At 44.5% G+C, this 144179-nt stretch overlaps 3 protein-coding genes and 1 pseudogene across 3 annotated transcripts in view; 2 read left to right on the top strand and 2 right to left on the bottom strand.

Annotated features, from left to right (window-relative positions):
* The window catches only part of LOC140076182 (uncharacterized), a 229682-nt gene extending 207421 nt beyond the window's left edge, over positions 1-22261 (top strand). The window contains 4 exon segments of the mRNA XM_072122697.1: positions 1357-2626; positions 4862-4956; positions 17845-17962; positions 20217-22261. Coding sequence (XP_071978798.1) covers positions 1357-2626; positions 4862-4956; positions 17845-17962; positions 20217-22171 — 3438 coding nt within the window. The 3' untranslated portion in view covers positions 22172-22261.
* Positions 22262-52792: 30531 nt separating this feature from the next.
* LOC140076181 (uncharacterized) lies at positions 52793-113474 on the top strand. Its single transcript, XM_072122696.1, has 11 exons — positions 52793-52877; positions 56464-57186; positions 66545-66873; positions 69402-70152; positions 83684-83789; positions 84082-84152; positions 92933-93050; positions 96831-96910; positions 97106-97294; positions 112524-112613; positions 113323-113474. The coding sequence occupies exons 1-11, from the start codon at positions 52793-52795 to the stop codon at positions 113472-113474; spliced, it is 2694 nt and encodes an 897-aa protein (XP_071978797.1).
* A 10782-nt stretch (positions 113475-124256) lies between these two features.
* On the bottom strand, positions 124257-125381 carry LOC140075978 (uncharacterized). The gene has a single exon (XM_072122460.1). It carries the CDS (start codon positions 125298-125300, stop codon positions 124434-124436), a length of 867 nt encoding a protein of 288 aa, XP_071978561.1. The 5' UTR covers positions 125301-125381; the 3' UTR covers positions 124257-124433.
* A 10859-nt stretch (positions 125382-136240) lies between these two features.
* On the bottom strand, positions 136241-139870 carry LOC140076179 (uncharacterized; annotated as a pseudogene).
* Between the last annotated feature and the right edge of the window lie 4309 nt (positions 139871-144179).

The following is a 144179-nucleotide window of genomic DNA, read 5'->3' as shown; positions in this document are numbered from 1 at the left end:
ACAACACATTCCACTATTCTATTCCATATTAACAAAGAATTTGAGTTGGATTGGCAGCATTATTCATTGCACTTTTTTTGTCATGTCCCAATGCACCCAGGGGCATAGCACATGTGTTTCAAACGAAAAACATGCAATTGGGAATGAGCAACATGGGCCACATTTATTATGCAGTCTGCACCAGAATTCTAGCGTAAACTGCACATAAATACATCTGCAAACTGATTGTACATGAACTTAGGAAGTGCTTCCATCAGGATTGTGCCGCGGCTGCACTGTGCTAGCTGCGACACAATGCTGTGCACAGAGTTTTAAGTTCAGTTTATATTTAAGTCTGAACTGTATAGTTTATAATTGTAACCCCAGCAAAATTCTTTTTGGTCTCTGTAACAATTGAATTTTAAAAATGTTGGATTGTCATAAAAACCAGGATCAACAATAAAGCTTGATTGCAGACACCTGTGATAACTGTTATAGCTGTTCATTGTAGTTTAAGGCTAAAGTACAGGAAATTACCAACATCCAGGGGTCCGTTTGTAACTAGGGGTCGTCTGTAAGTCGGGTGTTCTTAAGTAGGGGACCGTCTGTATGTATAAAATAGGGGTCATTCATCTTTAGTCTGGACATTTGTCTGTCTTTTTTCCTGATTTTGGACTTGTTTGATTTGTCTTAGAGGGTGATATATCAACCAGCTGAGTTTTTGTGACTAGAGTTGCACAAAAGTTTAAATTCTTCTGCAACTTTGCTAGGCTCTTGGCGCAAATATGCAAATGCACCCAAAAAGATAAGAGCAAATAAACATAAAATCCTGAGATAAATGACCCCCAACATGACAAATGCATTACTCTGAAATCTGAGTTTTACTGAAAATTCACACAGGAGAAAAGATGTTTCCAGAATGTGATGCAGAAATCAGAAATCATTTGACATAAATCAATGTAACAATTATTTTTGCAGAAATGTTATAAATATTTATATCATTATAGATTTTATTAACTGTTATTATTTAACATCTTGTTCCTTGCAGATGATTATAACTGGAGCTCAGAGGAACATCTGACATCTTCAAATATTACAGCTAATGATTGTGGGATCACACAAGATACATATATAGAACACGACAGCAGAAAGGATTCACCCTCAGATCTTCATTGCAACAATCTATCATATGATCCTATTACATTCTGTCCTATAAATTCTGATTTATCACAGATGTACAGTCAAGAAAGAAGCCACCACAGAGCAGCCGAGCATCTAACAGATGCAACCAGGAAGACATTTTCATGTTCTGAACATGGGAAAAATTTAACTTTTAATTGGAATCTCGCACATCAGAACATTCACTCAGGGGAGCAGCCTTTTTCATGTTCAGAAAATGGAAAATGTTTCATTGAACAAAATAATCTTGTTCAACATGAGAGAAATCACACAGGGGAGAAACCATTTTCATGTTCAGAATGTGGAAAATGTTTTAATCGGAAAGCACACCTTATTCATCACGAGAGAACTCACACAGGGGAGAAGCCGTTTTCATGTTCAGAATGTGGCAAATGTTTTATTAAGAAATCAAATCTTGTGATACATGAAAGAGTTCACACAGGGGAGAAGCCGTTTTCATGTTTAAAATGTGGAAAATGTTTTACTCATAAATCAAGTCTTGTTAAGCATGAGAGAATTCACACAGGAGAGATGTCATTTTCATGTTCAGAATGTGGAAAATGTTTTACTCATAAATCAAACCTTGTTAAGCATGAGAGAATTCACACAGGAGAGAAGTCATTTTCATGTTCCGAATGTGGAAAATATTTTACTGATAAATCAAGTCTTGTTCAGCATGAGAGAATACACACAGGGGAGAAACCGTTTACATGTTCAGAATGTGGAAAATGTTTTAATCGGAAAACAAATCTTGTTCAGCACGAGAAAATTCACACAGGAGAGAAGTCATTTTCATGTTCAGAGTGTGGAAAATGTTTTACTCATAAATTAAGTCTTGTTCAGCATGAGAGAATTCACACAGGGGAGAAACCATTTTCATGTGCAGAATGTGGCAAATGTTTTTCTCAAAAAACAAGTCTTGTTCAGCATGAGCGAATTCACACAGGGGAGAAACCGTTTTCATGTGCAGAATGTGGAAAATGTTTTAATCGGGAAACACATCTTGTTCATCATGAGAGAATTCACACAGGAGAGAAGTCATTTTCATGCTCAGAATGTGGAAAATGTTTTACTCATAAATTAAGTCTTGTTCAGCATGAGAGAATTCACACAGGGGAGAAACCGTTTTCATGTTCAGAATGTGGCAAATGTTTTACTCAAAAAACACGTCTTGTTCAGCATGAGAGAATTCACACAGGGGAGAAGCCGTTTTCATGTTTAGAATGTAAAAAATGTTTAAGTCAGAAATCAGACCTTGTGAAACATGAGAGAATTCACACAGGGGAGAAGCCGTTTTCATGTTCAGAATGTGGCAAATGTTTTACTCAAAAAACAAGTCTTGTACAGCATGAGAGAATTCACACAGGGGAGAAACCGTTTTCATGTTTAGAATGTGGAAAAATCTTTAGTAAGAAATCAAATCTTGTTCAGCATGAGAGAATTCACACAGGGGAGAAACCATTTTAAAGTCTTTATGTGTTTAGATATGTAAAACCATTTTATCTGTGACGATCCGGATGGTCTGTATTTATGTCCAGTTTATGGGTCCAATAACAATAAAATAAACTTTAGCTGAATTCCTACGACAAGATGTTGCCAAATCCATCAATGATGTTTTCAATATATTATTATGTGTGATTTTATTTGTTATCTCTAATTTTATGTCACATTTCCGCACTAACCTTGAACCCTCCTCGTACTGAAAGGACATAAAATAATGACGCACAGAGGTCTCGCTAGTTCTCCGTGGCTACAACATATTTCGGTTGTGTCAATGTTATCGGACAACACAATTATTTATTTAATTACTCTCTGCCTGATAATTGAACTACTCTGACACCTCCATCGTCCAACACAGGAACAAGCTCCAAAGCTTAAAACAGAGGTCCCCCCTGATGGACACTTCTCTCCTGATGATCAATTTACTTTGAGGGTTGGCAGGATAAATGGTTATTTATGCTGCACAGCTAGTTTGGTGTTTAGTCGCAAAAATACCTGTGTTTTTTATATCCTTGTTGATCCTCTTGTGGCTAATTTGTGAGGTGTCTTTGCCATAATATTGGTGTTTTTCCGACACTTACAACTTGTTATTTTTTTGGCCACTTGTGATTCAGAGACTTGTTTTTGGGTGCAATATTTGGTGGAAAATGAAAGCAGCTAAAAGCTAGTCTAGGGAGGGTAAATAGATTGCACATGTATTCAAAAAGTGGATGTATGGTTTTAATTGTGCATTCAAAGGCTTTAGATCAAAATGCATCTCAGCTGCATAACGATAAATTTTGATATACAGTTTCGGATGAAAGTCACTAACAAAGATATAGGGGCAGATTTACTTACCTGGTCCGTTCGCGATCCAGCGGCGCGTTCTCTGCGGTGGATTCGGGTCCGGCCGGGATTCATCAAGGTAGTTCCTCCGCCGTCCACCAGGTCGCGCTGCTGCGCTGAAAAGCATCCGGATGCCCTGAAGTTCACGACCCGGACCAAGTGAAGGTAAGCGTGTCCCAAGCGACACATTTTCCGTTTTTAAATGCGGCGGTTTTTCCGAATACGTTGGGTTTTCGTTCGGCCCTGCCCCCCGATTTCCGTTGCGTGCATGCCAGAGCCGATGCGCCACAATCCGGTCACGTACACCAAAATCCCGGGGCAATACACGGAAAATCGGCGCAAATCGGAAATATTCGGGTAATATGTCGGGAAAACGCAAATCGGGCCCTTAGTAAATGACCCCCATAGAGTTATAGGGTTGCAGAAATGTAGAGGTACAGGAACCTCGGGGTATAGCGGTGCAAGTATTCGGTTGTAGGAATGCAGGAACAGTGGTAAGGGGAAATAGGGGGGCAGAGATATAGAGGTGTAGAGTTACAGAAATGTAGGGGTGCAAAGATGTAGATGAAATGAAATATAAAGCTTTAAATATGTACAGAATAAGGGTCATTCATCTTTAGTCTGGACATTTTTCTGTTTTCCTCTGCTTTTGGAATTGTTTGATTTATCTTAGAGGATGAAATATCAGGCAGCTGAGTTTTGTGACTTTTTTCGGGAGTCTTTAGATATATCAGAAAAATTCTGTTGCTGTGATGTTTTTCTAAGCGATTGGAGTGGCTTATTTTGGTGCAAAAATGCAAATGCACCAAAACAAGTTGCAACTATAGGAGAAAATAAAAATAAAATCCTAAGTTAAATTACCCCAATGTGAACGATGTTTTTAGTTTGCATGATGTTTTACCGAGAATTCACACAGTAGAGAAGCTGTTTTGTGTGTTCAGAATGTGATGCTGAAATCAGAAATAGTTTGAAATAAAACAATTATGTAGAAATTTTATAAATATTTATATCTTCACAGATTTCATTAACTTTTCTGTTACCTACCCTGTTATTCCCAGGAGATGACGTTAGCCGGAGCTCAGAGGAACATCTGATATCTTCAGATATTAATGCTGATGGTTGTAGGATCACACAAAAACATATATAGAAAACAACAGAATGGATTTACCCTCAGACATTCCTTTTAAACAATCTATCATCTGATCCTATTACATTGGGCACTTCTTCTGATACATCACAGACTAATGGTCACAAAAGAAGCCACCACAGAGAAGCCGAGCATCTAAGAACTGCAACCAGGAAGACATTTTCTTGTTCTAAATATGACAAATGTTTTACTCTTAAATGGAATCTCCTCACACATCAGAAAATTCACAAGGGGAGAAGCCGTTTTCATGTTCAGAATGTGGCAAATGTTTTATTAGGAAATCAGATCTTGTTAAACATGAGAGAACTCACACAGGGGAGAAGCAGTTTGTGTTAACAATGTGACAAATGTTTTGCAATGAATTCCCATCTCTAAACACAACTCTCACACAGGAATAACACATTTTAATGTTAAGAATGTGGCAAACATTTTACTTTGATGAAAAACTTTGTACATATTAGAGGAGCCACAAGGGGAGAAGTCTTGTTCTTATTGAACATCTGCATTTGTAATGGAGTTTGATGTTGTGTTGTATGAGATGCAATAACCATTAAACTTCAGACTGAATTAGAGAACTTCTATTATATAACACAATCAGAAAAAGAGAAAAATAGGGAGGAGCTCGGATAAAGGATCAGCTGATGTTTTATCGTATACAGGTGTTTGATAAATTTCCCCCTGTATAACTAAAACCTATGGTGACTAAACATATGGGAGACCCTGATCGGATCTCAGCCCCATAGAGGTCTATAGCACCTGCATACATCACACCATGGCTGAACTGGGCGGCTGCTCCACATGATATAGGAAATGTCCCATATAATGGCTGCTTTCCATGGAGCACACACCCCTCCTGCATTAATACAAGTGCATAAGGCCTATGGAACCAATGCACACAAAACATAATGGGGACCGATATCCAGCCAAAAATTTTATCAGTCCCCGTAGATGTCTATTTTGTCCAGTCACGGTGGGGTCAGCATACATTGAATCACCGCACCGTGACCGGGCAAAGAAATGTCCTATATTCTGCTGTATTCTGGTGCCAGTCCTGCTCTTCTCTATTGAGAGGGGTCTGCTCACCCATCTTCTCTCCAGCAGGGGGCCGAATGTTTGCCCATGCTATATCTTGCACATACGTTAACATAAAAAATGATACCCTCATCTGTCAGAAGCAGGAATTATTATTTCAGGACATGCATCTTTTTATTTTTCATTTTAAAGACACAATTTAGTTTTCATCCTTACTATTAACCCTTCAATGACCACCCTTCAATGATCAGGTTTTTACAGTGTCAGAGGAAGTTTGCAGGACATCAGGTCCTACTGGTGCCTGCTGGTTATGTTATCACAGCCAAGTCCCTGCACCAACACCCAGGAATGGAAAAGCTTCAATCCTGTGTATTTAACCCCTTTGAAACCGTAGTCAAACCTGGACTGCAGTGCCTTAGCGGGTGCAGCTAAAGGGCTAATAACAGGTTTACAAGGGTATAAATCGATTTTCCATTGGGGTCTGACCCTGGCATTGACAAGGGTGAAAATTGCAGTAAAAATCCTCAGCATTCTGTATAAATGTGCACACAATAGGGAATGGCTATAGAGATTACAATGCTAGAATGCAAAAATAATGAAAATTAAAAAAAAAAAAAAAATAACCCCAATTTAGCTATAATTGATATAAAACGTAATATACAGTAATAATCACAAACAGGTATGAGTTTAGATATCACTACATCTCAAAGAAAATATGAAAACAGTTATTACAGATGGTGGAACCCATATGGTACCCAAATGTCTGAAATGCTACTTTTACACCATTTTACATACCATAAAAAATTAATTCAAAAGTAATCAAAAGGTTGCACAGGCATCAAAATGGTAGCAATGAAAACATCAGCTCATTTTTCAGAAAATGACACCTCACACAGCTCCATAAGTATGAAAAAGTTATTAGACTCAGAAGATGGCAAAATTGGATTTTTTTACACATTTGTTTAATTTTTGAAAATGTATTAAAGCACAATAAAACCTGTATAAATCTGGTATCACCATGATCGTACTGAACCAAAGAATAAATTAGATGTTCCGTTTGGAGTCCAGAGTGAAAGTCCTAAAAACTGATCCCACAAGAAAGTGCCACAAATGTGTTTTTTTTTTGCCGATTTTAATCACATTTTGATTTTTTTCAAGCTTCCCAGTATAAGCCATGATATTATAAATAATGTCATGGAGTAGTAAAATTTGTTATGCAGAAAATAAGCCCTCACACAGCTCTGTACACAAAGAAATGTAAAAGATATGTAAAAAGTTACGGATTTTTCAATGTGGGGGCGAAAAATAAATCCATAAGGGGTTAAGGAATCTTCAAGTATATATATAAAAAAAAGATCTATCAAGTTATGTAGTATACAGGGTATGTCCCACCTGGGCCCAGTGATTGGTCTATTTTAGTCTTATTGATGTGACATTGCACTTCATCCCGAGATGGGCTGAGCCCTCTCCATGCAAGGTGGGCCTTTGCTGCATATTGCAGCAAACACTCACCGGTAACACCAGCGATCGGTGGCAGTACTGACCTGTAAATGCCTCTGGTAAGGCTTCCGGAGGCCCAAGGGGCGCATGGGCTCAGCCATATTAGATTTGATTACTGAAGTCATCAGAGGCAGAAATCAGTTGGCAGGACAGCCTTGGGTCATACAAAGATCCGAGGCTGTATCGTTTTGCATCCCGTTTTAACTACACAATTCAATAAATAATGTACAAAATCTCCATATACTGCCATACTGCAGTATGGCAGTATATGGTAGGATCAACCCAGGGTTAAAGTAACCTAGGGGGTCTTAAAAATAGTAAAAAATAAAAGTTAAAACAAAGCTTAAAATTCAAATCACCCCCCTTTCGCTAGAAGTCATATTAATATAAATACACAATAAAGATCATAAACACATTAGATATCGCCATTTTGAAAATTCAATAAAAAGTGATGAAAAGGTCACACCGTCCTAATATTAGAAGCATTGAAAAGATCATCAAAAGTCACAAAAAATGACACCACTCACCCACACAGTGAAAGCTGTAAAATCCAAGCCCACAAGAAAATGACGCAAATGCATTTTTTCATCATTTTCACTGCATTCAAAAAAAAATTTCTGCTTCCCAGTACATGGCATAGAATATTAAATACTATCACTATGAAGTGCAATTTGTTACACAGAAAACAAATCAAAACAGAGCTCTTTACATGGAAAAATAAAAAAAGTTATTGCTTTTTAAAAGTGGGGAGAAAAAAATGGAAAGGCAAAACCAAAAAAAGTCGTTAGAAAATTCACATTATTCTTCCTCATATCATCAGTCAGGGGATTTTCCTTTATTTAAAAAGAAACATTGAACAGATTGACCCTTTCCTTATCTCCCTACATCATGACCCCATGTTATTCCTCATCTCCCTCCACCATGACCCCAGGATATTCCTCATCTCCCTCCACCATGACCCCATGTTATTCCTCATCTCCCTCCACCATGACCCCAGGATATTCCTCATCTCCCTCCACCATGACCCCAGGTTATTCCTCATCTCCCTCCACCATGACCCCATGTTATTCCTCATCTCCCTCCACCATGACCTCATGTTATTCCTCATCTCCCTCCACCATGACCCCAGGTTATTCCTCATCTCCCTCCACCATGACCCCAGGTTATTCCTCATCTCCCTCCACCATGACCCCAGGTTATTCCTCATCTCCCTCCACCATGACCCCAGGTTATTCCTCATCTCCCTCCACCATGACCCCAGGTTATTCCTCATCTCCCTCCACCATGACCCCAGAATATTCCTCATCTCCCTCCACCATGACCCCAGGTTATTCCTCATCTCCCTCCACCATGACCCCAGGATATTCCTCATCTCCCTCCACCATGACCCCATGTTATTCCTCATCTCACTCCACCATGACCCCAGGTTATTCCTCATCTCCCTCCACCATGACCCCAGGTTATTCCTCATCTCCCTCCACCATGACCCCATGTCAGGGCCGGCGTCAGCACCCGGCATACCCGGGCAAGTGCCGGGGCCCACAGCTTCCAGAAGGGCCCACGACACTCTTCTCACTGTTGCTTCTCAACTGGGAGGCTAGGCAGATGACCCTGCAGAGCGAAGGGGTTGCTCAGTGAAAGGGCCGGACCGGGACGACAGATACTCACTACAGGGAAAGATTCCATTCACCGGCAAACATCGGTGAGGTGAGATCAGTGTACTGCTTAAGCTTCAACACACTTGAGCGGCGTGCAGTCAGTGTCGTGAAATTCCACAGCCGAGCACTCACTCAGCTGTACTGCTCTACGGCACAGTGCAGGCTCGGAGCACTACAGAAAGCAGCATAATTTACAAGCAGCAGAGTTGAACACACCACGCTACCATGTGCCGTCCTGCAGAAGTGTCAGTGTAATAGATCTTCCGGGAAAGACAGCGGGAGATCAGAGGTTAAATCAGAGAAACAGGGTCATAAAACACATCGCTGCCATTCTGTGGGTTATACTGTTTTTAAAGAATAGCTGACTGGCCAGCAGATAAACTAAGCTGGACTTCTACTTCAGTGTTCTATATGCAATACTGCAGTTTTAACAAAGGGCATTACTTAGACAACTGTATACATTTTTATAAACTCAATTGCATCAGAGTGTCTCTGTACACTTTGCAGGATGCTGGCTGGCGTGACGACTGCACGCCGCCTGTGTCCCTACTGCACAGAATATGCTGCGTTGAAGCTTATGGCAGAAAAGGTGATCAGGATAGTGGGAGCCTTGGACCTGCATGAGGTGAGGTAATTTTCATTATTTGTTATTTACTGGCCACATTCATTTTTAAAACCGAGGGACTATATACAGACAGTCCTGGGTTACGTACAAGATAGGTTCCAAAGGTTTGTTCTTAAGTTGAATTTGTCGAAACTGTATATTTTAGAATTGTAGTTCGAGGCAATTCTTTTTTTTTGGATAATTGGAGTTTCAAAATATTTTGCTGTAATGGGACCAAGGATTATCAATAAAGCTTCATTACAGACACCTTACAGCTGATCATTGCAATCCGGGACTATAGTAACATCCAGAGAGGTCACAGTGGGCAGAGGGGTCCGTCTTTAACTAGGGGTCGTCTGTAAGTCAGTTGTCCTTAAGTAGGGGACCGCCTGTATATTCACTGCAAAGGGGCCCGCTGAGGCTCTGTTGCCCAGGGGCCTACCGAATCCTGGAGCCGGCCCTGCCCCATGTTATTCCTCAACTCCCTCCACCATGACCCCAGGTTATTCCTCATCTCCCTCCACCATGACCCCAGGTTATTCCTCATCTCCCTCCACCATGACCCCAGGTTATTCCTCATCTCCCTCCACCATGACCCCAGAATATTCCTCATCTCCCTTCACCATGACCCCAGGATATTCCTCATCTCCCTCCACCATGACCCCAGGTTATTCCTCATCTCCCTCCACCATGACCCCATGTTGTTGCTCTTCTCCCTCCACCATGACCCCATGTTGTTGCTCAGTGGTTGGCACTTTCAGTTTCTAGTTTCTTGTCGCTTATATAATTGTGAAATAATTTTTGGCTTGTTTTTCCTATTTTTGTTTTTCCTTCTTTGTTGTTTACAGAATGTATTTTTCGCTCCGGTACACAGTTAAACGATACGGCTCTGCTTCCATTATTTTTTTTCATAAAGCGCTTGTGTGCATGGAACCCTTTATTTAATTTAATTTAAAAAATCTAAGTCGTCTATATGCTACAAAACTTCAAATCTATAGTTTATGAAGGAATTTATGTTTAATAAGTTAAGAAATAAAAATATTCCTTTTATTTTAGGGCATCAGCTACAATCTTGAAATTTTAAGACGCCACAGAATTTAGATAATTGATGCTAATTAATGTGATCAGACACCGGAATTTATGTTTTAAATTTAACAAATGTATTTTTCATTCTATTTATTGTTTTACTTTTTACTTTAAAAGGGTGATAATTAGAGATGAGCGAACATACTCGTCCGAGCTTGATGCTCGGTCGAGCATTAGGGTACTCGAAACTGCTCGTTGCTCGGACGAATACTTCGCCCGCTCGAGAAAATGGCAGCTCCCGCCGTATTGCTTTTTGGCGGCCAGAAACAGAGCCAATCACAAGCCAGGAGACTCTGCACTCCACCCAGCATGACGTGGTACCCTTACACGTCGATAGCAGTGGTTGGCTGGCCAGATCAGGTGACCCTGGGATAGACTAGCCGCTGCCCGCGCTGCTCGGATCATTCTGTGTCTGGATGCCGCTAGGGAGCTGCTGCTGGTCAGGGAAAGCGTTAGGGTGTTCTATTAGAATAGTGTTAGGCAGGAGTGATTCTACAAGAACCCAACAGCCCTTCTTAGGGCTACAATAACGTTATACTTTTTTTTTTTTTATTTGCAGCTAGTACCATATTGTGAGGAATTTGCAGGGGGACTTGCTACCGTTGTGTTTAGCTCTTAGTGACACACATATCCACCTCAAACACCAAAGTGGGAACATTTATTAGGGGTTTGATTTCAATTAGGCACAGTCTGCCATATACTTTTTATTTTACGTTTATTTTTTTAATAACTCAGTGTCATCTCATCTTGCATAGTAGTGTGCTTTCATACTTGGCTAGAAAATAGCCATAGGAGAATCCAAACGGCTTACTTACGCCTACAGTAGCGTTATATATATTTGATTTCTGGTTGATCTGCTGGTGGCTGTCCTTGCTGCAGTGCATCTACTAGCAAATTGTGAGCAATTTGTAGTGAGACTTGCGACCGCTGTGTTTTGCGCTTAGTGACGCACATATCCATTGCAAAGACCGAAGTGGGAAAATTTATTAGGGGTTGGATTTCAATTAGGCACAGTCTGCCATTTCCTTTTTTATTTTACGTTTATTTTGTTTAATAACTCAGCGTCATCTCATCTGGCATAGTAGTGTGCTTTCATACTTGGCTAGAAAATAGCCATAGCAATAGGATAGCATCGTTTGGTTTGAAAAACTAAAAAACACAAAAAAAACCAAAAAAACACAAAAAAAAGTTAAAAAAAAATTAGTTATAACTCTCATTTTCAAAATGTTTAACCCGAGGGCTAGGGGTAGAGGACGAGGGCGGGGACGTGGGCGTCCAACTACTGCAGGGGTCAGAGGCCGTGGTCCTGGGCGGGGTGAGACACCACCTGCTTATGAGGGAGCAGGGGAACGCCGCAGAGCTACACTCCCTAGGTTCATGTCTGAAGTTACTGGGACTCGTGGTAGAGCACTGTTGAGGCCAGAACAGTGCGAACAGGTGATGTCGTGGATTGCCGACAATGCTTCAAGCAATTTGTCCACCAGTCAGTCTTCCACGCAGTCCACCCATGTCACCGAAATCGGCACTCCTCCAGCTCCTGCACCTCAGCCTCCTCCCCCCAAGTCTGCCCCCTCCCAGGAAAATTTGGCATTTGAACCGGCATACTACGAGGAAATGTTTTCTGGACCCTTCCCACACTCACAAACCACTTGCCCGGTTGCTGCTGAGCAATTTTCCGATGCCCAGGTTTTCCACCAGTCGCAGTCTGTGGGTGATGATGACCTTCTTGACGTAGTGGAAGAAGTGTGTAAAGAGGTGTCCGACGATGAGGAGACACGGTTGTCAGACAGTGGGGAAGTTGTTGTCAGGGCAGGAAGTCCGAGGGGGGAGCAGACTGAGGGATCGGAGGATGATGAGGTGACAGACCCAAGCTGGGTTGAGAGGCCGGGTGAACACAGTGCTTCTGAGACGGAGGAGAGTCCTCGACCAGAACAGGTTGGAAGAGGCAGTGGTGGGGCCAGACGGAGAGGCAGGGCCAGAGCTGGTGCATCAGCGCCAAATGTGTCAACTAGTGAAGCTCCCGTGGCGAGGGCTCTTGCGGCGAGGGCTAGATTTTCAGAAGTCTGGAGGTTCTTTAAGGAAACACCGAATGACTGACGGACTGTGGTGTGCAACATTTGCCAAACCAGGCTCAGCAGGGGTTCCACCACTACTAGCTTAACTACCACCAGTATGCGCAGGCATATGAATGCTAAACACCCCACTCAGTGGCAACAAGCCCGTTCACCTCCGGCCGTGCACACCACTGCTCCTTCCCCTGTGTCAGCTGATAGTCAGCCCTCTGCCCAGGACCCTGCCACAAAAACCCCATCGTCGCCTCCACGATCCTCCACAGCATCCACCAGCGTTCAGCTCTCCATACCCCAGACGCTGGAGCGGAAACGCAAATATAGTGCAACCCACCCGCACGCCCAAGCCCTTAATGTCCACATCTCCAGATTGCTTAGCCTGGAGATGCTGCCCTATAGGCTAGTAGAGACCGAGGCCTTTCGCAACCTCATGGCGGCGGCCGCCCCTCGGTATTCGGTCCCCAGCCGCCACTACTTTTCCCGATGTGCCGTCCCAGCCCTGCACCAGCACGTGTCAGACAACATCATCCGTGCCCTGACCAACGCCGTTTCTGACAAGGTCCACCTGACCACGGACACGTGGACGAGTGCTGCCGGGCAGGGCCACTATATATCGCTGACGGCACATTGGGTTAACTTGGTGGAGGCTGGGACCGAGTCTGACCCTGCGGCTGGTCATATACTGCCGACGCCGAGGATTGCGGGGCCTACCTCGGTCCAGGTGTTTCAGGCCTACTATGCCTCCTCCTCCTCCCACCCCTCCTCCACCTCCTCCTCCTCCGAATTACCATCCGTGGGCATGGCGCCATCAGTCGGTAGCTCTAGGCACAGCAGCAGTGCCGTCGCTAAGCGACAGCAGGCGGTGCTCAAACTGCTGAGCCTAGGCGATAAAAGGCACACCGCCCAAGAGCTATTACAGGGCATCACGGCGCAGACTGATCTGTGGCTGGCACCGCTGAACCTGAAGCCAGGCATGGTTGTGTGTGACAACGGCCGTAACCTGGTGGCGGCTCTGCAACTCGGCAGACTGACACATGTGCCATGCCTGGCCCATGTGTTAAATCTGATAGTTCAGCGTTTCCTCAAGACATACCCCAATCTGTCTGATTTGCTCACGAAGGTGCGCCGCATCTGTGCGCATTTCAGGAAGTCCAGCACAGATGCTGCCACTCTCAGGGCAGCGCAGCGCCGCCTCCAACTGCCCGCTCACCGACTGTTGTGCGACGTGCCCACGAGGTGGAATTCAACACTGACCATGTTATCCAGAGTTTACCAGCAGCGCCGAGCCATTGTAGACTGCCAGATGTCAACTTCCACCAGAACTGGTAGTCAGGTCAGTCAGCTTCCTCAAGTCTACAATGAGGAGTGGACGTGGATGTCTGATATCTGTCAGGTGCTGAGTAACTTTGAGGAGTCAACACAGATGGTCAGTGGCGATGCCGCCATCATCAGCCTCACCATCCCGCTGCTTGGCCTGTTGAAAAACTCTCTGATCAGCATGAAGTCGGAAGCTTTGCGCTCGTCACAAGAGACGGGGGAAGAAGATTCCCTTGTTGATAGCCAAAGCACCCTTAGGTCTGTTTCTCAGCGCATATCGGAGGAGGTGGAGGTGGAGGAGGATGAGGAGGAAGAGGAGGAGAATGTTGGCGAGACACAAGAGGGGACCATTGTTGAGTCCTTCACTGTTCAGCGTGTATGGGCAGAAGAAGAGGAGTTGGAGGAGTTGGAGGAGGAGGAAATGGACAGTCAGGCCAGTGAGGGGAGTGAATTCTTACGCGTTGGTACTCTGGCGCATATGGCAGATTTCATGCTAGGCTGCCTATCCCGTGACCCTCGCGTTCAAAGAATTTATTCCAGCACCGATTACTGGGTGTTCACTCTCCTGGACCCACGGTACAAGCAAAATCTTTCCACTCTCATCCCTGGAGAGGAAAGGAGTGTGAGAATGCATGAATACCAGCAGGCCCTGGTTCACAAGCTGAAACAGTATTTCCCTTCTGACAGCGCTAGCGGCAGAGTGCGTAGTTCTGCGGGACAAGTAGCGAGGGAGAGTAGGCGAGCAGGCAGCTTGTCCAGCACTGGCAAGGGTACGCTTTACAAGGCTTTTGCCAGTTTTATGTCACCCCAGCAAGACACTGTCACCTGTCCCCAGTCTCGGCAGAGTAGGGCTGATCTTTACAGAAAGATGGTGAGGGAGTACGTAGCTGACCATACCATCGTCCTAAATGATCACACAGCTCCCTACAACTACTGGGTTTCAAAGCTGGACATGTGGCACGAACTGGCGCTGTACGCCTTGGAGGTTCTTGCCTGCCCTGCCGCTAGCGTCTTGTCCGAGCGGGTTTTCAGTGCAGCTGGTGGCATCATCACCGATAAGCGTACACGCCTGTCGACTGACAGCGCTGACAGGCTGACGCTTATTAAGATGAATAAAGCCTGGATTTCTCATAATTTCCAATCTCCACCAGGTGAAGGAAGCTCAACCTGAATAATTGATCCACTCCTCCTCCTCCTCATTTTCCTCCTTCTCCTCCTCTTTGTACAGTAAAGCAGAGGAAACTGGCTATTTTTTGACAGGGCCCACTGGCTCTAGCTATAGTACTTTATGCATTTAATTTTTCTGGAGGGCCACCTACCCGGTCCTCTGTTTTAAAAAATTTTTGGGAGTGCCACATACAGGCACTCAATCTATTCAATTTTTCTGGAGGGCCACCTACCCGGTCCTCTGTTTTAAACAATTTTTGGGAGTGCCACATACAGGCACTCAATCTATTCAATTTTTCTGGAGGGCCACCTACCCGCTCCTCTGGTTTGAAAACTTTTTTGGACTGCCACATACAGGCACTCAATCTATTCCATTTTACTGGAGGGCCACCTACCTGCTCCTCTGGTTTGAAAACTTTTTTGGACTGCCACATACAGGCACTCAATCTATTCCATTTTACTGGAGGGCCACCTACCTGCTCCTCTGGTTTGAAAACTTTTTTGGACTGCCACATACAGGCACTCAATCTATTCAATTTTTCTGGAGGGCCACCTACCCGCTCCTCTGGTTTGAAAACTTTTTTGGACTGCCACATACAGGCACTCAATCTATTCCATTTTACTGGAGGGCCACCTACCTGCTCCTCTGGTTTGAAAACTTTTTTGGACTGCCACATACAGGCACTCAATCTATTCCATTTTACTGGAGGGCCACCTACCTGCTCCTCTGGTTTGAAAAGTTTTTTGGACTGCCACATACAGGCACTCAATCTATTCAATTTTTCTGGAGGGCCACCTACCCGCTCCTCTGGTTTGAAAACTTTTTTGGACTGCCACATACAGGCACTCAATCTATTCCATTTTACTGGAGGGCCACCTACCTGCTCCTCTGGTTTGAAAACTTTTTTGGACTGCCACATACAGGCACTCAATCTATTCAATTTTACTGGAGGGCCACCTACCCGCTCCTCTGGTTTGAAAACTTTTTTGGACTGCCACATACAGGCACTCAATCTATTTCATTTTTCTGGAGGGCCACCTACCTGCTCCTCTGGTTTGAAAACTTTTTTGGACTGCCACATACAGGCACTATCCAAATTAAATTGTCTCCATAGCAGCCTCCACACGTTGTCTCCATTGCTACCTCCAAAAGTCGTCCATATAGTTTTAAATGCAGCACCTTTAATCTACTACTAGTTCACTGCCTCCATACATGGTCCCCTTATCAAACGAGCTGTGTCAGGCAGAAATTTGGGTTGTTTTCATGGGTTCCACATCAAAGTTGTTAACTTTGTCGCCACCCTGCTGTGTTATCCACAAAATATACTGGCAAACTTTTATCATTTACCAATATTATTTCAGCGCTTCTTGCGCATCTGTTTACATTCCCCTCACCCGCCATATCCTAAACTTATAAGAACGCTACTACACTTGATCTTATACAAAAGGTTCTTAGAAGTGCTGTTTGGGGAGTAGCCTAGAGACAGGGGCTTGGATTGGTGAAAGCTCGCCTGGCAGCGGAGCGCCAGCTCCATGCGCATCATGCGCTTCTTGCGCATCTGTTTACATTCCCCTCACCCGCCATATCCCAAACTTATAAGAACGCTACTACACTTGATCTTATACAAAAGGTTCTTAGAAGTGCTGTTTGGGGAGTAGCCTAGAGACAGGGGCTTGGATTGGCGAAAGCTCGCCTGGCAGCGGAGCGCCAGCTCCATGCCAGGATCCAACTAACATAGTTTTAACTGCAGCACCTTTAATCTACTACTAGTTCACTGCCTCCATACATGGTCCCCTTATCAAACGAGCTGTGTCAGGCAGAATTTTGGGTTGTTTTCATGGCTTCCATGTTAACTTTGTCGCCACCCTGCTGTGTAATCCACAAAATATACTGGCAAACTTTTATCATGTACCGATATTATTTGAGCGCTTCTTGCTCATCTCCTTTGGTTCCTCTCTGCCACCCATTGGTTTGAAGCCTGAGTCCATTTAGAGTATGTCGCCATGCCACTCTCTAGCCTGCCGCTGCTGCTGCTGCCTCTGCATGCCGTCCCCTATAGTGTCAGGGTCAATTATTGGATGTTTTAGATGCTATCTAGCTTCATTCTGTCACTCTGTCATGGCCATGCTGTTGCCCATAGTTTTGGCATAATGGTGCGATTAAGCAGCCTCAGAGGCATCCATGCATGCTGCCCCTGCTGTTTCCTGTCCATTTCCGTGGTGTTTCCATCCTTTTCTGAGGTTCCCAGGTGTTTGGCCAAGCTTCCCTGTGCAGAGCCTTGGTCCCCTTGAAAAATGCTCGAGTCTCCCATTGACTTCAATGGGGCTCGTTATTCGAGACGAGCACTCGAGCATCGGGAAAAGTTTGTCTCGAATAACGAGTACCCGAGCATTTTAGTGCTCGCTCATATCTAGTGATAATGTTTTATTTTAGATGTAAACTCGGAAAAAGAGTCTTCGTCACTTTGCCATTGTTTAAGAGTTAAGATATGACAAATATATTGAAGAATTAAAAAGTCATATAAGAAATTAAAACTTTTACAATATTTTGGAGTAAAAAAATGTATGTATTTGACTGTATAATACAGTTATAAAAAAGCAGCAGTTTGAAATACAAATGTTACTAACAAAAGTTTACTATACAGCACCAATACTGATTTTGTTACTGGAAAGAAATTCTAAAAATGTTTACTAAAATTATTTAAAAAATAAAAACATATCTCAATATTTGATTGGACATAAAAAGCACTTCATTGTATGATATTCTTCTGCTCCATGAAGCCATTTCCCGGACAGGGCAGTCCCATAATCATTGGAGACGCCTTGTCTGCATGGATTTGCATTCCCTATTGTTCAGGATGTGGAATCAGTAGGGAATCACAGGGCGACATTTCACATGGTAAAGATTTGCAAATGAAGTTATCTAGTTTCATCAGACAGACACATCCTGGCCTTTCTTTGGTGGGAAGGGATGATAAACCCATAACAAAGGAGAACACTTATAACAAGACACTCTTAAACAAAAAGCCTCGCTGATAAGGAAGTGGGACCAACACCCTTCATTTACATGGGGGAGGTTGTTGAGACAAAAGGGGGCAGACCAAGAAGTATAAGAAACCCAAGCACAACTCACATGAGGAGAACTTCTTGGTGGAAGATCTTACTGGAGGAGCTTGGACTGAGGGTCTGAGACACAGAATGGAGAGAGAGCAGGTCCAGATATGTGCGGAGGATGGAGCCTGGGAAGGAGGACATGACGCTGGTGCCAAGGACCCCCAGGATGGTGAGTACTCTGCCACATTATTTCTGCCTATATCCACTACCACAAAATAGGGGGCATTTATAAAGCCTTTGAAACGGAAAATAGTGATAGTGCTGCCACATTATTGGTGTTTATCTGACTCTCATGGCTTGTTCTATTTATGGGCGCAAAATTGTGGCACTGCTTGTGAATCTGAGATATTTCCGTCTCTATTGGGTAAAATTTTTGGTGCAAAATTATTGCAACTAAAAGCTGGTCTAGGGAGTTCATATCGATTGCACTTGTAGTTATGAAGTGTTTGTAAAAGGATTGTGACACAGAAGTCTGACATGAATCTGTTGCTCACCCATTAAACTGAGTTCACCAGAAAAAACTGGTGCACTCAGTGTAAGAAAAGTGAGCGCCCGCAGGGTGTGGCAGATTTGTAAAGACTGTGCTCCTGGCTTCATAAATCTGGAGCCAATAGAACTCCTTACACCAGTTTTCTGCAGCTCTAATTGTGCGCCAAAAAGCATGTTGGAAAAGTGGTGGATTCCCCAATGGTGCCCAAATTGTGGGCCCTTCTGAAAGTCAATAATGAAGACCCCCATTGTGCTTTTTACCGAATGTATGATTTTCATTGTACATTCACAGTTTGCAGTAAAAAATGCATCTCAACTGCATAAAAATAAAAATGCAGCAATAGGAGTAAAGAGGTGCAGAAATGTAGGGGTACAGTCATGTACAGATGTAGGGGTGCAGTCATGTACAGATGTAGGGGTACAGTCATGTACATGTGTAGGGGTACAGTCATGTACAGGTGTAGGGGTACAGTCATGTACTGGTGTAAGGGTGCAGTCATGTACAGGTGTAGGGGTACAGTCATGTACTGGTGTAAGGGTGCAGTCATGTACAGGTGTAGGGGTACAGTCATGTACAGGTGTGGGGATGCAGTCATGTACAGGTGTAGGGTTGCAGTCATGTATAGGTGTGGGGGTGCAGTCATGTACAGGTGTAGGGGTGCAGTCATGTACAGGTGTAGGGGTGCAGTCATGTACAGGTGGGGTGCAGTCATGTACAGGTGTAAGGGTGCAGTCATGTTCAAGTGTAGGGGTGCAGTCATGTACAGGTGTAGGGGTGCAGTCATGTACAGGTGTAGGGTGCAGTCATGTACAGGTGTAAGGGTGCAGTCATGTACAGGTGTAGGGTGCAGTCATGTACAGGTGTAAGGGTGCAGTCATGTACAGGTGTAAGGGTGCAGTCATGTACAGCTGTAGGGTTGCAGTCATGTACAGGTGTAGGGGTGCAGTCATGTACAGGTGTAGGGGTGCAGTCATGTACAGGTGTAGGGGTGCAGTCATGTACAGGTGTAGGGGTGCAGTCATGTACAGGTGTAAGGGTGCAGTCATGTACAGGTGTAGGGGTGTAGTCATGTACAGGTGTAGGGGTGTAGTCATGTACAGGTGTAGGGGTGTAGTCATGTACAGGTGTCGGGGTGCAGTCATGTACAGGTGTGGGGATGCAGTCATGTACAGGTGTAGGGGTGCAGTCATGTACAGGTGTAGGGGTGCAGTCATATACAGGTGTAGGGGTGCAGTCATATACAGGTGTGGGGGTGCAAATATGTAGATATATTGAAATATAAAGCTTCAAATATGTACAAATTAGCATTTATCTTTAGTCTGGACATTTTTTACCCTGGTTTTGGACTTGTTTGATTTATCTTAGAGGGTGATATATGATATTAGAGGGTGAGATATGATATATAAAATGTTATAAATACTTATATCATTACAGATTTTATTAACTTTGTTATTGATCAACCTGTTATTCCCGGCAGATGACGTTACTTGTGGCTCAGAGGAACATCTGATATCAGATATTAAAGCTGATGATTGTGGGATCACACAAGATACATGTATAGAAAACAACAGCAGAAAGGATTTACCCTCAGAACTTCACCGCAACAATCTATCATCTGATCCTATTACATTGGGCATCTATTCTGATACAACACAGACTAAAAGTCCAAAAAGGAGCCACCACAGAGCAGCCGAGCATCTAAGAGCTGCAACCAGGAAGACGTTTTCTAGTTCTAAAAGTGACAAATGTTTTACTCATAAATGGAATCTTCTCACACATCAGAAAATTCAAACAGGGGAAAAGCCTTTTTCATGTCCAGAATGTGGGAAAAATTTTGTTAAAAAATCAAGGCTCATTGAACATGAGAGAATTCACACAGGGGAGAAGCCGTTTTCATGTTCAGAATGTGGCAAATGTTTTATTCAAAAATCAGATCTAGTTCTTCATGAGAGAATTCACACAGGGGAGAAACCATTTTCATGTTCAGAATGTGGAAAATGTTTTTCTAAAAAATCAAATCTTATTAAGCATGAGAAAATTCACACAGGGGAGAAGCCGTTTTCTTGTTCAGAATGTGACAAATGTTTTATTGAAAAATCAAAACTTGTTAAACATGAGAGAATTCACACAGGGGAGAAGCCATTTTCTTGTTCAGAATGTGACAAATGTTTTATTCAAAAATCAGATCTAGTTCAGCATGAGAGAATTCACACAGGGGAGAAGCCATTTTCATGTTCAGAATGTGGCAAATGTTTTAGTCAGAAATCGGATCTTGTTAAGCATGAGAGAATTCACACAGGAGAGAAGCCGTTCTCTTGTTCAGAATGTTACAAATGTTTTTCTCTAAAATCGCATCTTCTTGTACATGAGAGAATTCACACAGGGGAGAAGCCGTTTTCATGTTCAGAATGTGGCAAATGTTTTATTCAAAAATCAGATCTAGTGCAGCACGAGAGAATTCACACAGGGGAGAAGCCGTTTTCATGCTCAGAATGTGGAAAATGTTTTTCTGTAAAATCAAGTCTTCTTGTACATGAGAGAATTCACACAGGGGAGAAGAAGTTCTCTTGTTCAGAATGTGACAAATGTTTTTCTCTAAAATCGCATCTTCTTGTACATGAGAGAATTCACACAGGGGAGAAGCCGTTTTCATGTTCAGAATGTGGCAAATGTTTTTCTAAAAAATCAAATCTAGTTCAGCATGATAGAATTCACACAGGGGAAATGACGTTCTCTTGTTCAGAATGTGACAAATGTTTTTCTCGAAAATCGCATCTTCTTGTACATGAGAGAATTCACACAGGGGAGAAGCCGTTTTCATGTGCAGAATGTGGCAAATGTTTTATTCAAAAATCAGATCTAGTTCTTCATGAGAGAATTCACACAGGGGAGAAACCGTTTTCATGTTCAGAATGTGGAAAATGTTTTTCTAAAAAATCAAATCTTATTAAGCATAAGAAAATTCACACAGGGGAGAAGCCATTTTCTTGTTCAGAATGTGACAAATGTTTTATTGAAAAATCAAATCTTCTTGTACATGAGAGAATTCACACAGGGGAGAAGCCATTTTCATGTTCAGAATGTGGCAAACGTTTTATTGAAAAATCAAAACTTGTTAAACATGAGAGAATTCACACAGGGGAGAAGCCGTTTTCTTGTTCAGAATGTGACAAATGTTTTATTCAAAAATCAGATCTAGTTCAGCATGAGAGAATTCACACAGGGGAGAAGCCATCTTCATGTTCAGAATGTGGCAAATTTTTTCTCCAGAAATCGGATCTTGTTAAACATGAGAGAATTCACACAGGGGAAAACCCGTTTTCATGTTCAGAATGTGGGAAATGGTTTATTAAAAAATCAAGTCTTGTTCAGCATGAGAGAATTCACACAGGGGAAAATCCGTTTTCATGTTCAGAATGTGGGAAATGTTTTATTAAGAAATCCAAACTTGTTGAACATGAGAGAATTCACAAAGGGGAGAAGCGGTTTGTGTTAACAATGTGACAAATGTCTTACATTTAAATCCCATCTCTAAACACGTCTCTCATACAGGAAAAACACATTTTAATGTTAAGAATGTGGCAAACATTTTACTTTGATGAAAAACTTTTTACATATGAGAGGAGCCATAAGGGGAGAAGTCTTGTTCTTATTGAACATCTACATATGTTGAGTTTTATGAAATGCATTAAACTTGCAATAAACTTCACATTAAATAAGAGAACTTGTACAATTATGTAACAAAATCAGAATAAGAGAGAAAATTGTGGAGGATTCGGATAAAGGATCAGCCTGAAGATTTTCCTAAGTATGAACACAAGGGGATTTATTATTGGCTTTTCTTGTGTTTTGGCAGATTTTCTGCGCCATATTTATGATGTGTCAGAGCCAGGGGCATCGCTAGGTCACAATATCTGGAGCACAAGCCCTGTATCTTTTATCCAGCTACTCCATGCCCCAGTAGCCTCTTTAAATAAAAATCATATTACCCTGATTAAAGATTAGAAATGATAGAGGGGAGTAAAAGATTAGCCCCAAAGAGGGCTATCCTTACATACGTTACATGCACCTACCACTGCATCTACCGTAATAGGTAGGTCCGTAGAGGTAGGTTTCCTTTGAGGACCAAGCCACTTTAGGGCTTCCGGACCAAGTCAAATGTTTAAAGTCTGCCCTGTGTCAGTAGAAGTGGTTATATTCTTCAAATGTTTTAACATATCGCGGTAATTTTGATATTGTTTTCTCGTCACACATTGTACTTCAAATTAGTGGAAATATTTGGATCAAATCTTTTACGTTTAATTATGAAAAAAATAGAAATTTGTCAAAAAATTTAGAAATATTCTAAATTTTCAAAGTTCTAAATTCTTTACTTTTCAAGTAAATGGTCATAGTACCCAAATAACTTTAGAAATAACATTTTCCCAATGTCTGCATTATGTTGGCATGGCTTTTTATTCATTCTTTTATTTTTCTAGGTTGGTATGGGGGCTTAGAATTGTGGGTGCAATTTTTCACATTTTTTTGAAAATCACCAAAACCTTTTCATTTTTCAAGAGGCCTGATATTAGTAAAACCTTATAAATGAACCCATTATAGAAACTACACCCCTCAATTCACGAGAAACCAACTTTACGAAGTTTGGTAACTCTTTAGGTTTTTACAGGGGTAAAAACAAAATGGAGGTGGAATTTACAATTTTGTAATTTTTACATTGGACAATACACGCAGTCCCCCACTTATTACTATCCATATTACTATCCCTCCACCCATTGGTAAAAAAATAAAATCACCCCAATTTAGCTAGAACTGATATAAAACGTAATATAGAGTAAAAATCACAAGCAGGTATCAGTTTAGGTATCACTGCGTTTCAAACAAAATATGAAAACAGTTATTACAGATGGTGGAACCCCTATGGAACCCAAATGTCTGAAACGCTACTTTTACACCATTTTACATACCATAAAAAATGAATTCAAAAGTAATCAAAAGGTTGCACAGGCATAAAAATGGTAGCAATGAAAACATCAGCTCATTTTTCAGAAAATGACACCTCACACAGCTCCATAAGTATGAAAAAGTTATTAGCGCCAGAAGTTGGCAAAATTGTTTTTTTTTCGTACACATTTGTTTAATTTTTGAAAATGTATTAAAGCACAATAAAACCTGTATAAATCTGGTATCACTTTGATCGTACTGAACCAAAGAATACAGTAGATGTATCGTTTGGAGTCCAGAGTGAAAGTTGTAAAAACTGATCCCACAAGAAAGTGCCACAAATGCCAATTTTAATCAGATTTTGATTTTTTTCCAGCTTCCGAGTACAAGCCATGATATTATAAATAATGTCATGGAGTAGTAAAATTTGTTATGCAGAAAATAAGCCCTCACACATCTCTGTACACAAAGAAATGTAAAAGATATGTAAAAAGTTACGGATTTTTAAATGTGGGTGCGAAAAATGAACAAAAAAATGCTGCATCCATAAGGGGTTAAGGAATCTTCAAATTTATATATAAAAAAAAAGATCTATCAAGTTATGTAGTATACAGGGTATGTCCCACCTGGGCCCAGTGATAGGTCTATTTTAGTCTTATTGATGTGACATTGCAGTTCATCCCGAGATGGGCTGAGCCCTCTCCATGCAAGGTGGGCCTTTGCTGCATTTTGCAGCAAACACCCACCGGCAACACCAGCGATCGGTGGCAGTACTGACCTGTAAATGCCTCTGGTAATGCTTCCGGAGGACCTAGGGGAGCATGGGCTCAGCCATATTAGATTTGATTACTGCCCCCCTGTAAAGTCATCGGAGGCAGAAATCAGTTGCCAGGACAGCCTTGGGTCATACAAAGATCCGAGGCTGTCTCGTTTTGCGTCCCGTTTCAACTATACAATGCAATGAATAATGTACAAAATCCCCATATACTGCCATACTGTAGTATGGCAGTATATGATAGGATCAATCAGACAACCTAGGGTTAAAGTACCCTAGGGGGTCTTAAAAATAGTAAAAAATAAAAGTAAAAAAAAGCTATATTAAAAAACCTAAAATTTCAAATCACCCCCCTTCTTCTAGAAGTCATATTAATATAAATAAACAGTAAAGATCATAAACACAATAGGTATCGCCACATCCGAAAATGTCCAATCCATTAAAATATAATGCTGATTTTGTCACTGTGTTTAACCCCGTAATGCAAAATAGTGCCCGAAGTCGCAAATGGCACTTTTTTACCATTTCGAAAAATATTTTTTTTAAAAATCAATAAAAAGTGATTTAAAGGTCGCACCATCCTAATAATAGAAGCATTGAAAACTTCATCAAAAGTCACAAAAAATAACACCACCCACAGCTCTATACACCAAAGTATGAAAAAGTTATTAGCGCCAGAAGAGGGCAAAATGAAGAATTTTTTTTTGTACAGGTTTTAATTTTTGTACATGTATAAAAACATTATAAAACCTATACAAATTTGTTATCTCAGTGATCGTACTGACCCACATAATAAAGTAGACCTGTCATTTGGGGCAGACAGTGAAAGCTGTAAAATCCAAACCCACAAGAAAATGGCGCAAATGCATTTTTTCATCATTTTCACTGCATTCAAAAAAAATTTTCTGCTTCCCGGTACATGGCATAGAATATTAAATACCGTTACTATGAAGTGCAATTTGTTACGCAGAAAACAAAGCAAAACAGAGCTCTTTACATGGAAAAATAAATAAAAGTTTTTGCTTTTAAAAGTGGGGAATAAAAAATGTAAAGGCAAAAACAAAAAAGGTCGTTAGAGGATTTACATTATTCTTCCTCATATCATCAGTCAGGGGATTTTTCATTGTTTAAAAAGAAACATTGAACAGATAGACCCTTTCCTTATCTCCCTACAGGATGACACCATGTTATGACTTATTTCCCTTTACCATGACCCCAGGTTATTCCTCATCTCCCTCCACCATGACCCCAGGTTATTCCTCATCTCCCTCCACCATGACCCCAGGTTATTCCTCATCTCCCTCCACCATGACCCCAGGTTATTCCTCATCTCCCTCCACCATGACCCCAGGTTATTCCTCATCTTCCTTCACCATGACCCCAGGTTATTCCTCATCTCCTTCCACCATGACCCCCATGTTATTCCTCATCTCCCTCCACCATGACCCCAGGTTATTCCTTATCTCCCTCCACCATGACCCCAGGATATTCCTCATCTCCCTCCAACATGACCCCAGGATATTCCTCATCTCCCTCCAACATGACCCCAGGATATTCCTCATCTCCCTCCACCATGACCCCAGGTTATTCCTCATCTCCCTCCACCATGACCCCAGGTTAATCCTCATCTCCCTCCACCATGACCCCAGGTTATTCCTTATTTCCCTCCACCATGACCCCATGTTATTCCTCATCTCCCTCCACCATGACCCCATGTTATTCCTCATCTCCCTCCACCATGACCCCATGTTATTCCTTATTTCCCTTTACCATGACCCCAGGTTATTCCTCATCTCCCTCCACCATGACCCCAGGTTATTCCTCATCTCCCTCTACCATGGCCCCAGGTTATTCCTCATCTCCCTTCACCATGACCCCAGGTTATTCCTCATCTCCCTGTAACATGACCCCAGGTTATTCCTCATCTCCTTCCACCATGACCCCAGGTTATTCCTTATTTCCCTCCACCATGACCCCAGGTTATTCCTCATCTCCCTCCACCATGATCACATGTTATTCCTCATCTCTCTCCACCATGACCCCAGGTTATTCCTCATCTCCCTCCACCATGACCCCATAATATTCCTCATCTCCCTCCACCATGACCCCATGTTATTCCTCATCTCCCTCCACCATGACCCCAGGTTATTCCTCATCTCCCTCCCCCATGACCTCATGTTATTTCTCATCTCCCTCCAACATGGCCCCAGGTTATTCCTCATCTCCCTCCACCATGACCCCAGGTTATTCCTCATCTCCCTCCACCATGGCCCCAGGTTATTCCTTCTCTCCCTTCGCCATGACCCCAGAATATTCCTCATCTCCCTCCACCATGACCCCAGGTTGTTCCTCATCTCCCTCCACCATGACCCCAGGTTATTCCTCATCTCCCTCCACCATGACCCCAGGATATTCCTCATCTCCCTCCACCATGACCCAAGGATATTCCTCATCTCCCTCCCCCATGACCTCATGTTATTCCTCATCTCCCTCCACCATGGCCCCAGGTTATTCCTCATCTCCCTCCACCATGACCCCAGGTTATTCCTCATCTCCCTCCACCATGACCCCCAGGTTATTCCTCATCTCCCTCCACCATAACCCCCGGGTTATTCCTCATCTCCCTCCACCATGGCCCCAGGTTATTCCTCATCTCCCTCCACCATGACCCCAGGATATTCCTCATCTCCCTCCACCATGGCCCCAGGTTATTCCTTCTCTCCCTTCGCCATGACCCCAGAATATTCCTCATCTCCCTCCACCATGGCCCCAGGTTATTCCTTATTTCCCTTTACCATGGCCCCAGGTTATTCCTCATCTCCCTCCACCATGACCCCATGTTATTCATCATCTCCTTCCACCATGACCCCAGGATATTCCTCATCTCTCTCCACCATGACCCCATGTTATTCATCATCTCCTTCCACCATGACCCCAGGATATTCCTCATCTCCCTTCACCATGACCCCATGTTATTCCTTATCTCCCTCCACCATGACCCCAGGATATTCATTATCTCCTTCCACCATGACCCCATGTTATTCCTCATCTCCCTCCACCATGACCCCATGTTGTTGCTCAGAGATTGGCACTTTCAGCTTCTAGTTTCTTGTCGCTTTTATAATTGGGAAATAATTTTGGGCTTGTTTTTGCTTTCTTTCTGTCTCTATTTTTGCTGCCTTTCTTTGTTGTTTACAGAATGTATTTTTTGCTCTAGTATAAAGTTAAACGATACGGCTCTGCTTCCATAATTTTTTTTCATAAAGCGCTTGTGTGCATGGAACCCTTTATTTAATTTAATTTAAAAAATCTAAGTAGTCTATATTAGAGATGAGCGAACACTAAAATGCTCGGGTACTCGTTATTCGAGACGAACTTTTCCCGATGCTCGAGTGCTCGTCTCGAATAACGAACCCCATTGAAGTCAATGGGAGACTCGAGCATTTTTCAAGGGGACCAAGGCTCTGCACAGGGAAGCTTGGCCAAACACCTGGGAACCTCAGAAAAGGATGGAAACACCACGGAAATGGACAGGAAACAGCAGGGGCAGCATGCATGGATGCCTCTGAGGCTGCCTAATCGCACCATTATGCCAAAATTATGGGCAACAGCATGGCCATGACAGAGTGACAGAATGAAGCTAGATAGCATCTAAAACATCCAATAATTGACCCTGACACTATAGGGGACGGCATACAGAGGCAGCGGCAGCAGGCTAGAGAGTGGCATGGCGACATACCCTAATTGGACTCAGGCTTCAAACCAATGGGTGGCAGAGAGGAACCAAAGGAGGTGAGCAAGAAGCGCTCAAATAATATCGGTACATGATAAAAGTTTGCCAGTATATTTTGTGGATTACACAGCAGGGTGGCGACAAAGTTAACATGGAAGCCATGAAAACAACCCAAAATTCTGCCTGACACAGCTCGTTTGATAAGGGGACCATGTATGCTTACAGTTCATGCCAGTCGCTGCACTGGCTGCCAGTCTCCTTTCGAATACAGTTTAAAATAATAATAACCCTCATCCATAAAGCTCTGTATAATGCTGCACCCCCCTACCTCTCCTCTCTTATCTCAGTCTATCGCCCAACCCGTGCTCTTAGATCCGCCAGTGATCTTAGATTAACCTCTACCCTAGTGCGGACCTCCCACTCGCGTCTCCAAGACTTCTCTAGAGCTGCACCAATTCTATGGAATGCTCTGCCCCGGACTATCAGACTAATACCTAACCTCCAAAGTTTCAAACGTGCTCTTAAAACCCATTTCTTTAGGCAAGCCTATAACACTCATTAACTGCATGAAGTTTTAACTCTTCTACTAACCCGTCCTGTGTCGTCCTCCCATCTGTTATCCAGCAACCAACAGGCACCAGACTTCTCTGCAGTCCCATTCACCCTGGACCTGGTATATAAGATGACGGCTGAGTGGTTCAAGCGACAGCAATTCCATTTATTATATTTTTTTCTATTCCCTAAGAAGAATGGCTTGACCATTAAATATTCTTTTACCTCGTGTTACCCCATCATCTTCATAAACCGTAAGCTCTGGCGAGCAGGGACCTCACTCCTGTTGTTCCATACAAATGTTGTGCTCTGTTACATTACATTTGTATTTGTTTCCTATGATTTGTAAAGCGCTACAGAATATGATGACGCTATATAAATAAAGATTATTATTATTATTATTATGGAGGCAGTGAACTAGTAGTAGATTAAAGGTGCTGCAACTATGTTAGTTGGATCTTGGGATGGAGCTGGCGCTCTGCAGCCAGGCGAGCTTTCGCCAATCCAAGCCCCTGTCTCTAGGCTACTCCTCAAACAGCACTTCTAAGAACCTTTTGTATAAGATCAAGTGTAGTAGCGTTCTTATAAGTTTAGGATATGCCGGGTGAGGGGAATGTAAACAGATGCGCAAGAAGCGCTGAAATAATATCCCTAAATGGTAAAAGTTTGCCAGTATATTTTGTGGATAACACAGCAGGGTGGCGACAAAGTTAACAACTTTGATGTGGAATCCATGAAAACAACCCAAATTTCTGCCTGACACACCTCGTTTGATAAAGGGACGATGTATGGAGGCAGCTATATGGACGACTTTTGGAGGTAGCAATGGAGACAACGTGTGGAGGCTGCTATGGAGACAATTTAATTTGGATAGTGCCTGTATGTGGCAGTCCCAAACATTTTTCAAACCAGAGGAGCAGGTAGGTGGCCCTCCAGTAAAATGGAATAGATTGAGTGCCTGTATGTGGCAGTCCCAAAAATTTTTCAAACCAGAGGAGCAGGTAGGTGGCCCTCCAGTAAAATGGAATAGATTGAGTGCCTGTATGTGGCAGTCCCAAAAATTTTTTAAAACAGAGGACCGGGTAGGTGGCCCTCCAGAAAAATGGAATAGATTGAGTGCCTGTATGTGGCAGTCCCAAAAATTTTTCAAACCAGTGGAGCAGGTAGGTGGCCCTCCAGTAAAATGGAATAGATTGAGTGCCTGTATGTGGCAGTCCCAAAAATGTTTCAAACCAGAGGAGCAGGTAGGTGGCCCTGCAGTAAAATGGAATAGATTGAGTGCCTGTATGTGGCAGTCCCAAAAATTTTTCAAACCAGAGGAGCAGGTAGGTGGCCCTCCAGTAAAATGGAATAGATTGAGTGCCTGTATGTGGCAGTCCCAAAAATGTTTCAAACCAGAGGAGCAGGTAGGTGGCCCTGCAGTAAAATGGAATAGATTGAGTGCCTGTATGTGGCAGTCCCAAAAATTTTTCAAACCAGAGGAGCAGGTAGGTGGCCCTCCAGTAAAATGGAATAGATTGAGTGCCTGTATGTGGCACTCACAAAAATTGTTTCAAACAGAGGACCGGGTAGGTGGCCCTCCAGAAAAATTAAATGCATGAAGTACTATAGCAAGAGCCAGTGGGCCCTGTCAAAAAATAGCCATTTTCCTCTGCTTTACTGTACAAAGAGGAGGAGAAGGAGGAAAATGAGGAGGAGGAGTGGATCAATTATTCAGGTTGAGCTTCCTTCACCTGGTGGAGATTGGAAATTCTGAGAAATCCAGCCTTTATTCATTTTAATAAGCGTCAGCCTGTCAGCGCTGTCAGCGCTGTCAGTCGACAGGCGTGTACGCTTATCGGTGATGATGCCACCAGCTGCACTGAAAACCCGCTCGGACAAGACGCTAGCGGCAGGGCAGGCAAGAACCTCCAAGGCGTACAGCGCCAGTTCGTGCCACATGTCCAGCTTTGAAACCCAGTAGTTGTAGGGAGCTGTGTGATCATTTAGGACGATGGTATGGTCAGCTACGTACTCCCTCACCATCTTTCTGTAAAGATCAGCCCTACTCTGCCGAGACTGGGGACAGGTGACAGTGTCTTGCTGGGGTGACATAAAGCTGGCAAAAGCCTTGTAAAGCGTACCCTTGCCAGTGCTGGACAAGCTGCCTGCTCGCCTACTCTCCCTCGCTACTTGTCCCGCAGAACTACGCACTCTGCCGCTAGCGCTGTCAGAAGGGAAATACTGTTTCAGCTTGTGCACCAGGGCCTGCTGGTATTCATGCATTCTCACACTCCTTTCCTCTGCAGGGATGAGAGTGGGAAGATTTTGCTTGTACCGTGGGTCCAGGAGAGTGAACACCCAGTAATCGGTGCTGGAATAAATTCTTTGAACGCGAGGGTCACGGGATAGGCAGCCTAGCATGAAATCTGCCATATGCGCCAGAGTACCAACGCGTAAGAATTCACTCCCCTCACTGGCCTGACTGTCCATTTCCTCCTCCTCCAACTCCTCCAACTCCTCTTCTTCTGCCCATACACGCTGAACAGTGAAGGACTCAACAATGGTCCCCTCTTGTGTCTCGCCAACATTCTCCTCCTCTTCCTCCTCATCCTCCTCCACCTCCACCTCCTCCGATATGCGCTGAGAAACAGACCTGAGGGTGCTTTGGCTATCAACAAGGGAATATTCTTCCCCTGTCTCTTGTGACGAGCGCAAAGCTTCCGACTTCATGCTGACCAGAGAGTTTTTCAACAGGCCAAGCAGCGGGATGGTGAGGCTGATGATGGCGGCATCGCCACTGACCATCTGTGTTGACTCCTCAAAGTTACTCAGCACCTGACAGATATCAGACATCCACGTCCACTCCTCATTGTAGACTTGAGGAAGCTGACTGACCTGACTACCAGTTCTGGTGGAAGTTGACATCTGGCAGTCTACAATCGCTCTGCGCTGCTGGTAAACTCTGGATAACATGGTCAGTGTTGAATTCCACCTCGTGGGCACGTCGCACAACAGTCGGTGAGCGGGCAGTTGGAGGCGGCGCTGCGCTGCCCTGAGAGTGGCAGCATCTGGGCTGGACTTCCTGAAATGCGCACAGATGCGGCGCACCTTCGTGAGCAAATCAGACAGATTGGGGTATGTCTTGAGGAAACGCTGAACTATCAGATTTAACACATGGGCCAGGCATGGCACATGTGTCAGTCTGCCGAGTTGCAGAGCCGCCACCAGGTTACGGCCGTTGTCACACACAACCATTCCCGGCTTGAGGTTCAGCGGTGCCAGCCACAGATCAGTCTGCGCCGTGATGCCCTGTAATAGCTCTTGGGCGGTGTGCCTTTTGTCGCCTAGGCTCAGCAGTTTGAGCACCGCCTGCTGTCGCTTAGCGACGGCACTGCTGCTGTGCCTAGAGCTACCGACTGATGGCGCCGTGCCCACGGATGGTAGTTCGGAGGAGGAGGTGGAGGAGGGGTGGGAGGAGGAGGAGGCATAGTAGGCCTGAAACACCTGGACCGAGGTAGGCCCCGCAATCCTCGGCGTCGGCAGTATATGAGCAGCCCCAGGGTCAGACTCGGTCCCAGCCTCCACCAAGTTAACCCAATGTGCCGTCAGCGATATACAGTGGCCCTGCCCGGCAGCACTCATCCACGTGTCCGTGGTCAGGTGGACCTTGTCAGAAACGGCGTTGGTCAGGGCACGGATGATGTTGTCTGACACGTGCTGGTGCAGGGCTGGGACGGCACATCGGGAAAAGTAGTGGCGGCTGGGGACCGAATACCGAGGGGCGGCCGCCGCCATGAGGTTGCGAAAGGCCTCGGTCTCTACTAGCCTATAGGGCAGCATCTCCAGGCTAAGCAATCTGGAGATGTGCACATTAAGGGCTTGGGCGTGCGGGTGGGTTGCACTATATTTGCGTTTCCGCTCCAGCGTCTGGGGTATGGAGAGCTGAACGCTGGTGGATGCTGTGGAGGATCGTGGAGGCGACGATGGGGTTTTTGTGGCAGGGTCCTGGGCAGGGGGCTGACTAGCAGCTGACACAGGGGAAGGAGCAGTGGTGTGCACGGCCGGAGGTGAACGGGCTTGTTGCCACTGAGTGGGGTGTTTAGCATTCATATGCCTGCGCATACTGGTGGTAGTCAGTCCGTCGGTCATCCGGTGTTTCCTTAAAGAACCTCCAGACTTCTGAAGATCTAGCCCTCGCCGCAAGAGCCCTCGTCACGGGAGCTTCACTAGTTGACACATTTGGCGCTGATGCACCAGCTCTGGCCCTGCCTCTCCGTCTGGCCCCACCACTGCCTCTTCCAACCTGTTCTGGTCGAGGACTCTCCTCCGTCTCAGAAGCACTGTGTTCACCCGGCCTCTCAACCCAGCTTGGGTCTGTCACCTCATCATCCTCCGATCCCTCAGTCTGCTCCCCCCTCGGACTTCCTGCCCTGACAACAACTTCCCCACTGTCTGACAACCGTGTCTCCTCATCGTCGGACACCTCTTTACACACTTCCACTACGTCAAGAAGGTCATCATCACCCACAGACTGTGACTGGTGGAAAACCTGGGCATCGGAAAATTGCTCAGCAGCAACCGGACAAGTGGTTTGTGACTGTGGGAAGGGTCCAGAAAACAGTTCCTCAGAGTATGCCGGTTCAAATGCCAAATTTTCCTGGGAGGGGGCAGACTGGGGGGAGGAGGCTGAGGTGCAGGAGCTGGAGGAGTGGCGATTTCGGTGACATGGGTGGACTGCGTGGAAGACTGACTGGTGGTGGACAAATTGCTCGAAGCATTGTCAGCAATCCACGACATCACCTGTTCGCACTGTTCTGGCCTCAACAGTGCTCTACCACGAGTCCCAGTAACTTCAGACATGAACCTAGGGAGTGTAGCTCTGCGGCGTTCCCCTGCTCCCTCATCAGCAGGTGGTGTCTCACCCCGCCCAGGACCACGGCCTCTGACCCCTGCAGTAGTTGGACGCCCACGTCCCCGCCCTCGTCCTCTACCCCTAGCCCTCGGGTTAAACATTTTTAAAATGAGAGTTATAACTTAATTTTTTTTTTAACTTTTTTTTGTTTTTTTTGTGTTTTTTGTTTTTTTTTGTGTTTTTTGTTTTTTTTTGAGTTTTTAAAACCAAACAATGCTATCCTATTGCTATGGCTATTTTCTAGCCAAGTATCAAAGCACACTACTATGCCAGATGAGATGACACTGAGTTAGTGCCTAATTGAAATCCAACCCCTACTAAATTTTCCCACTTCGGTCTTTGCTATGGATATGTGCGTCACTAAGCGCAGAACACAGCGGTCGCAAGTCTCACTACAAATTGCTCAGAATTGGCTAGTACATGCACTGCAGAAAGTACAGCCACCAGCAGATCAACCAGAAATCAAATATATAGAACGCTACTGTAGGCGTAAGTAAGCTCTTTGTATTCTCCTATGGCTATTTTCTAGCCAAGTATCAAAGCACACTACTATGCCAGATGAGATGACACTGAGTTAGTGCCTAATTGAAATCCAACCCCTACTAAATTTTCCCACTTCGGTCTTTGCTATGGATATGTGCGTCACTAAGCGCAGAACACAGCGGTCGCAAGTCTCACTACAAATTGCTCAGAATTGGCTAGTACATGCACTGCAGAAAGTACAGCCACCAGCAGATCAACCAGAAATCAAATATATAGAACGCTACTGTAGGCGTAAGTAAGCTCTTTGTATTCTCCTATGGCTATTTTCTAGCCAAGTATCAAAGCACACTACTATGCCAGATGAGATGACACTGAGTTAGTGCCTAATTGAAATCCAACCCCTACTAAATTTTCCCACTTCGGTCTTTGCTATGGATATGTGCGTCACTAAGCGCAGAACACAGCGGTCGCAAGTCTCACTACAAATTGCTCAGAATTGGCTAGTACATGCACTGCAGAAAGTACAGCCACCAGCAGATCAACCAGAAATCAAATATATAGAACGCTACTGTAGGCGTAAGTAAGCTCTTTGTATTCTCCTATGGCTATTTTCTAGCCAAGTATCAAAGCACACTACTATGCCAGATGAGATGACACTGAGTTAGTGCCTAATTGAAATCCAACCCCTACTAAATTTTCCCACTTCGGTCTTTGCTATGGATATGTGCGTCACTAAGCGCAGAACACAGCGGTCGCAAGTCTCACTACAAATTGCTCAGAATTGGCTAGTACATGCACTGCAGAAAGTACAGCCACCAGCAGATCAACCAGAAATCAAATATATAGAACGCTACTGTAGGCGTAAGTAAGCTCTTTGTATTCTCCTATGGCTATTTTCTAGCCAAGTATCAAAGCACACTACTATGCCAGATGAGATGACACTGAGTTAGTGCCTAATTGAAATCCAACCCCTACTAAATTTTCCCACTTCGGTCTTTGCTATGGATATGTGTGCCACTAAGAGCTAAACACAACGGTAGCAAGTCCCCCTGCTAATTCCTCACAAATTGGTACTAGATGCAAATTAAAATAAAAAAAGTAGAACGTTATTGTAGCCCTAAGAAGGGCTGTTGGGTTCTTTGAAAATCACTCCTGCCTAACAGTAAGCTAATAGAACACCCTAACGCTTTCCCTGACCAGCAGCAGCTCTCTCCCTAGCGGCATCCAGACACAGAATGATCCGAGCAGCGCGGGCAGCGGCTAGTCTATCCCAGGGTCACCTGATCTGGCCAGCCAACCACTGCTATCGACGTGTAAGGGTACCACGTCATGCTGGGTGGAGTGCAGAGTCTCCTGGCTTGTGATTGGCTCTGTTTCTGGCCGCCAAAAAGCAAAACGGCGGGAGCTGCCATTTTCTCGAGCGGGCGAAGTATTCGTCCGAGCAACGAGCAGTTTCGAGTACCCTAATGCTCGACCGAGCATCAAGCTCGGACGAGCATGTTCGCTCATCTCTAGTCTATATGCTACAAAACTTCAAATCTATAGTTGAAGGAATTTATGTTTGAAAAGTTAAGAAATAAAAATTCCTTTTATTTTAGGGAATCAGATACAATCTTGAAATTTTAAGACGCCACAGAATTTAGATAATTGATGCTAATTAGAGATGAGCGAGCACTAAAATGCTCGGGTACTCGTTATTCGAGACGAACTTTTCCAGATGCTCGAGTGCTCGTTTCGAGTAACGAGCCCCATTGAAGTCAATGGGAGACTCGAGCATTTTTCAAGGGGACCAACCTCAGAAAAGGATGGAAACACCACGGAAATGGACAGGAAACAGCAGGGGCAGCATGCATGGATGCCTCTGAGGCTGCTTAATCGCACCATTATGCCAAAATTATGGGCAACAGCATGGCCATGACAGAGTGACCGAATGAGGCTAGATAGCATCTAAAACATCCAATAATTGACCCTGACACTATAGGGGACGGCATGCAGAGGCAGCGGCAGCAGCGGCAGGCTAGAGAGTGGCATGGCAACATACCCTAAATGGACTCAGGCTTCAAACCAATGGGTGGCAGAGAGGAACCAAAGGAGGTGAGCAAGAAGCGCTCAAATAATATCGGTACATGATAAAAGTTTGCCAGTATATTTTGTGGATTACACAGCAGGGTGGCGACAAAGTTAACATGGAAGCCATGAAAACAATCCAAAATTCTGCCTGACACAGCTCGTTTGATAAGGGGACCATGTATGGAGGCAGTGAACTAGTAGTAGATTAAAGGTGCTGCAGTTAAAACTATGTTAGTTGGATCTTGGCATGGAGCTGGCGCTCCGCTGCCAGGCGAGCTTTTGCCAATCCAAGCCCCTGTCTCTAGGCTACTCCCCAAACAGCACTTCTAAGAACCTTTTGTATAAGATCAAGTGTAGTAGCGTTCTTTTAAGTTTGGGATATGGCGGGTGAGGGGAATGTAAACATCTGCGCAAGAAGCGCTGAAATAATATCCGTAAATGAAAAAAGTTTTCCAGTATATTTTGTGGCTTACACAGCACGGTGGCGACAAAGTTAACAAGTTTGATGCGGAATGCCCTGTAATAGCTCTTGGGCGGTGTGCCTTTTATCACCTAGTTTCAGCAGTTTGAGCACCGCCTGCTGTCGCTTAGCGACGGCACTGCTGCTGTGCCTAGAGCTACCGACTGATGGCGCCATGCCCACGGATGGTAATTCGGAGGAGGAGGAGGAGGTGGAGGAGGGGTGGGAGGAGGAGGAGGCATAGTAGGCCTGAAAAACCTGGACCGAGGTAGGCCCCGCAATCCTCTGCGTCGGCAGTATATGACCAGCCCCAGGGTCAGACTCGGTCCCAGCCTGCACCAAGTTAAGTGTAGTAGCGTTCTTATAAGTTTGGAATATGGCGGTTGAGGGGAATGTAAACAGATGCGCAAGAAGCGCTGAAATAATATCCGTAAATGGTAAAAGTTTGCCAGTATATTTTGAGGATTACACAGCAGGGTGGTGACAAAGTTAACAAGTTTGTTGTGGAAGCCATGAAAACAACCCAAAATTCTGCCTGACACAGCACGTTTGATAAGGCGGCCATGTATGGAGGCAGTGAACTAGTAGTAGATTAAAGGTGCTGCAGTTAAAACTATGTTAGTTGGTTCTTGGCATGGAGCTGGCGCTCCGCTGCCAGGCGAGCTTTCGCCAATCCAAGCCCCTGTCTCTAGGCTACTCCCCAAACAGCACTTCTAAGAACCTTTTGTATAAGATCAAGTGTAGTAGCGTTCTTATAAGTTTAGGATATGGCGGGTGAGGGGAATGTAAACAGATGCGCAAGAAGCGCTGAAATAATATCCGTAAATGGTAAAAGTTTGCCAGTGTATTTTGTGGATAACACAGCAGGGTGGCGACAAAGTTAACAACTTTGATGTGGAATCCATGAAAACAACCCAAATTTCGGCCTGACACACCTCGTTTGATAAAGGGACGATGTATGGAGGCAGCTATATGGACGACTTTTGGAGGTAGCAATGGAGACAACGTGTGGAGGCTGCTATGGAGACAATTCAATTTGGATAGTGCCTGTATGAGGCAGTCCAAAAAAGTTTTCAAACCAGAGGAGCAGGTAGGTGGCCCTCCAGAAAAATGGAATAGATTGAGTGCCTGTATGTGGCAGTCCAAAAAAGTTTTCAAACCAGAGGAGCAGGTAGGTGGCCCTCCATAAAAATGGAATAGATTGAGTGCCTGTATGTGGCAGTCCAAAAAAGTTTTCAAACCAGAGGAGCAGGTAGGTGGCCCTCCAGAAAAATTGAATAGATTGAGTGCCTGTATGTGGCACTCCCAAAAATTGTTTAAAACAGAGGACCGGGTCGGTGGCCCTCCATAAAAATTAAATGCATAAAGTACTATAGCTAGAGCCAGTGGGCCCTGTAAAAAAATAGCCAGTTTACTGTACAAAGAGGAGGAGAAGGAGGAAAATGAGGAGGAGGAGGAGTGGATAAATTATTCAGGTTGAGCTTCCTTCACCTGGTGGAGATTGGAAATTAGGAGAAATCCAGGCTTTATTCATCTTGATAAGCATCAGCCTGTCAGCGCTGTCAGTCGACAGGCGTGTACGCTTACCGGTGATGATGCCACCAGCTGCACTGAAAACCCGCTCGGACAAGACGCTAGCGGCAGGGCAGGCAAGAACCTCCAAGGCGTACAGCGCCAGTTCGTGCCACATGTCCAGCTTTGAAACCCAGTAGTTGTAGGGAGCTGTGTGATCATTTAGGACGATGGTATGGTCAGCTACGTACTCCCTCACCATCTTTCTGTAAAGATCAGCCCTACTCTGCCGAGACTGGGGACAGGTGACAGTGTCTTGCTGGGGTGACATAAAGCTGGCAAAAGCCTTGTAAAGCGTACCCTTGCCAGTGCTGGACAAGCTGCCTGCTCGCCTACTCTCCCTCGCTACTTGTCCCGCAGAACTACGCACTCTGCCGCTAGCGCTGTCAGAAGGGAAATACTGTTTCAGCTTGTGCACCAGGGCCTGCTGGTATTCATGCATTCTCACACTCCTTTCCTCTCCAGGGATGAGAGTGGAAAGATTTTGCTTGTACCGTGGGTCCAGGAGAGTGAACACCCAGTAATCGGTGCTGGAATAAATTCTTTGAACGCGAGGGTCACGGGATAGGCAGCCTAGCATGAAATCTGCCATATGCGCCAGAGTACCAACGCGTAAGAATTCACTCCCCTCACTGGCCTGTCCATTTCCTCCTCCTCCAACTCCTCTTCTTCTGCCCATACATGCTGAACAGTGAAGGACTCAACAATGGTCCCCTCTTGTGTCTCGCCAACATTCTCCTCCTCCACCTCCTCCGATATGCGCTGTAAAACAGACCTAAGGGTGCTTTGGCTATCAACAAGGGAATCTTCTTCCCCCGTCTCTTGTGAGGAGCGCAAAGCTTCCGACTTCATGCTGACCAGAGAGTTTTTCAACAGGCCAAGCAGCGGGATGGTGAGGCTGATGATGGCGGCATCGCCACTGACCATCTGTGTTGACTCCTCAAAGTTACTCAGCACCTGACAGATATCAGACATCCACGTCCACTCCTCATTGTAGACTTGAGGAAGCTGACTGACCTGACTACCAGTTCTGGTGGAAGTTGACATCTGGCAGTCTACAATGGCTCGGCGCTGCTGGTAAACTCTGGATAACATGGTCAGTGTTGAATTCCACCTCGTGGGCACGTCGCACAACAGTCGGTGAGCGGGCAGTTGGAGGCGGCGCTGCGCTGCCCTGAGAGTGGCAGCATCTGTGCTGGACTTCCTGAAATGCGCACAGATGCGGCGCACCTTCGTGAGCAAATCAGACAGATTGGGGTATGTCTTGAGGAAACGCTGAACTATCAGATTTAACACATGGGCCAGGCATGGCACATGTGTCAGTCTGCCGAGTTGCAGAGCCGCCACCAGGTTACGGCCGTTGTCACACACAACCATGCCTGGCTTCAGGTTCAGCGGTGCCAGCCACAGATCAGTCTGCGCCGTGATGCCCTGTAATAGTTCTTGGGCGGTGTGCCTTTTATCGCCTAGGCTCAGCAGTTTCAGCACCGCCTGCTGTCGCTTAGCGACTGCACTGCTGCTGTGCCTAGAGCTACCGACTGATGGCGCCATGCCCACGGATGGTCGTTCGGAGGAGGAGGTGGAGGAGGGGTGGGAGGAGGAGGAGGCATAGTAGGCCTGAAACACCTGGACCGAGGTAGGCCCCGCAATCCTCGGCGTCGGCAGTATATGACCAGCCGCAGGGTCAGACTCGGTCCCAGCCTCCACCAAGTTAACCCAATGTGCCATCAGCGATATATAGTGGCCCTGCCCGGCAGCACTCGTCCACGTGTCCGTGGTCAGGTGGACCTTGTCAGAAACGGCGTTGGTCAGGGCACGGATTATGTTGTCTGACACGTGCTGGTGCAGGGCTGGGACGGCACATCGGGAAAAGTAGTGGCGGCTGGGGACCGAATACCGAGGGGCGGCCGCCGCCATGAGGCTGCGAAAGGCCTCGGTCTCTACTAGCCTATAGGGCAGCATCTCCAGGCTTAGCAATCTGGAGATGTGCACATTAAGGGCTTGGGCGTGCGGGTGGGTTGCACTATATTTGCGTTTCCGCTCCAGCGTCTGGGGTATGGAGAGCTGAACGCTGGTGGATGCTGTGGAGGATCGTGGAGGCGACGATGGGGTTTTTGTGGCAGGGTCCTGGGCAGGGGGCTGACTATCAGCTGACACAGGGGAAGGAGCAGTGGTGTGCACGGCCGGAGGTGAACGCGCTTGTTGCCACTGAGTGGGGTGTTTAGCATTCATATGCCTGCGCATACTGGTGGTAGTTAAGCTAGTAGTGGTGGAACCCCTGCTGATCCTGGTTTGGCAAATGTGGCACACCACAGTCCGTCGGTCATCCGGTGTTTCCTTAAAGAACCTCCAGACTTCTGAAAATCTAGCCCTCGCCGCAGGAGCCCTCGCCACGGGAGCTTCACTAGTTGACACATTTGGCGCTGATGCACCAGCTCTGGCCCTGCCTCTCCGTCTGGCCCCACCACTGCCTCTTCCAACCTGTTCTGGTCGAGGACTCTCCTCCGTCTCAGAAGCACTGTGTTCACCCGGCCTCTCAACCCAGCTTGGGTCTGTCACCTCATCATCCTCCGATCCCTCAGTCTGCTCCCCCCTCGGACTTCCTGCCCTGACAACAACTTCCCCACTGTCTGACAACCGTGTCTCCTCATCGTCGGACACCTCTTTACACACTTCTTCCACTACGTCAAGAAGGTCATCATCACCCACAGACTGCGACTGGTGGAAAACCTGGGCATCGGAAAATTGCTCATCAGCAACCGGACAAGTGGTTTGTGACTGTGGGAAGGGTCCAGAAAACAGTTCCTCAGAGTATGCCGGTTCAAATGGCAAATTTTGCTGGAAGGGGGCAGACTGGGGGGGAGGAGGCTGAGGTGCAGGAGCTGGAGGAGTGCCGATTTCGGTGACATGGGTGGACTGCGTGGAAGACTGACTGGTGGACAAATTGCTCGAAGCATTGTCGGCAATCCACGACATCACCTGTTCGCACTGTTCTGGCCTCAACAGTGCTCTACCACGAGTCCCAGTAACTTCAGACATGAACCTAGGGAGTGTAGCTCTGCGGCGTTCCCCTGCTCCCTCATCAGCAGGTGGTGTCTCACCCCGCCCAGGACCACGGCCTCTGACCCCTGCAGTAGTTGGACGCCCACGTCCCCGCCCTCGTCCTCTACCCCTAGCCCTCGGGTTAAACATTTTGAAAATGAGAGTTATAACTTTAATTTTTTTTTACCTTTTTTTTGTGTTTTTTTTTTTTTGTGTGTTTTTTAGTTTTTAAAACCAAACGATGCTATCCTATTGCTATGGCTATTTTCTAGCCAAGTATGAAAGCACACTGCTATGCCAGATGAGATGACGCTGAGTTATGAAAAAAATAAACGTAAAATAAAAAAGGAAATGGCAGACTGTGCCTAATTGAAATCCAACCCCGGGCCCTAATAAATTTTCCCACTTCGGTCTTTGCGATGGATATGTGCGTCACTAAGCGCAAAACACAGTGGTCGCAAGTCTCACTCCAAATTGCTCACAATTTGCTAGTAGATGCACTGCAACAACTACAGCCACCAGCAGATCAACCAGAAATCAAATATATATAACGCTACTGTAGGCGTAAGTAAGCCGTTTGGATTCTCCTATGGCTATTTTCTAGCCAAGTATTAAAGCACACTACTATGCCAGATGAGATGACGCTGAGTTATGAAAAAAATAAACGTAAAATAAAAAAGGAAATGGCAGACTGTGCCTAATTGAAATCCAACCCCGGGCCCTAATAAATTTTCCCACTTCGGTCTTTGCGATGGATATGTGCGTCACTAAGCGCAAAACACAGTGGTCGCAAGTCTCACTCCAAATTGCTCACAATTTGCTAGTAGATGCACTGCAACAACTACAGCCACCAGCAGATCAACCAGAAATCAAATATATATAACGCTACTGTAGGCGTAAGTAAGCCGTTTGGATTCTCCTATGGCTATTTTCTAGCCAAGTATTAAAGCACACTACTATGCCAGATGAGATGACGCTGAGTTATGAAAAAAATAAACGTAAAATAAAAAAGGAAATGGCAGACTGTGCCTAATTGAAATCCAACCCCGGGCCCTAATAAATTTTCCCACTTCGGTCTTTGCGATGGATATGTGCGTCACTAAGCGCAAAACACAGTGGTCGCAAGTAGAGATGAGCGAACATGCTCGTCCGAGCTTGATGCTCGTTCGAGCATTCGCGTACTCGAAACTGCTCGTTGCTCGGACGAATACTTCGCCCGCTCGAGAAAATGGCAGCTCCCGCCGTTTTGCTTTTTGGCGGCCAGAAACAGAGCCAATCACAAGCCAGGAGACTCTGCACTCCACCCAGCATGACGTGGTACCCTTACACGTCGATAGCAGTGGTTGGCTGGCCAGATCAGGTGACCCTGGAATAGACTAGCCGCTGCCCGCGCTGCTCGGATCATTCTGTGTCTGGATGCCGCTAGGGAGAGAGCTGCTGCTGGTCAGGGAAAGCGTTAGGGTGTTCTATTAGCTTACTGTTAGGCAGGAGTGATTCTCCAAGAACCCAACAGCCCTTCTTAGGGCTACAATAACGTTCTACTTTTTTTTTTTTTATTTGCATCTAGTACCATTTTGTGAGGAATTAGCAGGGGGACTTGCTACCGTTGTGTTTAGCTCTTAGTGGCACACATATCCACCTCAAACACCAAAGTGGGAAAATTTAGTAGGGGTTGGATTTCAATTAGGCACAGTCTGCCATTTTTCCTTTTTTATTTTACGTTTATTTTGTTTAATAACTCAGTGTCATCTCATCTGGCATAGTAGTGTGCTTTCATACTTGGCTAGAAAATAGCCATAGGAGAATCCAAACGGCTTACGCCTACAGTAGCGTTATATATTTGATTTCTGGTTGATCTGCTGGTGGCTGTACTTGCTGCAGTGCATCTACTAGCCAATTGTGAGCAATTTGTAGTGAGACTTGCGACCGCTGTGTTTTTCTAGCCAAGTATTAAAGCACACTACTATGCCAGATGAGATGACGCTGAGTTATGAAAAAAATAAACGTAAAATAAAAAAGGAAATGGCAGACTGTGCCTAATTGAAATCCAACCCCGGGCCCTAATAAATTTTCCCACTTCGGTCTTTGCGATGGATATGTGCGTCACTAAGCGCAAAACACAGTGGTCGCAAGTCTCACTCCAAATTGCTCACAATTTGCTAGTAGATGCACTGCAACAACTACAGCCACCAGCAGATCAACCAGAAATCAAATATATATAACGCTACTGTAGGCGTAAGTAAGCCGTTTGGATTCTCCTATGGCTATTTTCTAGCCAAGTATTAAAGCACACTACTATGCCAGATGAGATGACGCTGAGTTATGAAAAAAATAAACGTAAAATAAAAAAGGAAATGGCAGACTGTGCCTAATTGAAATCCAACCCCGGGCCCTAATAAATTTTCCCACTTCGGTCTTTGCGATGGATATGTGCGTCACTAAGCGCAAAACACAGTGGTCGCAAGTAGAGATGAGCGAACATGCTCGTCCGAGCTTGATGCTCGTTCGAGCATTCGCGTACTCGAAACTGCTCGTTGCTCGGACGAATACTTCGCCCGCTCGAGAAAATGGCAGCTCCCGCCGTTTTGCTTTTTGGCGGCCAGAAACAGAGCCAATCACAAGCCAGGAGACTCTGCACTCCACCCAGCATGACGTGGTACCCTTACACGTCGATAGCAGTGGTTGGCTGGCCAGATCAGGTGACCCTGGAATAGACTAGCCGCTGCCCGCGCTGCTCGGATCATTCTGTGTCTGGATGCCGCTAGGGAGAGAGCTGCTGCTGGTCAGGGAAAGCGTTAGGGTGTTCTATTAGCTTACTGTTAGGCAGGAGTGATTCTCCAAGAACCCAACAGCCCTTCTTAGGGCTACAATAACGTTCTACTTTTTTTTTTTTTTATTTGCATCTAGTACCATTTTGTGAGGAATTAGCAGGGGGACTTGCTACCGTTGTGTTTAGCTCTTAGTGGCACACATATCCACCTCAAACACCAAAGTGGGAAAATTTAGTAGGGGTTGGATTTCAATTAGGCACAGTCTGCCATTTTTCCTTTTTTATTTTACGTTTATTTTGTTTAATAACTCAGTGTCATCTCATCTGGCATAGTAGTGTGCTTTCATACTTGGCTAGAAAATAGCCATAGGAGAATCCAAACGGCTTACGCCTACAGTAGCGTTATATATTTGATTTCTGGTTGATCTGCTGGTGGCTGTACTTGCTGCAGTGCATCTACTAGCCAATTGTGAGCAATTTGTAGTGAGACTTGCGACCGCTGTGTTTTGCGCTTAGTGACGCACATATCCATTGCAAAGACCGAAGTGGGTAAATTTAGTAGGGGTTGGATTTCAATTAGGCACAGTCTGCCATTTGTCCTTTTTTATTTTACGTTTATTTTGTTTAATAACTCAGCGTCACCTCATCTGGCATAGTAGTGTGCTTTCATACTTGGCTAGAAAATAGCCATAGGAGAATCCAAACGGCTTACGCCTACAGTAGCGTTATATATTTGATTTCTGGTTGATCTGCTGGTGGCTGTACTTGCTGCAGTGCATCTACTAGCCAATTGTGAGCAATTTGTAGTGAGACTTGCGACCGCTGTGTTTTGCGCTTAGTGACGCACATATCCATTGCAAAGACCGAAGTGGGAAAATTTAGTAGGGGTTGGATTTCAATTAGGCACAGTCTGCCATTTGTCCTTTTTTATTTTACGTTTATTTTGTTTAATAACTCGGTGTCATCTCATCTGGCATAGTAGTGTGCTTTCATACTTGGCTAGAAAATAGCCATAGGAGAATCCAAACGGCTTACGCCTACAGTAGCGTTATATATTTGATTTCTGGTTGATCTGCTGGTGGCTGTACTTGCTGCAGTGCATCTACTAGCCAATTGTCAGCAATTTGTAGTGAGACTTGCGACCGCTGTGTTTTGCGCTTAGTGACGCACATATCCATTGCAAAGACCGAAGTGGGAAAATTTAGTAGGGGTTGGATTTCAATTAGGCACAGTCTGCCATTTGTCCTTTTTTATTTTACGTTTATTTTGTTTAATAACTCAGCGTCATCTCATCTGGCATAGTAGTGTGCTTTCATACTTGGCTAGAAAATAGCCATAGGAGAATCCAAACGGCTTACGCCTACAGTAGCGTTATATATTTGATTTCTGGTTGATCTGCTGGTGGCTGTACTTGCTGCAGTGCATCTACTAGCCAATTGTCAGCAATTTGTAGTGAGACTTGCGACCGCTGTGTTTTGCGCTTAGTGACGCACATATCCATTGCAAAGACCGAAGTGGGAAAATTTAGTAGGGGTTGGATTTCAATTAGGCACAGTCTGCCATTTGTCCTTTTTTATTTTACGTTTATTTTGTTTAATAACTCAGCGTCATCTCATCTGGCATAGTAGTGTGCTTTCATACTTGGCTAGAAAATAGCCATAGGAGAATCCAAACGGCTTACGCCTACAGTAGCGTTATATATTTGATTTCTGGTTGATCTGCTGGTGGCTGTACTTGCTGCAGTGCATCTACTAGCCAATTGTCAGCAATTTGTAGTGAGACTTGCGACCGCTGTGTTTTGCGCTTAGTGACGCACATATCCATTGCAAAGACCGAAGTGGGAAAATTTAGTAGGGGTTGGATTTCAATTAGGCACAGTCTGCCATTTGTCCTTTTTTATTTTACGTTTATTTTGTTTAATAACTCGGTGTCATCTCATCTGGCATAGTAGTGTGCTTTCATACTTGGCTAGAAAATAGCCATAGCAATAGGTTAGCATTGTTTGGTTTTAAAAACTCAAAAACACAAAAAAAAAAAAAAAACACAAAAAAAAGTTAAAAAAAATTAAAGCTATAACTCTCATTTTAAAAATGTTTAACCCGAGGGCTAGGGGTAGAGGACGAGGGCGGGGACGTGGGCGTCCAACTACTGCAGGGGTCAGAGGCCGTGGTCCTGGCCGGGGTGAGACACCACCTGCTTATGAGGGAGCAGGGGAACGCCGCAGAGCTACACTCCCTAGGTTCATGTCTGAAGTTACTGGGACTCGTGGTAGAGCACTGTTGAGGCCAGAACAGTGCGAACAGGTGATGTCGTGGATTGCTGACAATGCTTCGAGCAATTTGTCCACCAGTCAGTCTTCCACGCAGTCCACCCATGTCACCGAAATCGCCACTCCTCCAGCTCCTGCACCTCAGCCTCCTCCCCCCCAGTCTGCCCCCTCCCAGGAAAATTTGGCATTTGAACCGGCATACTCTGAGGAACTGTTTTCTGGACCCTTCCCACAGTCACAAACCACTTGTCCGGTTGCTGCTGAGCAATTTTCCGATGCCCAGGTTTTCCACCAGTCACAGTCTGTGGGTGATGATGACCTTCTTGACGTAGTGGAAGTGTGTAAAGAGGTGTCCGACGATGAGGAGACACGGTTGTCAGACAGTGGGGAAGTTGTTGTCAGGGCAGGAAGTCCGAGGGGGGAGCAGACTGAGGGATCGGAGGATGATGAGGTGACAGACCCAAGCTGGGTTGAGAGGCCGGGTGAACACAGTGCTTCTGAGACGGAGGAGAGTCCTCGACCAGAACAGGTTGGAAGAGGCAGTGGTGGGGCCAGACGGAGAGGCAGGGCCAGAGCTGGTGCATCAGCGCCAAATGTGTCAACTAGTGAAGCTCCCGTGGCGAGGGCTCTTGCGGCGAGGGCTAGATCTTCAGAAGTCTGGAGGTTCTTTAAGGAAACACCGGATGACCGACGGACTGTGGTGTGCAACATTTGCCAAACCAGGATCAGCAGGGGTTCCACCACTACTAGCTTAACTACCACCAGTATGCGCAGGCATATGAATGCTAAACACCCCACTCAGTGGCAACAAGCCCGTTCACCTCCGGCCGTGCACACCACTGCTCCTTCCCCTGTGTCAGCTGATAGTCAGCCCCCTGCCCAGGACCCTGCCACAAAAACCCCATCGTCGCCTCCACGATCCTCCACAGCATCCACCAGCGATCAGCTCTCCATACCCCAGACGCTGGAGCGGAAACGCAAATATAGTGCAACCCACCCGCACGCCCAAGCCCTTAATGTGCACATCTCCAGATTGCTTAGCCTGGAGATGCTGCCCTATAGGCTAGTAGAGACCGAGGCCTTTCGCAACCTCATGGCGGCGGCCGCCCCTCGGTATTCGGTCCCCAGCCGCCACTACTTTTCCCGATGTGCCGTCCCAGCCCTGCACCAGCACGTGTCAGACAACATCACCCGTGCCCTGACCAACGCCGTTTCTGACAAGGTCCACCTGACCACGGACACGTGGACGAGTGCTGCCGGGCAGGGCCACTATATATCGCTGACGGCACATTGGGTTAACTTGGTGGAGGCTGGGACCGAGTCTGACCCTGGGGCTGGTCATATACTGCCGACGCCGAGGATTGCGGGGCCTACCTCGGTCCAGGTGTTTCAGGCCTACTATGCCTCCTCCTCCTCCCACCCCTCCTCCACCTCCTCCTCCGAACTACCATCCGTGGGCACGGCGCCATCAGTCGGTAGCTCTAGGCACAGCAGCAGTGCCGTTGCTAAGCGACAGCAGGCGGTGCTCAAACTGCTGAGCCTAGGCGATAAAAGGCACACCGCCCAAGAGCTATTACAGGGCATCACGGCGCAGACTGATCTGTGGCTGGCACCGCTGAACCTGAAGCCAGGCATGGTTGTGTGTGACAACGGCCGTAACCTGGTGGCGGCTCTGCAACTCGGCAGACTGACACATGTGCCATGCCTGGCCCATGTGTTAAATCTGATAGTTCAGCGTTTCCTCAAGACATACCCCAATCTGTCAGATTTGCTCACGAAGGTGCGCTGCATCTGTGCGCATTTCAGGAAGTCCAGCACAGATGCTGCCACTCTCAGGGCAGCGCAGCGCCGCCTCCAACTGCCCGCTCACCGACTGTTGTGCGACGTGCCCACGAGGTGGAATTCAACACTGACCATGTTATCCAGAGTTTACCAGCAGCGCCGAGCCATTGTAGACTGCCAGATGTCAACTTCCACCAGAACTGGTAGTCAGGTCAGTCAGCTTCCTCAAGTCTACAATGAGGAGTGGACGTGGATGTCTGATATCTGTCAGGTGCTGAGTAACTTTGAGGAGTCAACACAGATGGTCAGTGGCGATGCCGCCATCATCAGCCTCACCATCCCGCTGCTTGGCCTGTTGAAAAACTCTCTGATCAGCATGAAGTCGGAAGCTTTGCGCTCGTCACAAGAGACGGGGGAAGAAGATTCCCTTGTTGGTAGCCAAAGCACCCTTAGGTCTGTTTCTCAGCGCATATCGGAGGAGGTGGAGGTGGAGGAGGATGAGGAGGAAGAGGAGGAGAATGTTGGCGAGACACAAGAGGGGACCATTGTTGAGTCCTTTACTGTTCAGCGTGTATGGGCAGAAGAAGAAGAGTTGGAGGAGTTGGAGGAGGAGGAAATGGACAGTCAGGCCAGTGAGGGGAGTGAATTCTTACGCGTTGGTACTCTGGCGCATATGGCAGATTTCATGCTAGGCTGCCTATCCCGTGACCCTCGCGTTCAAAGAATTTATTCCAGCACCGATTACTGGGTGTTCACTCTCCTGGACCCACGGTACAAGCAAAATCTTTCCACTCTCATCCCTGCAGAGGAAAGGAGTGTGAGAATGCATGAATACCAGCAGGCCCTGGTGCACAAGCTGAAACAGTATTTCCCTTCTGACAGCGCTAGCGGCAGAGTGCGTAGTTCTGCGGGACAAGTAGCGAGGGAGAGTAGGCGAGCAGGCAGCTTGTCCAGCACTGGCAAGGGTACGCTTTACAAGGCTTTTGCCAGCTTTATGTCACCCCAGCAAGACACTGTCACCTGTCCCCAGTCTCGGCAGAGTAGGGCTGATCTTTACAGAAAGATGGTGAGGGAGTACGTAGCTGACCATACCATCGTCCTAAATGATCACACAGCTCCCTACAACTACTGGGTTTCAAAGCTGGACATGTGGCACGAACTGGCGCTGTACGCCTTGGAGGTTCTTGCCTGCCCTGCCGCTAGCGTCTTGTCCGAGCGGGTTTTCAGTGCAGCTGGTGGCATCATCACCGATAAGCGTACACGCCTGTCGACTGACAGCGCTGACAGGCTGACGCTTATTAAGATGAATAAAGCCTGGATTTCTCAGAATTTCCAATCTCCACCAGGTGAAGGAAGCTCAACCTGAATAATTGATCCACTCCTCCTCCTCCTCATTTTCCTCCTTCTCCTCCTCTTTGTACAGTAAAGCAGAGGAAACTGGCTATTTTTTGACAGGGCCCACTGGCTCTTGCTATAGTACTTTATGCATTTAATTTTTCTGGAGGGCCACCGACCCGGTCCTCTGTTTTAAACAATTTTTGGGAGTGCCACATACAGGCACTCAATCTATTCAATTTTTCTGGAGGGCCACCGACCCGTTCCTCTGTTTTAAACAATTTTTGGGAGTGCCACATACAGGCACTCAATCTATTCTATTTTTCTGGAGGGCCACCTACCTGCTCCTCTGGTTTGAAAACTTTTTGGGACTGCCACATACAGGCACTCAATCGATTCCATTTTTCTGGAGGGCCACCTACCTGCTCCTCTGGTTTGAAAACTTTTTGGGACTGCCACATACAGGCACTCAATCTATTCCATTTTTCTGGAGGGCCACCTACCTGCTCCTCTGGTTTGAAAACTTTTTGGGACTGCCACATACAGGCACTCAATCTATTCTATTTTTCTGGAGGGCCACCTACCTGCTCCTCTGGTTTGAAAAATTTTTGGGACTGCCACATACAGGCACTATCCAAATTAAATTGTCTCCATAGCAGCCTCCACACGTTGTCTCCATTGCTACCTCCAAAAGTCGTCCATATAGCTGCCTCCATACATCGTCCCTTTATCAAACGAGGTGTGTCAGGCAGAAATTTGGGTTGTTTTCATGGATTCCACATCAAAGTTGTTAACTTTGTCGCCACCCAGCTGTGTTATCCACAAAATATACTAATAAACTTTTATCATTTACCAATATTATTTCAGCGCTTCTTGCGCATCTGTTTACATTCCCCTCACCCGCCATATCCTAAACTTATAAGAACGCTACTACACTTGATCTTATACAAAAGGTTCTTCGAAGTGCTGTTTGGGGAGTAGCCTAGAGACAGGGGCTTGGATTGGCGAAAGCTCGCCTGGCAGCGGAGCGCCAACTCCATGCCAAGATCCAACTAACATAGTTTTAACTGCAGAACCTTTAATCTACTACTAGTTCACTGCCTCCATACATGGTCCCCTTATCAAACAAGCTGTGTCAGGCAGAATTTTGGGTTGTTTTCATGGCTTCCATGTTAACTTTGTCGCCACCCTGCTGTGTAATCCACAAAATATACTGGCAAACTTTTATCATGTACCGATATTATTTGAGCGCTTCTTGCTCACCTCCTTTGGTTCCTCTCTGCCACCCATTGGTTTGAAGCCTGAGTCCATTTAGGGTATGTCGCCATGCCACTCTCTAGCCTGCTGCCGCTGCCTCTGCATGCCGTCCCCTATAGTGTCAGGGTCAATTATTGCATGTTTTAGATGCTATCTAGCTTCATTCTGTCACTCTGTCATGGCCATGCTGTTGCCCATAATTTTGGCATAATGGTGCGATTAAGCAGCCTCAGAGGCATCCATGCATGCTGCCCCTGCTGTTTCCTGTCCATTTCCGTGGTGTTTCCATCCTTTTCTGAGGTTCCCAGGTGTTTGGCCAAGCTTCCCTGTGCAGAGCCTTGGTCCCCTTGAAAAATGCTCGAGTCTCCCATTGACTTCAATGGGGTTCGTTATTCGAGACGAGCACTCGAGCATCGGGAAAAGTTCGTCTCGAATAACGAGTACCCGAGCATTTTAGTGCTCGCTCATCTCTAGTCGCAAGTCTCACTCCAAATTGCTCACAATTTGCTAGTAGATGCACTGCAACAACTACAGCCACCAGCAGATCAACCAGAAATCAAATATATATAACGCTACTGTAGGCGTAAGTAAGCCGTTTGGATTCTCCTATGGCTATTTTCTAGCCAAGTATTAAAGCACACTACTATGCCAGATGAGATGACGCTGAGTTATGAAAAAAATAAACGTAAAATAAAAAGAAACTGGCAGACTGTGCCTAATTGAAATCAAACCCCTAATAAATTTTCCCACTTTGGTGTTTGAGGTGGATATGTGTGTCACTAAGAGCTAAACACAACGGTAGCAAGTCCCCCTGCTAATTCCTCACAATATGGTACTACTACCACACTACTAGTGCCAGCAAGCCCAGCCACAAGCAAATAAAAAAAAAAGGATAACGTTATTGTAGCCCTAAGAAGGGCTGTTGTAGAATCACTCCTGCCTAACAGTAAGCTAATAGAACACCCTAACGCTTTCCCTGACCAGCAGCAGCTCTCTCCCTAGCGGCATCCAGACAGAGAATGATCCGAGCAGCGCGGGCAGCGGCTAGTCTATCCCAGGGTCACCTGATCTGGCCAGCCAACCACTGCTATCGACGTGTAAGGGTACCACGTCATGCTGGGTGGAGTGCAGAGTCTCCTGGCTTGTGATTGGCTCTGTTTCTGGCCGCCAAAAAGCAAAACGGCGGGAGCTGCCATTTTCTCGAGCGGGCGAAATACTCGTCCGAGCAACGAGCAGTTACGAGTACGCTAATGCTCGATCGAGCATCAAGCTCGGACGATTATGTTCGCTCATCTCTAATGCTAATTAATGTGATCCGACACCGGAATTAATTTTTTTCTAATTTAACAATAGTATTTTTCATTGCATTTTTTGTTTTACTTTTTCCTTTAAAAGGGGGATAATGTTTTATTTTAGATAATGTAAACTCAGGAAAAGAGTCCATGGCTTTGGCACTTTGCCATTGTTTAAGAGTTAAGATATGACAAATATATTGAAGAATTAAAAAGTCATATAAGAATTTAAAACTTTTACAATATTTTGGAGTAAAAAAATGTATGTACTTGACTGTATAATACAGTTATAAAAAAGCAGCAGTTTGAAATACAAATGTTACTAACAAAAGTTTACTATACAGCACCAATACTGATTTTGTGACTGGAAAGAAATTCTAAAAATGTTTACTAAAATTATTTAAAAAAATAAAAGCATATCTCAATATTTGATTGGACATAAAAAGCACTTGATTGTATGATATTCTTCTGCTCCATGAAGCCATTTCCAGGACAGGGCAGTCCCATGGTCATTGGAGACGCCTTGTCTGCTTGGATTTGCATTCCCTATTGTTCAGGATGTGGAATCAGTAGGGAATCACAGGGCAACATTTCACCTAGTAAAGATTTGTAAATGAAGTTATCTAGTTTCATCAGAAAGACACATCCTGGCCTTTCTTTGGTGGGAAAGGATGATAAACCCATAACAAAGGAGAACACTTAAAACAAAGCACTCTTAAACAATCAGCCTGGCTGATAAGGAAGTGGGACCAACACCCTTCATTTACATGGGGGAGGTTGTTGGGACAAAAGGGTGCAGACCAAGAGGTATAAGAAACCCAAGTACTACTCACATGAGGAGAATTTCTTGGTGGAAGATCTTACTGGAGGAGCTTGGACTGAGAGACTGAGACACAGAATGGAGAGAGAGCAGGTCCAGATATGTGTGGAGGATGGAGCCTGGGAAGGAGGACATGACGCTGGTGCCAAGGACCCCCAGGATGGTGAGTACTCTGCCACATTATTTCTGCCTATATCCACTACCACAAAATAGGGGACATTTATAAAGCCTTTGAAACAGAAAAATAGCGATAGTGCCTCCACAATATTGGTGTTTATCTGACACTCATGACTTGTTCTATTTATGGGCGCAAAATTGTGGCACTGCTTGTGAATCTGAGATATTTCCGTCTCTATTGGGTACAATTTTTGGCGCAAAATTATTGCAGCTAAAAGCTGGTCGCGGGAGTTCATAGCAATTGCACTTATATTACTGAAGTCTTTGCAAAAGGAATGTGACACGGAAGTCTGACATTAATCTGTTGCTCACCCGTTAAACTGAGTTCACCAGAAAAAACTGGTGCACTCAGTGTAAGAAAAGTGAGCGCCCGCAGGGTGTGGCAGATTTGTAAAGACTGTGCTCCTGGCTTCATAAATCTGGAGCCAATAGAACTCCTTAGACCAGTTTTCTGCAGCTCTAATTGTGCGCCATAAAACATTTTGGAAAAGAGGTGGATTCCCTAATGGCGCCGAAATTGTGGGCACTTCTAAAAAGTCGATAATGAAGACCCCCATTGTGCTTTTTATCAAATGTATGATTTTCATTGTACATTCACAGTTTGCAGTAAAAAATGCATCTCAACTGCATAAAAATAAAAATGCAGCAATAGGAGTAAAGAAGTGCAGAAATGTAGGGGTGCAGTCATGTACAGATGTAGGGGTGCAGTCATGTACAGATGTAGGGGTACAGTCATGTTTAGGTGTAAGGGTGCAGTCATGTACAGCTGTAGGGGTGCAGTCATGTACAGCTGTAGGGGTGCAGTCATGTACAGATGTAGGGGTGCAGTCATGTACAGGTGTAGGGGTGCAGTCATGTACAGCTGTAGGGGTACAGTCATGTACAGGTGTAGGGGTGCAGTCATGTACAGGTGTAAGGGTGCAGTCATGTACAGGTGTAGGGGTGCAGTCATGTACAGGTGTAGGGGTGCAATCATGTACAGGTGTAGGGGTACAGTCATGTACAGGTGTAGGGGTGCAGTCATGTACAGGTGTAGGGGTGTAGTCAGGTACAGGTGTAGGGGTGTAATCATGTACAGGTGTAGGGGTACAGTCATGTACAGGTGTAGGGGTGCAGTCATGTACAGGTGTAGGGGTGCAGCCATGTACAGGTGTAGGGGTACAGACATGTACAGGTGTAGGGGTGCAGTCATGTACAGGTGTAGGGTTAAAGTCATGTACAGGTGTAGGGGTACAGTCATGTACAGGTGTAGGGGTGCAGTCATGTACAGGTGTAGGGGTGCAGTCATGTACAGGTGTAGGGGTGTAGTCATATACACGTGTAGGGGTGCAGTCATGTACAGGTGTAGGGGTAAAGTCATGTACAGGTGTAGGGGTACAGTCATGTACAGGTGTAGGGGTGCAGTCATGTACAGCTGTAGGGGTACAATCATGTACAAGTGTAGGGGTGTAGTCATATACACGTGTAGGGGTGCAGTCATGTACAGGTGTAGGGGTGTAGTCAGGTACAGGTGTAGGGGTACAGTCAGGTACAGGTGTAGGGGTACAGTCATGTACAGGTGTAGGGGTACAGTCATGTACAGGTGTAGGGGTGCAGTCATGTACAGCTGTAGGGGTACAATCATGTACAGGTGTAGGGGTGTAGTCATATACACGTGTAGGGGTGCAGTCATGTACAGGTGTAGGGGTGTAGTCAGGTACAGGTGTAGGGGTACAGTCAGGTACAGGTGTAGGGGTACAGTCAAGTACAGGAGTAGGGGTACAGTCATGTACAAGTGTGGGTGTGCAAAGATGTACATATATTGAAATATAAAGCTTCACATATGTACAAAATAGGGATCATTCATCTTTAGTCTGGACATTTGTCTTTCTTTTTTTCCCGTGGTTTTGGACTTGTTTGATTTATCTTAGAGGGTGAGATATGATATATAAAATGTTATAAATATTTATATCATTACTAGAGATGAGCGAGTATACTCGTCCGAGCTTGATGCTCGTTCGAGTATTAAGGTACTCGAAACGGCTCGTTGCTCGGACGAGTATTTCCCCTGCTCGAGATCGAGCATTTAATTAAAAAAACACAGTGAAGAACAATGAAGAATAGAATAAAAACAGTGAACACAGTGAACACAGGATCATTTAAGTGAAAAACACAGTGAAGAATAGATTACAGATGTTCGGCACATCTGCTTACTTGTCGGAAGATACGCGCGGAACGGTGCGAACAAAATAGTATGTGAAGAACAATATATATGTGTGAAGAACACATTGAAGAACACAGGGAGCAGCACAGAGACACCGGGGAGCAGCACGGAGACATGGGGCAGCGGCAGCACGGAGACATGGGGCAGCGGCGCCACGGAGACATGGGGCAGCAAAGGCACGGAGACATGGGGTAGCAGTGGCACGGAGACATGGGGTAGCGGCGGCACGGAGACATGGGGCAGCGGAGTCACGGTGACATGGGGCAGCAAAGGCACGGAGACATGGGGTAGCGGCGGCACCGAGACATGTGGCAGCGGCGGCACGGAGACATGGGGCAGCAAAGGCACGGAGACATGGGGTAGCAGTGGCACGGAGACATGGGGTAGCGGCGGCACGGAGACATGGGGCAGCGGAGGCACGGAGACATGGGGCAGCGGAGTCACGGTGACATGGGGCAGCAAAGGCACGGAGACATGGGGTAGCAGCGGCACGGAGACATGGGGCAGCAAAGGCACGGAGAAATGGGGCAGCGGAGTCACGGTGACATGGGGCAGCAAAGGCACGGAGACATGGGGTAGCGGCGGCACGGAGACATGTGGCAGCGGCGGCACGGGGACATGGGGCAGCAAAGGCACGGAAACATGGGGTAGCGGCGGCACGGAGACATGGGGCAGCGGCGGCATGGAGACATGGGGCAGCGGAGTCACGGTGACATGGGGCAGCAAAGGCACGGAGACATGTGGCAGCGGAGTCACGGTGACATGGGGCAGCGGTGGCACGGGGACATGTGGCAGCGGCGGCATGGAGACATGTGGCAGCGGCGGCACGGGGACATGGGGCAGCGGAGTCACGGAGACATGGGGCAGTGGCAGCACGGAGAGATCGGGGAGACTTCAGTGGAAGAAGAGCAGCGGATCCCAGGACAGCGTATCTCCCGACAAGTAAGCAGATGTGCCAAACATCTGTAATCTATTCATCACTGTGTTTTTCACTTAAATGATCCTGTGTTCACTGTTTTTATTCTATTCTTCACTGTTCTTCACATCTGCTAACTTGTCGGGAGATAATATACACGCGGAACAGTGAAGAATAGATTGCAGATGTTTGTATACATCTACTAACTTATCAGAAGACATTCTTTTTCAGTTAATTAACACATTTTATTCCCGAACCATGGTCCCCTTGAAAAATGCTCGAGTCTCCCATTGACTTCAATGGGGCTCGTTATTCGAGACGAGCACTCGAGCATCTGGAAAAGTTTGTCTCGAATAACGAGCACTCGAGCATTTTAGTGCTCGCTCATCTCTAATCATTACAGATTTATTAACTTTGTTATTGATCAACTTGTTATTTAACCTTATATTGTAGATGACGTTACTTGTGGCTCTGAGGAACATCTGATATCTTCAGATATTAAAGCTGATGATTGTAGGATCACACAAGATACATGTATAGAAAACAACAGCAGAAAGGATTCACCCTCAGACCTTCACCACAACAATCTATCATCTGATTCTATTACATTGGACACTTCTTCTGATACAACACAGACTAAAAGTCCAAAAAAGAGCCACCACAGAGAAGCCGAGCATCTAAGAACTGCAACCAGGAAGACATTTTCTTGTTCTAAATGTGACAAATGTTTTACTCTTAAATGGAATCTCCTCACACATCAAAAAATTCACACAGGGGAGAAACCGTTTTCATGTTCAGAATGTGGCAAATGTTTTATTAAGAATTCAAAACTTGTTAAACATGAGAGAATTCACACAGGGGAGAAACCGTTTTCATGTTCAGAATGTGGCAAATGTTTTCGTCATAAATCAGAACTTGTTCAGCACGAGAGAATTCACACAGGGGAGAAACCATTTTCCTGTTCAGAATGTGGCAAATGTTTTCGTCAGAAATCAGATCTTGTTAAACATGAGAGAATTCACACAGGGGAGAAGCCGTTTTCATGTTCAGAATGTGACAAATGTTTTTGTCAGAAATCAAAACTTATTGAACATAAGAGAATTCACACAGGGGAGAAGCCATTTTCATGTTCAGAATGTGGCAAATGTTGTCGTCAGAAATCAGATCTTGTTAAACATGAGAGAATTCACACAGGGGAGAAGCCGTTTTCATGTTCAGAATGTGGGAAAAGTTTTATTCAAAAATCAAATCTTGTTCAGCACGAGAAAATTCACACAGGGGAGAAGCCGTTTTCATGTTCATAATGTGACAAATGTTTTTTTCAAAAATCTCATCTTGTTAAACATGAGAGAATTCACACAGGGGAGAAACCGTTTTCATGTTCAGAATGTGGGAAACGTTTTATTCAAAAATCAAATCTTGTTCAGCACGAGAGAATTCACACAGGGGAGAAACCGTTTTCATGTTCAGAATGTGGAAAATGTTTTATTAGGAAATCAGATCTTGATAAACATGAGAGAATTCACACAGGGGAGAAGCAGTTTGGGTAAACAGTGTGACAAATGTTTTGCAATGAAATCCCATCTCTAAACACGTCTCTCACACAGGAAAAAACAACATTTTAATTTTATGAATGTGGCATTTTCCTTTTTTTTACATATGAGAGGAGCCACAAGGGGAGAAGTCTTGTACTTATTGAACATCTGCATTTGTAATTGAGTTTGATGTTGAGTTGTATGAGATGCAATAACCAATAAACTTCAGATTGAATTAGAGAACTTGTACAATTATGTAACACAATCAGAATAAGAGAGAAAAATGGGGAGGAGCTCGGATAAAGGAGCAGCTGATGTTCTGCCTGAGTGTGAACACGGGGGAATTTATTATTGGCTTTTCTTCATTTTTTTTCGGCAGATCTTATTCTCTGTCTTGCTGCGCCATATTTATGACGTGTTAGAGCCAGGGGCATCGCAATGTCAAAGTTTCCAGGGCACGAGCCCCGTATCTTTCATCCAGTTCCCAGAATATACACCCTACCACCTGCAGAGAGGCGCAGCTAGCTGAGGAAGGCAGAAAACCTTCCCTGAAACACGCACCGATCAGGGCCGTCAGTGCTGCCCTCGTCACTCAGTGGTAACTGGTGGTAACTGTGCAGGGACTGGTACTGGGGGTGACTGTGGGCACATTACTGGGGGTGACTGTGTGGAGATAATGTCATAAAGTAGTAAAATTTGTTATGCAGAAAATAAGCCCTCACACAGCTCTGTACACAAAGAAATGTAAAAGATATGTAAAAAGTTACGGATTTTTAAATGTGGGGGCGAAAAATGAACAAAAAAATGCTGCATCCATAAGGGGTTAAGGAATCTTCAAATATATATATATATATAAAAAGATCTATCAAGTTATGTAGTATACAGGGTATGTCCCACCTGGGCCCAGTGATTGGTCTATTTTACTCTTATTGATGTGACATTGCACTTCATCCCGAGATGGGCTGAGCCCTCTCCATGCAAGGTGGGCCTTTGCTGCATATTGCAGCAAACACCCACCGGTAACACCAGCGATCGGTGACAGTACTGACCTGTAAATGCCTCTGGTAAGGTTTCCGGAGGCCCTAGGGGAGCATGGGCTCAGCCATATTAGATTTGATTACTGCCCCCCTGTGAAGTCATCGGAGGCAGAAATCAGTTGCCAGGACAGCCTTGGGTCAAACAAAGATCTGAGGCTGTCTCGTTTTGCGTCCCGTTTTAACTACACAATGCAATGAATAATGTACAAAATCCCCATATACTGCCATACTGTAGTATGGCAGTATATGGTAGGATCAATCAGACAACCTAGGGTTAAAGTAACCTAGGGGGTCTTAAAAATAGTAAAGTAAAAAAAAAAAGCTATATTAAAAAACCTAATAATTCAAATCACCCCTTTTTCACTAGAAGTCATATTAATATAAATAAACAGTAAAGATCATAAACACATTAGGTATTACCGCATCCGAAAATGCCCAATCTATCATAATATAATACTGGTTTTGTCATTGCGTTTAACTCCGTAATGGAAAATAGTGCCCAAAATCGCAAATGGCACTTTTTTGCCATTTTGAAAATTATAAAAAGTTCAATAAAAAGTGATCAAAAGGATGCACCGTCCTAATAATAGAATCATTGAAAACTTTATCAAAAGTCACAAAAAATAACACCACCCACAGCTCTATACACTAAAGTATGAAAAACTTATTAGCGCCAGAAGACGGCAAAATGAAGAAATTTTTTTTTGTACAATTGTTTTAATTTTTGTACATGTATGAAAACATTATAAAACCTATACAAATTTGTTATCTCAGTGATCGTAATGACCCACATAATGAAGTAGACCTGTCATTTGGGGCACACAGTGAAAGCTGTAAAATACAAGCCCACAAGAAAATGTTGCAAATGCATTTTTCATCATTTTCACTGCATTCAAAAAAAAAAAATTCTGCTTCCCAGTACATGGCATAGAATATTAAATAATATCACTATGAAGTGCAATTTGTTACGCAGAAAACAAAGCAAAACAGAGCTCTTTAAATGAAAAAATAAAAAATGTTATTGCTTTTTAAAAGTGGGGAGTAAAAAATGGAAAGGCAAAAACAAAAAAGGTTGTTAGAGGATTTACATTATTCTTCCTCATATCATCAATCAGGGGATTTTCCTTTGTTTAAAAAGAAACATTGAACAGATTGACCCTTTCCTTATCTCCCTACAGCATGAGCCCATATTATTCCTCATCTCCCTCCACCATGACCCCATGTTATTCCTCATCTCCCTCCACCATGACCCCAGGATATTCCTCATCTCCCTCCACCATGACCCCAGGTTATTCCTCATCTCCCTCCACCACGACCCCAGAATATTCCTCATCTCCCTTCACCATGACCCCATGTTGTTCCTCATCTCCCTCCACCATGACTCCATGTTGTTCCTCATCTCCCTCCACCATGACTCCATGCTATTCCTCATCTCCCTCCACCATGACCCCAGGTTATTCCTCATCTCCCTCCACCATGACCCCAGGATATTCCTCATTTTCCTCCGCCATGACCCCAGGTTATTCCTCATCTCCCTCCACCATGACCCCAGGTTATTCCTTATCTCCCTCCACCATGACTCCATGTTATTCCTCATCTCCCTCCATCATGACCCCAGAATATTCCTCATCTCCCTCCACCATGACCCCATGTTATTCCTCATCTCCCTCCACCATGACCCCAGGATATTCCTCATCTCCCTCCACCATGACCCCAGGTTATTCCTCATCTCCCTCCACCATGACCCCATGTTATTCCTCATCTCCCTCCACCATGACCCCAGGATATTCCTCATCTCCCTCCACCATGACCCCAGGTTATTCCTCATCTCCCTCCATAATGACCCCAGAATATTCCTCATCTCCCTCCACCATGACCCCAGGTTATTCCTCATCTCCCTCCACCATGACCCCAGGTTATTCCTCATCTCCCTCCACCATGACCCCAGGTTATTCCTCATCTCCCTCCACCATGACCCCATGTTATTCCTCATCTCCCTCCACCATGACCCCAGGATATTCCTCATCTCCCTTAACCATGACTTCAGGTTATTCCTCTTCTCCCTCCACCATGACCCCCAGGTTATTCCTCATCTCCCTCCACCATGACCCCAGAATATTCCTCATCTCCCTCCACCATGACCCCATGTTATTCCTCATCTCCCTCCACCATGACCCCAGAATATTCCTCATCTCCCTCCACCATGACCCCATGTTATTCCTCATCTCCCTCCACCATGATCCCAGGATATTCCTCATCTCCCTCCACCATGACTTCAGGTTATTCCTCATCTCCCTCCACCATGACCCCCAGGTTATTCCTCATCTCCCTCCACCATGACCCCAGAATATTCCTCATCTCCCTCCACCATGACCCCATGTTATTCCTCATCTCCCTCCACCATGACCCCAGGTTATTCCTCATCTCCCTCCACCTTGACCCCAAGTTATTCCTCATCTCCCTCCACCATGACCCCCAGGTTATTCCTCATCTCCCTCCACCATGACCCCAGAATATTCCTCATCTCCCTCCACCATGACCCCATGTTATTCCTCATCTCCCTCCACCAAGAACCCAGGTTATTCCTCATCTCCCTCCACCATGACCCCAGGTTATTCCTCATCTCCCTCCACCATGACCCCAGGTTATTCCTCATCTCCCTCCACCATGACCCCAGGTTATTCCTTAACTCCCTCCACCATGACCCCCAGGTTATTCCTCATCTCCCTCCACCATGACCCCATGTTATTCCTCATCTCCCTCCACCATGACCCCAGGTTATTCCTCATCTCCCTCCACCATGACCCCAGGTTATTCCTCATCTCCCTCCACCATGACCCCTAGGTTATTCCTCATCTCCCTCCACCATGACCCCAGAATATTCCTCATCTCCCTCCACCATGACCCCATGTTATTCCTCATCTCCCTCCACCATGAACCCAGGTTATTCCTTATTTCCCTACAGCATGACCCCATGTTATTCCTCATCTCCCTCCACCATGACCCCAGGTTATTCCTCATCTCCCTCCACCATGACCCCTGGTTATTCCTCATCTCCCTCCACCATGACCCCATGTTATTCCTCATCTCCCTCCACCATGACCCCAGAATATTCCTCATCTCCCTTAACCATGACTTCAGGTTATTCCTCTTCTCCCTCCACCATGACCCCCAGGTTATTCCTCATCTCCCTCCACCATGACCCCAGAATATTCCTCATCTCCCTCCACCATGACCCCATGTTATTCCTCATCTCCCTCCACCATGACCCCAGAATATTCCTCATCTCCCTCCACCATGACCCCATGTTATTCCTCATCTCCCTCCACCATGATCCCAGGATATTCCTCATCTCCCTCCACCATGACTTCAGGTTATTCCTCATCTCCCTCCACCATGACCCCCAGGTTATTCCTCATCTCCCTCCACCATGACCCCAGAATATTCCTCATCTCCCTCCACCATGACCCCATGTTATTCCTCATCTCCCTCCACCATGACCCCAGGTTATTCCTCATCTCCCTCCACCTTGACCCCAAGTTATTCCTCATCTCTCTCCACCATGACCCCCAGGTTATTCCTCATCTCCCTCCACCATGACCCCAGAATATTCCTCATCTCCCTCCACCATGACCCCATGTTATTCCTCATCTCCCTCCACCATGAACCCAGGTTATTCCTCATCTCCCTCCACCATGACCCCAGGTTATTCCTCATCTCCCTCCACCATGACCCCAGGTTATTCCTCATCTCCCTCCACCATGACCCCAGGTTATTCCTTATCTCCCTCCACCATGACCCCCAGGTTATTCCTCATCTCCCTCCACCATGACCCCATGTTATTCCTCATCTCCCTCCACCATGACCCCAGGTTATTCCTCATCTCCCTCCACCATGACCCCAGGTTATTCCTCATCTCCCTCCACCATGACCCCTAGGTTATTCCTCATCTCCCTCCACCATGACCCCAGAATATTCCTCATCTCCCTCCACCATGACCCCATGTTATTCCTCATCTCCCTCCACCATGAACCCAGGTTATTCCTTATTTCCCTACAGCATGACCCCATGTTATTCCTCATCTCCCTCCACCATGACCCCAGGTTATTCCTCATCTCCCTCCACCATGACCCCAGGTTATTCCTCATCTCCCTCCACCAGGACCCCATGTTATTCCTCATCTCCCTCCACCATGACCCCATGTTATTCCTCATCTCCCTCCACCATGACCCCAGAATATTCCTCATCTCCCTCCACCCTGACCCCAAGTTATTCCTCATCTCCCTCCACCATGACCCCAGAATATTCCTCATCTCCCTCCACCATGACCCCAAGTTATTCCTCATCTCCCTCCACCATGGCCCCATGTTATTCCTCATCGCCCTCCACCATGACCCCATGTTGTTGCTCAGAGATTGGCACTTTCAGCTTCTAGTTTCTTGTCGCTTGGATAATTGTGAAATAATTTTGGGCTTGTTTTTGCTTTCTTTCTGTCTCTATTTTTGCTTCCTTTCTTTGTTGTTTACAGAATGTATTTTTCGCTCTAGTATAAAGTTAAACGATACGGCTTTGCTTCCATAATTTTTTTTCATAAAGCGCTTGTGTGCATGGAACCCTTTATTTAATTTAATTTTAAAAAATCTAAGTAGTCTATATGCTACAAAACTTCAAATTTATAGTTTATGAAGGAATTAATGTTTAAAAAGTTAAGAAAAAAATGTTCCTTTTATTTTAGGGCATCAGATACAATCTTGAAATTTTAAGACGCCACAGAATTTAGATAATTGATGCTAATTAATGTGACCAGACACCGGAATTTATGTTTTAAATTTAACAAACGTATTTTTCATTGTATTTTTTGTTTTACCTTTTCCTTTAAAAGGGGGATAATGTTTTATTTTAGATAATGTAAACTCGGAAAAAGAGTCCATAGCTTTGGCAATTTGCCATTGTTTAAGAGTTAATATATGACAAATATATTGAAGAATTAAAAAGTCATATAAGAAATTAAAACTTTTACAATATTTTGTAGTAAAAATGTTGGCAATGCCAATCATAGTATGTACTTGACTGTATAATACAGTTATAAAAAAGCAGCAGTTTGAAATACAAATGTTAATAACAAAAGTTTACTATACAGCACCAATACTGATTTTGTGACTGGAAAGAAATTCTAAAAATGTTTACTAAAATTTTTTAAAAAATAAAAACATATCTCAATATTTGATTGGACATAAAAAGCACTTGATTGTATGATATTCTTTTGCTCCATGAAGCCATTTCCAGGACAGGACAGTCCCATGGTCATTGGAGACGCCTTGTCTGCATGGATTTGCATTCCCTATTGTTCTGGATGTGGAATCAGTAAGGAATCACAGGGCAACATTTCACCTAGTAAAGATTTGCAAATGAAGTTATCTAGTTTCATCAGAAAGACACATCCTGGCCTTTCTTTGGTGGGAAGGGATAATAAACACATAAAAAAGGAAAACACTTATAACAAGACACTCTTAAACAAAAAGCCTCGCTGATAAGGAAGTGGGACCAACACCCTTCATTTACATGGGGGAGGTTGTTGAGACAAAAGGGTGCCGACTAAGTAGTATAAGAAACCCAGATACAACTCACATGAGGAGAATTCTTGTTGGAAGATCTTACTGGAGGAGCTTAGACTGAGAGATTGAGACACAGAATGGAGAGAGAGCTGATCCAAATATGTGTGGAGGAGGGAGCCTGGGAAGGAGGACATGAAGCTGGTGCCAAGGACCCCCAGGATGGTGAGTACTGACAGCCTTCATTGCTTTCTAGAAATGATTTTTCCTCTGCCACATTATTTCTGCCTATATCCACTACCACAAAATAGGGGACATTTATAAAGCCTTTCAAACGAAAAAATAGTGATAGTGCCTCCACAATATTGGTGTTTATCTGACACTCATGACTTATTCTATTTTTGGGCGCAAAATTGTGGCACTGCTTGTGAATCTGAGATATTTCCGTCTCTATTGGGTACAATTTTTGGCGCAAAATTATTGCAGCTAAACGCTGGTCTCGGGAGTTCATAGCGATTGCACTTGTATTACTGAAGTGTTTGCAAAAGGAATGTGACACAGAAGTCTGACATGAATCTGTTCACCCGTTAAACTGAGTTCACCAGAAAAAATGGTGCACTCAAGCTCCTGGCTTCATAAATCTGGAGCCAATAGAACTCCTTAGACCAGTTTTCTGCAGCTCTAATTGTGCGCCAAAACATTTTGTAAAAGAGGTGGATTCCCTAACAGCGCCCAAATTGTGGGCCCTTCTAAAAAGTCGATAATGAAGCCCCCCATTGTGCTTTTTATTGAATGTATGATTTTCATTGTACATTCACAGTTTGCAGTAAAAAATGCATCTCAACTGCATAAAAATAAAAATGCAGCAATAGGAGTAAAGAGGTGCAGAAATGTAGGGGTACAGTCATGTACAGATGTAGGAGTGCAGTCATGTACAGATATAGGGGTGCAGTCATGTACAGATATAGGGGTGCAGTCATGTACAGGTGTAGTGGTACAGTCATGTACAGGTGTAGGGGTGCAGTCATGTACAGGTGTAGGGGTGCAGTCATGTACAGGTGTAGGGGTACAGTCATGTACAGATGTAGGGGTACAGTCATGTATAGATGTAGGGGTGCAGTCATGTACAGGTGTAGGGGTGCAGTCATGTACAGCTGTAGGGGTGTAATCATGTACAGCTATAGGGGTGCAGTCATGTACAGGTGTAGGGGTACAGTCATGTACAGTTGTAGGGGTGCAGTCATGTACAGGTGTAGGGGTGCAGTCATGTACAGCTGTAGGGGTGCAGTCATGTACAGGTGTAGGGGTGCAGTCATGTACAGGTGTAAAGGTGCAGTCACCTACAGATATAGGGGTACAGTCATGTACAGGTGTAGGGGTGTAGTCATATACACGTGTAGGGGTACAGTCATGTACAGGTGTAGGGGTACAGTCATGTACAGGTGTAGGGGTGCAGTCATGTACAGGTGTAGGGGTGTAGTCAGGTACAGGTGTAGGGGTGTAATCATGTACAGGTGTAGGGGTACAGTCATGTACAGATGTAGGGGTGCAGTCATGTACAGGTGTAGGGGTACAGTCATGTACAGGAGTAGGGGTACAGTCATGTACAGGTGTAGGGTTGCAGTCATGTACAGGTGTAGGGGTGTAGTTAGGTATAGGTGTAGGGGTGCAGTCATGTACAGGTGTAGGGGTACAGTCATGTACAGGTGGGGGTGCAAAGATGTACATATATTGAAATATAAAGCTTCACATATGTACAAAATAGGGATCATTCATCTTTAGTCTGGACATTTGTCTGTCTTTTTTTCCTCTGGTTTTGGACTTGTTTGATTTATCTTAGAGGGTGAGATATGATATATAAAATGTTATAAATATTTATATCATTACAGATTTATTAACTTTGTTATTGATCAACTTATTATTCAACCTTATATTGTAGATGATGTTACTTGTGGCTCAGAGGAACATCTGATATCTTCAGATATTAAAGCTGATGATTGTGGGATCACACAAGATACATGTATAGAAAACAACAGCAGAAAGGATTCACCCTTAGACCTTCATTGCAACAATCTATCACCTGGTTCTATTCCATTGGACACTTCTTCTGATACAACACAGACTAAAAGTCCAAAAAGGAGCCACCACAGAGAAGCCGAGCATCTAAGAACTGCAACCAGGAAGACATTTTCTTGTTCTAAATGTGACAAATGTTTTACTCTTAAATGGAATCTCCTCACACATCAGAAAATTCACACAGGGGCGAAGCCGTTTTCATGTTCAGAATGTGGCAAATGTTTTATTCAAAAATCAGATCTAGTTCAGCACGAGAGAATTCACACAGGGGAGAAGACGTTCCCTTGTTCGCAATGTGCCAAATGTTTTATTGAAAAATCAAATCTTCTTGTACATGAGAGAATTCACACAGGGGAGAAACCGTTTTCCTGTTCAGAATGTGGCAAATGTTTTCGTCAGAAATCAGATCTTGTTAAACATGTGAGAATTCACACAGGGGAGAAGCCATTTTCATGTTCAGAATGTGGCAAATGTTTTCGTCAGAAATCATATCTTGTTAAAAATGAGAGAATTCACACAGGGGAGAAGCCGTTTTCATGTTCAGAATGTGGCAAATGTTTTTGTCAGAAATCAAAACTTATTGAACATGAGAGAATTCACACAGGGGAGAAGCCGTTTTCATGTTCAGAATGTCGCAAATGTTTTATTAAAAAATCTCATCTTGTTAAACATGAGAGAATTCACACAAGGGAGAAGCTTTATTCTTGTTCAGAATGTGGCAAATGTTTTATTGTAAAATCAGATCTAGTTCAGCACGAGAGAATTCACACAGGGGAGAAGACGTTCTCTTGTTCGCAATGTGCCAAATGTTTTATTGAAAAATCAAATCTTCTTGTACATGAGAGAATTCACACAGGGGAGAAGCCATTTTCATGTTCAGAATGTGGCAAATGTTTTCGTCATAAATCAGAACTTGTTCAGCACGAGAGAATACACACAGGGGAGAAACCGTTTTCCTGTTCAGAATGTGGCAAATGTTTTCGGCATAAATCAGATCTTGTTAAACATGTGAGAATTCACACAGGGGAGAAGCCATTTTCATGTTCAGAATGTGGCAAATGTTTTCGTCAGAAATCATATCTTGTTAAACATGAGAGAATTCACACGGGAGAAGCCGTTTTCATGTTCAGAATGTGGCAAATGTTTTAGTCAGAAATCAAAACTTATTGAACATGAGAGAATTCACACAGGGGAGAAGCCGTTTTCATGTTCAGAATGTGGCAAATGTTTTCGTCATAAATCAGAACTTGTTCAGCACGAGAGAATACACACAGGGGAGAAACCGTTTTCCTGTTCAGAATGTGGCAAATGTTTTCGTCAGAAATCAGATCTTGTTAAACATGAGAGAATTCACACAGGGGAGAAGCCGTTTTCATGTTCAGAATGTGGCAAATGTTTTAGTCAGAAATCAAAACTTATTGAACATGAGAGAATTCACACAGGGGAGAAGCCGTTTTCATGTTCAGAATGTGACAAATGTTTTTTTCAAAAATCTCATCTTGTTAAACATGAGAGAATTCACACAGGGGAGAAACCATTTTCATGTTCAGAATGCAGGAAAAGTTTTATTCAAAAATCAGATCTTGTTCAGCATGAGAGAATTCACACAGGGGAGAAACCGTTTTCCTGTTCAGAATGTGGCAAATGTTTTCGTCAGAAATCAGATCTTGTTATGCATGTGAGAATTCACACAGGGGAGAAGCCGTTTTCATGTTCAGAATGTGGCAAATGTTTTATTAGGAAATCAGATCTTGTTAAACACGAAAGAATTCACACAGGGGAGAAGCGGTTTTCATGTTCAGAATGTGGCAAATGTTTTAGTCAGAAATCAAAACTTATTGAACATGAGAGAATTCACACAGGGGAGAAGCCGTTTTCATGTTCAGAATGTGGAAAATGTTTTATTCAAAAATCTCATCTTGTTAAACATGAGAGAATTCACACAAGGGAGAAGCTTTATTCTTGTTCAGAATGTGGCAAATGTTTTATTGTAAAATCAGATCTAGTTCAGCACGAGAGAATTCACACAGGGGAGAAGACGTTCTCTTGTTCGCAATGTGCCAAATGTTTTATTGAAAAATCAAATCTTCTTGTACATGAGAGAATTCACACAGGGGAGAAGCCATTTTCATGTTCAGAATGTGGCAAATGTTTTCGTCATAAATCAGAACTTGTTCAGCACGAGAGAATACACACAGGGGAGAAACCGTTTTCCTGTTCAGAATGTGGCAAATGTTTTCGGCATAAATCAGATCTTGTTAAACATGTGAGAATTCACACAGGGGAGAAGCCATTTTCATGTTCAGAATGTGGCAAATGTTTTCGTCAGAAATCATATCTTGTTAAACATGAGAGAATTCACACGGGAGAAGCCGTTTTCATGTTCAGAATGTGGCAAATGTTTTAGTCAGAAATCAAAACTTATTGAACATGAGAGAATTCACACAGTGGAGAAGCCGTTTTCATGTTCAGAATGTGGCAAATGTTTTCGTCATAAATCAGAACTTGTTCAGCACGAGAGAATACACACAGGGGAGAAACCGTTTTCCTGTTCAGAATGTGGCAAATGTTTTCGTCAGAAATCAGATCTTGTTAAACATGAGAGAATTCACACAGGGGAGAAGCCGTTTTCATGTTCAGAATGTGGCAAATGTTTTAGTCAGAAATCAAAACTTATTGAACATGAGAGAATTCACACAGGGGAGAAGCCGTTTTCATGTTCAGAATGTGACAAATGTTTTTTTCAAAAATCTCATCTTGTTAAACATGAGAGAATTCACACAGGGGAGAAACCATTTTCATGTTCAGAATGCGGGAAAAGTTTTATTCAAAAATCAGATCTTGTTCAGCATGAGAGAATTCACACAGGGGAGAAACCGTTTTCCTGTTCAGAATGTGGCAAATGTTTTCGTCAGAAATCAGATCTTGTTATGCATGTGAGAATTCACACAGGGGAGAAGCCGTTTTCATGTTCAGAATGTGGCAAATGTTTTATTAGGAAATCAGATCTTGTTAAACACGAAAGAATTCACACAGGGGAGAAGCGGTTTTCATTTTCAGAATGTGGCAAATGTTTTAGTCAGAAATCAAAACTTATTGAACATGAGAGAATTCACACAGGGGAGAAGCCGTTTTCATGTTCAGAATGTGGAAAATGTTTTATTCAAAAATCTCATCTTGTTAAACATGAGAGAATTCACACAAGGGAGAAGCTTTATTCTTGTTCAGAATGTGGCAAATGTTTTATTGTAAAATCAGATCTAGTTCAGCACGAGAGAATTCACACAGGGGAGAAGACGTTCTCTTGTTCGCAATGTGCCAAATGTTTTATTGAAAAATCAAATCTTCTTGTACATGAGAGAATTCACACAGGGGAGAAGCCGTTTTCATGTTCAGAATGTGGCAAATGTTTTCGTCATAAATCAGAACTTGTTCAGCACGAGAGAATACACACAGGGGAGAAACCGTTTTCCTGTTCAGAATGTGGCAAATGTTTTCGTCAGAAATCAGATCTTGTTAAACATGAGAGAATTCACACAGGGGAGAAGCCGTTTTCATGTTCAGAATGTGGCAAATGTTTTAGTCAGAAATCAAAACTTATTGAACATGAGAGAATTCACACAGGGGAGAAACCATTTTCATGTTCAGAATGCGGGAAAAGTTTTATTCAAAAATCAGATCTTGTTCTGCATGTGAGAATTCACACAGGGGAGAAGCCGTTTTCATGTTCAGAATGTGGCAAATGTTTTATTAGGAAATCAGATCTTGTTAAACACGAAAGAATTCACACAGGGGAGAAGCGGTTTTCATGTTCAGAATGTGGCAAATGTTTTAGTCAGAAATCAAAACTTATTGAACATGAGAGAATTCACACAGGGGAGAAGCCGTTTTCATGTTCAGAATGTGGAAAATGTTTTATTAGGAAATCAGATCTGGTTAAACATGAGAGAATTCACACAGGGGAGAAGCCGTTTGTGTAAACAATGTGACAAATGTTTTGCAATGAAATCCCATCTCTAAACACGTCTCTCACACAGGAAAAAACAACATTTTAATGTTAAGAATGTGGCAAACATTTTACTTTTTTTTACATATGAGAGGAGCCACAAGGGGAGAAGTCTTGTTCTTATTGAACATCTGCATTTGTAATTGAGTTTGATGTTGAGTTGTATGAGATGCAATAACCAATAAACTTCAGATTGAATTAGAGAACTTGTACAATTATATAACACAATCAGAATAAGAGAGAAAAATGTGGAGGAGCTCGGATAAAGGAGCAGCTGATGTTCTGCCTGAGTGGGAACACGGGGGAATTTATTATTGGCTTTTCTTCATTTTTTTCGGCAGATCTTATTCTCTGTCTTGCTGCACCATATTTATGATGTGTTAGAGCCAGGGGCATCGCAATGTCAAAGTTTCTAGGGCACGAGCCCCGTATCTTTCATCCAGTTCCCAGAATATACACCCCACCACCTGCAGAGAGGCCAGCCAGCTGAGGAAGGCAGAAAACCTTTCCTGAAACACGCACCGATCAGGGCCGTAAGTGCTGCCCTCGTCACTCAGTGCGCTGCTTCCTGTCTGAATTGGGAAGCTCATTGTGCTGGCCCCGCCCCTTCTTTGGCCCTGCCCCCCTGCCCCTCTTTCCCTCTTTTACTCGTCTGAAGCTGTCCTGCTCTTTTCCTGCTCTTATCAAAGTTTGCAGTGAGGGTTCCTTCCTCCAGGAACAAGGACCAGGTTATTGAGTGAACCCCCCCAACCCGCTCACAGCGGCATGAGATAAGTTATTCCAGGCCAGTGGAAGAAAAACAGGTGTTCTTTTATCGTTAAATTGCGGACAAACTTATTAATGTCACAAATTGACTTATTTTCTATTTGTGGCATTAATAAGTTTGTCAGCAATTTACCGATAAAAAGACATTTTCCTTCTGATGAACAATCCATGGTCACACAAGTTACTCCTGTCGGCAATAAACAATTATTTGTAATAACATTTTTGGTGATTTCAGCTTTGGTGAGCCACTTACTATAGTGAATTTGATGCTGCTGGACACATCTCAGGCTACGGATGGCAACTTTTTGACCAGTCCAAGGACCTCAATGTCAGAAACCGGTTCTTTTATCCATCACAATCACGTACACCCTCTATGGATACGTTTCAAAACAGAATTAAACAAGATTTATCTACTCCACATAATGAGGAGTTTTCCTTCCATAAAAGAAATCTGTCCAAAAGACACTTTACATCTCTGTCTGAACTTAGAGATTGCTCTAATGTAATTATAAAGATGTTGGATAAATGGGGTACGGTGGTTCTTTTGGATATAGACATGTATTGCTCTGAAATGATGTCTATGCTTTCAGATGTAGTACATCAAGGTGCACAGAGAACTGCCACACAACCCAACCGGATTGTTTAAAGCCCATTGTGTGAGCCCATTATTTCCATCATACACAGTTTACCCAAAACACATTAATGGGTCTTCCCTAACGCCATGAGACCCGTTATTTCGGGCATTGGCTCAGTTAATGAAAGATTATGTGAATGGCTGATTACTAGAGATGAGCGAGCACTAAAATGCTCGGGTACTCGTTATTCGAGACGAACTTTTCCCGATGCTCGAGTGCTCGTCTCGAATAACGAGCCCCATTGAAGTCAATGGGAGACTCGAGCATTTTTCAAGGGGACCAAGGCTCTGCACAGGGAAGCTTGGCCAAACACCTGGGAACCTCAGAAAAGGATGGAAACACCACGGAAATGGACAGGAAACAGCAGGGGCAGCATGCATGGATGCCTCTGAGGCTGCATAATCGCACCATTATGCCAAAATTATGGGCAACAGCATGGCCATGACAGAGTGACAGAATGAAGCTAGATAGCATCTAAAACATCCAATAATTGACCCTGACACTATAGGGGACGGCATGCAGAGGCAGCGGCAGCAGGCTAGAGAGTGTCATGGCGACATACCCTAAATGGACTCAGGCTTCAAACCAATGGGTGGCAGAGAGGAACCAAAGGAGGTGAGCAAGAAGCGCTCAAATAATATCGGTACATGATAAAAGTTTGCCAGTATATTTTGTGGATTACACAGCAGGGTGGCGACAAAGTTAACATGGAAGCCATGAAAACAACCCAAAATTCTGCCTGACACAGCTCGTTTGATAAGGGGACCATGTATGGAGGCAGTGAACTAGTAGTAGATTAAAGGTGCTGCAGTTAAAACTATGTTAGTTGGATCTTGGCATGGAGCTGGCGCTCCGCTGCCAGGCGAGCTTTCGCCAATCCAAGCCCCTGTCTCTAGGCTACTCCCCAAACAGCACTTCTAAGAACCTTTTGTATAAGATCAAGTGTAGTAGCGTTCTTATAAGTTTGGGATATGGCGGGTGAGGGGAATGTAAACAGATGCGCAAGAAGCGCATGATGCGCATGGAGCTGGCGCTCCGCTGCCAGGTGAGCTTTCGCCAATCCAAGCCCCTGTCTCTAGGCTACTCCCCAAACAGCACTTCTAAGAACCTTTTGTATAAGATCAAGTGTAGTAGCGTTCTTATAAGTTTAGGATATGGCGGGTGAGGGGAATGTAAACAGATGCGCAAGAAGCGCTGAAATAATATCGGTAAATGATAAAAGTTTGCAAGTATATTTTGTGGATTACACAGCAGGGTGGCAACAAAGTTAACAAGTTTGATGTGGAATGCCCTGTAATAGCTCTTGGGCGGTGTGCCTTTTATCGCCTAGGCTCAGCAGTTTGAGCACCGCCTGCTGTCGCTTAGCGACGGCACTGCTGCTGTGCCTAGAGCTACCGACTGATGGCGCCATGGCCACGGATGGTAATTCGGAGGAGGAGGAGGTGGAGGAGGGGTGGGAGGAGGAGGAGGTATACTAGACCTTTGAGACCTGGACCGAGGTAGGCCCCGCAATTCTCTGCGTCGGCAGTATATGACCAGCCCCAGGGTCAGACTCGGTCCCAGCCTGCACCAAGTTAACCCAATGTGCCGATGTGGAATCCATGAAAACAACCAAAATTTCTGCCTGACACACCTCGTTTGGAGGTAGCAATGGAGACAACGTGTGGAGGCTGCTATGGAGACAATTTAATTTGGATAGTGCCTGTATGTGGCAGTCCAAAAAAGTTTTCAAACCAGAGGAGCAGGTAGGTGGCCCTCCAGAAAAATGAAATAGATTGAGTGCCTGTATGTGGCAGTCCAAAAAAGTTTTCAAACCAGAGGAGCGGGTAGGTGGCCCTCCAGAAAAATGAAATAGATTGAGTGCCTGTATGTGGCAGTCCAAAAAACTTTTCAAACCAGAGGAGCAGGTAGGTGGCCCTCCAGTAAAATGGAATAGATTGAGTGCCTGTATGTGGCAGTCCAAAAAAGTTTTCAAACCAGAGGAGCGGGTAGGTGGCCCTCCAGAAAAATTGAATAGATTGAGTGCTTGTATGTGGCAGTCCAAAAAACTTTTCAAACCAGAGGAGCAGGTAGGTGGCCCTCCAGTAAAATGGAATAGATTGAGTGCCTGTATGTGGCAGTCCAAAAAAGTTTTCAAACCAGAGGAGCGGGTAGGTGGCCCTCCAGAAAAATGAAATAGATTGAGTGCCTGTATGTGGCAGTCCAAAAAACTTTTCAAACCAGAGGAGCAGGTAGGTGGCCCTCCAGTAAAATGGAATAGATTGAGTGCCTGTATGTGGCAGTCCAAAAAAGTTTTCAAACCAGAGGAGCAGGTAGGTGGCCCTCCAGAAAAATTGAATAGATTGAGTGCCTGTATGTGGCACTCCCAAAAATTGTTTAAAACAGAGGACCGGGTAGGTGGCCCTCCAGAAAAAATGAATAGATTGAGTGCCTGTATGTGGCACTCCTAAAAATTGTTTAAAACAGAGGACCGGGTAGGTGGCCCTCCAGAAAAATTAAATGCATAAAGTACTATAGCTAGAGCCAGTGGGCCCTGTCAAAAAATAGCCAGTTTCCTCTGCTTTACTGTACAAAGAGGAAGAGAAGGAGGAAAATGAGGAGGAGGAGGAGTGGATAAATTATTCAGGTTGAGCTTCCTTCACCTGGTGGAGATTGGAAATTCTGAGAAATCCAGGCTTTATTCATCTTAATAAGCGTCAGCCTGTCAGCGCTGTCAGTCGACAGGCGTGTACGCTTATCGGTGATGATGCCACCAGCTGCACTGAAAACCCGCTCGGACAACACGCTAGCGGCAGGGCAGGCAAGAACCTCCAAGGCGTACAGCGCCAGTTCGTGCCACATGTCCAGCTTTGAAACCCAGTAGTTGTAGGGAGCTGTGTGATCATTTAGGACGATGGTATGGTCAGCTACGTACTCCCTCACCATCTTTCTGTAAAGATCAGCCCTACTCTGCCGAGACTGGGGACAGGTGACAGTGTCTTGCTGGGGTGACATAAAGCTGGCAAAAGCCTTGTAAAGCGTACCCTTGCCAGTGCTGGACAAGCTGCCTGCTCGCCTACTCTCCCTCGCTTCTTGTCCCGCAGAACTACGCACTCTGCCGCTAGCGCTGTCAGAAGGGAAATACTGTTTCAGCTTGTGAACCAGGGCCTGCTGGTATTCATGCATTCTCACACTCCTTTCCTCTCCAGGGATGAGAGTGGAAAGATTTTGCTTGTACCGTGGGTCCAGGAGAGTGAACACCCAGTAATCGGTGCTGGAATAAATTCTTTGAACGCGAGGGTCACGGGATAGGCAGCCTAGCATGAAATCTGCCATATGCGCCAGAGTACCAACGCGTAAGAATTCACTCCCCTCACTGGCCTGACTGTCCATTTCCTCCTCCTCCAACTCCTCCAACTCCTCTTCTTCTGCCCATACACGCTGAACAGTGAAGGACTCAACAATGGTCCACTCTTGTGTCTCGCCAACATTCTCCTCCTCTTCCTCCTCATCCTCCTCCACCTCCACCTCCTCCGATATGCGCTGAGAAACAGACCTAAGGGTGCTTTGGCTATCAACAAGGGAATCTTCTTCCCCCGTCTCTTGTGACGAGCGCAAAGCTTCCGACTTCATGCTGATCAGAGAGTTTTTCAACAGGCCAAGCAGCGGGATGGTGAGGCTGATGATGGCGGCATCGCCACTGACCTGTGTTGACTCCTCAAAGTTACTCAGCACCTGACAGATATCAGACATCCACGTCCACTCCTCATTGTAGACTTGAGGAAGCTGACTGACCTGACTACCAGTTCTGGTGGAAGTTGACATCTGGCAGTCTACAATCGCTCGGCGCTGCTGGTAAACTCTGGATAACATGGTCAGTGTTGAATTCCACCTCGTGGGCATGTCGCACAACAGTCGGTGAGCGGGCAGTTGGAGGCGGCGCTGCGCTGCCCTGAGAGTGGCAGCATCTGGGCTGGACTTCCTGAAATGCGCACAGATGCGGCGCACCTTCGTGAGCAAATCAGACAGATTGGGGTATGTCTTGAGGAAACGCTGAACTATCAGATTTAACACATGGGCCAGGCATGGCACATGTGTCAGTCTGCCGAGTTGCAGAGCCGCCACCAGGTTACGGCCGTTGTCACACACAACCATGCCCGGCTTCAGGTTCAGCGGTGCCAGCCACAGATCAGTCTGCGCCGTGATGCCCTGTAATAGTTCTTGGGCGGTGTGCCTTTTATCACCTATTCTCAGCAGTTTGAGCACCGCCTGCTGTCGCTTAGCGACGGCACTGCTGCTGTGCCTAGAGCTACCGACTGATGGCGCCATGCCCACGGATGGTAGTTCGGAGGAGGAGGTGGAGGAGGGGTGGGAGGAGGAGGAGGCATAGTAGGCCTGAAAGACCTGGACCGAGGTAGGCCCCGCAATCCTCGGCGTCGGCAGTATATGACCAGCCGCAGGGTCAGACTCGGTCCCAGCCTCCACCAAGTTAACCCAATGTGCCGTCAGCGATATATAGTGGCCCTGCCCGGCAGCACTCGTCCACGTGTCCGTGGTCAGGTGGACCTTGTCAGAAACGGCGTTGGTCAGGGCACGGATGATGTTGTCTGACACGTGCTGGTGCAGGGCTGGGACGGCACATCGGGAAAAGTAGTGGCGGCTGGGGACCGAATACCGAGGGGCGGCCGCCGCCATGAGGTTGCGAAAGGCCTCGGTCTCTACTAGCCTATAGGGCAGCATCTCCAGGCTAAGCAATCTGGAGATGTGGACATTAAGGGCTTGGGCGTGCGGGTGGGTTGCACTATATTTGCGTTTCCGCTCCAGCGTCTGGGGTATGGAGAGCTGAACGCTGGTGGATGCTGTGGAGGATCGTGGAGGCGACGATGGGGTTTTTGTGGCAGGGTCCTGGGCAGGGGGCTGACTATCAGCTGACACAGGGGAAGGAGCAGTGGTGTGCACGGCCGGAGGTGAACGGGCTTGTTGCCACTGAGTGGGGTGTTTAGCATTCATATGCCTGCGCATACTGGTGGTAGTTAAGCTAGTAGTGGTGGAACCCCTGCTGATCCTGGTTTGGCAAATGTTGAACACCACAGTCCGTCGGTCATCCGGTGTTTCCTTAAAGAACCTCCAGACTTCGGAAAATCTAGCCCTCGCCGCAGGAGCCCTCGCCACGGGAGCTTCACTAGTTGACACATTTGGCGCTGATGCACCAGCTCTGGCCCTGCCTCTCCGTCTGGCCCCACCACTGCCTCTTCCAACCTGTTCTGGTCGAGGACTCTCCTCTGTCTCAGAAGCACTGTGTTCACCCGGCCTATCAACCCAGCTTGGGTCTGTCACCTCATCATCCTCCGATCCCTCAGTCTGCTCCCCCCTCGGACTTCCTGCCCTGACAACAACTTCCCCACTGTCTGACAACCGTGTCTCCTCATCGTCGGACACCTCTTTAGACACTTCTTCCACTACGTCAAGAAGGTCATCATCACCCACAGACTGCGACTGGTGGAAAACCTGGGCATCGGAAAATTGCTCAGCAGCAACCGGACAAGTGGTTTGTGAGTGTGGGAAGGGTCCAGAAAACAGTTCCTCAGAGTATGCCGGTTCAAATGCCAAATTTTCCTGGGAGGGGGCAGACTGGGGGGGAGGAGGCTGAGGTGCAGGAGCTGGAGGAGTGCCGATTTCGGTGACATGGGTGGACTGCGTGGAAGACTGACTGGTGGACAAATTGCTCGAAGCATTGTCGGCAATCCATGACATCACCTGTTCGCACTGTTCTGGCCTCAACAGTGCTCTACCACGAGTCCCAGTAACTTCAGACATGAACCTAGGGAGTGTAGCTCTGCGGCGTTCCCCTGCTCCCTCATAAGCAGGTGGTGTCTCACCCCGGCCAGGACCACGGCCTCTGACCCCTGCAGTAGTTGGACGCCCACGTCCCCGCCCTCGTCCTCTACCCCTAGCCCTCGGGTTAAACATTTTTAAAATGAGAGTTATAACTTTAATTTTTTTTTAACTTTATTTTGTGTTTTTTTGTTTTTTTTTGTGTTTTTTAGTTTTTAAAACCAAACGATGCTATCCTATTGCTATGGCTATTTTCTAGCCAAGTATGAAAGCACACTACTATGCCAGATGAGATGACGCTGAGTTATTAAACAAAATAAACGTAAAATAAAAAAGGAAATGGCAGACTGTGCCTAATTGAAATCCAACCCCTAATAAATTTTCCCACTTCGGTCTTTGCAATGGATATGTGCGTCACTAAGCGCAAAACACAGCGGTCGCAAGTCTCACTACAAATTGCTCACAATTTGCTAGTAGATGCACTGCAGCAAGTACAGCCACCAGCAGATCAACCAGAAATCAAATATATATAACGCTACTGTAGGCGTAAGTAAGCCGTTTGGATTCTCCTATGGCTATTTTCTAGCCAAGTATGAAAGCACACTACTATGCCAGATGAGATGACGCTGAGTTATTAAACAAAATAAACGTAAAATAAAAAAGGAAATGGCAGACTGTGCCTAATTGAAATCCAACCCCTAATAAATTTTCCCACTTCGGTCTTTGCAATGGATATGTGCGTCACTAAGCGCAAAACACAGCGGTCGCAAGTCTCACTACAAATTGCTCACAATTTGCTAGTAGATGCACTGCAGCAAGTACAGCCACCAGCAGATCAACCAGAAATCAAATATATATAACGCTACTGTAGGCGTAAGTAAGCCGTTTGGATTCTCCTATGGCTATTTTCTAGCCAAGTATGAAAGCACACTACTATGCCAGATGAGATGACGCTGAGTTATTAAACAAAATAAACGTAAAATAAAAAAGGAAATGGCAGACTGTGCCTAATTGAAATCCAACCCCTAATAAATTTTCCCACTTCGGTCTTTGCAATGGATATGTGCGTCACTAAGCGCAAAACACAGCGGTCGCAAGTCTCACTACAAATTGCTCACAATTTGCTAGTAGATGCACTGCAGCAAGTACAGCCACCAGCAGATAAACCAGAAATCAAATATATATAACGCTACTGTAGGCGTAAGTAAGCCGTTTGGATTCTCCTATGGCTATTTTCTAGCCAAGTATGAAAGCACACTACTATGCAAGATGAGATGACACTGAGTTATTAAAAAAATAAACGTAAAATAAAAAGTAAATGGCAGACTGTGCCTAATTGAAATCAAACCCCTAATAAATTTTCCCACTTTGGTGTTTGAGGTGGATATGTGTGTCACTAAGAGCTAAACACAACGGTAGCAAGTCCCCCTGCAAATTCCTCACAATATGGTACTAGCTGCAAATAAAAAAAAAAAAAGTATAACGTTATTGTAGCCCTAAGAAGGGCTTTTGGGTTCTTGGAGAATCACTCCTGCCTAACAGTAAGCTAATAGAACACCCTAACGCTTTCCCTGACCAGCAGCAGCTCTCTCCCTAGCGGCATCCAGACACAGAATGATCCGAGCAGCGCGGGCAGCGGCTAGTCTATCCCAGGGTCACCTGATCTGGCCAGCCAACCACTGCTATCGACGTGTAAGGGTACCACGTCATGCTGGGTGGAGTGCAGAGTCTCCTGGCTTGTGATTGGCTCTGTTTCTGGCCGCCAAAAAGCAAAACGGCGGGAGCTGCCATTTTCTCGAGCAGGCGAAGTATTCGTCCGAGCAACAAGCAGTTTCGAGTACGCTAATGCTCGACCGAGCATCAAGCTCGGACGAGCATGTTCGCTCATCTCTACTGATTACAACCACCTGGTTATCTACAGGACTCATCGGATGTCCTGAGAGCTTTGGATAAATATGTCTGGTCAGATTACTCTACAGGGTTGGGTTGTGATGTGTCTGCACCTCCATTCCTTATGCAGTTGCACTCAAGGCTTTGGAGTGTCACCTTGGCAGCTATAGTCATTATACTGCTGATTTAAAGGAATTCATCTTGCAGGTCACTTACCATCTCATGTCACATAATTATTTTATGTTTTCTGGTAGATATTATTTACAGATCCAGGGAGAACCGCTGGGGGACAAATATTCGCCCTCATTGGCTAATCTGGTCATGTCTTGGTGGGAGTTCCAGTTTGTGTACACTGAGGTAAACGGCTTTTTGGACAACATTGAGTGGTATGACAGGTACATCGATGACCTCCTCCTGATTTGGAGGGGCAATGTATCTGCCATACCCTCATTCATGCATTACATCAATCAGAATGAATTTAACTCTAGATTCACGCACTTCTCTCATTCCACCAAAATCATCTTCTTTGACTTAAGATTTCAGGGGACAGTGGGCCATATTTTCATCACTAGCAGTTTCAGGAAACCGACTGCGGGAAACACCATACTTCACTACCAGAGTCAACATCCAATACAAACAACTAAGGTTATTTGGTTTGGCTAGTTGATCGGAAGTAGGATACATTTTTGTGAAATTTCTGATTTTCACAAGGCATCTACAGAGATTTCATAAATATTAAAAAATCAGGGTTACCCCCAATGGTCTCTGACCAGGGCTGAGGATATTGCTGCACACAAGGATCGCAAAATACCTTACTCCGAAAGAAAACCTCCAATTATTGCACAAAAAATTGCCTCAACAATAATACACCTGTTGTGTCTCTACAGTTATTCCACAGTTCTATAGAATCAAACTTATAGTACTAAAATACCTTAAGATGGAACACATTTTAAAAGATGGGTGTAGGGTGGTTCCCAAAAGGGGATGCACCCCAGCAACGTCTCCATCATTGATTAGAGATAACACTAGACAGAAGACCTGGTTACATGCCAGGGGTTTTATAGATGTGGCTCAGGACATTGCCGTACATGTACCTTTATTACACCTACAAAATCCTTTAATGACGCTTCATGTAACAAAACTTTTTACATCAAACAACATCTTACATGCAATAGTTGCAATGTGATTCATTATGTGCATTGCTTGTAACATTTTATATGTAGGATGAAAATAATTACTTTTACATTATCATTAATGGATCATATTGTCTGTTGTTAGGATTCTGTGGTCTTCATCCTCAATGTATTTAGTAATGTTCTGAAATGTAAAAAAATTGTTTTTGTTTTACAATTTTGCTTAGGTATACATATCTATATCACAATTGGGGCTGTTTTCCAGAACAATTCAGAATACCTGTGGCCGCATATGCATTGATTTTCCGTGATGAAATGTGGATTTCTTGTTCTCTATGTACATGCAAATACAATGTTTTAATTATTATTGCATTGAATGTTTCCGATCACATGATTGCAACGCTATTGTGATGTCACAGACACATGACTTTTTTCACGCCCCCCTTTTTCTGTGAGGTGTTTATTATGTGCTATGTAAAATTGGTTCTCATTTTATACTCTGTTATCCATGACTAAAGATGCTATATATGTCAGAAACGCTTTGGATTAATATGATGCCAAAATAAAGAAAGTTTTTATGGAACAAAAAGACCTGGTGGACTGTGATGGTCTGTGTGGTAAATGAACATAATAAATGCGCCCCCCCCCCCCCGAGGGCCTTAATAACATCATGGAATGTCCTTGTCCTTCTACATGTATTCCGAGGCCAAGATAAATGACTGGGGTAAGATATAATTATATACACATCAGAATCTCAGCTCTGACCATTACTCTTACGCAATCTTCTGGTCAGACGCAGCAGGATGGTAGATATAAATTATAATACCTTGGATGTTGATGTCCATATTTATTTTCCTAAGCAAAGTCATCTAACATGGATGTAAATATCACTTTATTGTATAATTCTCTGCTCCATGACACATATACACTGTCACATGGTCATTGGAGACGCCTTGTCTGCATGGATTTGCATTCCCTATTGTTCAGGATGTGGAATCTGTAGGGAATCACAGGGCAACATTTTTCCTAGTAAAGATTTGCAAATGAAGTTATCTAGTTTCATCAGAAAGACACATCGTGGTCTTTCTTTGGTGGGAAGGGATAATAAACCCATAACAAAGGAGAACAATCAGAGTGTCATAACCAATCAGCCTGGCTGATAAGGAAGTGGGACCAACACCCTTCATTTACATGGGGGAGGTTGTTGGGACAAGAGGGGGCAGACCAAGGGGTATAAGAGACCCAAGTACAACTCACATGGGAGAACGTCTTGGTGGAAGATCTTACTGGAGGAGCTTAGACTAAGAGACTGAGACACAGAATGGAGAGAGAACTGATATGTGCGGAGGAGGGAGCCTGGGAAGAAGGACGTGAAGCTGCTGCCAGGGACCCCCAGGATGGTGAGTACTGACAGCCTTCATTGCTTTCGAGAACTGATTTCTCCTCTGTCCCCTTCTTTTTTTAAATCCACTTCCTCAAAATGTTTCCAGGAACCTGCTACATATGTGGGAAGTGTTTATGAGTCATTTCAGTACACAGGGAAAACTTTTATGTGCAGAATATGTGTTTCCTTAGAATGTGTAAAATGTATCTATGCCATAGGGGCATATTTATCATATGATAGCCCCGCCGCTGCAAGAGGCTAGGAATGTAGAGGTGCAACTAGCAGAAATCACAGAGGTCATTTTTCATTTGGGAAGCGAAAACCTTTGCTTTCTGTAATGAAAATTGAATTTTTTTTCAAGTGCAGCTGCTCAGAGTAGGGACATTTCTGCAACTTTTTAGTGACTTTTTAGGTACAAAATAGTGATAGATGCCGAGCAAACATCTGTTTAGCAGCCTCTCACTATGTCAGACAAGGCGCAGGCACTCAGAACCACTAAGTGCCGGACTGTGCTGTGCGCCAGAAAATGTCGCAAAAATGTGCCAAATTAATAAACTGCACAAAAAACCGATAGGAACAGTCTAAAAACTTATGAATAATGTCCCCCAAGGTGTTTTATTCCAACTCTAGTTGGCTAGAGATGAGAGCTTCCGTATTCCTACAATTATTTACCTTACTCTGTGGGTAAGCGTTCACCGGATAGCAGCCGCTCTCATCTTATTTGTTAAAGGACTGTGCTGCCATTTCTTCACATTTTTTGTATTTATATCATTAGAGATGTTATTAACTCCATTATTAATTAATCTATTACTATTATTCTCAGCAGATGATGTTACCAGGAGCTTAGAGGAACATCTGATATCTTCAGATATTAAAGCTGATGATTGTGGGATCACACGAGATACATATAAAGAACAAAACAGCAGAAAGGATTCACCCTCAGACCTTCATTGCAACAATCTATCATCTGGTCCTATTACATTGGACACTTCTTCTGATACATCACAGAATAATGGTCAAAAAAGAGGATACAGAAGAACAAATCAACATCTACGAGCATCCACCAGCTCTGAATGTGGAAAATCTATGACTTTTAAATGTAATCTTCCTGAAAATCCATTTTCATGTTCAGAATGTGGAAAAAGTTTTACTTTTAAAAGCAATTTCCTTGCACATCAAAGAATTCACACAGGGAAGAAGCCGTTTTCATGTTCAGAATGTGGTAAATGTTTTTTTTACAAATCAAATCTTGTTCAACATGAGAGAATTCACACAGGGGAGAAGCCATTTTTATGTTCAGAATGTGATACATGTTTTGCGCACATTTCTGCACTTAAAATACATCAGAGAATTCACACAGTGGAGAAGCCATTTTCATGTTCAGAATGTGGAAAATATTTTAGTAAGAAAACACATCTTGTTGACCATGAGAGAACTCACACAGGGGAGAAGCCATTTTCATGTTCAGAATGTAGCAAATGTTTTATTAAAAAAGAAAGTCTTGCTCGTCATGAAAGAATTCACACAGGTGAGAAGCCATATTCATGTTCAGAATGTGGCAAATGTTTTATTCAAAAATCAAAGCTTGTTGAGCATGAGTGAATTCACACAGTTGAAAAGCCGTTTTCATGTTCAGAATGTGGGAAATGTTTTATTACAAAATCCACTCTTGTTGATCACGAGAGAATTCACACAGGAGAGGAGCCATTTTTATGTTCAGAATGTGACAAAGGTTTTACTCTTAAATCAAATCTTATTAAACATGAGAGAATTCACACAGGGGAGAAACCGTTTTCATGTTCACATTGTGACAAATGTTTTGCTAATAATTCAGTGCTAGTAATACATGAGAGAATTCACACAGGGGAGAAGCCATTTTCATGTTCACAGTGTGGCAAATGTTTTGCTCAAAAATCACATCTGTACAAACATCAGAGAACTCACACAGGAAAGTAAGTATTTTATAGGGTAACTGTCTTCATAAAGGGCATTTTCCAATAATTGAGGCTGGTAATGCTCAATAGAAATAGTTTTTGGTTTATTCTTAAATTGTTATATTTCTTTACAATCCTTTAGTTTTTCTTACCTGGCTTCCTTCCAGAATCCTCTACTGAGTCCCAGGGAGGGTCACTTCAAATCTAAATGGCCATCTGCTCAATTGCATCTCTCCTCCCTTCAGCATCGCTCTACACCCCTCTTCACACCATTACCTCCCACATCATTTCTCTCCTCCTCTCCCTCTAGACAACTGTTTATATTTCAGGTTCTCCCACTCCCCACCTGGGACTCAGTACATGATTCTGGCAGGGAGTCAGGTAATTTAAACTAAAGGATTTTTATAGAAGTAAAAAGATTAAAGGACTATCCAAAACATGATTAATATTGAGCATTTTATGCCCTTTAGGAACCAGTCATCAGTGACAAATGTCCTTTATAATGAAAGGTTTCCTTTAATGCTTAGAATCTGACAAATGTCTCACTTTGATGAACAACTTTTTACATATGAGAGAAGCCACAAGCGGAGAAGCCATATTTATATTAAACATCTGCATTTGTAATTAAGTTTAATGATGAATTGTATGAAATGCATTAACCAATAAACTTCACATTAAATGACAGAACTTGTACAATTATATAACACAATCAGAAAAGGAGAGAAAAATGTGGAGGAGCTCGGATAAAGGAGCAGCTGATGTTTTACCTTAGTAAGGACATTGTATTCTTACAGTGGGATTTCTGTATAAAGAAGACACAATTGTTCAGAATAGGCTCATATGTCCCTTGTATCCAGCGCTTAGTAGTGTGAGGATGACGCTGCACTTTATGTCGGGACGTTCCTGGTTTTGCCCCTCAGTCCTCCCCACCACCTCCATACACTTGGGAGGACACAAGTTTTGCCACTAGACACTAGAGGAAATGAATGATAGATTGCGCCTGTCTATTAGATGTTGAGATACTTTGGCTGGTAACTCAGTGAGAGGATCCGCACTGACAAAAGGATCCAGAAACTATATACAATGTATGACCTGCAGGGTATTTATATATAGTGTAATAATCATTAGATGATATTATTCATGTATGGAAATGGTTTACCATCACTGACCTGTGCATTTATATATTCGGCTATATCGTACTCACTCCAACATTGCACTTTAGTCCGATCTACATTCCCAGGTAAGTAGAATACTGAAAGGCAGGGGCGTTGCTAGGGTGGTAAAAGATCCGGGGGAACCAGCCCCAATGCGTATGTATCACACTTACAGCAATGCTTATTCCTGTACATAACACCTCACATTTGGTTGTGCCAATAACAACATTACAGACTGGACATACAGCTACAGAAACACCAGAGAAATCCCTACGTCACCCAGAGATGATCAGTCATTAGATTAAACAGAATTGTCCTTGTAGAGTTTCTTACAAGATGGCAGCTTAGAGTGGAAGCCCCGGCCAGCCGCCTCGCTAGACTGTGCATCGGAGATACCGGTGACATCACCTTTGGTAACAAGGGTTCAGAGGGACAAGCAGCATCCACCGACACCTTCTCAAAAACTACAGCTTTGTTCCCCAGGTTCAGGCTCCTGCCTCCCTTCAATCTCCTTCTGGACTATAATGAAGTATATATGTTTCATTGTTGCGAATGTACAGAGGCATCACTATTAATAGGGGTAACTGTGTGGGGGACATTACTGGGGTAAACTGTTGGGGAACATTACCTGTGGTAACTGTGTGCGGCACATTACTGGGAGAAGCTGTGTGGGGCACATCACTGGAGGTGACTGTGTGGGGGACATTACTGGGGGTAACTGTGTGGGGCACATTACTTTGGGTAACTGTGTGGGGCACATTACTTGGGGGATGTGTAGGGGAAATTACTGGGGAAAACTGTGGTGCACATTACTGGGGGTAACTGTGTGGGGCAAATTACTGGAGGATGTGTGGGGGAAATTAAGGGTGGTAACTATGTGGGACACATTTTTTGGGGGGTTCTGTGGTGCACATTACTGGGGGTAACTGTGGGTCACATTACTGGTGGTATCAGTGTGGGGCACATTACTGGCGGCAACTGTGGGCACATTAATGTACTTAGTCCCATAAGAAAAGTTATTGGAAACAGCAAATATTCCTAGAGAGACTCTATTAGAAAATTAAGAAGAAATCCAACAACACAAAAGACACTCGATCAGGAGAAGGATTATTGTTATTACAGTTATGGAACAAAAACATTGAGACATCTTATCACAAGTCAAGATCACAGGAGAATCACAAGAAAAAAGAAAAGATGTGATGCTTATTGTGGACACCAGAGATTTATATCCGTCATGGAGAAGGGATGTGTAAATATCAAAAAGTAGGTTTCACAAATGAGATCAAATACAAAAATGAGAACTCTTTATAAACCTCTTCAGGCTCTGTACTGTACATGCACGAGGCAGAGCTGCTGGGGCTGTATGTGGGTGCCGCCATGTTTATTATGATCGTCGCTCTCTGTGATGTCATCGGGGATCGGCGATCCATTGTCTTTGTTAGTTCTGAGGCAGTATTGCAGATTCCTTACAATAGGCCAGTGGCTCATTGTAATAAATGCTGTGTACAAATGCCATAAACTGCTATACAGTAATATTGCAGTATATAGTAGGAATGATCAGACGATCTACGGTTAAAGTACCCGAAAGGATCTAAAAATTGTAAAAAAAATAAATAAATAGAACGTAATAAACAGTAAAAATCACAATCATGTTAGGCATCGTCGTGTCCCAAAATGCTGATCTATCAAATTATAGAAATGATTATTTCCAGTGATGGACCACATAACGGAAAATAGTGCCCAAATATCTGTAACGCCACTTTAACACAATTTTAAATCGCATAAAAAATGTATAAAAAGTGATCAAAAGGTCGCGCAGTCCTCACCCTGGTAGCAATGATAACGTCAGCTCATCCTGCAGAAAATGACATCTTACGCAGCTCTGTACATCATAGTATGTAAAAGTCATTAGAGTCAGAAGATGGCGAAACTACATTTTTGTACAACTAAAATACATTTTTTTTGTACACATTCTTTTAATTTTCAAAAATGTATTTAAACACCATAAAACCTGTATAAATGTGATATCACTTTGATTGTACCGAACTAAAGAATAAGGCAGACGGATCAGTTGTGCAGAGTGAAAGTCGTAAAAACTGAGCCCACAAGAAAGTGATGAAAAGGGGATTTTGCCAATTTCAGTGCATTACTGATAAGTAAAAGTTGTTATGTAGATAATAAGCCCTCACATAGAGAGTGAGAAATTAACAAAAAACGCTGCAACGCAAAGGGGTTAATAAATATTATATGCACAGTCTTCAGGAATTACATCAATAGAACAAATGCAATGTAAGGGAAAAATGGGGAAGAAAACTAAAGCCAAAAAGTAGTTAAAAACAAGTAAAAAGCTTTGGAGCTATGAATGAACCACAGGGATAAGTACCGACTGACAACCTCCCCTGTGGTACAATCAGCCCCACTCCCCCTCGGAGCCCGGGCTCTGCCACCTATGTGCATAGTCGGGATGTAGAATAAGTATTATAGCGATATTATAGCCACATGTACATAATCAGATACTTCTAACAGAACAAGCTACCTGCCACCTGAGGTTCTGGATGTATTGGGCCGGGCTGCTTCCCCGGATACTCCAACAATGTGAGAAATCACTGAGCAAGTGAAGATTGTAGAGACCAAATCACATCTATTAATCAGTAAATGCAGTTACTTTTGCTCCACAATATGTTGTAGAAATCAATGACAATGTTTTTATTTCTTTATTGTAATTCTCATTATTATTGTTATTTAGTTATACATGTAATTTAGTTACACACCTGATACATGCGTCTCAATGAGTTGTGCAAGTTATTAGACCTGCTTTGCCTTGAATAAACCTGAGATACAAAATGTGCCAAAAACATAGGTCTATGATGTAAATAAATGGTGACCGAGGAAACAGAGGCAATGCACACAATAGGACCTCAGATGATAAGGCGAGATGTTTGGAAAAACAAACTTTTTCTGGTGCAAAACCTTGTAAATTATGAAATTCTTCTGCTTCATGAAGCCATTTCCAGGACAGGGCAGTCACATGGTCATCGGGTGTCTTCGTATCTGCGTGGATTTGCATTCCCTATTGTTCAGGATGTGGAATCAGTAGGGAATCACAAAGAGGCATTTCATATGGTAAAGATTTGCAAATTAAGTTATCTAGTTTCATCAGAAAGACACATCCTGGTCTCCTTTCTGAGGTGGGAAGGGATAATAAACCCATAATAAAGGAGTTTCATAAACAATCAGCCTGGGACCAACACCCTTCATTTACATGGGGGAGGTTGTTGAGACAAGAGGGGGCAGACCAAGGCATATAAGAGACCCAAGCACAACTCACATGAGAACTTCTTGGTGGAAGATCTTACTGGAGGAGCTTAGACTGAGAGACTGAGACACAGAATGGAGAGAGAGCAGGTCCAGATATGTGCGGAGGAGGGTGCCTGGGAAGGAGGACATGACGCTGGTGCCAGGGACCCCCAGGATGGTGAGAACTGACAGCCATTGCCTCCTAGAACTGATTTTTCCTCTGTCCCATTCTTTCTGCCAACATCCGCTACACCCAACTGGTAGATATGTAAATGTGTAATATGTATCTATCCTATATGTGTATAGATGTGTAATATGTATCTATCCTATAGTGTGTATAGATGTATAATATGTATCTATCCTATAGTGTGTATAGATGTGTAATATGTATCTATCCTATATGTGTATAGATGTGTAATATGTATCTATCCTATAGTGTGTATAGATGTATAATATGTATCTATCCTATATGTGCATAGATGTATAATATGTATCTATCCTATATGTGTATAGATGTGTAATATGTATCTATCCTATATGTGTATAGATGTGTAATATGTATCTATCCTATATGTGTATAGATGTATAATATGTATCTATCCTATATGTGCATAGATGTATAATATGTATCTATCCTATATGTGTATAGATGTGTAATATGTATCTATCCTATATGTGTATAGATGTGTAATATGTATCTATCCTATAGTGTGTATAGATGTGTAATATGTATCTATCCTATAGTGCAGTGGTGGCGAACCTATGGCACGGGTGCCAGAGGTGGCACTCAGAGCCATTTCTGTGGGCACTCAGGCCATCATAGAATAGACAGAGGTCACCAGACAGGAACAAATCCAACAAATCTTCCTGCAGTCCCAGGCGACTTAAGAGATGCTGCTTTTAGCGCTATTTTATAGCAACACTTCATTGGCTGTTTACAATGGTGGGAAAAGTGAGAAGGTGTGGACAGGGCTGCATTATCTTTGAAAGTCATCCTGATGGACCCACCATTCTTCTTCTACAGACCCTGGAGAGAAGCTACAATGAGAGTCTGAATTTTCCCTCATTCTTTCAAGTGTATTGGTGGCCTCAGGGGCTGATACGATTGAAAGATGTGGAAGAACATGTACCAATAAGTTACTGCTTAAAATACCATGTTGGCACTTTGTGAAATATAAGTGGGTTTTTGTATTAGTTTGGGCACTCGGTCTGTAAAAGGTTCGCCATCACTGCTATAGTGTGTATAGATGTATAATATGTATCTATCCTATAGTGTATATAGATGTGTAGTATGTATCTATCCTATATGTGTATACATGTGTAGTGTACATGTCATGGATGTAAACATATATGTTTGTATTTCTGTATGTATGAATATATTCGTTACAATGTTGTATAGCAGCATATTCCTCTATGCTGTTCCATAATAACATAGGGTTAGGGTTGGTTTGGAAGCATTTTGATTGACATGTGCCCTTTGAAATACATTTGCACAACACCTGTAAATGGGGACATAGTTATACGCACACACAGTGCAGCTGAATAATACTCTATGGAAAACATGTGGCGCTTGTTACTGAACATCTGCTTTTCATTGTGTGTTCACATTTTGTAGTTATATGCATCTGAACTGCATTGTGATCCGTTCTGATGTGGTTTTAGGTGCATTTTCTTAAATTAACCAATGAAAGTCATTAACAACAATGTGGAGGTATAGGGGAGCAGAAATATAGAGGTATAGGGGTGCAGGCATGTAGAGGTATAGGGGTGCAGGGATGTAGAGGTATAGGGGTGCAGGAATATAGAGGTATAGGGGTGCAGGGATGTAGATGTATAGGGGTGCAGGGATGTAGATGTATAGGGGTGCAGGGATGTAGATGTATAGGGGAGCAGAAATATAGAGGTATAGGGGTGCAGGCATGTAGAGGTATAGGGGTGCAGGGATGTAGAGGTATAGGGGTGCAGGAATATAGAGGTATAGGGGTGCAGGGATGTAGATGTATAGGGGTGCAGGGATGTAGATGTATAGGGGTGCAGGGATGTAGATGTATAGGGGTGCAGGCATGTAGAGGTATAGGGGTGCAGGCATGTAGAGGTATAGGGGTGCAGGCATGTAGAGGTATAGGGGTGCAGGCATGTAGAGGTATAGGGGTGCAGGCATGTAGAGGTATAGGGGTGCAGGCATGTAGAGGTATAGGGGTGCAGGGATGTAGAGGTATAGGGGTGCAGGGATGTAGAGGTATAGGGGTGCAGGAATATAGAGGTATGGGGGTGCAGGAATGTAGAGGTATGAGGGAGTAAGGATGCAGAGGTATGCCGTCCAGGGATGCAGAAAAGCTGTGGTACAGGTAAATAGGGGGCAGGAGTATAGAGGTATAGGGTGCAGGGATGTAAAGGTGCAGATATGGTGGGGAATAGTAATGTACAGGTGTAGAGGTGCAGAGATGTAGGAACATAAAGCTTGAGATATGAACAAAAAAGTATCAGTCATCTTTAATCTGGAAATTTGTGTGTCTACTTTTGTTCAGTCCTGGTTTAGGATTTGATTGAGGGGGATATATCAGGCAGCTGAGTCTGTGTTTTTTTTTTTTTTTTACAAAAGTAGCAAATTCTTCTGAAAACTCTTCTGCTTGAGCCTACTGGACACTGGAGTATATTAGAGTTGTGACTTTTTTCTGTTATTTGTCTCAGATTTGTGGATTTCCATATGTCCACATCTGGAAATAAAAAATAGAAATATCAGGCACAACACTGAGAAACTCTGGAGTGGCACATTTGGTTGGCGAGTTTTAATGAGAATTCACACAGGAGAGAAGCTGTTTATGTGTTCAGAATGTGGCAAATATCTGAAAGTGAAATCATAAATGATAAGAAAATAGGCAATTTAGCAATGTACACTCACCGACCACTTTATTAGGTACACCATGCTAGTCACGGGTTGGACCCCCTTTTGCCTTCAGAACTGCCTCAATTCTTCGTGGCATAGATACAACAAGATGCTGGAAGCTCCTCAGAGATTTTGCTCCATATTGACATGATGGCATCACACAGTTGCCGCAGATTTGTCGGCTGCACATCCATGATGTCGATTTGAGTCACTGTTGCCTTTCTATCAGCTCGAACCAGTCTGCCCATTCTCCTCTGACCTCTGGCTTCAACAAGGCATTTCCGCCCACAGAACTGCCGCTCACTGGATGTTTTTTCTTTTTCGGACCATTCTCTGTAAACCCTAGAGATGGTTGTGCGTGAAAATCCCAGTAGATCAGCAGTTTCTGAAATACTCAGACCAGCCCTTCTGGCACCAACAACCATGCCACGTTCACAGGCCACAAATCACCTTTCCTCCCCATACTGATGCTCGGTTTGAACTGCAGGAGATTGTCTTGCCCATGTCTACATGCCTAAATGCACTGAGTTGCCGCCATGTGATTGGCTGATTAGAAATTAAGTGTTAACGAGCAGTTGGACAGGTGGACCTAATAAAGTGGCCGGTGAGTGTATGTAGACATTTTTATAAATATGTATATTTTAAAATGTTATTAACTTTGTTATTAATTATCCTGTTATTCCCGGCAGATAACGTAACTTGTGGCTCTGAGGAACATCTGATATCTTCTGATATTACAGCTGATGATTGTAGGATCACACAAGATACATATAAAGAACCCAACAGCAGAAAGGATTTACCTTCAGACCTTCTCTGCAACAATCTATCATCTGATCCTATTACATTGGGCATTTATTCTGATACATCACATTCTAAAAGTCAGATAAGAAGTTACCGAAGACAGGCGGGACCTCCTGGAGATATCACTAAGGAGAAGACTTTTTCATGTTGTGAATGTGGCAAATATTTTCCTTTAAAATGCAAGCTCCTTGCACATATGAGAATTCACACAGGGGAGAAGCCATTTTCATGTTTAGAATGTGGCAAATGTTTTATTCACAAATCAAGTCTTGTTGTACATGAGAGAATTCACACAGGGGAGAAGCCATTTTCATGCTCAGAATGTGGAAAATGTTTTATAAAAAAATCACATCTTGTTGAACATAAAAGAATTCACACAGGGGAGAAGCCATTTTCATGTTTAGAATGTGGAAAATGTTTTATTCAAAAAACAAAGCTTGTTAGACATGAGAGAACTCACACAGGGGAAAAGCCATTTTCATGCTCAGAATGTGGAAAATGTTTTACTAATAAATATGGTCTTCTTAAGCATGAGAGAACTCACACAGGGGAGAAGCCATTTTCATGTTCAGAATGTGGAAAATGTTTTATTCATAAATCACATCTTGTTTTACATATGAGAACTCACACAGGGGAGAAGCCATTTTCATGTTCAGAATGTGGGAAATATTTTAGTAGAAAATCACATCTTGTTGTACATGAGAGAACTCACACAGGGGAGAAGCCATTTTCATGCTCAGAATGTGGGAAATATTTTAGTAGAAAATCACATCTTGTTGAACATGAGAGAATTCACACAGGAGAGAAGCCGTTTTCATGTTCAGAATGTGGCAAATGTTACATTGGAAAATCAGATCTTGTTAAACATGAGAGAATTCACAGAAGTGAGAAACCGTTTTCATGTTCAGAATGTGGCAAATGTTTTGCTTATAGTTCAGTGCTCGTAATTCATCAGAGAATTCACACAGGGGAGAAACCGTTTTCATGTTCAGAATGTGGCAAATGTTTTGCTTATAATTCAGTGCTGGTAATACATCAGAGAATTCACACAGGGGAGAAACCGTTTTCATGTTCACATTGTGGCAAATGTTTTGCTAAGAAATCACAACTGTACAAACATCAGAGAACTCACACAGGAAAGTAAGCATTTTATAGGGTAACTGTCTTCATGAAAGGCATTTTTCAGTAATGGAGTCAGGTAATGGTCAATATAAATAATTTTTTGGTTTATCCTTAAACAGTTACTTCTTTATAGTCCTTTAGTTAATCATCTACTTAGTTTAGTTAATCCTTTGTTGAGTCCAAGGGGGTGGGGGGCGGGTCACTGTAAATGTAAATGGTCATCTGCATGATTGCATCCCTCCTCCTTCAGCATCACTCCTCACTCCTCCTCAGACCATCACCTCCCACATCCTTTCTCTCCTCCTCCCCCTGTAGACAACTGTTTACACTTGAAGTTCTCCCACTCATCACCTTCAATGCTTAGAATGTGACAAACGTTTTACTTTGATGAACAACTCTGGACATATGAGAGAAGCCACAAGCGGAGAAGCCATATTTATATCAAACATCTGGATTTGTAATTGAGTTTGATGATGAATTGTATGAGATGCTTTAACCAATAAACTTCACATTAAATGACAGAACTTGTACAATTATATAACACAATCAGAAAAGGAGAGAAAAATGTGGAGGAGCTCGGATAAAGGAGCAGCTGATGTTTTACCTTAGTAAGGACATTGTGTTCTCACTGTGGGATTTCTGTATAAAGAAGACACAATTGTTCAGAATAGGCTCATATGTCACTTGTATCCAGCGCCTAGTAGTGTGAGGATGACGCTGCACTTTATGTCGGGACGTTCCTGGTTTTGCCCCTCAGTCCTCCCCACCACCTCCATACACTTGGGAGGACACACACTGGCAAAAAAATTGGAGTGAAGAAGAGATGAATGATAATAATAATAATAATCTTTATTTATATAGCGCAATCATATTCTGTAGCGCTTTACAAATAGAGGGACAAATACAAATATAATAAAACATGACAGAGCACAAACATTCATATGGAACAAGAGGAGTGAGGTCCCTGCTCGCAAGAGCTTACAGTTTATGAGTAAGAGTGGGGTGACACAAGAGGTAATAGAATATATAATGGTCCAGCCATTCTTCATAAGAGAATAGAACAAAATATAATAAATAGAATTGCTATCGCTTGACCCAGTCATCAGCCGTCATCTTATATACAAGGTCCAGGGTGAATGGGACTGCAGAGAAGCCTGGTGCCTGCTGGATAACAGATGGGAGGAGGACACAGGAAGGGTTAGTAAAAGAGTTAAAACTCCATGCAATTAACGAGTGTTATAGGCTTGCCTAAAGAAATGGGTTTTAAGAGCATGTTTGAAACTTTGGAGGTTAGGTGTTAGTCTGATAGTCCGGGGCAGAGCATTCCATAGAATGGGTGCAGCTCTAGAGAAGTCTTGGAGACACGTGTGGGAGGTCCGCACTAGGGTAGAGGTTAATCTAAGATCACTGGCGGATCTAAGAGCACGAGTTGGGCGATAGACTGAGATAAGAGAGGAGAGGTAGGGGGGTGCAGCATTATACAGAGCTTTGTGGATGAGGGTTATTATTTTAAACTGTATTCGAAAGGAGACTGGCATGAACTGGAGGCATCCGTGAAGTGTTTAGTCTGAAAGACGAGCCTGGCTGCTGCATTAATAATCGATTGGAGAGAAGAGAGTTTGGTGAGTGGAATACCGGTTAGTAGAGAGTTACAGTAGTCTAGACGAGAGTGAATCAGAGCAACAGTTAGCATTTTACAGGTTTCAAATGTGAGAAACGGTCGGATTCTAGAGATGTTTCTGAGATGCATCCGGCAGAAGGGAGCAAAAGATTGAATGTGTGGCTCAAAGGAGAGGTCGGAGTCCAGCACAACCCCAAGACAGCGGGCCTGCTGCCTCGGTGCTATAGTGACCCCACAGACTGTTATGGAGAGGTCAGGATAGGCTCTGTTAGTGGATGGTGGAAAAACAAGAAGTTCGGTCTTAGAAAGATTAAGTTTCAGGAAGAGAGAAAACATGATGTTAGAGACAGCAGAGAGACAGTCACTAGTGTTCTGGAGTAAGGCAGGGCTGATGTTACGTACTGAGGTATATAGCTGGGTGATAGATTGCGCCTGTCTATTAGATGTTGAAATACTTTCACTGGTAATTCAGTAAGAGGCCCCACACTGACAAAAGGATTCAAAAAATGTATACAATATATGACCTGCGCAGGTATTTATATATAGTGTAATAATCATAAGATGATATTAATTATGTACGGAACTGGTTTACAATCACTGACCTGTGCATTTATATATTCGGCTGTATCGTACTCGCTCCAACATTGCACTTTAGACTGTTCTATATTCCCAGGAAAGAATATATATATATATATATATATATATATATATATATATATCTTCTTCATATTTATTCTGTTGGAGTATATAATCAGCACAGTGTAGCCAGTATCAGTGTGTTTCCCCATATTAGATACATAAGTCCGATATAAATCCCCCTGGACCACCTATTATATCAGTTCTTGACTGTTCACCATCAAGTTATAGACCCCCAGCTCCAGGAATACATGCAAGCACTTTCAACACATTGAAGAGTCACAGAACATAATGTATACATTTTGAGAGAATATTCCTTGTATCCACATTACATCATAGGGAACTTTGATGCCCCATTTTATATATTGTTACTGAGCATCAAAAAGTCTTTGAGACAGTACAAAATTTTTTAAGTAAAACAAAAAAATGACCAGAAACACAGATAAAATAATTGTTGAATGTATATAATTATTTCTCCAAAACAATTATCTTATATATTAAGATTCTACAAAGAAACATGTGGAACCTCCATGGGGACCAAGTTTGCACCAATCTACACCATTTTATATTTGAGGAGATGGTAAAATGAAAACCTATTCCCCAGAGGCAGGCTGGTAGCACATGGAAAAACTTATCTTGTATAGTGGTGCTGCGTCTTGGCGAAAAGACAACTTTATTTCTTTAAAAGTTGATCGTTTATTAGGTTCATAACGCGTTTCGACTTTGAACTGGAGCCTTCATCAGGTGTAGTTACAATACATACTTTTTTCACATACACAAAACTCTATATATACACAGTGTCTGCTGACGTCACTTGTGACATTTATCAAAATTACATCATAGAGAAAACAAAAGGAAACATTTTTAAATGACAAAAAGATTTATTTAAAAAACCAATATGAAAAGGTAATGGTAAAATGTGCACCAAGTTGTAAAAGTTTATATTAAAATGTGAAACTATTACCGTCTGTTGGGATAATAGATCCCATACACACAGACATTTATTCTCATGTATATGGTTGCTTAGTCACTGATTACTTCGTGTAAGTTCGTGAATTTGGTTTGTTGCGGTTGATGAGCCGTTTTTTAGGCATCGCCTTAGTTACATGTAGGATTGGCTGTTGGTGTTTTTGCAGTGCTCGAGGTGAATGGTAAGTATTACACTAGATGTATCCTATTGATGTGACTTGTATGGCTTTAGTTGATGTTAAATAGTTTGCTTTTTGTTTGTAGGATTTACATTTTTGTATATCTAATACGAACAGATTAGTTCCATCTATGATAAATGTATGTACAGTTTAAAAACATAAATAACAGTATTAATAAAAGTAATTATCTGTGTGTCTACTTTTGCTCAGTCCTTGTTTAGTATTTGACTGATGGATCTTAGAGGGTGATATATCAGGCAGCTGAGTCTGTGTTTTTTTTTTTTAAGATGTACAAAAGTAGCAAATTCTTCTGAAAACTCTTCTGCCTGAGCCAACTCGACACTGGAGTCTATTTGGGAAAGAGTTGTCACTTTTTTCTATGATTTGTCTCAGATTTGTGGCTTTCCATATGTCCACATCTGTAAATAGAAATATCAGGCACAACACTGAGAAACTCTGGAGTGGCACATTTGGTTGGCGAGATTTAATGAGAATTCACACAGGAGAGAAGCTGTTTATGTGTTCAGAATGTGGCAAATATCTGAAAGTGAAATCATAAATGATAAGAAATAAGACAATTTAGCAATGTATGTAGACATTTTTATAAATATGTATATATTTTAAAATGTTATTAGCTTTGTTATTAATTATCCTGTTATTCCCGGCAGATGACGTTACAAGGAGCTCTGAGGAACATCTGATATCTTCCGATATTAAAGCTCATGATTGTGGGATCACACAAGATACATATAAAGAACACAACAGCAGAAAGGATTTACCTTCAGACCTTCTCTGCAACAATCTATCATCTGATCCTATTACATTGGGCATTTATTCTGATATGTCACATTCTAAAAGTCAGATAAGAAGTCACCGAACACAGACTGGACCTCCTGGAGATACCACTAAGGAGAAGACTTTTTCATGTTGTGAATGTGGCAAATATTTTCCTTCTAAATCCAAGCTCCTTGCACATATGAGAAATCACACAGGGGAGAAGCCATTTTCATGTTTAGAATGTGGCAAATGTTTTATTCAAAAATCATATCTTGTTAAACATAAAATAATTCACACATGGGAGAAGCCATTTTCATGTTCAGAATGTGGAAAAAATATTATTCAAAAGACAAAGCTTGTTAGACATGCGAGAATTCACACAGGAGAGAAGCCATTTTCATGCTCAGAATGTGGAAAATGTTTTATTAATAAATTTGGTCTTCTTAAACATGAGAGAATTCACACAGGGGAGAGGCCATTTTCATGTTCAGAATGTGGAAAATGTTTCATTTATAAATCAGATCTTGTTTTACATGAGAGAATCCTTAGTGAATCCCGGCAGAACCTGAATCAGCAATGGAGAACGCGCCGCTGGATCGTGACTGGACCGGGTAAGTAAATCTGGGCCAATATGTTGTAGAAATCAATGACAATAGGGCTCATTTACTTACCTGGTTCAGTAGTAATTCTGTGGCGTGTTGTCCGACAAGGATTCGGGTTCTGCCGGGATTCACTAATGTCGTGCGCCCAATATCCAGTAGGTGTCTGATGGCCACGCCGAAATCCAATCGCGTGCGCCAAAATCCGGCGGAATTCGGCGCAAAACGGAAAATTTGGGACTCTGACCAAAGTGCGGCCACGGAACCCTTAATAAATGAGCCCCAATGTTTTTATTTATTAGAATTCTCATTATTACTGTTATTTAGTTATACATGTAATTTAGTTACACACCTGATACATGTCTCAATGAGTTGTGCAAGTTATTAGACCTGCTTTGCCTTGAATAAACCTGAGTTTCAAAATGTGCCAAAAACATAGGTCTATGATGTAAATAAATGGTGACCAAGGAAACAGAGGCAATGCACACAATAGGACTTTAGATGATAAGGCAAAAAACAAACTTTTTGTGGTGCAAAAACTTGTAAATTATGATATTCTTCTGCTCCATGAAGCCATTTCCAGGACAGGGCAGTCACATGGTCATTGGAGACGCCTTGTCTGCATGTATTTGCATTCCCTATTGTTCAGGATGTGGAATCAGTAGGGAATCACAGAGAGGTATTTCACATGGTAAAGCTTTGCAAATGAAGTTATCTAGTTTCATCAGAAAGACACATCCTGGCCTCCTTTCTTCGGTGGGAAGGGATGATAAACCCATAACAAAGGAGAACAATCAAAGTGCCATAAACAATCAGCCTGGCTGATAAGGAAGTGGGACCAACACCCTTCATTTACATGGGGGAGGTTGTTGAGACAAGAGGGGGCAGACTAAGGGGTATAAGAGACCCAAGCAGGACTCATATGAGGAGAACTTCTTGGTGGAAGATCTTACTGGAGGAGTTAGACTAAGAGACTGAGACACAGAATAGAGAGAGAACAGGTCCAGATATGTGCAGAGGAGGGAGCCTGGGCAGGAGGACCAGACGCTGGTGCCAGGGACCCCCAGAATGGTAAGTACTGACAGCCATTGCCTCCTAGATCTCTGTCCCATTCTTTATGCCTATATCCACTTCACCCAATTGGTAGATATGTAAATGTTTAATATGTATCTATTAGAGATGAGCGAGCACTAAAATGCTCAAGTACTCGTTATTCGAGACGAACTTTTCCCGATGCTCGAGTGCTCGTCTCGAATAACGAGCCCCATTGAAGTCAATGGGAGACTCGAGCATTTTTCAAGGGGACCAAGGCTCTGCACAGGGAAGCTTGCCAAACACCTGAGAACCTCAGAAAAGGATGGAAACACCACGGAAATGGACAGGAAACAGCAGGGGCAGCATGCATGGATGCCTCTGAGGCTGCTTAATCGCACCATTATGCCAAAAATATGGGCAACAGCATGGCCATGACAGAGTGACCGAATGAGGCTAGATAGGCGACATAGTGACCAAGTTCCATAACGTATTTGGTGAAACACCCGAAAAATGAGCCTGACACAGCTCTTTTGATAAGGGGACGACATGTGGAGGCAGCCATGGAGACGACTTCCATGATTAAGAGCGACAGTATGGGGCATTCATATTGCGCTGCTATGATTGCAACTTCAGGTCTCCAGCATGGCGGCGACAGATGGGCCGAGTTCCACTATGAATCTGGTGAAACACCTGAAAATTCTGCCTGACACAGCTCGTTTGATAAGAGGGTTGATGTGCTGCATATCCTCTCGTGCTCCAGCGTCTGGGGTATAGAGAGTGGAAATGAGACATTGGTGGACGCTGTGGAGGATCGTGGAGGCAAAATGGACAGGAAACAGCAGGGGCAGCATGCATGGATGCCTCTGAGGCTGCCTAATCTTGGGATGGAGCTGGCGGTCCACTGCCAGGCGAGCTTTCGCCTGTCCAAGCCCCTGTCTCTCGGCTCCTCCCCACCCAAAATGGGCCTGGGGGCCAGAAGCGTTTACTTTGAAAAAATTATAATTTTCAAATCAGGCCGGGTCGTTTGAATATTTCACCTAGGAATAATGGAATAGCATAGTGGTTCTATTTTTAATTGTTTTTACGGAAATGGTTCCATGATTAAGAGCGACAGTATGGGGCATCCATATTGCGCTGCTATGATTGCAACTTCAGGTCTCCAGCATGGCGGCGACAGATGGGCCGAGTTCCACTAAGTATCTGGTGAAACACCTGAAAATTCTGCCTGACAAAGCTTGTTTGATAAGGGGACGATGTATGGAGGCAGTGAACTAGTAGTAGATTAAAGGTGCTGCAGTCAAAATTATGTTAGTTGGATCTTGAGATGGAGCTGGCGCTCCGCTGCCAGGCGAGCTTTCGCCAATCCAAGCCCCTGTCTCTAGGCTACTCCCCAAACAGCACTTCTAAGAACCTTTTGTATAAGATCAAGTGTAGTAGCGTTCTTATAAGTTTAGGATATGGCGGGTGAGGGGAATGTAAACAGATGCGCAAGAAGCGCTGAAATAATATTGGTAAATGATAAAAGTTTGCCAGTATATTTTGTGGATTACACAGCAGGGTGGCGACAAAGTTAACAAGTTTGATGTGGAAGCCATGAAAACAACCCAAAATTCTGCCCGACACAGCTCGTTTGATAAGGGGACAATGTATGGAGGCAGTGAACTAGTAGTAGATTAAAGGTGCTGCAGTTAAAACTATGTTAGTTGGATCTTGAGATGGAGCTGGCGCTCCGCTGCCAGGCGAGCTTTCGCCAATCCAAGCCCCTGTCTCTAGGCTACTCCCCAAACAGCACTTCTAAGAACCTTTTGTATAAGATCAAGTGTAGTAGCGTTCTTATAAGTTTGGGATATGGCGGGTGAGGGGAATGTAAACAGATGCGCAAGAAGCGCTGAAATAATATTGGTAAATGATAAAAGTTTGCCAGTATATTTTGTGGATTACACAGCAGGGTGGCGACAAAGTTAACAAGTTTGATGTGGAATCCATGAAAACAACCCAAAATTCTGCCTGACACAGTTCGCTTGATAAGGAGACCATGTATGGAGGCAGCTATATGGACGACTTTTGGAGGCAGCTATGGCGATGACGTGTGGAGGTAGAAATGGAGACAACGTGTGGAGCCAGCTAAAAAGACGACATGTGGAGGCTGCTATGGAGACAATTTAATTTGGATAGTGCCTGTATGTGGCAGTCCAAAAAAGTTTTCAAACCAGAGGAGCAGGTAGGTGGTCCTCCAGAAAAATTAAATAAATTGAGTGCCTGTATGTGGCAGTCCAAAAAAGTTTTCAAACCAGAGGAGCAGGTAGGTGGTCCTCCAGAAAAATTAAATAGATTGAGTGCCTGTATGTGGCACTCCCAAATATTGCTTAAAACAGAGGACCGGGTAGGTGGCCCTCCAGAAAAATTAAATACATAGAGTACTATAGCTAGAGCCAGAGCAGAAAAAATAGCCAGTTTCCTATGCTTTAGTGTACGAAGAGGAGGAGAAGGAGGACAATAAGGAGGAGGAGTGCATACATTATTCAGGTTGAGCTTCTTTCACCTGGTGGAGAATGAAAATGCGGAGAAATCCAGGCTTTATTCATCTTGATAAGCGTCAGCCTGTCAGCGCTGTCAGTCGACAGGCGTGTACGCTTATCGGTGATGATGCCACCAGCTGCACTGAAAACCCGCTCGGACAACACGCTAGCGGCAGGGCAGGCAAGAACCTCCAAGGTGTACAGCGCCAGTTCGTGCCACATGTCCAGCTTTGAAACCCAGTAGTTGTAGGGAGCTGTGTGATCATTTAGGACGATGGTATGGTCAGCTACGTACTCCCTCACCATCTTTCTGTAAAGATCAGCCCTACTCTGCCGAGACTGGGGACAGGTGACAGTGTCTTGCTGGGGTGACATAAAACTGGCAAAGGCCTTGTAAAGCGTACCCCTGCCAGTGCTGGAAAAGCTGCCTGCTCGCCTACTCTCCCTCGCTACGCCCTCTGCCGCTAGCGCTGTCAGAAGGGAAATACTGTTTCAGCTTGTGCACCAGGGCCTGCTGGTATTCATGCATTCTCACACTCCTTTCCTCTCCAGGGATGAGAGTGGAAAGATTTTGCTTGTACCGTGGGTCCAGGAGAGTGAATACCCAGTAATCGGTGCTGGAATAAATTCCAGGATAGGCAGCCTAGCATGAAATCTGCCATATGCGCCAGAGTACCAACGCGCAAGAATTCACTCCCCTCACTGGCCTGACTGTCCATTTCCTCCTCCTCCAACTCCTCCAACTCCTCTTCTTCTGCCCATACACGCTGAACAGTGAAGGACTGAACAATGGTCCCCTCTTGTGTCTCGCCAACATTCTCCTCCTCTTCCTCCTCATCCTCCTCCACCTCCACCTCCTCTGATATGCGCTGAGAAACAGACCTAAGGGTGCTTTGGCTATCAACAAGGGAATCTTCTTCCCCCGTCTCTTGTGACGAGCGCAAAGCTTCCGACTTCATGCTGATCAGAGAGTTTTTCAACAGGCCAAGCAGCGGGATGGTGAGGCTGATGATGGCGGCATCACCACTGACCATCTGTGTTGACTCCTCGAAGTTACTCAGCACCTGACAGATATCAGACATCCACGTCCACTCCTCATTGTAGACTTGAGGAAGCTGACTGACCTGACCAGTTCCTACCAGTTCTGGTGGTAGTTGACATCTGGCAGTCTACAATCGCTCTGCGCTGCTGGTAAACTCTGGATAACATGGTTAATGTTGAATTCCACCTCGTGGGCACGTCGCACAACAGTCGGTGAGCGGGCAGTTGGAGGCGGCGCTGTGCTGCCCTGAGAGTGGCAGCATCTGTGCTGGACTTTCTGAAATGCGCACAGATGCGGCGCAACTTCGTGAGCAAATCAGACAGATTGGGGTATGTCTTGAGGAAACGCTGAACTACGAGATTTAACACATGGGCCAGGCATGGCACATGTGTCAGTCTGCCGAGTTGCAGAGCCGCCACCAGGTTACGGCCGTTGTCACACACAACCATGCCTGGCTTCAGGTTCAGCGGTGCCAGCCAAAGATCAGTCTGCGCCGTGATGCCCTGTAATAGCTCTTGGGCGGTGTGCCTTTTATCGCCTAGGCTCAGCAGTTTGAGCACCGCCTGCTGTCGCTTAGCGATGGCACTGCTGCTGTGCCTAGAGCTACAGACTGATGGCACCATGCCCTCGGATGGTAATTCGGAGGAATAGGAGGTGGAGGAGGGGTGGGAGGAGGAGGATGCATAGTAGGCCTTTGAGACCTGGACCGAGGTAGGCCCCGCAATCCTCGGCGTCGGCAGTATATGAGCAGCCCCAGGGTCATACTCGGTCCCAGCCTCCACCAAGTTAACCCAATGTGCCGTCAGCGATATATAGTGGCCCTGCCCGGCAGCACTCGTCCACGTGTCCGTGGTCAGGTGGACCTTGTCAGAAACGGCGTTGGTCAGGGCACGGATGATGTTCTCTGACACGTGCTTGTGCAGGGCTGGGACGGCACATCGGGAAAAGTAGTGGCGGCTGGGGACCGAATACCGAGGGGCGGCCGCCGCCATGAGGTTTCGAAAGGCCTCGGTCTCTACCAGCTTATAGGGCAGCATCTCCAGGCTAAGCAACTTGGAGATGTGGACGTTGAGGGCGTGGGCGTGTGGGTGGGTTGCGCTATACTTCCTTTTGCGCTCCAGCGTCTGGGGTATGGAGAGCTGAACGCTGGTGGATGCTGTGGAGGATCGTGGAGGCGAAGATGGGGTTTTCGCACGGGAGGTGTTTGGGCCGTGGTCCTGGGCAGGAGGCTGACTAGCAGATGACACAGGGGAAGGAGCAGTGGTGTGCCTGGCCGGAGGTGAACGGGCTTGGTGCCATTGAGTGGGGTGTTTAGCATTCATATGCCTGCGCATACTGGTGGTAGATAAGCTAGTAGTGGTGGAACCCCTGCTGATCCTGGTTTGGCAAAGGTTGCACACCACAGTCCGTCGGTCATCCGGTGTTTCTTTAAAGAACCTCCAGACTTCTGAAAATCTAGCCCTCGCCACGGGAGCTTGACTACGGGCAACATTTGGCGCTGATGCACCAGCTCTGGCCATGCCTCTCCGTCTGGCCCCACCACTGCCTCTTCCAACCTTTTCTGCTATAGGACTCGCCTCCGTCTCAGAAGCACTGTGTTCACCCGGCCTATCAACCCAGCTTGGGTCTGTCACCTCATCATCCTCCGATCCCTCAGTCTGCTCCCCCCTCGGACTTCCTGCCCTGACAACAACTTCACCACTGTCTGACAACCGTGTCTCCTCATCGTCCGACACCTCTTTACACACTTCTTCCACTACGTCAATAATGTCATCATCACCCACAGACTGTGACTGGTGGAAAACCTGGGCATCGGAAAATTGCTCAGCTGCAACCGGACAACTGGTTTGTGACTGTGGGAAGGGTCCAGAAAACAGTTCCTCAGAGTATGCCGGTTCAAATGCCAAATTTTGCTGGGAGGGGGCAGACTGGGGGGAGAAGGCTGAGGTGCAGGAGCTGGAGGAGTGCTGATTTCGGTGACATGGGTGGAATGCGTGGAAGACTGACTGGTGGACAAATGGCTAGAAGCATTGTCCGCAATCCACGACATCACCTCTTCGCACTGTTCTGGCCTCAACAGTGCTCTGCCACGAGTCCCAGTAACTTGAGACATGATGAACCTAGGGAGTGTAGCTCTGCGGCGTTCCCCTGCTCCCTCATCAGCAGGTGGTGTCTCACCCCGCCCAGGACCATGGCCTCTGACCCCTGCAGTAGTTGGACGCCCACGTCCACGCCCTCGTCCTCTACCCCTAGCCCTCGGGTTAAACATTTTCCAAATTAAAGTGTAAACTTTTAATTTTTTTTTTTTTTTGTGTTTATTTTTTTTTTTTTTTTTTTTTTTAACAAAACGATGCTATCCTATTGCTATGGCTAGTTTCTAACCTACACTGACAGCACACAACTGGATTTTGTGCTGTGCCTGATGATTTTGAGCTATAAAATGAAATAAAAGTAAAAAAAAAATAAATCAGCAGACTCTGCCTAATTCTAATCAAACCCCTAATAAATTGTCCCACTTCGGTGTTTGAGGTGGATATGCGTGTCACTAAGAGCTAAACACAACGGTCGCAGGTCTCCCAGCAAATTCCTCACAATATGGTACTAGCTGCACTATTAATGCCAGCAAGCCCAGCCACAAGCAAACAAAAAAAAGGAAAATATAACGCTATTGTAGGCCTAAGTAAGCCGTTGGGGTTCTCCTATGGCTATTTTGTAGCCTACAATGAAAGCACACTGCTTTGCAAGATGAGTTTGAGCTATAAAATGAAATACAGCAAAAAAAAAAATAAATCAGCAGACTCTGCCTAATTCTACTCAAACCCCTAATAAATTGTCCCACTTCGGTGTTTGAGGTGGATATGCGTGTCACTAAGAGCTAAACACAACGGTCGCAGGTCTCCCAGCAAATTCCTCACAGTATGGTACTAGCTGCACTACTAGTGCCAGCAAGCCCAGCCACAAGCAAACAAAAAAAAGGAAAATATAACGCTATTGTAGGCCTAAGTAAGCCGTTGGGGTTCTCCTATGGCTATTTTGTAGCCGACACTGAAAGCACACTGCTTTGCAAGATGAGTTTGAGCTATAAAATGAAATAAAGGTAAAAAAAAAATAAATCAGCAGACTCTGCCTAATTCTAATCAAAGCCCTAATAAATTGTCCCACTTTGGTGGTTGAGGTGGATATGTGTGTCACTAAGAGCTAAACACAACGGTAGCAAGTCCCCCTGCAAATTCCTCACAATATGGTACTAGCTGCACTACTAGTGCCAGCAAGCCCAGCCACAAGCAAATAAAAAAAAAAAAGTATAACGTTATTGTAGCCCTAAGAAGGGCTGTTGGGTTCTTGTAGAATCACTCCTGCCTAACACTATTCTAATAGAACACCCTAACGCTTTCCCTGACCAGCAGCAGCTCTCTCCCTAGCGGCATCCAGACACAGAATGATCCGAGCAGCGCGGGCAGGGGCTAGTCTATCCCAGGGTCACCTGATCTGGCCAGCCAACCACTGCTATCCACGTGTAAGGGTACCACGTCATGCTGGGTGGAGTGCAGAGTCTCCTGGCTTGTGATTGGCTCTGTTTCTGGCCGCCAAAAAGCAAAACGGCGGGAGATGCCATTTTCTCGAGCGGGCAAAGTATTCGTCCGAGCAACGAGCAGTTTCGAGTACGCTAATGCTCGAACGAGCATCAAGCTCGGACGAGTATGTTCGCTCATCTCTAGTCAAGATCACAGGAGAATCACAAGAAAAAAGAAAAGATGTGATGCTTATTGTGGGCACCAGAGATGTATATCCGTCATGGAGAAGGGATGTGTAAATATCAAAAAGTAGATTTCACAAATGAGATCGAATACAAAAATGAAAACTCTTTATAAACCTCATCAGACTCTGTACTGTACATGCACGAGGCAGAGCTGCTGGGGCTGTATGTGGGTGCCGCCATGTTTGTTATGATCGTCGCTCTCTGTGATGTCATCGGGGATCGGCGATCCATTGTCTTTGTTAGTTCTGAGGCAGTATTGCAGATTCCTTACAATAGGCCAGTGGCTCATTGTAATAAATGCTGTGTAAAAATGCCTAAACTGCTATACAGTAATATGCAGTATATAGTAGGAATGATCAGACTATCTACGGTTAAAGTACCCGAAAAGATCTAAAAATTGTAAAAAAAAATAAATAAATAAAACATAATAAACAGTAAAAATCACAATCATGTTAGGCATCGTCATGTCCCAAAATGCTGATCTATCAAAATATAGAAATGGTTATTTCCAGTGATGGACCACATAACGGAAAATAGCGCCCAAATGTCTGTAACGCCACTTTAACACAATTTTAAATCGCATAAAAAATGCATAAAAAGTGATCAAAAGGTCGCGTAGTCCTCACCCCGGTAGCAAAGATAATGTCAGCTCATCCTGCAAAAAATGACATCTTACGCAGCTCTGTACATCATAGTATGTAAAAGTCATTAGAGTCAGAAGATGGCGAAACTACATATTTGTACAACTAAAATACATTTTTTTTGTACATATTCTTTTAATTTTCAAAAATGTATTTAAACACCATAAAACCTGTAAAAATGTGATATAACTTTGGTTGTACCGAACTAAAGAATAAAGCAGATGTATCATTTGTGCAGAGTGAAAGTCGTAAAAACTGAGCCCAAGTGATGAAAATGTGTTTTTTGCCAATTTCGGTGCATTACTGATAAGTAAAAGTTGTTGTGTAGATAATAAGCCCTCACACAGCTCTTTACACGGAAAAATGAAAAAGTTTTAGATTTTTGAAGGTGGAGAGTGAGAAATGAACAAAAAATGCTGCAACGCAAAGGGGTTAATAAATATTATATGCACAGTCTTCAGGAATTACATCAATAGAACAAATGCAATGTAAAGGAATAATGGGGAAGAAAACAAAAGCCAAAAAGTAATTTAAACAAGTAAAAAGATTTGGAGCTTTTAATGAACCACAGGGATAAGTACCGACTGACAACCTCCCCTGTGGTACAATCAGCCCCACTCCTCCTAGGAGCCCGGGCTCTGCCACCTATGTGCATGGTCGGGATGTAGAATAAGTATTATAGCGATATTATAGCCACATGTACATAATCAGATACTTCTAAAAGAACAAGCTACCTGCCACCTGAGGTTCTGGATGTATTGGGCTGGGCTGCTGCCCCGGATGCTCCAACAATGTGAGAAATCACTCAGCAAGTCTAGAGACCAAAACACATCTATTAATCAGTTACTTTTGCACCACAATGGGGCTCATTTACTAAGGGTCCGAATCGTGTTTTTCCGCTGGGTTTCCCTAATTTTTCCGACTTGCAACGAAATGCTCCGGGATTTTGGCGCACGCGATCGGATTGTGGCGCATTAGCGCCGGCTTTCACGTGACAGAAATCGGGGGCGTGGCTGTCGGAAAACCCGCCGGATTCGGAAAACCTGCAGAATTTAAAAAAAATTTGTGTTGCAAAAATAGCACTCAGAGAAGGTGAATTCTGGCAGACTTCAGCGCAGCAGCGACACCTACTGGACATCGGGCGCATGACCTTAGTGAATCCCGGCAGAACCTGAATCAGCATCGGAGAATGTGCCGCTGGATCGCGACTGGACCGGGTAAGTAAATCTGCCCCAATATGTTGTAGAAATTAATGACAATAGGGCTCATTTACTTACCCGGTCCAGTCGCGATTCTGTGGCATGTTTTCCGACGAGGATTCGGGTTCTGCTTGGATTCACTAACCTTGTGCTCCCGATATCCAGTAGGTGTCACTGCTGCACCGAGGTCCGCCGGAGTTCACCTTCTTCTTCATGATGCATGTAAGTGCTTGATCTTGCGACACTTTTGGTTTTTTAACCCCTTAAGGACGCATGGTTTTTCCGCTCATTTCTCGCTCTCCAACTTCAAAAATCCATAACTTTTTCATTTTTACGTGTACAGACCTATGTGAGAGCTTATTTTGTGCATAACAAATTTTAATTTCCTGTAATGTTATTTATTTTAACATGCCGTGTACTGCGAAGCTGGAAAAAAATCTCAAATGTGGGGAAAAAAAAAAAACGCACATGCATCACGTTCTTGTGGGCTCAGTTTTTAGACTTTGACTGTGCGCTCAAAGTAACACATCAGCTTTATTCTTTGGTTCGGTGCAATCGCGGTGATGTCAAATTTATATAGGTTTTATTGCGATTTAATACATTTTCAAAAATTAAACGAATGTGTACAAGAAAGAAATTTTTTTTTTTGCCATTTTCTGACGCTAATAACTTTTTCATACTTCGCTGCATCATTTTTTTGCGAAATGAGCCGACGTTTTCATTGCTACCATTTTGAGGTCTGTGCGACATTATGATCACTTTTTATTCCATTTTTTATGTGATGTAAAAAAGGTTTAAAAGTCGCATTTCGGAAATTTGGGTGCCATTTCCCGTCTTGGAGGTCACCACTGGCCGTAACCGTTTTTATATTTTGATAGATCGGGCATTTTGGGACGCGGCAATGCCTAATATGTTTGTGTTTTTTACTGTTTATTATGTTTTATATCAGTTCTAGGGAAAAGGGGGGTGATTAGAATTTTTAATATTTTATTTATTTATTTTATTTTTTTTACTTTTTTTTCACTATTTCTTAGACCATCTATGGTTAATGTTCCCTAGATGGTCTAAGAAATAGTGAAAAAAAAAAAGAAAAAAAAAGTTTTTCCTACTATATACTGCAATACTTCTGTATTGCAATATATGGCATTTTTGCAGGTCATTCATTACAATGAGCCACCAGCTCATTGTAACGAATCTGCAGATGCCATTTAGCCTCGGGTGAAATGAAGACCCGAGTCTACCATGGCAACCGATCGTTCGGGGGAGCGACGATCGGAATAAAGATGTCCTTTGCCGGCAGCAACGGAAAGGTTAATAGCAAGCACCGACCGCGGTTATTAGCGTCGGGGGTTTGCTGCAATATGCAACAACCCGCACCCTTGCATTAAGAGGACTCAGCCCATCAGCCCTCTTCATACATACCCTGCCCCTCTGTGCCGTAGAGCTACGGCGCAGAGCGTTAAGGGGTTAAATTCTGTGTTTTTTCCGAATCCATCAAGTTGTCCGAAATCTGATTGCGTGCGCCAAAATCCCAGCGGAATTCAGCGCAAAACCCAACGAATTTGGGAAACCCAACTAAAGTGCAGCCGCAGAACCCTTAGTAAATGAGCCCCAATGTTTTTATTTATTAGAATTCTCATTATTATTGTTATTTAGTTATATATGTAATTTAGTTACACACCTGAAACATGTCTCAATGAGTTGTGTAAGTTATTAGACCTGCTTTGCCTTGTGTAAACCTGAGTTACAAAATGTGCCAAAAACATAGGTCTATGATGTAAATAAATGGTGACCGAGGAAACAGAGGCAATGCACACAATAGGACCTTAGATGATAAGGCAAAAAACAAACTTTTTGTGGTGCAAAACCTTGTAAATTATGATATTCTTCTGCTCCATGAAGCCATTTCCAGGACAGGGCAGTCACATAGTCATTGGAGACGCCTTGTCTGCGTGGATTTGCATTCCCTATTGTTCAGGATGTGGAATCAGTAGGGAATCACAAAGAGGTATTTCACATGGTAAAGATTTGTAAATTAAGTATCTAGTTTCATCAGAAAGACACACCCTGGTCTCCTTTCTGTGGTGGGAAAGGATGATAAACCCATAACAAAGGAGAACAATCAAAGTGCCATAAACCCTCAGCCTGGCTGATAAGGAAGTGGGACCAACACCCTTCATTTACATGGGGGAGGTTGTTGGGACAAAAGGGGGCAGACCAAGGGATATAAGAGACCCAAGCACAACTCACATGAGGAGAACTTCTTGGTGGAAGATCTTACTGGAGGAGCTTAGACTGAGAGACTCAGACACAGAATGGAGAGAGAACAGGTCCAGATATGTGCAGAGGAGGAGGGAGCCTGGGAAGGAGGACATGACGCTGGTGCCAAGGACCCCCAGAATGGTGAGTACTGACAGCCATTGCCTCCTAGAACTCTGTCCCATTCTTTTTGCCTATATCCACTTCACCCAAGTGGTAGATATGTAAATGTGTAATATGTATCTAACCTATAGTGTGTATTGATGTGTAGTGTACATTTCATACCATGGACATAAACATATATGTTTGTATTTCTGTATGTATGAATATATTCTTTACAATGTTGTATAACAGCATATTCCTCTATGCTGTTCCATAATAACATAGGATTAGGGTTGGTTTGGAAGCATTTTGATTGACAGGTGCACAACACCTGAATAATACTCTATGGAAAACATGTGGCGCTTGTTACTGAACATCTGCTTTTCATTGTGTGTTCACATTTTGTAGTTAAATGCATCTCAACTGCATTGTGATCCGTTCTGATGTGGTTTTAGGTGCATTTTCTTAAATTAACCAATGAAAGTCATTAACAACAATGTGGAGGTATAGGGGTGCAGGAATATAGAGGTATAGGGGTGCGGGGATGTAGAGGTATAGAGGTGCGGGGATGTAGAGGTATAGGGGTGCAGGGATGTATAGGCATAGGGGTGCAGGGATGTAGAGGTATAGGGGTGCAGGGATGTAGAGGTATAGGGGTGCAGGGATGTAGAGGTATAGGGGTGCAGGGATGTAGAGGTATAGGCAGGCAGATGTATGAGGGAGGAGGGATGTAGAGGTGTGGGGATGCAGGAATCGAAGGAATAGGGGTGCAGGGATATAAATATATAGGGGTGCAGCTATATAGGGGTGCAGTTATGTATAGGTATAATGGAGTAAGGATGCAGAGGTATGCCGTGCAGGGATGCAGAAAAGTAGTGGTACAGGTAAATAGGGGGGCAGGAATATAGAGGTATAGGGTGCAGGAAAGTGCAGATATGGTGGGGAATAGTAAGCAGAGATGTAGGAACATAAAGCATGAGATATGAACAAAAAAGGGTCAGTCATCTTTAATCTGGAAATTTGTGTGTCTACTTTTGTTACTTTTGTTACTTTTGCAGCTGAGTCAGTGTTTAATTTATAAAGATGTACAAAGGTTGCAATTAGAGATGAGCGAGTATACTCGTCCGAGCTTGATGCTCGTTCGAGTATTAAGGTACTCGAAACGGCTCGTTGCTCGGACGAGTATTTCCCCTGCTCGAGATCGAGCATTTAATTAAAAAAACACAGTGAAGAACAATGAAGAATGGAATAAAAACAGTGAACACAGTGAACACAGGATCATTTAAGTGAAAAAGACAGTGAAGAACACAGTGAAGAATAGATTACAGATGTTCGGCACATCTGCTTACTTGTCGGAAGATACGCGCGGAACGGCAGCAGGGAGATATCAAGCAGCAGGGAGACATCAAGCAGCACGGGGAGACATCGGGCAGCACGGGGGAGACATCGGGCAGCGGGGAGACATCAGGCAGCACGGGGGAGACATCGGGCAGCACGGGGAGACATCGGGCAGCACGGGGGAGACATCGGGCAGCACGGGGGAGACATCGGGCAGCACGGGGGAGACATCGGGCAGCATGGGGGAGACATCGGGCAGCATGGGGAGACATCGGGCAGCACGGGGAGACTTCAGTGGAAGAAGAGGAGCGGATCCCGGGACAGCGTATCACCCCGACAAGTAAGCAGATATACCGAACATCTGTAATCTATTCTTCACTGTGTTTTTCACTGCGTTTTTCACTTAAATGATCCTGTGTTCACTGTTTTTATTCTATTCTTAACTGTTCTTCACATCTGATAACTTGTCGGGAGATAATATACACGCGGAACAGTGAAGAATAGATTGCAGATGTTTGCATACATCTGCTAACTTATCAGAAGACATTCTTTTTCAATTAAATAACACATTTTATTCCTGAACCATGGTCCCTTTGAAAAATGCTCGGGTCTCCCATTGACTTCAATGGGGCTCGTTATTCGAGACGAGCACTCGAGCATCTGGAAAAGTTTGTCTCGAATAACGAGCACCCGAGCATTTTAGTGCACGCTCATCTCTAGTTGCAATCTCTTCTGCAAACTCTTCTGCCTGAGTCAACTCGGCACTGGAGTACATTTGGGAAATATTTGTGACTTTTTTCTGTGATTTGCCTCAGATTTGCGGCTTTCCATATGTCCACATTTGGAAATAGAAATAGAAATATCAGGCACCACACTGAGAAACTCTGGAGTGGCACATTTTGTTGGTGAGTTTTAATGAGAATTCACACAGGAGAGAAGCTGTTTTTGTGTTCAGAATGTGGCAAATATCTGAAAATGAAATCATAAATGATAATAAATAAGACAATTTAGCAATGAATGTAGAAATTTTTTTAAATATGTATCTGATATCTTCCGATATTAAAACAAATGATTGTGGGATCACACAAGATACAAATAAAGAACCCAACAGCAGAAAGGATTCCCCCTCAGACCTTCACCGCAACAATCTATCATCTGATCCTATTACATTGGGCATTTATTCTGATATGTCACATTCTAAAAGTCAGATAAGAAGTCACCGAACACAGACTGGACCTCCTGGAGATACCACTAAGGAGAAGACTCTTTCATGTTGTGAATGTGGCAAATGTTTTCCTTCTAAATCCAAGCTCCTTGCACATATGAGAATTCACACAGGGGAGAAGCCATTTTCATGTTTAGAATGTGGCAAATGTTTTATTCAAAAATCAAGTCTTGTTATACATGAGAGAATTCACACAGGGGAGAAGCCATTTTCATGCTAAGAATGTGGGAAATGTTTTAGTAGGAAATCACATCTTGTTGTACATGAGAGAATTCACACAGGGGAGAAGCCGTTTTCATGTTCAGAATGCGATACATGTTTTCCATATAATTCTTTACTTAAATTACATCAGAGAATTCACACAGGGGAGAAGCCGTTTTCATGTTCAGAATGTGGCAAATGTTTCATTGGAAAATCAGCCCTTGTGGTACATCAGAGAATTCACACAGGGGAGAAACCGTTTTCTTGTTCACATTGTGGCAAATGTTTTGCTCAGAAATCACAACTGTACAAACATCAGAATATTCATACAAGAAAGTAAGCATCTTATACGGAAACTGTTTTCATGAAGGGCATTTTCCAGAAGTGGTGATGCTGGTAATGCTCAATATAAATAATTTTTTGTTTTAAACAGCTTTACTTCTTTACAATCCTTTAGTTAAACCTCTGTTTAGTTTTGTTAATCCTTTCCTGAGTCCCAGGGGGTGGGGAGGTCACTTTAAATGTAAATGGTAATCTGCATAATTGCATCTCTCCTCCCTTAGCATCGCTCCTCACTCCTCCTCAGACCATCACCTCCCACATCCTTTCTCTCCTCCTCCCCCTGTAGACAACTGTTTACACTTGAAGTTCTCCCACTCATCACCTTTAATGTTTAGAATGTGACAAACATTTTACTTTGATGAACAAATTTTGACATATGAGAGAAGCCACAAGCGGAGAAGCCATATTTATATCAAACATCTGCATTTGTAATTGAGTTTGATGATGAATTGTATGAAATGTATTAACTAGAGATGAGCGAGCACTAAAATGCTCGGGTACTCGTTATTCGAGACGAACTTTTCCCGATGCTCGAGTGCTCGTCTCGAATAACGAGCCCCATTGAAGTCAATGGGAGACTCGAGCATTTTTCAAGGGGACCAAGGCTCTGCACAGGGAAGCTTGGCCAAACACCTGGGAACCTCAGAAAAGGATGGAAACACCACGGAAATGGACAGGAAACAGCAGGGGCAGCATGCATGGATGCCTCTGAGGCTGCTTAATCGTACCATTATGCCAAAATTATGGGCAACAGCATGGCCATGACAGAGTGACCGAATGAAGCTAGATAGCATGTAAAACATCCAATAATTGACCCTGACACTATAGGGGACGGCATGCAGAGGCAGCGGCAGCAGCGGCAGGCTAGAGAGTGGCATGGCGACATACCCTAAATGGACTCAGGCTTCAAACCAATGGGTGGCAGAGAGGAACCAAAGGAGGTGAGCAAGAAGCGCTCAAATAATATCAGTACATGATAACAGTTTGCCAGTATATTTTGTGGATTACACAGCAGGGTGGCGACAAAGTTAACATGGAAGCCATGAAAACAACCCAAAATTCTGCCTGACACAGCTCGTTTGATAAGGGGACCATGTATGGAGGCAGTGAACTAGTAGTAGATTAAAGGTGCTGCAGTTAAAACTATGTTAGTTAGATCTTGGCATGGAGCTGGCGCTCCGCTGCCAGGCGAGTTTTCGCCAATCCAAGCCCCTGTCTCTAGGCTACTCCCCAAACAGCACTTCTAAGAACCTTTTGTATAAGATCAAGTGTAGTAGCGTTCTTATAAGTTTAGGATATGGCGGGTGAGGGGAATGTAAGCAGAAGCGCAAGAAGCGCTGAAATAATATTGGTAAATGATAAAAGTTTGCCAGTATATTTTGTGGATAACACAGCTGGGTGGCGACAAAGTTAACAACTTTGATGTGGAATCCATGAAAACAACCCAAATTTCTGCCTGACACACCTCGTTTGATAAAGGGACGATGTATGGAGGCAGCTATATGGACGACTTTTGGAGGTAGCAATGGAGACAACGTGTGGAGGCTGCTATGGAGACAATTTAATTTGGATAGTGCCTGTATGTGGCAGTCCAAAAAAGTTTTCAAACCAGAGGAGCAGGTAGGTGGCCCTCCAGAAAAATGAAATAGATTGAGTGCCTGTATGTGGCAGTCCAAAAAAGTTTTCAAACCAGAGGAGCAGGTAGGTGGCCCTCCAGAAAAATGAAATAGATTGAGTGCCTGTATGTGGCAGTCCAAAAAAGTTTTCAAACCAGAGGAGCAGGTAGGTGGCCCTCCAGAAAAATTGAATAGATTGAGTGCCTGTATGTGGCAGTCCAAAAAAGTTTTCAAACCAGAGGAGCAGGTAGGTGGCCCTCCAGAAAAATGGAATAGATTGAGTGCCTGTATGTGGCAGTCCAAAAAAGTTTTCAAACCAGAGGAGCAGGTAGGTGGCCCTCCAGAAAATGGAATAGATTGAGTGCCTGTATGTGGCAGTCCAAAAAAGTTTTCAAACCAGAGGAGCAGGTAGGTGGCCCTCCAGAAAAATGGAATAGATTGAGTGACTGTATGTGGCAGTCCAAAAAAGTTTTCAAACCAGAGGAGCAGGTAGGTGGCCCTCCAGAAAATGGAATAGATTGAGTGCCTGTATGTGGCAGTCCAAAAAAGTTTTCAAACCAGAGGAGCAGGTAGGTGGCCCTCCAGAAAAATGGAATAGATTGAGTGCCTGTATGTGGCAGTCCAAAAGAGTTTTCAAACCAGAGGAGCAGGTAGGTGGCCCTCCAGAAAAATGGAATAGATTGAGTGCCTGTATGTGGCAGTCCCAAAAAGTTTTCAAACCAGAGGAGCAGGTAGGTGGCCCTCCAGAAAATGGAATAGATTGAGTGCCTGTATGTGGCAGTCCAAAAAAGTTTTCAAACCAGAGGAGCAGGTAGGTGGCCCTCCAGAAAAATGGAATAGATTGAGTGACTGTATGTGGCAGTCCAAAAAAGTTTTCAAACCAGAGGAGCAGGTAGGTGGCCCTCCAGAAAATGGAATAGATTGAGTGCCTGTATGTGGCAGTCCAAAAAAGTTTTCAAACCAGAGGAGCAGGTAGGTGGCCCTCCAGAAAAATGAAATAGATTGAGTGCCTGTATGTGGCAGTCCAAAAAAGTTTTCAAACCAGAGGAGCAGGTAGGTGGCCCTCCAGAAAAATTGAATAGATTGAGTGCCTGTATGTGGCACTCCCAAAAATTGTTTAAAACAGAGGACCGGGTCGGTGGCCCTCCAGAAAAATTAAATGCATAAAGTACTATAGCTAGAGCCAGTAGGCCCTGTCAAAAAATAGCCAGTTTCCTCTGCTTTACTGTACAAAGAGGAAGAGAAGGAGGAAAATGAGGAGGAGGAGGAGTGGATAAATTATTCAGGTTGAGCTTCCTTCACCTGGTGGAGATTGGAAATTATGAGAAATCCAGGCTTTATTCATCTTAATAAGCGTCAGCCTGTCAGCGCTGTCAGTCGACAGGCGTGTACGCTTATCGGTGATGATGCCACCAGCTGCACTGAAAACCCGCTCGGACAAGACGCTAGCGGCAGGGCAGGCAAGAACCTCCAAGGCGTACAGCGCCAGTTCGTGCCACATGTCCAGCTTTGAAACCCAGTAGTTGTAGGGAGCTGTGTGATCATTTAGGACGATGGTATGGTCAGCTACGTACTCCCTCACCATCTTTCTGTAAAGATCAGCCCTACTCTGCCGAGACTGGGGACAGGTGACAGTGTCTTGCTGGGGTGACATAAAGCTGGCAAAAGCCTTGTAAAGCGTACCCTTGCCAGTGCTGGACAAGCTGCCTGCTCGCCTACTCTCCCCCGCTACTTGTCCTGCAGAACTACGCACTCTGCCGCTAGCGCTGTCAGAAGGGAAATACTGTTTCAGCTTGTGCACCAGGGCCTGCTGGTATTCATGCATTCTCACACTCCTTTCCTCTCCAGGGATGAGAGTGGAAAGATTTTGCTTGTACCGTGGGTCCAGGAGAGTGAACACCCAGTAATCGGTGCTGGAATAAATTCTTTGAACGCGAGGGTCACGGGATAGGCAGCCTAGCATGAAATCTGCCATATGCGCCAGAGTACCAACGCGTAAGAATTCACTCCCCTCACTGGCCTGACTGTCCATTTCCTCCTCCTCCAACTCCTCCAACTCCTCTTCTTCTGCCCATACACGCTGAACAGTGAAGGACTCAACAATGGTCCCCTCTTGTGTCTCGCCAACATTCTCCTCCTCTTCCTCCTCATCCTCCTCCACCTCCACCTCCTCCTATATGCGCTGAGAAACAGACCTAAGGGTGCTTTGACTATCAACAAGGGAATCTTCTTCCCCCGTCTCTTGTGACGAGCGCAAAGCTTCCGACTTCATGCTGATCAGAGAGTTTTTCAACAGGCCAAGCAGCGGGATGGTGAGGCTGATGATGGCGGCATCGCCACTGACCATCTGTGTTGACTCCTCAAAGTTACTCAGCACCTGACAGATATCAGACATCCACGTCCACTCCTCATTGTAGACTTGAGGAAGCTGACTGACCTGACTACCAGTTCTGGTGGAAGTTGACATCTGGCAGTCTACAATCACTCTGCGCTGCTGGTAAACTCTGGATAACATGGTCAGTGTTGAATTCCACCTCGTGGGCACGTCGCACAACAGTCGGTGAGCGGGCAGTTGGAGGCGGCGCTGCGCTGCCCTGAGAGTGGCAGCATCTGTGCTGGACATCCTGAAATGCGCACAGATGCGGCGCACCTTCGTGAGCAAATCAGACAGATTGGGGAAACGCTGAACTATCAGATTTAACACATGGGCCAGGCATGGCACATGTGTCAGTCTGCCGAGTTGCAGAGCCGCCACCAGGTTACGTCCGTTGTCACACACAACCATGCCTGGCTTCAGGTTCAGCGGTGCCAGCCACAGATCAGTCTGCGCCGTGATGCCCTGTAATAGCTCTTGGGCGGTGTGCCTTTTATCGCCTAGACTCAGCAGTTTGAGCACTGCCTGCTGTCGCTTAGCAACGGCACTACTGCTGTGCCTAGAGCTACCGACTGATGGCGCCATGCCCACGGATGGTAGTTCGGAGGAGGAGGTGGAGGAGGGGTGGGAGGAGGAGGAGGCATAGTAGGCCTGAAAAAACCTGGACCGAGGTAGGCCCCGCAATCCTCGGCGTCGGCAGTATATGACCAGCCGCAGGGTCAGACTCGGTCCCAGCCTCCACCAAGTTAACCCAATGTGCCGTCAGCGATATATAGTGGCCCTGCCCGGCAGCACTCGTCCACGTGTCCGTGGTCAGGTGGACCTTGTCAGAAACGGCGTTGGTCAGGGCACGGATGATGTTGTCTGACACGTGCTGGTGCAGGGCTGGGACGGCACATCGGGAAAAGTAGTGGCGGCTGGGGACCGAATACCGAGGGGCGGCCGCCGTCATGAGGTTTGCGAAAGGCCTCGGTCTCTACTAGCCTATAGGGCAGCATCTCCAGGCTAAGCAATCTGGAGATGTGGACATTAAGGGCTTGGGCGTGCGGGTGGGTTGCACTATATTTGCGTTTCCGCTCCAGCGTCTGGGGTATGGAGAGCTGAACGCTGGTGGATGCTGTGGAGGATCGTGGAGGCGACGATGGGGTTTTTGTGGCAGGGTCCTGGGCAGGGGGCTGACTATCAGCTGACACAGGGGAAGGAGCAGTGGTGTGCACGGCCGGAGGTGAACGGGCTTGTTGCCACTGAGTGGGGTGTTTAGCATTCATATGCCTGCGCATACTGGTGGTAGTTAAGCTAGTAGTGGTGGAACCCCTGCTGAGCCTGGTTTGGCAAATGTTGCACACCACAGTCCGTCGGTCATCCGGTGTTTCCTTAAAGAACGTCCAGACTTCGGAAAATCTAGCCCTCGCCGCAAGAGCCCTCGCCACGGGAGCTTCACTAGTTGACACATTTGGCACTGATGCACCAGCTCTGGCCCTGCCTCTCCGTCTGGCCCCACCACTGCCTCTTCCAACCTGTTCTGGTCGAGGACTCTCCTCCGTCTCAGAAGCACTGTGTTCACCCGGCCTATCAACCCAGCTTGGGTCTGTCACCTCATCATCCTCCGATCCCTCAGTCTGCTCCCCCCTCGGACTTCCTGCCCTGACAACAACTTCCCCACTGTCTGACAACCGTGTCTCCTCATCGTCGGACACCTCTTTACACACTTCTTCCACTACGTCAAGAAGGTCATCATCACCCACAGACTGTGACTGGTGGAAAACCTGGGCATCGGAAAATTGCTCAGCAGCAACCGGACAAGTGGTTTGTGAGTGTGGGAAGGGTCCAGAAAACAGTTCCTCAGAGCATGCCGGTTCAAAGGCCAAATTTTCCTGGGAGGGGGCAGACTGGGGGGGAGGAGGCTGAGGTGCAGGAGCTGGAGGAGTGGCGATTTCGGTGACATGGGTGGACTGCGTGGAAGACTGACTGGTGGACAAATTGCTCGAGGCATTGTCGGCAATCCACGACATCACCTGTTCGCACTGTTCTGGCCTCAACAGTGCTCTACCACGAGTCCCAGTAACTTCAGACATGAACCTAGGGAGTGTAGCTCTGCGGCGTTCCCCTGCTCCCTCATAAGCAGGTGGTGTCTCACCCCGCCCAGGACCACGGCCTCTGACCCCTGCAGTAGTTGGACGCCCACGTCCCCGCCCTCGTCCTCTACCCCTAGCCCTCGGGTTAAACATTTTGAAAATGAGAGTTATAACTTTAATTTTTTTTTTAACTTTTTTTTGTGTTTTTTGTTTTTTTTTGTGTTTTTTAGTTTTTAAAACCAAACGATGCTATCCTATTGCTATGGCTATTTTCTAGCCAAGTATGAAAGCACACTACTATGCCAGATGAGATGACGCTGAGTTATTAAAAAAATAAACGTAAAATAAAAAAGGAAATGGCAGACTGTGCCTAATTGAAATCCAACCCCTAATAAATTTTCCCACTTCGGTCTTTGCGATGGATATGTGCGTCACTAAGCGCAAAACACAGCGGTCGCAAGTCTCACTACAAATTGCTCACAATTTGCTAGTAGATGCACTGCAGCAAGTACAGCCACCAGCAGATCAATCAGAAATCAAATATATATAACGCTACTGTAGGCGTAAGTAAGCCGTTTGGATTCTCGTATGGCTATTTTCTAGCCAAGTATGAAAGCACACTACTATGCCAGATGAGATGACGCTGAGTTATTAAAAAAATAAACGTAAAATAAAAAAGGAAATGGCAGACTGTGCCTAATTGAAATCCAACCCCTAATAAATTTTCCCACTTCGGTCTTTGCAATGGATATGTGCGTCACTAAGCGCAAAACACAGCGGTCGCAAGTCTCACTACAAATTGCTCACAATTTGCTAGTAGATGCACTGCAGCAAGTACAGCCACCAGCAGATCAACCAGAAATCAAATATATATAACGCTACTGTAGGCGTAAGTAAGCCGTTTGGATTCTCCTATGGCTATTTTCTGGCCAAGTATGAAAGCACACTACTATGCCAGATGAGATGACGCTGAGTTATTAAAAAAATAAACGTAAAATAAAAAAGGAAATGGCAGACTGTGCCTAATTGAAATCCAACCCCTAATAAATTTTCCCACTTCGGTCTTTGCGATGGATATGTGCGTCACTAAGCGCAAAACACAGCGGTCGCAAGTCTCACTACAAATTGCTCACAATTTGCTAGTAGATGCACTGCAGCAAGTACAGCCACCAGCAGATCAACCAGAAATCAAATATATATAACGCTACTGTAGGCGTAAGTAAGCCGTTTGGATTCTACTATGGCTATTTTCTAGCCAAGTATGAAAGCACACTACTATGCCAGATGAGATGACGCTGAGTTATTAAAAAAATAAACGTAAAATGAAAAAGGAAATGGCAGACTGTGCCTAATTGAAATCCAACCCCTAATAAATTTTCCCACTTCGGTCTTAGCAATGGATATGTGCGTCACTAAGCGCAAAACACAGCGGTCGCAAGTCTCACTACAAATTGCTCACAATTTGCTAGTAGATGCACTGCAGCAAGTACAGCCACCAGCAGATCAACCAGAAATCAAATATATATAACGCTACTGTAGGCGTAAGTAAGCCGTTTGGATTCTCCTATGGCTATTTTCTAGCCAAGTATGAAAGCACACTACTATGCCAGATGAGATGACGCTGAGTTATTAAACAAAATAAACGTAAAATAAAAAAGGAAATGGCAGACTGTGCCTAATTTAAATCCAACCCCTAATAAATTTTTACACTTCGGTCTTTGCAATTGATATGTGCGTCACTAAGCGCAAAACACAGCGGTCGCAAGTCTCACTACAAATTGCTCACAATTTGCTAGTAGATGCACTGCAGCAAGTACAGCCACCAGCAGATCAACCAGAAATCAAATATATATAACGCTACTGTAGGCGTAAGTAAGCCGTTTGGATTCTCCTATGGCTATTTTCTAGCCAAGTATGAAAGCACACTACTATGCCAGATGAGATGACGCTGAGTTATTAAAAAAATAAACGTAAAATAAAAAAGGAAATGGCAGACTGTGCCTAATTGAAATCCAACCCCTAATAAATTTTCCCACTTCGGTCTTTGCAATGGATATGTGCGTCACTAAGCGCAAAACACAGCGGTCGCAAGTCTCACTACAAATTGCTCACAATTTGCTAGTAGATGCACTGCAGCAAGTACAGCCACCAGCAGATCAACCAGAAATCAAATATATATAACGCTACTGTAGGCGTAAGTAAGCCGTTTGGATTCTCCTATGGCTATTTTCTAGCCAAGTATGAAAGCACACTACTATGCCAGATGAGATGACGCTGAGTTATTAAACAAAATAAACGTAAAATAAAAAAGGAAATGGCAGACTGTGCCTAATTTAAATCCAACCCCTAATAAATTTTTACACTTCGGTCTTTGCAATGGATATGTGCGTCACTAAGCGCAAAACACAGCGGTCGCAAGTCTCACTACAAATTGCTCACAATTTGCTAGTAGATGCACTGCAGCAAGTACAGCCACCAGCAGATCAACCAGAAATCAAATATATATAACGCTACTGTAGGCGTAAGTAAGCCGTTTGGATTCTCCTATGGCTATTTTCTAGCCAAGTATGAAAGCACACTACTATGCCAGATGAGATGACGCTGAGTTATTAAACAAAATAAACGTAAAATAAAAAAGGAAATGGCAGACTGTGCCTAATTGAAATCCAACCCCTAATAAATTTTCCCACTTCGGTCTTTGCGATGGATATGTGCGTCACTAAGCGCAAAACACAGCGGTCGCAAGTCTCACTACAAATTGCTCACAATTTGCTAGTAGATGCACTGCAGCAAGTACAGCCACCAGCAGATCAACCAGAAATCAAATATATATAACGCTACTGTAGGCGTAAGTAAGCCGTTTGAATTCTCCTATGGCTATTTTCTAGCCAAGTATGAAAGCACACTACTATGCCAGATGAGATGACGCTGAGTTATTAAAAAAATAAACGTAAAATAAAAAAGGAAATGGCAGACTGTGCCTAATTGAAATCCAACCCCTAATAAATTTTCCCACTTCGGTCTTTGCGATGGATATGTGTGTCACTAAGCGCTAAACACAATGGTCGCAAGTCTCACTACAAATTGCTCACAATTTGCTAGTAGATGCACTGCAGCAAGTACAGCCACCAGCAGATCAACCAGAAATCAAATATATATAACGCTACTGTAGGCGTAAGTAAGCCGTTTGGATTCTCCTATGGCTATTTTCTAGCCAAGTATGAAAGCACACTACTATGCAAGATGAGATGACACTGAGTTATTAAAAAAATAAATATGTGGATATGTGTGTCACTAAGAGCTAAACACAACGGTAGCAAGTCCCCCTGCAAATTCCTCACAATATGGTACTAGCTGCAAATAAAAAAAAAAAAGTATAACGTTATTGTAGCCCTAAGAAGGGCTGTTGGGTTCTTGGAGAATCACTCCAGCCTAACAGTAAGCTAATAGAACACCCTAACGCTTTCCCTGACCAGCAGCAGCTCTCTCCCTAGCGGCATCCAGACACAGAATGATCCGAGCAGCGCGGGCAGCGGCTAGTCTATCCCAGGGTCACCTGATCTGGCCAGCCAACCACTGCTATCCACGTGTAAGGGTACCACGTCATGCTGGGTGGAGTGCAGAGTCTCCTGGCTTGTGATTTGCTCTGTTTCTGGCCGCCAAAAAGCAAAACGGCGGGAGCTGCCATTTTCTCGAGCGGGCGAAGTATTCGTCCGAGCAACGAGCAGTTTCGAGTACGCTAATGCTCGAACGAGCATCAAGCTCGGACGAGTATGTTCGCTCATCTCTAGTTATAATATATAAGAAGATTTAAGAAAATGAAAATGAATTGATGTAAATACATGTATATATTTGAAAGAAGTAAAACCTACCATCAGAAATCTACCTGTTAAGGAGAAGAAGAAATTTCCTTAGCGGCACTGCAATAAAGTAATGGGTGCACGCTACAACCGGACAGCCACGTCCTTCCAAATATAGGAAAACAAAAGCGAACGGCACCCAAAATAGTGGAATAATTCAAGTGGTGAAAGCCTCGCTTTAGAAAGGCTTCAGATGAAGCTGAAACGTAGCAGCTTGGGAATTAACTCCACTTGAATTATTCCACTATTTTGGAGTGCCGTTCGTTTGTATAGACACAAGCAGTCTATAATGTTAAAGGTAGGTTAAAGGGGTCGTCCGGTTAGGCCCTATGCTTAGCCTAATTTACTGATTGGTGGGGGCCTCAGTGATGGGACCCCCACAGATCATGAGAACAGGGGTCTGATGTACCCCCGAGATGAGCGGAGCAGCTGATCGCACAAGTGCACCCCCCCCCATTCCTCTCTATGGAGCTGACGGAGATTGCCGAGCGCCGTACTCAGCGATCTCTATCAGCTCTATAGATATGAAGGGGCCGTCCCATCCACTTACTACAACCAGACACCCCTTTAGTTTGAACATTGAGAGATAGAACATCAAAAAATCTAATCCAGAAATCACATTGTATAAAATTTATTTGCATTCTGCTGAGATAAACAAGTATTTCATCTCCTACCAACCATTAAGAGCTCCGGCTCCTACAGACCAGTTATTAAAATATGGATGAAATACACAATGACTCGTGGGGCATCCGTGATCCTGAGGAAGGTGAGAGATGAGCCTAAAACTACCGGGTAGGAACTTGTAGCAGCTGGGACCACAGTCACCATGAAAGAAGTAAATGGCTTCTCCCCTGTGTGGCTTCTCCCTAGTGTGGCTTCTCTTCTGTATAAAAAGCTCTAAATGAAAGTTGCATTTTTGTGACATTCTAAATATCATCAAGAACATGAAAATGGTTTTTCAGCTGTGTGAATTCTCTGGTGTTGTAACAGATTTCTTTTCTCAGCAAAGCATTTCCCACAATCTGAACACAACTATGGCTTCTCGCCTGTGTGCATTCTACGATGTGCAGCAAGACTTGATTTGCGAGCGAAACATTTTCCACATTCAGAGCATGAAAATGGCTTCTCCCCTGTGTGAATTCTCTCATGGTTAACAAGGGCTGATTTCAGAATAAAACATTTCCCACATTCTGAACATGAAAACGGCTTCTCCCCTGTGTGAATTTTCTTATGGAATTCAAGACTTTTCTTTATAGAAAAACATTTACCACATATGACACATGAAAATGGCTTCTCTCCTGTGTGAATTCTCTGATGTATTACAAGTTCATATTTCAAGCTAAAACTTTTACCACATTCGGGGCATGAAAATGGCTTCTCCCCTGTGTGAATTCTCTGATGGTATAAAAGTTCTGATTTTAGCCTAAAACATTTACAACATTCGGGACATGAAAATGGCTTCTCCCCTGTGTGAATTTTCTGATGGCTAACAAGGCTTGATTTCGCAATAAAAGATTTTCCACATTCTGAACATGAAAATGGCTTTTCCCCTGTGTGAGTTCTCTGATGGTTTACAAAATCTTTTTTCCACCTGAAACATTTACCACATTCGGGACATGAAAATGGCTTCTCTCCTGTGTGAATTCTCTGATGGTTTACAAAATCTTCTTTCAACCTAAAACATTTACCACATTCGGGACATGAAAATGGCTTCTCTCCTGTGTGAATTCTCTGATGGATAACAAGGCTTGATTTCACAGTAAAAGATTTTCTACATTCTGAACATGAAAATGGCTTCTCTCCTGTGTGAGTTCTCTGATGGCTTACAAGTTCTCTTTTAGTAGTAAAACATTTACCACATTCTGAACATGAAAATGGCTTCTCCCCTGTGTGAATCATTTGGTGTAGTATAAGATGTGCGTTACTGGGAAAACATCTGCTGCATTCAGAGCATGAAAATGACTTCTCCCCTGTGTGAATTCTCTGGTGTCTATAAAGATCTTTTTAATCTATAAAACCTTTGCCACATTCTAAACATGAATGTCGCTTCTCCCCCGTGTGAATTCTCTCGTGTTTACAAAGATTTCTTTTCTCTTTAAAACCTTTCCCACATACTAAACATAGATATGGCTTCTCTCCCGTGAGAGTTCTCTCATGTCTAATAAGTAATGATTTAAACTTGAAACATTTGACACAATCTGAACATGAAAATGTCTTCTGCCCAGTGGAAGCTCTTAGTTGTCCGTCTCCTCTTCCTCTTAGTCTGGGATGTATCAGAACAGAAGCCCAATGTAATAGGATCAGATGATGGGTCATTGCTGGGAAGGGCGGAGGGTAAATCCGTTTTTCTGGCGCCATTTTTATATGTATCTTGTGTAATCTCACAATCATCTGCTGTGATATCTGTAGACATCAGATGTTCCTCTGAGCTCTGGGCGATGGCATCTGCCGGGAATAACAGGATCAGTGATTATTACGCTGATAAAATCTCTAATGATAATAATATTTTATACAAGTAGTGGAGACTTGTCCCATGTTGGGCAGAAGAGAAGAGCGGAGAAATCCGGCCGTGGCTTTCTGAGACTGAGTATGTTTGATGGTGGAGCTTTGGAGAATACGAGTTCTCCTCGTCAGACATGATCTTATCCATAATACAGAAAACTCACAACATTTATAGATTTAAGGGAAAGAGGAAGGAAAGAATTGGAGTATAAATTGTTGCAGAGATTGACCCCGACCTCTGACCTGGAGGCCACGAGCAGATAAGAGCCAGCGCTCGCTTGTCGTGCCTCAGCTTTAGTTTATTACCTTCCTGTTGTATATAAGTTGTCTGTGTATATACCATTCAGGTGTCTTCTAGGTTGTTTAAGATCCTTTGATGACGACTATATTATACATATCTTTATAAAAAGCTAAAATCTGTCTTGTCCAACATCTCAGTTTTCAGTGTAAATTGTGTAAATTCTACATTTTTATTTATCCTTATGTCCCAAGGTATGTTCTTAGTCAGCCTATACTACACCCCTACACCCCTGCACCCCTATACCTCTACATCCCTGCACCCCTATACCTCTACATCCCTGCACCCCAATAACTCTACATCCCTGCACCCCTATACCTCTACATCCCTGCACCCCTATACCTCTACATCCCTGCACCCCAATAACTCTACATCCCTGCACCCATATACCTCTACATCCCTGCACCCCTATACCTCTACATCCCTGCACCCCTATACCTCTACATCCCTGCACCTGCCCCCCTATACCTCTACATCCCTGCGCCCCTATACCTCTACATCCCTGCGCCCCTATACCTCTACATCCCTGCACCCCTATACCTCTACATCCCTGCACCCCTATACCTCTACATCTCTGCACCCCTATACCTCTACATCCCTGCCCCCCTATACCTCTGCATCCCTGCACCCCAATACCTCTACATCCCTGCACCCTTATATCTCTACATCCCTGCCCCCCTATACCTCTGCATCCTTGCACCCCTATACCTCTACATCCCTGCACCCCTATACCTCTACATCCCTCACCCCTATACCTCTACATCCCTGCACCCCTATACCTCTACATCCCTGCCCCCCTATACCTCTGCATCCCTGCACCCCAATACCTCTACATCCCTGCACCCTTACACCTCTACATCCCTGCACCGTTATACCTCTATATCCCTGCACCCCTATACCTCTACATCCCTGCACCCCTATACCTCTACATCCCTGCACCCTTATACCTCTACATCCCTGCACCCCTATACCTCTACATCCCTGCACCCCTATACCTCTACATCCTTGCACCCCTATACCTCTACATCCCTGCACCCCTATACCTCTACATCCCTCACCCCTATACCTCTACATCCCTGCACCCCTATACCTCTACATCCCTGCCCCCTATACCTCTGCATCCCTGCACCCCAATACCTCTACATCCCTGCACCCTTATACCTCTACATCCCTGCACCGTTATACCTCTACATCCCTGCACCCCTATACCTCTACATCCCTCACCCCTATACCTCTCCATCACTGCACCCCTATACCTCTACATCCCTGCCCCCCTATACCTCTACATCCCTGCACCCCTATACCTCTACATCCCTCACCCCTATACCTCTACATCCCTGCACCCCTATACCTCTACATCCCTGCCCCCTATACCTCTGCATCCCTGCACCCCAATACCTCTACATCCCTGCACCCTTATACCTCTACATCCCTGCACCGTTATACCTCTACATCCCTGCACCCCTATACCTCTACATCCCTCACCCCTATACCTCTCCATCACTGCACCCCTATACCTCTACATCCCTGCACCCCTATACCTCTACATCCCTGCCCCCTATACCTCTGCATCCCTGCACCCCAATACCTCTACATCCCTGCACCCTTATACCTCTACATCCCTGCACCGTTATACCTCTACATCCCTGCACCCCTATACCTCTACATCCCTCACCCCTATACCTCTCCATCACTGCACCCCTATACCTCTACATCCCTGCCCCCCTATACCTCTACATCCCTGCACCCTTATACCTCTACATCCCTGCACCCCTATACCTCTACATCCCTGCCCCCCTATACCTCTACATCCCTGCACCCTTATACCTCTACATCCCTGCACCCCTATACCTCTACATCCCTGCACCCCTATACCTCTACATCCATGCACCCTTATACCTCTACATCCCTGCACCCCTATACCTCTACATCCCTGCACCCCTAAACCTCTACATCCCTGCACCCCTATACCTCTACATCCCTGACCCCTATATCTCTACATCCCTGCACCCCTATACCTCTACATCCCTGCTCCCCTATACCTCTACATCCCTTCACCCCTATACCTCTACATCCCTGCACCCCTGTCCATCTACATCCCTGCCCCCTATACCTCTACATCCCTGCACCCCTATCCATCTACATCCCTGCACCCCTATCCATCTACATCCCTGCCCCCTATACCTCTACATCCTTGCACCCCTATCCCTCTACATCCCTGACCCCTATATCTCTACATCCCGGCACCCCTATACCTCTACATCCCTGCACCCCTATACCTCTATTGAAGAGCGGTGAGTGACGTCCATTTCTCTAACTTCTCGTTACTCGATTGCCTGTGCCATCTATGTGCCTAAGGACAGGAGCTCCACCATATTCAGATTGGGCCCCTACACGCATATGTTTTTCTCCATCTCAGGAACTTGAACACAGTTTATATTTTGCAAGACACGGAGTGGTGCCACTGGAATCTCTAGAGACTGTTACAGATCTATTATCTGGCTCATAACCCTGAAAACACAACCACCAATCAGGTTCTAGGACACATTTTGGGGAAGAGGAAAGAAAGGAGAACAGAAGAGGAATCAGTTCTATAAAGTAATGAATGATAAGTCCATCAGTACTCACCATCCCGAGGGTCCCCGACCCCAGCGTCATGTCCTCCTTCCCAGGCTCCCTCCTCCTCCTCCTCCTCCGCCTCTTCTTCCTCCACCTTGGGGATCATCTTCTCCTCACTGTCACTTCCATCCATGTTAAACTTTGCTACGGGGAAATAAATAAGGACATCAATATCTCATGTAAAATATTTCCATCCAGAGATACATAAATTTCTGGTGAAGAATAAGAATTTCTATAAGAAAAGCCCCTGGTAAAACATCTACACACCATTCAGTCTATAGATACAAACATAGATCTGCTCCGTGTCCAGTCAGGGTCTCAGTCCAAGCTCCTCCAGGTTCTTCCTCCAAGAAGTTCTCCTCATGTGAGTCCTGCTTGGGTCTCTTATACCCCTTGGTCTGCCCCTCTGGGAGATGTCCCACCCTAATGGTGAGAGAACTTCCTCCCATGTAAATGAAGGGCGTCGGTGCCACTTCCTAATCAGCCGGGCCCAGCACTTGTGACGCCCTCATTGTTCTCCTTTGTTCTGGGTTTATCATCCCCTCCTCAGACAACTGTGAGCAGGATGTGTCTTTCTCATGGAGCTCAATAACTTCATTTACAAGTGTTTACTAGGCCGAATGTCTCTGTGTGACTCCCATCCTCCACCTTAGAGAATGTGAGACCAAAAAGAGAGATGTTCCACAAAGAAGTTTTTTACAAATATAAAAAGATTTTTATTATTGATTGGAAACAATCTAAAACGACATGTATAGAAATGTGTATACATACACACAACAAAGATAAATGGACAACTGTGCCCAGGTAGAATATACCCTGACACTAGACAGCATGGGCTAATTTTGTATATGGTGTTAAATTGTAATACTTATGAACCACATGATAAACATCAAATGTCGGATATTCATGTGGACACAGATGAGGAACATGCATCAAGCCTACAATTGTTTAGTCACAAAGTAAAGAAACAGTGGATACATGAAGGAACATGGCTATAGACAACAATGTAAAGTGCAAAAGTGCAAAAGTCTGTCCTCACCCATGGTATAAGTGGGCCACACGCTGACCCCTTAGAGAATGTGTATAAGGGATGGTTATTGTTGTCTCTTCCCCTGGTTCTAGGCCTTTCCCATTGTTTCTGTGAGAGTATCGGTCACATCTTACACTTTCATGAATATAAATCTATGTATCTGATATTTATACATCACCACAGCTTCCATATTGTTCTCTAAAGACAATTTACCCCCTGTTAGAGATTTTTATCTGGGTCTCATAACCCCCATTGCATGGTGATTTTCAAATTAAATATTTCATGGGTCCTGGTACCAGGAGGAGAGAACAAACCCAAGACGCAGACATTGCCTTTAACTGCACTCACATCACACTCTTTATTTCAAAAACCACAGTCATATATCAAAACAGAAAAAGCTGAATTGGGGGGAGTGAAGAAGGAGATAAGAATACTGTAATGCTATTGGCCATAATGAATTTACCAGCACATTCTCGGTAAAGGGTGATAGGCCTTGTTCACAGACATGTTTATCTACAGAATGTACAGAGAATGTCCCCAGAATCCAAACATTTATGATAAGAAGGAGAACATACCGAAGGTCAATCATCTCTCACATGTGCCAAGGAGAAACCTTTACAGGCAGGTTACACAAAAATGGCTGAATCATGACATTAGCGTGACAATGGTCAGCGAACATGTCCACTGTATCTAAAATGGCGGACAGTACGCAAGATGGCGTCCGAAACCAGTGCGGTCTCCTTAACACCCCCAGATCAGATATCATTGTGTCTGTGCCAGTTTTTCTGTCTTTGGATCGTGCACGTGTATGTATGAAGTGTTTGCGCCATTTTTGTATCGCGGCTGCACTTTGTCCAACACTTAATAAATCTTTGCACCTATAGAGGTGGGTTGTGCTTAGTCGCAGTTTGCGGCACATTTATTACTACGACTCAGCGCTGTATAATGAAAGTGCACAACCCCCCCCCCCCATGTCTGTTACATCATCTAATCTACTCGTTGTGTTACTCAAACATTTCTATCCAGACGCTTATTCTCTGCCATTTCCCATAAACCCCAATAACTTTATACATCACAGAAGTAACATACAAGCCTCACAGATTCTTACAGCTAAAAATACATGACACATATGACACACAGGTTTTTTTTAACCCTGCCAAATACATTTTTGCATTTTAACTTAAATTTTTGGGTGCCGGAGTCTCCACCTGTACATGGACTACATCTTATTGTCCTATTCCTGAGTTGCCATTTTCCCAGAGCCGCCATGACAGTTTCTTCGTAGAAGGATCACACCGGGAACTGCTGAGCTGTGGCTTCACTATTGTAGTTTTTATCTACTATTGTTTTTGCTTATATCCCATACTGTACAGAGACAGCTAAGAGACGATTACACACCACAGACGGGTGGATACTGCTAGGACCGAACTGTGACCAAACTTTTCTGGTTTTCACTGAATAAAACCATTTGACTTCCCCTTCGGTTGCTGTACAATTGGGCAGCGGGAGATTCATTACATGAAATGTGAATGTGCAGCTGGTAAAACCTCTTACACTGTTACCTAGAACTTTCAACCAGAAAAGCCTGACTGTCCATAATGTAATAAGTCGTAATGTCGTAAAACTTCCACTTATAAGAGAGGAAACCAGTTACAGTGTAAACATTATGTCCTGGAGGGTTGTCGTCTGGCCGAGGCTATTTCACACCCCGTGGTATAGAGATTATCTGTCTGGTGTACTGTGGCCTAGGCCGGACTATACATGGGATCATGTTAGAGGGGTATATTCTGCCCTGGAGGGGTATAGTTTGGCCTGGGCAATTCCATCCCTAAAGATATACCTTGGTCTGGGTTATCTAATACAAAGAGTTTCCATGGCCCGGCACACGGGATTTATGTCCTGGATTGTGGAGACTCTATTAATGGAATAAGCTGATCCTGTGCAGTGAGAGAAACACAGGAACCACTTCTATTATCTACTCACAGGGGTATTACATACAAATGCTAAGTACCTCTGGGTCAGACTCTACCCAGGTTTAACCCGGGACAGGGCTACTTTATGGTCTGTAATATCACGGCTTTACTAAGTGAAATTCCACAAGGGATAAATGTCTCCAGATGTTTCATATTTGATGTTTGTAGAAACCTAATGGAATATTGACTTTCGCCTCAAAGTTTCCCCTTGTACAATCCCCATGTTCTGTACTCACTCAATGTTTTATTAATGTATCTTATTAATTGCATGAGATCTTCTCATCAGACGCAGTAAGATGGTAGAGAGAGAAATTATTACATGGGATGTTGACGATGTTGATATTCCAGGAGCGGAGTCCTTCTAACATAAATGTAAGTAACACTGTGGGGCTTATTTACTATGGGTTCGCGCTACTCACTTTCATTGGACTTTGTACCGTTTTTGGGGATTGCACGGCAGTTTTTTAACAGGTGTCTGCACTGGGATTGTGTCGCACAGGATCGAATTGTGGCGTAGCTGCGCTGGTCTCCATGCGACAAATATTGGGGGGCATGCTGTCTAACATCTGAGCCCTGGATTCAACTTTTAAATTGTGTCGCAATACAATACACTTTCTGTGAACTTCGCGGACCAGGTAAGTAATTGAGCCCCTTTGTAGTAGGATATTCCCTTATTCCGGAAAGTCATTTCCAGGACATGGCAGTCACATGACCCTGGGAGCCGTCACGTCTGCAGGGATTTGCTTTTCCTATTGTTCAGGATGTTGAATTACACATTCATCCTTGTAAACACTTGTCAATGAAGTTTCCCTTACAAAGATGCCTTATTAATTGGGGGAGGGGAGGATGATCCCATAACAAAGGACAAAAATACTCAGCCTCAAAGCAGCACCAACTCCCTTCATTTACATAAGGGAAGTTCTTTCACCATTAGGGTGTAACATCTCCAGGAGGGGATAGACTGCAGGGACTTGTAAACTAAGCCAAACCTGCCTATTGACCTCCGGGTAACCGAATAAAACCCATGAATAACAGATGGAGTCTCTTTTTTTGTATTGGGTGTGGGTAGGCCACAGCATTTATTAATTTTCTAACTGAAAAGTAACTAATTAACATATTTTAATTAAAGAGCAAGAGGAATTGTAATAAAAAAATAAGACATGCTCGCCTGAGTCCTTTTAGTTCTATGAAAAAACAACCTTCACCTGAATGGCGGCTGCAGAACAACAGCTGACACTTGAGTAACTTCCCCTCACCTTAGGCATGTCTAACTCCGCCAAGGAGCAGCCAATAAGCCCCTAGTGCCGGCTGTGACCCCCCCACACTGCCTAATGCGATGGCCCTCTCAGCCAACTCTTGCAAGCCAACCAGAAAAATATCCAGACCAATTGGTTCCGATGGACTCCGTCACCAAAGAGCAGGTGCCTATTATCCCCTTCTAACTCCGAGGGGCGAAAGACTACACCACCCAGAGAAGTGACGTGCCTGGAGACACAAATATTAAGGATCCTACGTGCCCGCTCAATAGCATCATAATGCCGAGCACCTTTCCAGTGATAGCGGGGAATAATCTCCGACCAGGCCAGAGTGACGGAGTTGAAATAACTAGGGAAACGGGCAAAATCCTCCTTAATCGGGGAAATGAGCTCTCCTAGCTTTACCCGACCTAAATCATTGCCCCCGCAAGGACAATAATGATCACGTCAGCTTGGTGATTCCGGTTGACCTGCACTTCCTCTGGAAAAACTTGAGTTCACCGCATGCTGTGAACGCCACGCTAATGCACTTGAACTTCCTTTAGCCCTAAACCCCGGCCGCAAGGGTGGACGGCCGCTCTCTGCTCGGCCCAATGAATAAAGGAATGGCCAATGATACAAACGTGTTTTTGGGGCCCTGGAACATCAGTAAACAGATTGGTTTTTTAAAAATTTATAATCTAATTTTATTACTTTCTTCTAACTTAATTATAAATTAAATAAGCATAGATATGTGTAACTGACGATTTAATCAAAAGGGAAAGCTATAGGAAAGGGTGAAGGTCTGGGAGGATATAAGACTTAAAACAGTCTGATTTCCACCGGCCCAGCCTTTTTATGGATTCCTGGCTCATTCTGCATGAGTGCGCCGTGGTCCCAGCACCAATACAGAAGGAATGAGGGCCGAATTCTTTTGGGTTTATACCTAAGAACAGCAGGGATTTTTTGAAAACTGCACTGAATTGATAATGAGATGATGGGAATCCGGGGGCGTGGATAAGAAAATTTCGACCCGCCGGGCGACCACGTTCGTAATTATAGATCAAGGAAATGGGGCACAGATTGGCCCCCCAAAAAAGAGGTGAAAACCAAGAGCCCATACTGAAAAAAATTAGTTTTGGAGTGACGAATACAAACTTTGACTTAGTTGTGTTTTACGATTGCGTCGTTGCTTTAAATAATGAATCCTTAAAACCATCCGGACAGATAATATCTAAAAAGTAGATATATAAAAATAGAAATTAAATGAAAAAATAGGGGAAGGGACACTGGTCTCCGGGAATCGTGGGAAGACTTTTCACGTTTTCAGCCTTTTAAGATTTGTTTTAATAGGAAATCTTTAGTTATATTGGGACGGTTATGTAATTTTAGCATAAAGGACAAGCCGGCCAAACTACTTTCTGCCTTATTAAACGAGGCGCCCTGTTGTCTAATTTGCAATAGCCAATTTAACTAATTATTCAAAAGTTGGGACCTCTCCGCGGGTAATGTACCTCCAGAGAAAGACAACCAATGTGACCAAGACACGGAATACTTCTGCCATGTAGCTGCCGATATGGAAGTCCTTATCAGGTGTGCAAACTGTTCTCTACCAGGCTCCATAACAATTGGGGGCATGCAATCCCAGACTCGTCCGCTCACCCGTAAAGTTCTTTGAACGCCTGAAATTGTGCACGAGACAAGGCATTTGCCGTGCCTTTTGAAAATTCAGGGACATACCTGGCCAGGAGCCACATGTTGGATTGAAGGCAGCGCAAAACCATGTGACGTAGCAGCGCGAGTACGGCATAAGATGAGGATGAGAGATTATTTACGACGTGTACTAGTGAGGTGTCATTCGACCAAAATCTAATTCTGGTATTAGCCAATTTAGAGCCCCAAATTTCAAAAGCTACAACTAATGGGGAGGGACATAAAAGGGTGCAATTTGTAAGTAATTCCTGTTTTCAGCCAAGATGAAGGCCAGGCATCGCTGCACCAGGAATTGTGCCAAATGGTGGCAAAGCCGTCGTTGGCGGAGGCTGCGGTGAATAAATTCAGGGAACAACTGTCCGTTTCTGCATCGTGTAGGATACCGGAATCATTAATATCCTGCAAGAATACACGCTAAACTTGCAAATCATGTGTCATGGGGCTGGTAATCCTGATGAAATGGTTAGGGTAAAGCGTGCCTTTTATGGCTAATGAAAGGCGGCAAGAGAAACCGCGGCCGATGGAAATAACTCTACATGTCACATTGAGCAGCGCCCAGGAGGACCTGGAATTGGTGGAGGGTGGCTTTCTTTTTACTGAGCATGCAATCAATCTCCTGGCGTAGGAGGAAAATCTCCTCGACTGGTAATCTAAAAGTCATTTTATAAGTGTCAAGCTTGAAATTTGAACTGGACCGACAGTCTTGTCAGTAGACAAAGGAACCCCAATGTACTCTATGAGTGCTGTAAACTGCGCGGCAGGGAGCAGCAAGTATCGGAATCCCTCTGCCCGACAAACAAAAAATCGTCCAGGCAATGGGTCATTGATTCATTTACTGATTGGTGGGGTCTTAGTGATGGGACCCCCACAGATCATGAGAACAGGGGTCTGATGTACCCCCGAGATGAGCGGAGCAGCTGATCGCACAAGTGCACCCCCCCCATTCCTCTCTATGGAGCTGACGGAGATTGCCAAGCGCCGTACTCAGCGATCTCTATCAGCTCCATAGATATGAAGGGGCCGCCCCATCCACTTACTACAACCAGACACCCCTTTAATGTGAACATTGAGAGATAGAACATGAAAAAATCTATTCCAGAAATCACATTGTATAAAATTTATTTGCATTCTGCTGAGATAAACAAGTATTTGATCTCCTACCAACCATTAAGAGCTCTGGCTCCTACAGAGCAGTTATTAAAATATGGATGAAATACACAATGACTTGTGGGGCATCCATGATCCTGAGGAAGGTGAGAGATCAGCCTAAAACTACCGGGTAGGAACTTGTAGCAGCTGGGGCCACAGTCACCATGAAAGAAGTGCATGGCTTCTCCCCTGTGTGGCTTCTCCCTAGTATGGCTTCTCTTCTGTATAAAAAGCTCTAAATGAAAGTTACATTTTTGTGACATTCTAAATATCATTTTTCCCCCTCAATGTTAATGCTCTGTATATTTTCTATAAAATATTTAAGAATATGAAAATGGTTTTTCAGCTGTGTGAATTCTCTGGTGTTGTAACAGATTTCTTTTCTCAGCAAAGCTTTTCCCACAATCTGAACAAAACTATGGCTTCTCGCCTGTGTGCATTCTATGATGTGCAGCAAGATTTGATTTGTGAGCGAAACATTTTCCACATTCAGAGCATGAAAATGGCTTCTCCCCTGTGTGAATTCTCTGATGGTTAACAAGGGCTGATTTCAGAATAAAACATTTCCCACATTCTGAACATGAAAATGGCTTCTCCTCTGTGTGAATTCTCTGATGGTTAACAAGGGCTGATTTCAGAATAAAACATTTCCCACATTCTGAACATGAAAATGGCTTCTCCTCTGTGTGAATTCTCTGATGGTTAACCCCTTCACGCTAAGTCACTGCGCTCCGTGGCGGATATATCCGCCACGGCGCTTATGCCGGCTCGGCTCTGGATCAGAGCCGAACCGGCATCGGGAGACACGGGGTGCCGGCTGTAACTAATAGCCGGCACCCCAGTGTAACACCCGGGATCGGAGTTGTCTCCGATCGCGGGTGCTTAACCCGTTAAATGCCGCGGTCAGCGCGACCGCGGCATCTAACATGCATCTGGGGGATCTTTCCCCCATGATCGGCCCCCCCGAACCGTTTTCGGGGTGCGCCGATCGTTGCTATAGTAACTCTGGGGTCCGATCTGGACCCCAGAGTTACCTGCAAGAACTGCCAGTAAGATGGCGTCTGTGACGTCATCTTACTGGCACAGTGCCAGCCTATGCAAGTGTATAGGCTGACACTGATAATACTCTGCAATACATGAGTATTGCAGAATATTATCATGAAGAAGCAATCAGATGATTGCTTCTTCATGTCCCATGGTATAAAAGTTAAAAAGTTAAAAAAAAAAAGTTATTCAATAAAAAAATAAAGTCATAAATCACTAAAAATGCCCCAAACCCCCAAAACATATAAAGAGACATATAACTCAAAAAAAAGTCTAAATCATAACACAAACCCCACATATATAGTATCACCGCGTCCGTAACAACCCGTAGAATAAAAGTAAATCATTATTGAACCCCCACGATAAACGCCGTAAAAAAAAACTGCTATAAACCTTCCAAAAATTATGATTTTTACCTTTTCAATCCCACAAAAAATGCTATAAAATGCGATCAAAAAACCATATGTACTCAGACATAATACTGTTGCAAAGTACAACATGTCCCGCAAAAAACAAGCCATCAACTAGCTCCGTAGCCAAAAATGTAACAATGTTATGCCACTTGGAAGACGGCAGTACATAAATGATAGATTTTTCCCCACATTAGGGTTTTGTTTGACAAATTTAGTAAAACGTAAGAAAATATATTCATGTCTGGTATCCCAGTAATCGTATCAACCCATAGAATAAAGATACCATGATTATTAGTCTATACGGTGAACACCAAAAAAAAAAAAGTAAAAAATCCAGTACAGAATTGATGCTTTTCTACTCCTGCCCTCAAAAAAAGTTCCTAAATTTTCAACAATAGGTGATACCAACCCCAAAATGGTAACAATGGAAAAAGCATCTCGTCCCGCAAAAAAAATGCCGTCACATGGCCCCAATAACGCAAAAGCGAACATTTTATAGCCTTCAAAAGGGGCCAATGAGGAAACTAAAATCCTGGCAGCTGCAGCGCCCTCCTTCCCTTCTGCACCTCACTGTGCCCCCATAACACAAGTCACAGCCACATGTGGGGGGTCTTTGTACTCAGGAGAAATTGCAGAACAAATTGTATGGTGGGTTTTCTCTTTTTATATTTTGGAAATGTGTAAATTTTAGTGCTAAATGAACGTATAAGGGAACAATATGACCATTCTAAATTTCACCTCCATTTTGATTCAATTACTATGAAGATCTCAAGGGGTTAACAATCTTCGTAAAAGCGGTTTCTGATAGCTTGAGGGGTGCAGATTTGAAAATGGGTTGGTTATATGGGGGGTTTTGATGCTAAATATGTAAAATTTCATTCAAAACTGTATTTATCCCCAAAATAGTCAATTCTAAAAATCCGGAAAAGCGATATTCTATTTGTAAGCCGCGTGACATCAAAATAAATTATCCAGACTTTTCAAAAATTATGAAAATGTAAAGTAGACAAATGGGAAATGTTATTCAGCAACTTATTTAGGTGGTAAATCTATCTGCCTGAAAACGCAATGATTTAGAATTTCGAAAATGGCAAATTTTTCAAAAAATTTATCATATTTTCTTTTTTTTTGTAAATAAACGCAAAACTTATCAGCCAAAATTTACCACTAAAATGAAGTACAACATGTGGGGAAAAAACAATCTCATCGCTTTGATAAGTAACAGTGTTCAAAAGTTATAACCATATAAAGAGACGCAAGTCAGAATCCAAAAAATCGGGCTGAGCCTTAAGCTACAAAATGGCTGCGTCCTTAAGGGGTTAACAAGGCCTGATTTCAGAATAAAACATTTCCCACATTCTGAACATGAAAATGGCTTCTCCCCTGTGTGAGTTCTCTGATGGTTAACAAGGCCTGATTTCAGAATAAAACATTTCCCACATTCTGAACATGAAAATGGCTTCTCCCCTGTGTGAATTCTCTGATGGTTTACAGGTTCTCCTTTAGTAGTAAAACATTTCCCACATTCGGGACATGAAAATGGCTTCTCTCCTGTGTGAATTTTCTGGTGGTTTACAAGTTCTGCTTTTGTCCTAAAACATTTATCACATTCTGAACATGAAAATGGCTTCTCTCCCGTGTGAATTCTGGGATGGCTTACAAGATCTGCTTTAGTAGTAAAACATTTCTCACATTCTAAACATGAAAATGGCTTCTCCCCTGTGTGAGTTCTTTGGTGTCGTATAAGATCTGCTTTATTAGCAAAACATCTGCCACATTCAGAGCATGAAAATGGCTTCTCCCCTGTGTGAATTCTCTGGTGTCTATAAAGATCTTTTTTCTCTGTAAAACCTTTGCCACATTCTGAACATGAATGTCGCTTCTCCCCCGTGTGAATTCTCTCATGTTTACCAAGATCTCTTTTCTCGGTAAAACCTTTTCCACATTCTAAACATCGATATGGCTTCTCTCCTGTGTGAATTCTCTCATGTCTGATAAGTAATGATTTAAACCTGAAACATTTGACACATTCTGAACAAGAAAATGTCTTCTGCCCAGCGGAAGCTCTAGGTTGTCCGTCTCCTCTTTGGCGGCTTCTTTTCTTCCTCTTAGTCTGGGATGTATCAGAACAGAAGCCCAATGTAATAGGATCAGATGATGGGTCATTGCTGGGAAGGGCAGAGGGTAAATCCGTTTTTCTGGCGCCATTTTTATATGTATCTTGTGTAATCTCACAATCATCTGCTGTGATATCTGTAGACATCAGATGTTCCTCTGAGCTCTGGGCGATGGCATCTGCCGGGAATAACAGGATCAGTGATTATTACGCTGATAAAATCTCTAATGATAATAATATTTTATACAAGTAGTGGAGACTTGTCCCATGTTGGGCAGAGAGAGGAGAAGAGCGGAGAAATCAGGCCATGGATTTTTGGAGACTGAGTATGTTTGATGGTGGAGCTTTGGAGAATACGAGTTCTCCTCGTCAGACATGATCTTATTAGAGATGAGCGAGTATACTCGTCCGAGCTTGATGCTCGTTCGAGTATTAAGGTAATCGAAACGGCTCGTTGTTCGGGCGAGTATTTCCCCTGCTCGAGATCGAGCATTTAATTAAAAAAACACAGTGAAGAACAATGAAGAATAGAATAAAAACAGTGAACACAGGATCATTTAAGTGAAAAACACAGTGAAAAACACAGTGAAGAATAGATTACAGATTTTCGGCACATCTGCTTACTTGTCGGAAGATATGGCGGAACGGTGCAAACAAAATACTATGTGAAGAACACATTGAAGCACAGGCAGCGCAGGCACGGACACATCGGGGCAGCCGTAGGCACGGAGACATCGGGGCAGCGGCAGGCACGGAGACAGCGGGACAGCGGCAGCACGGAGACACTGGGGCAGCGGCAGGCACGGAGACACCGGGGTAGCGGCAGGCACGGAGACACCGGGGCAGCGGCAGGCACGGAGACACCGGGGAAGCGGCAGGCAAGGAGACACCGGGGGAGCGGCAGGCACGGAGACACCCGGGCAGCGGCAGGCAAGGAGACACCGGGGGAGCGGCAGGCATGGAGATACCGGGGCAGCGGCGGGCACGGAGACAGCGGGGGAGTGGCGGGCACGTAGACACCGGGGCAGCGGCGGGCACGGAGACAGCGGGGCAGCGGCATGCACGGAGACACCGGGGCAGCGGCAGGCACGGAGACATTGGGGCAGCGGCAGAGAGACATTGGGAAGGGCAGAGAGATCGGGGAGACTTCAGTGGAAAAAGAGGAGCGGATCCCGGGACAGCGTATCTCCCGACAAGTAAGCAGATGTACCGAACATCTGCAATCTATTCTTCACTGTGTTTTTCACTGCGTTTTTCACTTAAATGATCCTGTGTTCACTGTGTTCAATGTTTTTATGCTATTCTTCACTGTTCTTCACATCTGCTAACTTGTCGGGAGATAATATACGCGCGGAACAGTGAAGAATAGATTGCAGATGTTTGCATACATCTGATAACTTATGAGAAGACATTCTTTTTCAATTAAATAACACATTGTATTCCCGAACCATGGTCCCTTTGAAAAATGCTCGGGTCTCCCATTGAATTCAAGGGGGCTCATTATTCGAGACGAGCACTCGAGCATCAGGAAAAGTTCGTCTCGAATAACGAGCACCCGAGCATTTTAGTGCTTGCTCATCTCTAGATCTTATCCATAATACAGAAAACTCACAACAATTATAGATTTAAGGGAAAGAGGAAGGAAAGAATTGGAGTATAAATTGTTGCAGAGATTGACCCCGACCTCTGACCTGGAGGCCACGAGCAGATAAGAGCCAGCGCTCGCTTGTCGTGCCTCAGCTTTAGTTTATCGCCCTCCTGTTGTATATAAGTTGTCTGTGTATATACCATTCAGGTGTCTTCTAGGTTGTTTAAGATCCTTTGATGACGACTATATTATATATTTCTTTATAAAAAGCTAAAATCTGTCTTGTCCAACATCTCAGTTTTCAGTGTAAATTGTGTAAATTCTACATTTTAAAATTAAGCAAAATGAGACCCAGTGATAGGAATTTATCCTTATGTCCTAAGGTATGTTCTTAGTCAGCCTTCACTATACCTGTACACAGGGGCGCACCTGCCATGAGGTGAGTTGAGAATCTCCCTCAGACGGCACGCCTCCTGCTGTACGAGGAGGCGGCACCGTGCTCCCGCCAGCCGGCCCGCACCGTTCTCCTGCCCGCAATCCAGCCAACAAGAGACTCCCTGCGCCAGCCAGCACCTGGCTGCTGCCCGCCCCTTCTGCCGGTCGGCAAGCACTGAGTTCCCGTTTGCACGCCCTCCGGCCACCACCATTCTCCCGCCTGCGCTCTGGTCCCTGCCTGCCGAAACCAAGCTGCCCGTCCCCAGGCAACACGCTACCGCCCGCGCGCACCAGGTGACCGGGCATCGGCTTGGACCATGCGACCGTCTGCAGGCCGCCACCATTCTCCTGCCCATGCTATAACCGGGACAAGCTGGCCGGCATGTATGTGTGTATATGTGTGTGTATGTATGTGTATGTATGTGCAGTGTGTGCATATGCTATGCATACTGTTTATATATGTGTGTATATATGCTGTATGTATATGTAGTATTTGTGATATTTATCAGAGCTTCTAATTTGTACTACATGGCAAGACGCTGTATACCTTTTATACTACATGGTGGTACACAGTATGCTTATCATATTACATGGCAGCACACTGTATGCATATTATACTACATGGTGGTATGCTGTATGCATTTTATACTACATGGCGGCACGCTGTATGCATTTTATACTACATGGCGGTACGCTGTATGCATTTTATACTACATGGCGGTACGCTGTATGCATTTTATACTACATGGCGGCACGCTGTTTTCATTTTATACTACATGGCGGCACGCTATATGCATTATATATTACATGGCGGCACGCTGTATGTATTTTCTACTACATGTCGGTACGCCGTATGCATTTTATACAACATGGTGGCACGCTGTATGCATTATATACTACATGGCGGCACGCTGTATGCATTTTATACTATATGGCGGAACACTATGCATTTTATAGTACATGGCAGTACGCTGTTTGCATTTTGCGTTGCTTAATTTTTGACACCAAACCAACATGATGGATCTGGTTCTGACACTCCCAGATATATTACATATATGGAGGGGGGGGGGCGTCTCTCTATGGCTCGCCTCTGTACCCCTATACCTCTACATCCCTGCGCCCCTATACCTCTACATCCCTGCGCCCCTATCCCTCTACATCCCTGCGCCCCTATCCCTCTACATCCCTGCGCCCCTATCCCTCTACATCCCTGCACCCCTATACCTCTATATCCTTGCACCCCTGTACCTCTACATCCCTGCACCCCTATACCTCTACATCCCTGCACCCCTATACCTCTACATCCCTGCACCCCTATATCTCTACATCCCTGCACCTCTATACCTCTACATCCCTGCTCCCCTATACCTCTACATCCCTGCACCCCTATACCTCTACTCCCTGCACCCCTATCCATCTACATCCCTGCACCCCTATACCTCTACATCCCTGCACCCCTATACCTCTACATCCCTGCACCCCTATACCTCTACATCCCTGCACCCCTATACCTCTACATCCCTGCACCCCTATACCTTTACACCCCTGCACCCCTATACCTCTACATCCCTGCACCCCTATTCCTCTACATCCCTGCACCTTCATCCACACACTTTTCCCTATAGTATATCAGGTACAATTTATTCTGTAACACAGATCTATTATCTATTATCTATAAACCTGAAAACACAATCACTAATCAGGTTCTAGGACACCTTGTGGGGAAGAGGAAAGAGGCCGAAGAAAGGAGAACAGAGGAGGATTCAGTTCTATAAAGTAATGACTGATAAGTCCATCAGTACTCACCATCCTGGCAGTCCCCGGCCCCATATACCTCTACATCCCTGCCCCCCAATACCCCTACATCCCTGCACCCCAATACCTCTACATCCCTGCACCCCTATACCTCTACATCCCTGCACCCCAATACTTCTACATCCCTGCACCCCTATACCTCTACATCCCTGCACCCCTATGCCTCTACATCCTTGCACCCCTATACCTCTACATCCCTGCCCCCATATACCTCTACATTCCAGCCCCCATATACCTCTACATTCCAGCCCCCCAACACCTCTACATCCCTGTGCCCCTATAACTCTACATCCCTGCCCCCATATACCTCTACATCCCTGCAGCCCAATACCTCTACATCCCTGCCCCCATATACCTCTACATTCCAGCCCCCCAACACCTCTACATCCCTGTGCCCCTTTACCTATATATCCCAGCCCTTATATACCTCTACAACCTGCACCTCTATTTCCTACATCACTGCACTTCTATACTTCTACCTCCCAGCATCCCATTACCTCTACCTCCTAGTACCCCTATACCTCTACATCCCTGCACCCCTATACCACTACATCCCTGCACCCATATACCACTACATCCCTACATCCATATACCACTACATCCCTACACTCATAAACCTCTATATTTCTGCACCCTTATACATCACCATCCAAGGACCCCTATACCCTTTACATACTTGCTCCCATATACTTCTACAACTTGAACCCTTATACCTGCTGTACTATATCTCTACATCCCTGCACCCCTATACCTCTACATCCCTGCACCCCTATACCTCTACATCCCTGCATTCTATACCTCTACATCCCTGCACCCCTATACCCCTGCATCCCTGCACCCCTATACCG

This window comes from Engystomops pustulosus, chromosome 8, assembly GCF_040894005.1.
Source record: "Engystomops pustulosus chromosome 8, aEngPut4.maternal, whole genome shotgun sequence".
NCBI classification, from domain to species: Eukaryota; Metazoa; Chordata; class Amphibia; order Anura; family Leptodactylidae; genus Engystomops; species Engystomops pustulosus.
Note: the sequence above shows the minus strand (reverse complement) of the source record. Positions and strands in the feature narration are given on the sequence as shown.

Excerpts from the sequence above, each read along its gene's own strand:
- LOC140076181 (XM_072122696.1), top strand. The coding sequence starts at position 52,793 with ATGGAGAGAGAGCAGGTCCAGATATGTGTGGAGGATGGAGCCTGGGAA. Across the intron at positions 93,051-96,830 it reads CAGAGAACTCACACAGGAAA|ATTTGTGGCTTTCCATATGT; the intron begins GTAAGCATTTTA and ends GATTTGTCTCAG. Across the intron at positions 112,614-113,322 it reads TGGAGTGGCACATTTTGTTG|AATGTGGCAAATGTTTCATT; the intron begins GTGAGTTTTAAT and ends TTTCATGTTCAG.
- LOC140075978 (XM_072122460.1), bottom strand. The coding sequence starts at position 125,300 with ATGATTCACACAGGGGAGAAGCCATTTTCATGTTCAGAATGTGGTAAA.